Genomic DNA, 144,179 nt, shown 5'->3' on the forward strand with positions numbered 1-144,179 from the left:
TTGTCTTTGCCAGGGGATTTAGATACAAGGCTAGGGTAGTGAACAGAAGCTTTGCCAAGGATATACATACCATATTTTTTCCCAGTCAGGGTTTCAGACAGAGCTAATCAATTCTATACTATCCTTCCAAACGTAACTGGATCGTGGAACATCCATATCCTCAGACCAATGTAACACGGCGCTGGATTTGTGACAAGGTGTGTTGTCTTGTTGGAAGTAATGCTGACCATTCCCAGAGTATTGTCACATTGTCGGCAGCACATTATTGTCTAGAATATTGAGGTCCACCTCCATGTTTATGGTTCTTGTAACTACAACTAAGGGTGCGTTCACACGAGCGCATAAACGGCGCATTTTTGCGCCCAATCGTATAAACGTGACCATCTGAGGCATTGGTTTCCAATGTATTCGTTCGCACGGGCGATTTTACGGCACGTAAAAACGGCAACCCGAAAAAAACCCGGAACATATGCGACCGAAATACGCGCCAACGCATATTCGATGGCCGAAAAGATAGTTTGCAAAGTAGGAACAAACGATAATACACTTTCTAGCTCTGGTCATGATCGCCGAAAAACGTTATTTCCGGCGATTAAACGCTGCGCACGTGCGAACGTAAATACGCCTACGCTCGTGTGACCGCGCCCTAATAGACCGAGACCATGCCACATAAAGCATCCCCAGGCCATAACGGAACCTCCACTGTATTTAACTGTTGGCACATCACACTCAGGTAAAAGGTGTTCACCATGCGTCCTCCACACCTAGGTACATCCATCCTATCTGAAGATGGAGGAGCATAATTCGTCCCTTCATATAACATTCTTCTATTACTCAAATGTCCAGCAACGACGCTCCTTGCACCATTGTAGATGGGCCGATGGATATTCTTTGAGAGAACTCATCAGATGTTTGCAGGAAGAATGGAGAGAAATACCAGTTGAAGTGTATCAGACGCTAATGGAAAGTATGCCATGGAGATTATACGATGTCATTTGGGCCAAAGGAGGCCCTACTAAGCATTACTATATGAAATACATACTACTTTTGATTCCAATTACATTTGGTAGATAGTGTATTGCTAAAATGGAGACCAATAGTTCTCTGTTTCAGCAGGGTTCCATTCTTTTCCAGCATTTTGAGCTATAAAGAATAATGTAGACACCTCACATTATTGCTATGGGGAGATACTCCTTGTTGCTATTCCTGTCTCACACATGTCCTGCTCCTTTGCATCCAAAACTCCCTGCAGTCCGGCTCCTCTGTTCCCGCCCTCTTAAAGACACAGTGCAGCGTCCGAGGAGCAGGCCACAGCCGAGGAGATAGTGGGGTAGATTGAGGCCTTGTCACAGGGCTCTACCATCTCCTTCCCTGGGGGTAGCAAGAGACCCGTCCAAGTTACTACTGGAGGAATTTCACAGGGTAACCCAAGTGATGGTTTACCTTACTGTCCTTTTGTCACTTTGTGACGCCACCATTCCGTCCTCTGTGGTTAATCCAGATGATTAAATAAAGAGTCCACACAGAGATAACTTTACAGAGCAGAACCGGGCACGGTCGGTTAAGCTTGCTTACTTGCAAAACTAGTTACAGTCCAACTCTACACACGCCAGCAGGAAAAAATGGTGCCGAACACAAAAGTAGTGTGACAGGAAGGATTAATAGGATAACAGAAGAGTCCACAGGCCAAGTTATCTGTGGGGTTCTGTTCCTAGCCACTCTCCTCTTCTCTCTCACTAGCTCTCTACCAGTCAACAATCACATTTGGAAGACGGGCACTCAGCGCTGCCTGGCGGCTCCTTTTACTCTCTCAATCCTCCAGGTCAACAGCAGGAGAGCCTGGGTTAATTGGGCCCAGGGCACGCACAAGGCAGTCACTCAGCCTCTTCCATCCTGGGGCTCCTTGCAGGACAAAGCACAAGTTGTCCCACTCACTAGAAGTCTCTTTTGCAGAACCTCTTGCAGAACCTCTTTCAGTATTCTTGCTTAGACTCCAAACTCAGACTCTCTAAGACTCCCTTAGACCGACTTGCTTACACCTTGCAATCACATATGTACAACATGGTCACATGACAAACAACAAGATACATTTTCCAGACACAACCCAGACAGTATCCCATTCAGAGCTGCAGAGGTGCAATACACATCAAATTCATGCAACATAGAAGACACTGACAATACATAGGCACAAGACAAATGCATTCATACTTATAGAGGGACCGCATTAACTCTGGGCCACTACAACAGTATCTTATACATATTCTATAGCAACAAGCACTATATAAAACAATGCCAACACCCCCCTTCACTTTACACTTTGATAGATTCATCACATGGAATTTTCCAAAGGGATTCTGGTATTTTACAGAACACTACAATCCTTTTATTTTGGTAAACAGTAAGGGTCTTGGCTGCGATATAGTAAATGTAGTGTTACATTACAGTTATTGAAATCATTGGCCGTCCATATAATGCATGAATGAACCAAGTCAACAAGAGAGGCTTTTCTTTTGGCTTGTTGAGAGGGGTCATGAGCAGGGGCCATCCCCTGTAGAACATCTATTCCCTAATAGAACATATTTAGAGAGATTGTCTTCATAAGATAACCCATTTAAATATGAATAGGTCTTTAACCCTACCTAGAAGGGTGCTGCAATGCATTAACCCCTTTTCATCAGCCCCTTTGGCAATTGTGTTGCTATTATTTAGCAAGGTGGATTGACAAAGAATACAAGAATCTGCTAAAATAGACATATGAGGAGATCTGACTGGTCCTCTTTAAGGTGCCTTAGGTGTGCTCCTTGTAGTGCCTCTATAGGTTTCAGTGCTCCAGTTCATAGCATTTAGATCAGACTTTTATCTACTGCTTTGGCTTTGATATTTTAATGCCTGTGTGGTAGCTGTCATTTCTAATCCCAGACTTCTACAGCAAGACAGTTTATCTCAGTCTAGATAAGTCTTTGTCTGAAGGATCAATTCAGAATGTCAATTGGCTGAAGCTTTTTAAAGTAGCCAAGTTGAAAGATATTATATTGCCTACATATGAGTTATGTAGTGGCCTGAAATCTATATATCTGTCCCCTCCATAATAGTCATACATGTTATGTCTTCAGTGTAGATGCACTGTGCAAATTGTCTTGTCTCTAGTTATGTGTATTGCACAGCTGCAGCATGCAAGAGGTTAATGTATGTGAATGTCTGGGATATGTCTGGAAAATGTAACAAATTGTCTTGTCACATGATGTTGCACTATATTTGTGTTTGCAAGAGGTGTGCAAAGGGCTTCTGTTCTTCTGGGTTCCTTGAGAAAGAGTGCCAGCCACATGGGGGTACCTTCAACCCTCATGTGGTGAAGAATGGAGGCTGAGGAGAGGTATCTTGATATTCCCATCCCAGGACCCCTACCTAGAGAGTGAGTGGATAGAGGAGCCCGCCGTGCAGTGTTCAAGCTATTAAGCGTAAGTGAGTGTCTGCGGAGTGTATTGTCCACCTCCGGTGTGTCTGTCCTGCAGCAGAGTCGTACAGATAACTCAGCCTGTAGGCCTGGTTTTATCCTGTGTCCCGGAGTGTGCATGTCTGTCCAGGAGCGGAGTCATACAGATAACTAGGACTGTAGGCCCGGTGTCATCCTGTGCTCTCCTCACTGACCTTGCTTAACTGCACTGATGTATGAAAATTACTTTAAAGAAATAAAGTTCCAGTCACTGCCCAATCCCAGTGATTGAGGTATTCAACTATAACTGTGTGTGGACTGTATTGTTTTTCCCACTGGACAACCAATGGTGTGAAGGAACGGTGGCGTCACGAGTGACAACTTCTCAATTCCACTACACCACTATACAGGTAACCGCTGTCCCAGCATTGCCTGGAAGAGGCCTAGCGGTGCCTTGGCTCAGGCTGTATGCATCCCTCTGGGGAGGAGTTTGGTAGAGCTACCATGACAAGTGCCATCTCTACCCCCGCCATCTTCTTAGTGTGTGCCTCGTGTCTCGGTTGCTGTAGGACACCACAGTCAGCTTGAGTTTTAACGTGGCCATAAATTCTTTACCTCCAACCAAACTAGTAATTTAGTATCAATACATCATGGGGTCCCTCATCTTATAACCTTTTATGTGCTAAGATATTTGACTTAAAACAGAACAATTGTTTTAATGGAAAAGTTAGGGCTCATGCACACATCCGAATTATGTCTCCATTTTACACAGAACAGCGATATAGGACTCCCATTCAAGTGCATGGGGTCTGTACTGTACATCCGTATGCCTCCACTTACGTATGCATTTATAAAGGGATTGTGCCATTGCATGCTTTATGTACAGAGATATTGCTTCTAGGGGAAAATAGCTGTGCACATGTGACAGTCAAGTGTACGACTATAAGGGCTCCATGCATACAGCTCTGGCGTCTGCTTAAGACTATCACCATAGCAAAATTGAATGGATCGTGCTTGTGCCACATATACATGATAAGGACCGGTAAGAATTATTCAAGAAAGATTCACTATACACTCATTCACAAAAAAAATAAATAACGCCCCCAGACAGAAATATCGGATTGTTGTAAAACTTGTCCTGCAGTAATATCTCAGGCAGATATGTAAATTATTACACTTGTGGTCCGATTACACACCGGGTCTTGTCACCAGTGGCCATAAAGGCGCTTGCCCGTTGACCTATAAAAAGGCTCTCAGAGGCTACTCTTGTGGAGTGGACCTCTTGTTGAGAGCACTTATGTGACCTATGTGTTTTGGCAAAAAAACAAAGCCATAATTATAGCATATAGCCTATACCAGAAGCAAATAATTTAAAGGTAACTGGATATGACATAACGAATGCATGACCACTTCTACTAATGAATAAATAATAAGGGAAATGAAACACATGAAAAACAATCCAAAACCGTTAGAATATAAACATAAGATCAGATCTGAGTTTAAGACTGTGTGGAAATCTGATTATCAACCACATAATTCAATCAGCCTCTCTTGAAAGCAATTTTTAAAACCAATCTTCACCTCTTGCTGAACACCCTTTCAATGCCAGTAACTGTATATTAGGATATATCCCCCTGGAGAATTTCCAAAAATATGTCTGCAGGCTCCATATTAATGTCTCCATATACCTGAGAAGCGATTAGAGAAATATGTAAACTCAGCAATATGGAGTTTTAATTTATGTGACGTACATGATGTATTGCTCACAACAGGTAATACATTCAATAATATAAATAAACTAAATAAGGATGAGGCGTCTAGACATCTACCATACCAACAGATATTGGCTTGGCCAGTTGACAGATTTATCGCTGATTGAGCATTTAGGGGACCGGATGGGACGCCAGCTTCCGTAGCTTATGAGTGTGCAGCACGATCTAGAGGCCCAGTTGCAACATCTGTGGGCAAATGTGCAGCAAGGTAACATACGAAACCTGTATGCCTCCATGCCTAACCGTATCTCATCATGTATCCAGGCTAGAGGTGCCCCAACAGGGTACTAGAGCCTCCATGCCCGACCATATCTCATTGTGTATTCAGACTAGAGGTGCCCCAACAGGGTACTAGAGCCTCCATGCCCGACCGTATCTCATCGTGTATCCAGACTAGAGGCGGCTCAACGGGGTACTAGAACCTCCATGCTCGACGTATCTCATCATGTATCCAGACTAGAGGCGGCCCAACAGGGTGCTAGAGCCTCCATGCCCGACCATATCTCATTGTGTATTCAGACTAGAGGTGCCCCAACAGGGTACTAGAGCCTCCATGCCCGACCGTATCTCATCGTGTATCCAGACTAGAGGCGGCTCAACGGGGTACTAGAGCCTCTATGCCCGACCGTATCTCATTGTGTATCCACACTAGAGGCGGTTCTACGGGGTACTACAGCCTCCATGCCCGACCGTATCTCATCGTGTATCCAGACTAGAGGTGGCCCAACAGGGTACTAGAGCCTCCATGCCCGACCGTATCTCATCATGTATCCACATTAGAGGCGGCTCAACGGGGTACTAGAGCCTCCATGCCCGACCGTATCTTATCATGTATTCTGACTAGAGGTGGACCAACAGGGTACTAGAGCCTCCTCTGAATTCCAACAACTCCTTCTTGGTGCTTTTTTTTTTTTTCAATGAGTGTAAAATTTCACACCATGGAACAAATGTTAACCCTTCTCCTATACAAAATATGTGCACAGCTACTATAAATGGTGTTCAAAACTGTTATCAATAAGATCTAATAGACTATTTGTTAATCAACCTACAGGAAATAGAGCCTAGTGGCAGAATCAATTCAAAATGGTAGTTACCGGGTCATTGGTAGTGAAGGGTCAAACAGGTTTGTGAAGGGTCAAACAGGTTTTCCAGGATTAACATATTGAATCTATGCTCCAGACAGGCCATCGATATCAGATCAGTGGGGATCTGCTGCTCGCGACCACCACCAATCATTTGTTTGAAGCGGCTGCGACGCTCACGTGCGCACTGTGTTCTTCTCTTAGGTATTTGATGTCCCGTTCATTGGTCAAATTGACTGAGAGCAGATCAGTCCTGTTCAAGTGAATGGACTAAGCTGCTATACCAAGCACAGCCACTATACAATGTACAGCGCTGGGCCTGGTAAGTACTGAAAGGGCCACAGTGCTAGCCTGAGCAATGCTGTCACTTCCCGCAGATGATCGGAAGGGTTCTCGAGCAGTGGACCCCCATTGATCTGATATTGACGACCTATCCTCAGGATAAGTCATCAATATCTTACTTGTGAAAAACCCCCTTAGGGCTGACAACCACTAGCGTTTCATTCTCTCTTGCGCTGTGAGAGCAAGTGTAAACACTTGCCTCACAGTGCAAGAAAGATGCCGGGATGACGTCGGGATATCGCCAGTGTTTTCAATGGGGCCAGCGGCAGCAGCGCTAGCCCAAGTGAAAACATAGGGAGATGAAGGAATCGTAGGGAGTCGAAGGATGTGGCAGAAGTCTACGATGCTATCCCATTGCTTTCAATGGGATAGGCGCTGCTGCCGGTCCCATTGAAAGCAGTGGTTTGTGGCAACCCCCGCAGCATGAATTTCGGGGAAGGGCTTGAAATATAAGCCCTTCCCCGAAAATCATCATCAACCATCATTAACTGGTTAAAAAAAGAAAAAAAAATTACTCACCTCTGCGCAGCTCAGACACTTCCTCCGGATGGCTCCCTGGCACTGCTGTCCAGCACTTTCCCCGCCTCCTGAAAGGGCTGTGATGATTGGCTGAGCGCTCAGCCAATTACAGCTAGTGCTTAGCTATTCATTCATGAATGAAAGCAATGGGATAGCATGCTGTGACAGCTGTGGCAGAAGTTCGCGGTATTCTCCCTATGTTTCCAATAGCGCTGCTGCCGCTGGCCCCATTGGAAACACTGGCGATGTTCCAGCGTTTTTCTTGCGCTGCGAGGCGAGTGTTTTCACTTGCTCTCTCAGCGCAAAATAGAATAAAACTCCAGTGGGTGTCCACCCTTAATGGGAACATCCCCTGTGGATATAATGCAAACTGTTTGTTTCCTTGTGGCTCCTGTCAACTTGACAGTAAGAATAGCCCCACACGTAGCTGGGACCACCGATGGCAGTGCGAACACAGCTTTAATGGGCGCATTAGTGAAGTTCTTGGCTTCCAGTGGTTTACTCACCTCTTCCAGTGCTGTCTAGTGCCTCAATCACTAGTCCACATGTAGGCTGGAAGAAGCTGAGCGTGCAGGAGTCCTGCCATATGGACTGCCATCGACAGGTGTACAACTGAAAGTAGGGTGGATGGTGTTGTTATAGAGCAGCGATGACAGATGGAGGCGGAGGCAGCACACATTGCTTTTATAAAAATAAACTGGAATGAAAGTGGTTTTAAATACGTAAGCGTTATGGGTGTTAACAGAGATTCGCACTTTCAAACATTTCAACCGTCTCCATGCTATACTCTGAGTTCCGTTGCAAGCAGACTAAGTGCCCCGTAGGTGCAGGGCACATCTTCATCACTTCCACCAGGGCGACAAGACACTTTAACTTGTCACTGACCATCTTCATCGTAGTACTCCATACTATATTTACGAAGATTATCGGCAATACACAATCATCTCGACCTAAATTACTCATTAAATTGTCTAACATAAATCATTAACCAGCGTGTGGTGCCATCACCTAGTGCCCGGTTGTCCCGTCACAACATATTTTACACATAACATAACAAAGCGTATTATTGCATCTTTCTTGGCAGCAGCAAGGCACGTGACTGTCCAGGCCTTTCTCGGATACCGCACAGCTCCGATCTCTAAAGGCCCATTTAGACACAATGATTATCGCTCAAAATCCGCTCCAAAGCCATCTTTTGAGCGATAATCGCCGTGTCTAAATTTGCACTATTTGTTTATCGCTGACTTCAAGCCATCTCGAAAATCCTTGTGCGGTTTTATCAGACCGTACGCTGAGTTCTCCGCAGGATAGCGCTGATAGTATTGTTTCAGCTGTTATCCCTTTCAAGAACAATAGAGCTGAATGCAGATAACAGACCTCCAGCTGTTCTCTGCATTCAGCGAAAGGCTTCTTTTGCATGCTAGTAAGCTACTAAGTAGTTTAGTAGCTACTTAGTACTTTATGCAAAATGATCGCTCAAAACTGCCGTTCAAGTTATCTTTTGAACGAATTTTGATCGATCCTCTTTCCATGTAAATGGGCCTTAACACTCCGTAGGAGTCTTGTTCTTAACATACAGGATGACATCACATCATAGAGGTCATTACCACAGAAGTTGTCACCTAATAATCTCCGCATCCAAACAACTACCACTGATATACCGTAAGGGGGAGCTAGACAGCACTACCCCTTTAGGGCGAGCACCCACTGGCGTTTTTTTACCTGCGTTTTGCGTTTTGCGTTTTGCGTTTTTCCTGCACAGGCATAGAGATAACATGTGTTGCTGTCCACTGGCGTTTTTTTTGCATTGCGTTTGCGTTTTTAACATAGGAACTGTCAGTTGCATATGTGTCCTTATTTTTCTCCATGGAAATTAATGGCAAAGCCGCGAAAACGCCGCGAAAACGCCGCGAAAAACGCCGCGGAAAACGCGCGGAAAAAACGCGGGACACGCGGCGAAAACGCTGCGTTTTTTTCCCGCGGGAAACGCAAACGCCAGTGGGTGCTCGCCCTTACACCGCCCCTAATACATACAGTTTATATTGTCAAAGCAGGCTTACACTTGCAGCAAGCACGAGTGTACACAGCCTATATACATACATACTTGCCTATTTTTGGATGGTGACATTACTAGAATTGGAATAAAAAGTGTTGCATGCCATTTTTAATATACCAGCTATATACATGGGCCGTGGTTCTCCCAAGTTAATGTACATATGTTTCTTTTATCACACCCCACATTTAAGACAGACCCCAGACCAAACCCCAAAATAGACTCCCTGGGCAAAGAAAAAAAAAACTGGAACAAACAGACCATACCTAAAATTATTGCAATACGGACCCCAAACCCATAAATATCTTCAAACACAAGACCCCCTAAGGCCTCCCTCACACAGGGCGTTTGCAGAAACGCAGCGTTTTTCAACACTGCGTTACTGCAGATTCCGCCCCGTTTCAGCAGCGCTGGCATACTTTATGCCAGCGTTTTGGCTGTGTTTTCAGCTCGGCTGAAAACGCAGCCAAGAATGCTGAAAAGAAAAAAAAAAAGCAATACTTACCTAGCCGCTGCAGTCCGGGTCGCGGCCGCTGGTCTCTGCCACTGATCCGGGCTTCCTCGGCACTCCCAAGTCTATTGCCAGAGGCCAGGTTTGAGAACCCCGCCTCCGGCAATAGAGTGCTGTGATTGGTTGTTGGTGCTTGCTCGATGCCCAATCACAGCCCTTCATTGACTCAGCCAATCAGAGCTTGCCGGCGCTGATTGGCTGAGACAGTCAATGAAGGGCCGTGATTGGGCATCGAGCGTGCCGACAACCAATCACAGCACTCTATTGCCGGAGGCGGGGTTCTCAAACCTGGCCTCCGGCAATAGACTTGTGAATGCAGGAGAAGCCCGGATCAGCAGCAGAGACCAGCGGCCGCGACCCGGACTGCAGCGGCTAGGTGAGTATTACTTTCTTTTTTTCCTCTATCTAACTGGGACTGATTTTCGGGGTAGGGCTTCTATTGCAAGCCCTCACCCCGAAAATCGGCGAGAGGTTAACGCTGCCAAAAACGCGACACCAAGTGTTGCCGCGTTTTCAGCAGTGCTAAAACCGCTGCCCATTCATTTCAATGGGCGACGCAGGGCTGAAAACGCCCCAAAATAGAACATGCATCGCTGTCAAAGCGCAGCGTTGGATGGCGCTGCGTTTTCAGCCCTGTGTGAGCAGCCCCATTGAAATGAATGGGAGTGTTGTACAGCATTTAGCGCTGGGCTGAAAAGGCAGCGCTAAACGCTGTGTAAAACGCCCTGTGTGAGGGAGGCCTAAATGTGCACACACACTCCAGACACTATGCGCAGCTCACACTTCTCCTCTGAGGGTCCTTATTACTCTGCCCTCTGGCTTCAGGACCTGCACACATATGGCCATGTGACCTAATCTGTGCAGCTCCTCTAACATCACTGCACACAGATGTTTTGATGCAGTTTATTGTTACAAAACTATGATGTGCATCAACTTTCTGTTTTTTGATAATAAAATTGAGCAAGCCCCTTACACCTGTTGTGAGGCGGTGCCTTAGGCGGTCACCTATTCCTCATCCTGGCCCTTGTGTTTTGCAGGTCCTTTGGTGTTCATTATTGTGTCAGAGCCTGGACTCACTGGAGGATCCTCTGATAGTCTGAAGGACCTGTCTGACAAAATCATCATTGCTGTGTTATATTTTCTTTCTATCACCAACGTTTTTGTTGAATGTTTGCATAGCTGCTAAGTAAGTCTAATGCCAAAATGATAGGAGTAGTAGTACCCAAATGGCACGATTTAGATCCTTGACAAAGCTACCAATATAGAAGAAAATCAGCCATACGTTCTGATCCCTGTGCTATAGATGCTCCCTCACATCCTCTTGTACACGATAAGAATTATATAATCTCTCTCGTATTCCTTCCACATGGCATTTCTTGTCCCCTCCTGTACGATCAGCCAGTCAGACGCGGGCCGTGCACTCTGGGACATTCTCAGCCACAGACAAGGCTGTTATCGCAAGCTCAAGAGCCCAAGAGCCAATCTGTACAGACAGTCCAGAAACTCTTGGCATGAAGTGAGAAGTCATATTTAGACAATTAAAATGGCGGCTATGTTTAATCCAATACCAGCTCCTAAGTAATCCTTTAATTTGTTTTCTGCCTTTTATCTAAATGATGAATATGCAGTAGACGAATGTAGCAGAGTCATAATGTGGATCAAAGTGGAATTCTATCAGTCACTTCGTGAATCATCGGGAAATCATAATTAGCGTCAGACTATGAATCACATAAAAGAATTTCAATGCAGATCCTGCCAATATCGTTATGCATCAACCTTTTATATGGAGAAAATGAGAAGGATCCACCTCCAGGATCCGATCATCATTCATATTCAATAAATGTCTCATACAGAGTACATACACTGCAGTAATAGAAGGCATCTCACTCTTTGTGGTAGCTTATGCCCTACAACAAATGTAAAAGCATAAGAAGATGAAATGGGAGATAGTGGTCAGAAAATGATGGTACAAGAGATTGTGCAGGAATAGAAAAACCAGGTTACTTCTAAAAACAGCGCCACACCTGTCCACCGGTGGTATGTGGCATTACAGCTCAGCCTTCTTAAATGGAGCAGCAATACTAGACCCAACCCATGGACAGGTGTGTGAACTGTGGCAGGTATTAAACACTTTACTGTTCACACAATAGTGCCAAACACAAAAGAAGCAATGTAAAGGCCCATTTAGACGAGACGAATGTCGGGCAAACGATGTCTGACACTCGTGCCAGCATACACTCGCTCCCGTGCTGTTGCACAGGAGCTAGTTTTGCTGGCTGGCACCATAAACGATGGACGATGAGTTGAACGATGATCGATCAGTGTAAATAGCAGCTGTTCAGTAGTGAACGGCTGCTATGTTAAGTCAATAGAGAGGGGTGGGGGAGAGCGAGGAGTGAAATTTCCTCCAGCCTCCCTGCTGTGAGCCAGTGATACTAGCTCCCGTGCAACATCACGTTTGCAGTATGTGCAGGAACAAATGTCGGGTATCGTTTGCCGACATTCGTCCCGTCTAAATGGGCCTTAATGGGACCAACCACAGCAGTACCTTTATGAAATCTTAGCACCAAACAAAGCACTATACACTACAGTTCCAACTACATGTATGCCAGTGATCATACAATATTCTGCAGTGTAATATTCATACAGAGGTGAAACTTGAAGCTCCCGGGTTTCAATGCAAAATCTGTTGCAGAACCTCCAATTATTTGTCACGGATAGGGGTGAGACGATTGCTCTAACCGTTGCATCCAATTTGTCACGGCAGAGTCCGATCGCTCTAGAGAGATTGCCAGTGGGGAGTCATCAGAATACAGGTGGATTTGTAACCAGCTTTCATGGGGTCCTGAAGAGGAGCATCTTGGATATTCTGGTAGTATAGGCAAGTATGAGTTGAACCCAATGAGCATAAGCAAGCCTAACACCTAACCCAAGAGGATTTAAGTGATATTGGAAACCATGAAGACAGCTAAAAACATGACCAGAATTACTCATCTAAACCAGACAAAAGAGTTTAGAGATGGCAACCATGAAAGTAGAGTGAAACCTCTTCAAAATCACTACCAATTTGGGAAGACCAAACCGATCAAACCCTGATTTTTCTGTGAAGGGTCTTCAATTCCATTATATCCTATATTGGGCAACTGGTTCTATTCTGAGTGATTCTATTCGTTGGCCCCCTCCCCTCTTGTGCCTTAACCTTCCCCCTCGTACTCATGTTATTCCCCTTCGCCCAATCCTTAGGCTAATACCTACTCTTCTGTTCTTATTTTACTGACTTCATGTACTCTTTGGCACCTGAAATATTTTTCTCCTTTTGTTCCCCTTCCCCCTATGGTCGTTTCCTGGTGACAATCAGGAATTCGGAATGCTTTCAACACATGTAATCTTTAAGTGTGGGGTTTTTCTTCTCTCTCTCTCCTATATAAAGTTGGACCTGTAATGACATGGTAATATTTTAGGATTGCCTAGATGTTCTTAAGTACTTTGACATGTCATGCTCCGGCTTTTAGGTTTTGTATGTAACCCTATTCTAATAATTTTTGATGCCATTTAGTACATGCGGTCCTGCGAGACCTGATTAGTTGTTTGTTTAAAAAAAAAAAAGGCAAATCTCTAATAAAAAAGATTGAAGAATATCCTATATTGGGCCTGTTTTTTGAGAGAATCGCCCCACTAGAAGATCATTCGTATTGCAATCTTGTGTGACCATCAATGGAGTTGCTTGCACTTGGCACCAGGTGCATTTGCTCCAATTCTTTTGGTGCCAAGGATTACCACATTGTATTGCATCTGCATCCTGCCCCATGGGGTTGCATTGTATTTTGAAGCATGTAGACATAATATACAATGCACAACAGTATTTGTCACAGTAAAGTTGGTTTGATTTGGTTATGTTCCACAAAAACCCGGATTATTCCAAGTTGTAAATGTGATCTAGAAGTATCACAGCGAATGCCAATTATTAGCAGGGAACACTGGCTAGAAAATGCTGCTGTCAGCCGTCCTCACGGCTTCTATTAACTTCTCGCTTTTCAGTAGTTTCTGGAAATAAACCTTCTATCTTGGGAACTAAAGAAAGTGAGTAAAGCTGAGCACATATATATGTGTGCAGCTGTATGTTGGTGAAGGCATTTACTCAAATACATTACTCCTGGATGCATATAAATAACCAAGTAGCTGGGTTCAATGGGCTAACCATAGCATATTTATAAATATGTCAACCCACACATGGATGCATCACGTCACATAGGAAAGAGTAGGTTACTTGGTTTCAGTTGTATATTTGTGCATCTCTAATTTATAATATATAGTTGTTGTTGTTGTTAGTCGTTTACGACCCTCGGCGACTCTAAAGCCAAGCTCCCTCCATGTTTTTCGGTGTTGCACTGCTTCTTTCAGTTGTGTGATATCCATGCCAGTATCCGCTCTGACAGTATCAGCCATCGTGTCCTTTGGCAGTCGGGTATTCTTTTGCCACTGATCTCTCCAAGCATTATAGATTTTTCTAGCGACTCTGCTCACATTACATGGCCAAAATACGTGAGTCTGAGTCTGGTCATCTTGCCCTCCAGTGATGTATCGGGTCTTCCTCCTTCTAACAGCTTTTTTCGCAGTCCAGCTTTCACATCCATACATGGCTTTGGGGAAAGAGTGGTTTGCACTATCCTGTGTTTAGTTGCTATACCGATATCCCTACTTTTCCAGATTTTGTCCATGTTTAGCATTGTGCTTCAACCCAATGCTATCCTATGTTTTATCTCTGGCAAAGATTCTCCATGCCGGTCAATTTTTGAGCCAAGGAAGATGAAGTCTTCTCCAGAGCAGCACCAGTCCTCAGGAATGCACTACCCAAAACTATCCGGGCAATCCCTGACACACAAAAGTTCAGGCGTGCTTCTGAAAACACACCTTTTCAGGGAGGCATACCATATCACCTAAACCAAATCCCCCTTTACTCCGCCTGATAACATGCTCCCTGTTTTACTGACTGCAATCCCTGCTAGCTGCTATCAACCGCCCCCTGCAGTCATATCGCTTCAGCCACCACACAGATAAGTATGACCATTATCTATGTGTATAGCATACCTCACTCTCCACCTCGCCCTACCATGCATGCATTCTTTGACCTCATTGTCAAATTTTTATTTGAATTTGGACATTTTTGGCAGTTGTCGTAATTTTAGTCTTGGTAGAGGCCCATTTTTTCACAATATATATAGAAGTGTATATCTCCAATTATCTAGTCACAATAATGTGTAGATAGGTCTTAGGGTCATTCACTAACACATAGCATGTGTTACCAAACTTTTAGTGCTGCATTCAGTTTGACTGATCTCCATTGAAATGAATGGAAACCCTCAGAGGAAAGGTTTGCATGGGTAGGGTGCATTTGGACTATCATAGGGTTGTTCCAACCTTAGTAAAGGCCATTTTCAGAGAACCACAAATCCCATTCTCATCTCAAAGATATCTGGAGTAGGGGCAGATAAGATATGCTATATTTTGGCCATGTTTGTTGTTTGCTTCCAAGTAAAGTATCTTTGAGTTGGCTGAAATGAATCTCCTAAAAGATATGGCAATGCTTGATTAAAAATTTACTCTCAGGACACCGATGCTGCTGACCAGAAATGCTTACCACCAAGTTATATTTTATCCCTCCATACATTTTTGCCAATCTGTTTTAATTATATCTCCTATCTATCTATCTATCTATCTATCTATCTATCTATCTATCTATCTATCTATCTTTCTACTTCATCTCCATCTGCCTCATGTCAATCAATCCACCCATTTAGCTCTCTAGTTCATATCTATCCATTAGAGATGAGCGAGCATACTCACTAAGGCTAACTACTCGAGCGGGTAGTGCCTTAGCCGAGTATCCTCCCGCTTGTCTGTAAAGATTCAGCTGCCGGCGCGGGTGACAGGTGAGTTGCGGCAGTGAGCAGGGGGGAGCGGGGGGAGAGAGAGAGAGATCTCCCCTTCGTTCCTCCTCGCTCTCCCCTGCCGCTCCCCGACGGCCTCCGAATCTTTAGAGACGAGTGGGAGGATACTCGGCTAAGGCACTACTCGCTCGAGTAATGTGCCTTAGTGAGTATACTCGCTCATCTCTACTATCCATTTCTATCTATCCACCTAACTCTTATCCCTCCATCCCTTTATCTCCAACTCATTTCTATCCATCCATTTCTGTCTCCACCTCATATCTAGCTAGCCAACTCTTTACTTCATATCTATATCTCTCTATCCTACCATTTACCTCACATCTGTACATTTATCTAATATCTAGCCATCCATTACTCTCTACCACATATCTATTTATTTCCACTTCATTATCTATCCATCCCTCTGGCTCATAATGTATCTTTCCATCTAGCCATGTCTCTTTACCTCATATCTCTATCTATCCACATATCTCACATTTATCCATCCCTCTATCTCCTATCTATTCGTTTATCTAATATCTAGCAATCCATTTCTCTACCTCATTTCAATTTCTCTCCATTTCATATTTATCCATCTCTCTATAGGCCTTTTTACACTGAGTGATAATCGTTCAGATTCTCTCTAGAATGTAGGAATCTGAATGATAATCATTCAGTGTAAATGCTGGCAGTGACTGAACGACAAACAATAATTCATTTGCCGTTCAATTTCTGCAGACATAAAAATCAAACAATCGGCCCGTGTAAACAGGATGTCTTTCTTCTATGAAGGACTGCCTATTTACTGTGAATGGAAGCAGGCAGAACAATCTTCTGCCCGCTCCACCTCCATTTGTAGTGCCAATGCTACCACTAAGCATTAAGAGAGAAAGAAGGACCGATTCTTTAGAGAGAAAAGGCACCAGAAGCATGAGTTTGACTGGTAGGGTGTTGGAGAGAGAAAGAGTCACCATGAGCGCGATCACAAAGATAACTAGGACTGTGGATTGTCCAGATTACCCCGAGAAGTCCTCCCTGTCACACCACCTTCTATGAGTATAATTGTGCCAAACTACTGTTATAAATTGGAATTTGCCAAAGTTACAGTAAATGGACACTACCGACCATTCCCGGTTTGTCCATAAAGTTTACCTGTGTGTGGACTATGTTTTTTCCTCCACCAAGATTCACCACAGAGGATGGAATGGTGGCTTCACGGGTGACAAAGAACTTTAAGGTAACTCCTGGTTACTTTTCCCTATGACCTCCTCCAGCAGTATCTTGGACGGGTCCCGAGCTACTCCCAGGGATGGAGATGGTAGAGCCACCATGACATAATTATCCTTATCTACCCCAACATCTCCTCTACTGTTGGCCTGCTCCTCAGACGCTGCAGGGCAGAGTTATGGCATCACTAACAAGAGGATTCCTCCGCACCTTCATTAAAAAGATGGAGAAGAAGCGCCTCCAACATTTTCTCCAGACATGGAAATCTATACCCGTGCCTGAGTGTATACAGACTGTTCAGTTGCGTCCGGTACCAGTCATCTGAGAAAGTTACAGAATCAATGGGGAGTCACTTGCAAGAAATGCAGAGAAAAGAAGCCTTCAAACTTTACTTCTATGTGTCCAGGATGCGTTATTCCCAGATGAAAAATCATGTGGTGTTGCTAGACAAGGTAGAACTGCCTCATTTACAATCTGTTTCAGAAGATATGGAAGACAAGATTGTACCCAGGCTTCTTCGTCCTTCACCACTACAGAACCTGCAAAACTTTCCTGCCACTCAGTTCCTGCCGTGGCTCTGGGAAATGTAGGGGGGCCAGCCCCACCGCGGAGCAAGTGCAACAGCAGCAAGCTTAGGACCGCCCAGAGGAGGAGTTGCCAATGCTGCTGAGTGAGCCTCTAGACTTGTCCCAACAGACCAGCTTGAGCACCCCTGCAAACAGCATGACTTCCTCTACCTCTCTTCACTGCGTCCCTGCAGGATATCCTCCACCCCAGCCCAGGTTCTATTGGGGTGATGAGCCGGAGCTGCAGTAGTTGATGGCAAACGTTTTGCCAGCTTCACCGCCAGAGACTGGTGGAACCACAGGACTGTGACTCTATTGCTGCAGAGGAAGTCACGACTCTTTCTACCGCTCCTCCAGCGGAGAAAAGGCCTCAGAGATTGCAGCAGTATAGAGTTCCTGGTGGCTTTGTGGAATTGCGGTACCCTCCGCAGATTTGAATCCACTGTGATAATCAGGAGGTGAGAGCTGCACTACTGCCATCGCTGCACCCGTTCATCCGGGAATATGGGGACTCGAACTTTGGGCTCTATTTTGTGGATGGCCACCACAGAGGACCCCCGGAGGGACTGCGGCAACCACTTAGTGTATTCCAGTGCCACCTGTTTGCCCAGCACCAACTTCTAATCTGGACGCCTTTCATTCTTTTGTTTAGCAAATACATATTGTATATTTTTGTACCTCCTTCTGCATCGTATCCTGAATCTGCGTTGCAACACTACCCACCGGTGACACTACCTCACATATAGCTAATATCTATCCAACTCTGCCTCATATCTCTATCCATTTCTTTTTCTACTTCATATCCATCTATCCCTCTCTGCCAAACGCATATCTATCCATCCCTCTACCTCTTTTCACATCCATCCATTTCTATCTCCATCATTTCTATCTAACATTCTAAGCAACATAAATGTTGTGAATTAATAATCATGGTGTATAATGATTTTAAATGAAACTATTTTAATGAGCTCCGCTACTATAATTGGAATCAGCTTTGATTGAAATAGGTGGTTAGAGAATTAGTCTCCTTAGAGTAATAAATCACATCCCAACTATGTCACTATTGACATCATTAGTGAGTCTCTCGGGATTGACTTGCAGGATGCTGAAGGCTCCGGCTGCCAAGGCTTATATGACGATGAGCGGGGCCCCGCGGCACAGCACTGGAGGCTGCTATTGTTGGAATCACATGTATAGATCAAAGTCTATTGTTTTCCTTTGATTGCAACACAAAGGTCGCTGTTTGACACAGTTGTGTACAATGTAGAGTACACAGCAAACTACAGTCAAAGCCCCATGGTAATATATAACGTGAAGCCTATTTTGCTGCTTTTCATAGTCATCTCTCAAAATCAATACACCCACAGTGAGTACACCCCCCATCAGATATCTATTCCTAGACTCAAACTGCAAGTTTGTCTAGTTATTAACAATACAAGAGCAAGTCTTATATTAGTTGACAGACAACTTAAAGGGATTTTACGACTAAAGACATTTATTCTGCATCCCACCCTCCTAACTGTTGGCAGTCTGACCGGTAGAACCCCAGCGATGCCAAGAATAATGTATCCCAAGTCCCCATGTGAATAGAGCAGTGTTGCACATGCTCAACCACCACTTCATTCACTTCTATGGGGCAGAGGGAGATAGTTGGACACATTGATATCCTTCGGACCCATAGAAATCAATGATGCATGCCTACAGCCACTCTGTTCATATGGGGAACACGGAGTCTCCCAGAATCTGACATTTATTAATAAATATCTCACCTCTGGGAAAACCTCTTTAACTAAGAAAACAGAACTGTGCTGAATACCAGGCACTGCTAGGTTTCTATGTATGGTACTGTGCCGGTATATACAATATAGGCCATGCAGTGTTCTCCCCTCTGAATATCATATTCCCTCATACTGTTGATCAGCGGCAATAAGGTCCCCATCAAATATTGATGGCGTATGGTTGTGGTGTGCTACCTACAATCAGGAAATGAAGCCAGGGTGGTGTCACTATGTCAGCTTCAGTCCACATGATCGCTCCTTCTGTACATGCATCCTGTAATTCGGTGCTGGGCAGTGTTAATGGTCACAGCAGAAGGCCCTTAGGTGTCATCTATTGGAAATCTCTCAGAGTTTAATGATCACTGCAAACGGCCTTTAGGCGTTGTCTGCTGGAAATCCCTCAGTGTTTTATGTTCCCTTCTTTTCTACTCTGCTCCAACATCTTCTATGGTGGAGGTACTTCTCTTAGCCAGCCAATCAGCCATTATGGGTGTGTATTTGTTCCAGTCCCACCCCTACATGGGTACTGGTTATTCTACAGACTTCAAGTTGTTTGGATCCCTCTTTGTCTCCTGTCCCAAATGCCTCGTGTGTTAAGTGTCTTTTTCAGTGTCTGTCTGTAGCTGTGCAGATGCCTCGTGTGTTCAGTGTCTTTTTCAGTGCCTGTCTGTAGCTGTGCAGACGCCTGGTGTATTCAGTATCTTCTTCAGTGCCGGTCTCTAGCTGTGCAGATGCCTGGTGTGTTCAGTATCTTGTTCAGTGCCTGTCTGTAGCTGTGCAGATGCCTGGTGGGTTCAGTATCTTGTTCAGTGCCTGTCTGTAGCTGTGGAGATGCCTGGTGTGTTCAGTGCCTGTCTTTAGGTGTGCAGATGTCCGGTGTGCTAAGTGTCTTGTTCAGTGTGTAGGTGTGCAGACACCTGGTATATTCTGTGTCTTGTTCAGTTCTTGTCTGTAGCTGTGCAGATGCCTAGGGTATTGAGTATCTTCTTTAGTGTCTGTTTGTAGCTGTGCACATGCCTGGTGTGTTCAGTGTTTTGTTCAATGCCTGTCTGTAGGTGTGCAGACTTCTGGTGTGTTCAGTGTTTTGTTCAATGCCTGTCTGTAGGTGTGCAGACTTCTGGTGTGTTCAGTGCCCGTCTGTAGGTCTGCAGATGCCTGGTGTGTTCAGTGCCTTGTTCAGTGTTTGTTTGTATCTTTGCAGACACCTGGTGTGTTCAGTGTCTTGTTCAGTGCCTGTCTATAGCTGTCCAGACACCTGGTGTGTTCAGTGTCTTGTTCAGTCCATGTCTGTAGCTGTGCAGATGCCTGGTGTGTTCAGTGTCTTGTTCAGTGACTGTCTACAGGTGTGCAGACGCCTGGTGTGTTCAGTGTCTGTCTGTAGCTGTGCAGACGCCTGGTGTGTTCAGTGTCTGTCTGTAGCTGTGCAGACGCCTGGTGTTTTTAGTGTCTGTCTGTAGCTGTGCAGACGCCTGGTGTGTTCAGTTCCTGTCTGTAGCTGTGCAGACGCCTGGTGTGTTCAGTGCCTGTCTATAGGTGTGCAGACGCCCGGTGTGTTCAGTGCCTTGTTCTGTGTTTGTCTGTAGCTGTGCAGACGCCTGGTGTGTTCTGATGTATGTCTGAATTCCCTTCCGTCCTTATGTGAGGAGATGCTTATAGGGGTTTTCCAGGGAAATACTATTGATGACCTATCATCAGGATAGGTCATCAATAGTTGATCAGCTGAGTTACATCGCTTTCAACTCCAAATGATCAGCTGAGCAGGTGCATACTGTCAGCGCCACAAATAACAGAGGTCGGAGCTGAATTGATTCCAATGAGAGCCATACCTGCAGTTACAAGCGCTGGCCACTTCACGGAGGTCGGCAGGGAGGCTTCCTCTGTGTATTTGCAGCACTGACAGAATGCGCCCGCTCAGCTAATTGGTCGATACCCCGAGCGACGGACCCCAGCGATCAATTATTGATGACCTATCCTGATGATAGGTCATCAATAGTATTTCCCTGGAAAACCCCTTTAATTTGCCCTCCGTCTGAAGGTGTACACACCTGGTGTGAACTATGTCCTGTTTGTAGTTGCTGTGTTTGTAGTTGTTCTTACCCTGTTTGGTATTCCTGTCCTTTTCCATCTAGGGTGAGACAGTGTTTCCTAGGTTCTGTGTGGGTCCGCCTTTATTGGGACGATAGCCCCACTTTTAGGCAGAGTTCCCCGACCTCTGTGGTACAGGGTCAGACTTCCCCTTTTTCCTTATGTTGGTTTAGATTTTCCTGTTGTTAGGACCATATATTTATACCCTATCCATGTTTTTTCTAATAAAACCGTTATGAGTTTCTACATCCAGTCTTGAGTGCATATTCTTCCCTTTAGCCTTATTTAGCAATAAATATATTAAGTTCCTGTAGGTTGCTGTTCACACAGACTCCACTGAACACACTGACAGCCTATAAAGGATGCCCCATAAGATAAAATCTTCAAAAGTGAACTACACTGATACGGATGCTGGACTCCCCCAGCATTTAAAGCCAGCCTGCTCACTGAAAAATAGCGATAAATACGAGGAATCAGTTAATATGTTACCTATGTACAAGTCTAATACTAAACAGCCACTTCCCACACTATATCGTAGGCATGTTAAGTGGTTGCTCAGCAGTATATTGCGCCTGTGGAATGCTCCTCCATAGAGCAATTTACCTGCCTGCATACTGCAGTGTCTATTCCTGCCCTTGTATTTCGTATCAGTTTCACAGTCAGTATAGCTGCTTTCTAAGATTTTTGAATTGATAAGTCGTTTTTCTGTGATTCAGGTGTAAGATGTAATACAATGTACAGTATATGTCAGATCAGCTTCCGAGAACAGATGTTCAATTATATCTTCCAGACATTAGATGATTTTCAATTCCTGATCTGTCTGGAACAACTCAATGTCCATGACTGGTTTTAGGGCGAGCACCCACTGGCGTTTGTGTTTTCCGCGGGAAAAAAACGCAGCGTTTTCGCCGCGTTTCCCGCGTTTTTTCCGCGCGCTTTTCGCGGCGTTTTTCGCGGCGTTTTCGCGGCGTTTTCGCGGCTTTTCCATTAATTTCAATGGAGAAAAATAAGGACACACATGCAACTGACAGTTCCTATGTTAAAAACGCAAACGCAACGCAAAAAAAACGCCAGTGGACAGGAACACATGTTATCTCTATGCCTGTGCAGGAAAAACGCAAAACGCAAAACGCAAAACGCAGGTAAAAAAACGCCAGTGGGTGCTCGCCCTAAGGGTGAATCCAGGACTGTTCTTGGAAATCAAAGACGTCATGTAACTATGACATATGAAGCCGCAAGAAACGGCTTATGATGATTTGTAAAGTCGCTCTATATCTGCTTGAATATGACTATTATATTTATATGAGACTTTATGTCAAAGTCAAGTTGCCTCCTATAGCCGTTCCTCCTGGCACATTCATTGCACTGGCACAATACCCTGCCCTCAATTTGGACCCAATCAGAATTCAGGGTGTGGTGTAGAATTAACATATGAAAGCCAGAGGAGGGTGGCATGGGTGTTGCTAAAAAGACGACAAGCGCTAGGGGCATCGGGAGTGGAAAGACAATGAGAATAGGAGAGAGAGAAATATAGGGACAGACAGCAGTAGATAAACCTAGAATTGGAAGGCAGTGAAGAAACAAGGGGAGACCAAGGGGTATGTGAGCACAAAGAGAAGTGGCAGCTAAATAGGAGAAATTGAAATAGTGCACCAGAAAAGAAGAATTTCATTGTTGCATAGAAAAAGAAGAGATCGAGGATAGAAAGAGGGGAGCGCTGCAGCAGAGCATGGGATAGACAGACTGCAGCACTGAGAGCAGAGGAGAGATATAGAGTCTGCAGCAGAGAGGGGGGCAGAGCAGCGGAGGGAGGGAGAAAGAGATTGCAGTGGAGGAAGAAGAAAGAGTATAAGAGGAGACAGTGGCAGGGATTAGAAAGCAGAGACTGCAGCTTTCTCCAGGCACTGTGCACACTAATAAGAAGATACAAGACCGTATCGAGATCTCAAGACACTGCTGGCACTCAAGTCCAAGACACTATTGCCCATCAAATTGGTGTTACAATTTAGTGACTGCTCTATGGAACACGGTGCAACAAACAAGGAACAAGAAAGCCACTATTAGGCATCTGGTCAGGATCTGCTAAGCCTCAAGACCTGCACATCTGTGATCAAGAAAAAGCCCAAGAAAGTCCATGCCCTGAGCTGTGGTACTGCACTGTGGGACAACTACAAGAACACAAGTGGTATCGAAACCTAATATGAAAACAAGCCCATGATCAGCCAGGAAGGAAGACTGCTCCATACTACAGATCGCAGCAGGTGACATCTCCTAATTCATCTCCTCTACAGTCATCTATAGCACAGCACCTACTCAAACTTCATCATTTCATCACAACGTACTGTGAGAACCTCATCGGAGAACATGACAGAAATAACAGAAATCGACCCACAGAATTCAGAGCCAAGGCCACCGGTGACCAGTACCAGCGGAGGGTGTGGACTGCCAGAGAGCAAGGTATCCTTGAAAAGACTCCTTCATTCACCAACCATTCAAAAAGCACTTTCACAACCCATCCACATGCCTAGAACTTTCTTAATGCTCACTCATAATGAAAAACGTACTGAATGCTCATGTCTTCCATCATCCCACAGAATAAGTAAGGAATTAAACCAGTATTGCAGTCAATCAATGTAAAGATGTTATTCTGAAATGGGCTCTCAGGAAGGATTACCAGGCCAGCTTCCATAAATCCCACTTATGTATTATTAGCACAAGTATTTCTATAATCTCTGATCTCCCAGATAGCCGCCTTTTGGCTTGTTTGGAAGCACAATGATCTTACTCCTACCCTCATATTGTTATATACCTGGATAACTTGGCCTCGGAGCCTTAGATCATCTGTACTGGTTACTTTACCCGTCTCCAGGGGTGCCACTTAGGCAGCTTCTTGACCTACTTTATCCATTTGCCAACTACATGCATTTCACATCATCTCTGATCTAGTGAATTACAGCCAGCACAGTAGCAGTTTCTCGCATGAATATCTAATTACGTCTCTAGTCGTAATCCAGTTATATATGTCTCCATTGTAAGCAAAGTTGCCTTGTCGGTAATTTTTTATGATGTACGTCTATATCAGCAGCATTTTGACACATCACTTGCAACCTCATTGGACTATAGCTTGTATTATGCCCCCCCTCTCCTGCCTATTGAACATTGCTGACTTAACCTTCTATCTACCATAATCACACCTACCTATCTTTACTGTCATCTGCATTCACTAAGCTCCCCAACATTGAACAACACTAAGTCTCCAGAACATCTATCTCCCATTTTCTTCATATTCCAGGACCCATTCTCACTTCAAATTGTATATTGAAGAATAGAGGGTGCAAATATATTAGTAGAAGGCGAACAGCATGCTTTGATTGTTCATTAGCTTGGACATCACTGGCCCCATTCTACCCAAATTTCTCTTGGTAGCTGTCCACCAGTAAGAAATGCTAGTCCCAGTCTCCCACCAAAGTCCCTTCTCCTACCATCCATTTCTGTACAGTATATCCTAACTTTACAGTAATCAGACAGACAAGATCAGGTTCCAGAATCAGATTTTCTGGTTTATCATATTTTTACATACCCATTTGGTGGTCCAACAAATTTTGGCTATCATATGTTTATATCCCAACTAATCTAAAAGCAAAAAATCCCAATGAGGCATGCAAGTGCCTAAGAATGGACAGAATTTCTTACTCCCTGTTCCAAATTGTCCGAGTCCCTGAATCAGCTTCTTACATGGTTTTAGAAATGGTAGTAACATTGTTCATTTTTTGATTGGAGACATCCTTCAAATTGTCCTATATGCATCTTCAGTGTCTACTAATACCAATTTCTGTGGGAACACGTCATAGTTATACAGCTTTAATACAACCCAACATTCTCATCCACATGAATACTCTTATTAGATATATAAAAACTCCAGTCAATCCAATGCATCAATAATTTCTATATTCCCGGTGAACACATTGCATGTAAAACCCGACTGTCATTGTTTCACTATAAGGGCGAGCACCCACTGGCGTTTGCGTTTTCCGCGGGAAAAAAACGCAGCGTTTTCGCCGCGTTCCTCGCGGTTTTTTCCGCCCGTTTTCCGCGGCGTTTTTCGCGGCGTTTTCGCGGCGTTTTCGCGGCTTTTCCATTAATTTCCATGGAGAAAAATAAGGACACATATGCAACTGACAGCTCCTATGTTAAAAACGCAAACGCAACGCAAAAAAAACGCCAGTGGACAGGAACACATGTTATCTCTATGCCTGTGCAGGAAAAACGCAAAACGCAAAACGCAGGTAAAAAAACGCCAGTGGGTGCTCGCCCTCAAGCCAAAGGAGTATTAGTTGTTGTATTTGTACCTTCCTTTAGTGAACAACCCAAACTACGTTACCTAAAATTAACCCAGTCTTCCGTCATGAAAATGACTCCACCTTTGTTCATTACAGCTCATTATGAAATTCTCCATCAGCAAATCGCACCCCATAAATTCCATTTCATCTCAGTTCACTGGTACCAAGGATGTATTTTGATGGATAGATTTGGAACATGGCACCCATTGAAATCTATAAGCCCATTCTCTGTATGCCTCCGATTTACCAAAAACTGTATCATTGTTTTCCGTATTGGGGAAGCAAAGGCTTGGGTGGGGGGTGTATATGTGGGGTGGGGGGAGTACATGGTGCCATACTGTATACCGGTAGTGGAAGATGAACCTTCAAAAAAAGCAACTGTGTTTTTTTTTTTACATACATGAAACCTTATTCCAATTCCCTTACTTTGCGAAAAAGTATACTCATGAACTGTTTATCAATATGCAAATATAGCCCCACCCTATTAAGCATTCTCTTACAACTAGTCCTGAAATCTATATTCTTTCATGGATTCCCCATATCAATGTTTAAACCCTAAAAGGATATTCTGATCCGGAACAATTTTTCTCGTTTTCACCCAACCACTGGATAGGTGAAAACACATAGATCGGTGGGGGGCAGACCGTTAGGACCCCCATTGATCCAGGGAACGGGTGTCCCGTTTCCCCATCCTCCTCACTTCCTGTTAGCTTCTCCCACATCATTGAATGGAGAGCAGGTCGTGTTTACTCAGCCACCGTTCCATTCATTTCTATGGAGCTGACGGAAGTACTCCAGAAGTGAGAAGGATGGTAGAAATGGGACCACCATTCTCTTGATCAGTGGGGTCCCAGCTGTTGATCACCCACCTATCTACCAGACCTATCTACCAGTTTTCACCCATCCGTTAGATGGGGAAAACTTCAAAAGTCGTCCCATAACCAGAATATCCCTGAAAAGGAGTCTACATCTTAAACATGGCTTTCTTACAGAAACCATCCAACACCTGGCCATGGGTTGTGTATGGTATTATAGCTCCACTGAAGTGAATAGAGTCAAGTCCTATTTCAGGCAAGCAGTTCTTTGAATGATGTGTGATAGTTGGGGGGGGGGGGACGACTTCTTATACACTTTGCATTAGGGCCAAGGACATTCAGTTCCACACCCTCCATCTTTAACACCCTTCACTTCAAATAATACTTCTAAACTCCAATACATTCCCTCTGACTTGTTTTACACAGTGCCACTGGCTGGAAATAAAAGTAGGACAAAATAAATAACTGCATGAATTGGTCCTTTTGATCGCTTTAATAGTTGTATCAGATAATTTTAATTTGGGTTGACATGTTCTCCAGTGATGAGAAAGAAGTGGCACAGGCCCTGTATTCTATCTTTATGAAAAAGCAAACTGAGTTGACGTCACAGACCTTGTATGTAGACAACCATAAATAATCCAAAAATATCAAAGTGAGCCTAGTGACACAATAAAATCAGCGTAATCAGAACAGTCAGAACACATTTGACCATGACCGCGGTCTATGAAGACAAGCTATTTTTAAGTGGATGAATGTGAACATTTTATGGCTTTGTATGTTTTTATAGAGTTATCACCAGTGGAATTATGGCCTGCGATTTATTTTCAACCATCTGTACTCGTAGTACCATACTTGTCAACATTTATAAGCTGCCATTAAGGAAGACGTAGAGAGTGGCACAAAAAATGTGTGTTTGGGTGATATACTTTTTTTCCCCCATGCCACAGTAATAAGCCCCCTTTGTGGCCCCCATAGTATTAAGACCCTCTTCACTGGGAATTGTTTGTCACTCCAACTATCCTAAAGTAACCAACATAGCTGTACTTACCCGTCCTCTGCTACAGGAATCCTGCGCTGTTGCCCCGCCATTCTCCGTGATGGCCTTAATGTTTATACCACTGAAGCCAATGATTGGCCGAAGCGTTCATGTGCTCAGATAGGTTCCCAGAAATGAGTGGAGACCTGCAGGGCATCAACCAGAGCAGTACTGGGAGCGGGAGAGGCGAGTATAGTTTAGTTATTTTCATTTTATAGCATTTCGGTGTAAAGGGGCCGCTATGACAGAGTCCTCCTCCCCAGGATCGGGATCGGCCAATAGGTGTTGTAGTCTTTGGGAGCTCCAGGGTCTACCTGGAACTGGTGATGAGGAGTCCTTCACAGGGAACTTGGCGTCCACGTCATCCACCCAGCTTATTAACGGTCTCTTTGCTACAGTCTTTTCTCACGCTCTGTATAACTAGTGTTCTTTTCTACGGTTTTCATCCCCGCGTGAAATACCACAACGCACATCCATGGTGAACTTTTAACAGAACTTTAACCCTTTCCAATCCAATTTGTATCCCGGTTTTCCTAGGGGGCTTACTTTTTTCTGCTGTTATACAATGGCGCTATATGCTGGCTAAAGCCAGTACTGAATGAGGTGACATGTTGGATAGGCTCCAAGAGCAGAGAGGCTGGCAATATACAGTAAGAGAACCCCGACGGACATCTTCCAACATCGGAGCTGTACAGCCTTAAATCATAATGTCTTCAGAGGTCAGACAGTGGATTGGAAAGGGTTAATGTGTCGTTTGGATTCTCTTTGGGCGCTGGGGTGGCACACTCTGTGGAGCTCAAGAGGCAGTTTCCGCCTTGCTAACTCCTCAGCCTTAGGCTCCTTGCAATACGTTGGCTCTCCGTCTTTCTCTAACTTACTCACTATCTGCACTGGGTATGCACCACCCTACCTATATATATCACACCTTGGTTACCAGGGACACAGGTACTTTTGGTGCGCTGTGCTAGCCACCTAGCGCCCAGAGGGTACAGTATTTAAACTGAACATTTCTTACAACAACATCTTAAAGAGACAGTACATATAATACAATTAATGCCACAATAAAACCTAGGGGCTATGCACCACCCTCTTACATAAGCACTTTTGCAAAAATACTTTAAGCCTCAAGTGCAGGTCAGACTCTCCCCTTTGTGACCCTCCCCCCCCCCCCTGCCCGGGAGACTTACCAACTTTTCTGGGAGTCCACAAGGTCTCCCCTTTTTTCCATGTGTCTCCCTAGTGTCCCAGGAGAGTTGGCAAATATGTATAGTACATGAACAATTAATCTTAAAGGAACCTGTCACTTTCCCAGAGCACCATAAACTAAGTTATGGTGCTCTTTTCAGAGTCCCATGCGCTTGCTCTGCTATGCAAGTCTATGAGAGAATGCACACATTGAACTCTGAAAAGAATCACATTTTCGTGCCACTCTACTACTTCAGATCACAGAAGCGGGCGTGTATAAAAAAATACCTCACCCGACTCCCTGTCACATCCCCTAACAGCACCATAACTTATTTTATGGTTCTATGGGGACGTAACAGGTTCCCTTCAACCCCCTAAAGACCAAGCACTGTAAATTTACGGTGCTTTGTCCTGGGCTTTAATCCTGGCCGACTGCAAAAGTACGGCGAGGGATTAAAGCTTCTGCGATCAAGCAGGAGCAGGTCAGATCCACTGTCAGTCACAGCCCGAGGACCTGGAGGAGCACTTTGTACTAGAGAGAGAAAGTGGAAATGTTACTTCCGCTTTGCGACCTGTCGATCATGGTGACCACCGGGATCCCCTGGCACAGCAGAGCTGCAGGTTCCTAACAGACCCTGATCAGCTCTGCCAGTGACTATTCTCACTACAGGGGGTGTTTTCCCCTATAACTGCGGCTCCTATTGATGTCCCAGCTACAGTGAAAAAGTGTGAAGTAAAAAAAGAAGACAATGTGAATAACCCCCAGAGGTCTTATATGACATCATGAGGAAAATAGATGTTAAAAAAAATAGTTACAAAAATAAGTAAAAAAAATTCTAAAATAAAAATATATACATTAAAAAGAAAATGAACAAGCGACGACACCAACCCAAGCCATTGCCATATGCACCCTGTAATATAAAACTATATATCAAAATGAGGAACCAATTCTGATACTTTATTATAGCATAAATATACTAATTTTTCAAAATAAACTATAAATTTTAAAAAACCCAATTTTTTTTAGCTTTTTACCTCTAATAAAACTAAGGGCCGAAAACAAAGTCAGTAAAGAAAGATGTAAAAAAAATAGCCCTATATGTCATGGGAAAAAAAGCAGCAAAAATAATTTTTCTAGCTGCAGAGAAAATAATAGGGCAGTAAAACCACCACATCGGTAAAACCCCTAACATGTGCCTGGTCCTTGAGGACCGAAACACCCTGGTCCTTAGGGGGTTAAGGCAATGGACCACTCAAGTCCCTAAAGGAGCTGTACAAGATTAAAAAAAAATAGCCTCTTTCTTCCAAAAATGCTGCTGCTCCTGTCCAATGGTTGCACGTGGTATTACAGCTCAACCCTATTTAATTTATTTAGGCCAGTTCTGTAAGAAGCAATGTTTTTCTAAGCCTTTAAAAGGCACATGTACTAAGAAAGTCATCAAGAAAGGCTTCATTAGTTCTGAATAACCAAGGGTGTTTGGCAGCAGAATTTTGAATACAGCTCTGGGCTACTAACAAAGTAAATAATGGAGTGTACTGACAAAGTTCTTTAACTTTTTATGTAAAGTACATCTAAATATGATTATGGGTGTAACTACCAGGTATAGCAGTGACTATGAGGCCCAGCAGCTAAGGGGACCCATCTGCACTCAGATGCGATGCAGTTAGTGATAAATATGGTTGATAAAAGGCATTTGGAATTATGAATGTAGAACATGTTCTAGTTTTACTATGGGGCTCCATGGCTGTTTGTTATACACCCCTGAATGTGGTATGTAAGAGGTGAACATATATTGTTTAGACTTGAAATCCTTTTTATATAGTCTCTTTAAAGGGGGTTTCTACTAATTATCCCCCATCCATTGCATTGTCTGATCGTTGGGTATCCAACTATTGGTACTCTAAGGATCCCATGAATGGTATACACTGAATTTCCCATGTGAATGGGCACATACTAGACCACCATTCCATTCACTTTTATGGGACAGTGATGCACTTGCCATCTATCTCCGTCTCATAGACATAAATGGAACATCGATCAAGCATGTACACCACCACTCCATTCATATGGGTCAATCAAAGTACACCCCTCTCAAGATCAGACCCAAGAGGTAAACCACCAGCAATTAGATCTTTATTCCCTATCCTCTGGAGTATGTCTTCAATGGGAAAAACCCTTTAAGGGTTTTTGAGATTTTATTTCATGGTCTACCCTTAAGCTAGGTCATCAGTGCGTGACTGGTAGCGGTCCAACCCTCGGAACCCAGCAGATAAGCAGAATGAAGAGGCATTGGCACTTACTGGAGTGAAACAAACCCTACACGGTTAAAACATAGCAGTAAGAAGTGTCCATTGTAAATAGGTTTTCACCATCAGAATGGCGCACAGATAAGGTTCTGTGAACGTTTTTATCAAAAAAGAATGATACCAGCAGAAACTGCCACCCTCATCTACAAGACAGGGCACAGGACATTAAAGGGGATGTCGGAGTTGTAGGTTCTAGGTACAACCTATTCCCCTTGCAGTAACTTAAAATAGTGATATACTCACCTCTCCTCGCTCCCCCCTGTGTTCCAGGTCTTCCCTCTGATGTCAGATTTACTGGCTGCCCCAGCCTATTTGCAGGTTGTGACAGGTGCTGTAGCCAATGACTGAGCTCCGTAATCAATCGCTAAGCTCTGTTATTGGCTACAGCTCCTGTGATGTCCCATAAACCAGACAGGACTACAGCCGTTAAACAAACACAGGCATTGAGGACCGAGCACCAATGCAGGACACAGCGGGGAGAGGTGAGTATATGTCTATTTGTTATGTTACTGAATGGGGGGACAGCTTGTATGAGAACCTACAACTTGGACAACCCCTTTAATATAGGGTATATCAATGTGGACTTTTTAACAAAATGTTATGATAGAAAAAAGGAACTTGAGTAACCACATAACAGTGGCTGAAAGATTTTGCCAATAAGAGGGAAGTATTTTCGGCAAAACCCATGGGCACGGCTTTTTGGCAGATGTGTGCCATTGGTTTACTCAAATTTTCACTGTGGTTCAAAACGTATATTATCATCAACTTCAGTCTCATGAGTATGGGCACCTCTAGACCTCTATTACACAACAGCAGAAAATATTATATGACACGGGGAGTAAAAAAGAAAAAAAAACTTGCTTACTGAAACATGTCAGTCTGGAAAGGGTTTCAGGGCTATTTCCAAAGCTACCTAGAATATATCCCTCCATTAGATAATTGTTCAAGGAACATATGTACAGTGGAAGCCCAACCAGATTTCAACATCCCCAACCCTTTGTTATCCTGGCTAATGTCCTTTCACTATGGCATAAAAATGCATGCTTGGCCTATTCATGTGTGCACATTTATGGAGAAGCCGATACTTCTATATATGCATAGTTCCAGGCTACAGGACTCAAATAAACCACAGAGACTAAGGCTGCCTTCACACGGGCGTATTTGTGCACCCAAGGTCCTCATAGTAGTCAGTGGGGGTGCGCACACAATATGCAAGGACATGCGTGAAACACAGCATAGTTGTGCAGGAAAAAGAACACATCTGGAAAGCATTAAGACTAATTAGCCATTGCAATCAGTGTGTCTGTCTGCCATGTTCAAATGAACATGCCTTGCAGGTGCAAAAAATACAGTGAATGAGAAAGGCCAATATGGCCGAAACATCGCCATTTTTGTATGTGAAGGAGGAATAAACGTTTTCTATGGATTAGCACTAGTGATGAGCGAGCATACTCGCTAAGGGCAATTGCTCGAGCAAGAATTGCCCTTAGCGAGTACCTGCCCGCTCGAGACAAAAGGTTCAGCTCCCGGCGGCGGGCAGGGAGCGGCGGGGGAGAGCGGGGAGGAACGGAGGGGAGATCTCTCTCTCCCTCTCTTCCCCTCTGCTCCCCCTGCTCATGGCTGCAACTCACCTGTCACCCGCGCCGGCAGCCGAACCTTTTCTCTCGAGCGGGCAGGTACTCGCTAAGGGCAATGCTCGCTCGAGCAATTGCCCTTAGCGAGTATGCTCGCTCATCTCTAATTAGCACCCATGCATGCTGCCGAAGTCTTTTGCGATTTGAAGCCTGTGTCACAGATTCCATCTAAAATTCTGGGGAAAAAAAAATAGCACAGCATGCAACATTATTTTTTCCAGAAATATATCAGACACCATGATGGAAACACCACAGACTCCATCAGAGACGTAACTTAAAGCTCCTGGGCCCCAATGCAAGACCTGTAACAGGGCCCCCAACTATAATGCTTTATTCATAGTACTGGGCTCCCTATATGGAGAAGAGAGGCCTTATGGGCCCCCTAAGGCTCCTGGGCCCAGATGCAACTGCATCCCCTGCATCCCCTATAAGTACGCCAGTGGACTCCATTGTAGTCAATGGGGACTATTAGGCACTGCTGGTCTCCAGCATTTGCTGGATCCAGCACCGCCGTTAGTTTCCCTGTTCTGCGATCATGGAGCAGAATAGAAAGTTGCAACAGCATGCAAACCCCAATATGGCATGCACTTAGGCCTTTTCACATGATGGCTTTTTCTGAACCTTGGATTTCTGCTGCAGACGTACACATGATCCACATGAGGATATAGCTGCATTCAATAGGGTGGAATTGTGGCCAGAATTGACACGTCAATGTTTTTTCCCCTGCAATGTGGATTTCAATTCTGAGTGCAGACAGATCTGTGCCGTGTTCCCCTTGAAAATGATGGGACAAGGAAAACACGCAGATTCCAATACGGATATTGACACAGAATCTGCATTGGAATTCTCACACCCATTCAGTCAGGTAAACATGTCCATGGCAGATACATTTCTGTGATATTTGTGAATGAACATTTATACCTGCAACCGTTCACAACCTTGTTGGCAGTGCATGCACTCTTTACATGAAGGGATGTGCTGCCAATAAACAATTTGCTGCAGATGAAAACCGAATAAATCGTCGTCCGTTATTTGATAGCGTGACATCACACTGGGCACGTATCAGGAACAAAACTTTGCAAGAATATCTGGGTGATAAACGCTCCCCGTAAAAGGTCCTTTAGGCTATGGCTACACGGCAGCTCTGGCCACAACAGACCGACCAATTTTGCAGTGTATTGTTGATATCGGAACATGATAGAAGTGATTGTAGTTGCCATTCTGCTCTAGCTTTTTCCATAAAAACAGTCAAGGATGTCCGTGCCTTTCTAGGCGTACTGAGGGTTGTTATTCGTGTCTCCTCAATAAGGTTGGGAGAAGGGCAGAAATTTGACTCCAGGCAGAGTAGAAGTGCTATCCAAGAGTAACATGTGAGGGTAATCTAAAAGTAGAACAGGTTGCCACTGGAGGTGGTGACGTCTCATTCAATGGTAGTCTTCAAACAGAGACTGGACAGACATCTGTATGGGATGATTTAGTGATTCCTGCATTGAGGAGGGGGTTGGACAAGATGACCCTGGAGGTTCCTTCCAACTCTACCATTCTATGGTTCTATAACATCTCCAATGTATATAACGGGATGATCTGCAAACAACTAAGTATAATATTCTATAGACCAATGAGTCAAACGTTACCATAACAGCCATCAAACATAAAGATGGTGGTAGTATAATGGTACAGGATCCTTTTTCTGCCTCATAACCTAAATTTGCCATTATTGAACTATGAACTTGCCATGTATTATACAATTTGTCAGGAGACTATGCGGACATTAGTCCATAAGATGCTGCAGTGTAATTCGGTTTTGTGGAAACACAATGATCCAGAATAGATAAGTAAGTCTAGATCTGAATGACTGAGGGGAAATGAAATTATCATGAAGCCCTGAACTGAATGCAATAGAAATGTTGTGGTAAGACCTGAACTGAGCGGTTCCTGCACAAGGACATACCAAGGTGTCTGCATTCTTCCTCAGGAGTGATATGAAACAATGAAATCAACATACTGTAAACTTAATTTTAACGAAACTACTAAAAGCTATGTTAGATGCTCATTCCGTATGCCTCCATTGTCCTAGGCATCATGCAAGGGATCCTCTAGGTTTAGAAAATTGATGGTCTATCCAAAAGATAGGTCATCAATGTTATCGGTGGTGATTAGAGATGAGCGAGTATACTCACTAAGGCACATTACTCGAGCGAGTAGGGCCTTAGCTGAGTATCTCCCCGCTCGTCTCTAAAGAGTCGGGGGCGCGGGTGACAGGTGAGTTGCGGCGGGGAGCGGGGGGGGGAGAGAGGGAGAGAGAGATCTCCCCTCCTCCCCTCCGTTCCTCCCTGCTCTCCCCCGCCGCTCCCCGCCCCCCGAATCTTTAGAGATGAGCGGTGAGATACTCGGCTAAGGCACTACTCGCTCGAGTAATGTGCCTTAGCGAGTATACTCGCTCATCTCTAGTGGTGATCCAACCTCTGGGAATGAGGAGGCAGTCATTCTTGTTTCCTCCAGGGCTCTCATATACCGTATTTTTGCCTATTAAGGTGTGCCTGCAGTACACCTTAACAGACCGACTATGGAAATACAATTTGCTGCAATACTGAAGTATTGAAGTATATGCTATAAAAAGAAGTAGAAAAAAAATGAAAATAAGTGAAAAGTTTATTCTTGTAAAAAATAAAAGGACAAGTTTTTTTATTATAAAAAAAACCAACCTATTTGGTATCACCACATCCATAAAAGTCTGATCTAAACAATGCATTATTTTACCTGTCTAGTGAATTTTGTCACAAAAAATACACAACGAAAGAATGGCGCATTTGTGGTTACACTGTCTCCAAGAGAAAATATAATAGAAAGTGATCAAAAAGTTGTATGTACTCAAAATACCAATAGTAACTACAGGCTTTCCACAGCAAATAAGCCCCCACACAACTATATTGACAAACACAAAAAAAAGTTATGGCAGTCAGAAGATGGCGGCAGGAAGAAATTACATTTTAAAAGCAGTAGAGCAAAAATAAATGGATAAATTTGATTTTGTCGTAATCGAACTAACCAACTAAATAAAGTTATGTCATTTTTGCCACAGTGTGTATCCTGTAAAAAGAAGACCCACCCCCCCCCCAAAAAAATGCAAATGCATTTTATTCCTATTTCAGTACACTAGGAAATTTGTAAATATTCTTCAGTACAGAAAGTTGGAGATGAAAGCAAAAATGAAAAAAAAAAATGACTGCATCATTTAGGAATGAAAAGGCTTCATTCACACTAGCGTATATCTGCAGCGCTTTCACACCCAGTCGATATACGCTGCCCATCTGATGCATTGGTTTACAATGCATCAGTTCAGATGGGTATATTCCCGTGATGTAAAAGCGCCCGGCCAGCTAAAATAGCGCATATGATTGCAATTCTGCCGGAAGCTTTTACGTTGGCCAGGAAAGATAGTTCAGGATAGTTCAGGATAGTTCCTGGCCGTAATATGGTGGCGGCTCCCATAAACTTCTATAGGAGCCTATGACAGCTGCCGGAGAAGGGAGGTGGGAGGGAGTTTAGCAGCATGACCCCTTTCCCTCCTCCTCTCCACCCCTTGCCAGCTGTTTTCAATGGTAGGTGGCGGGAGCTAGGTGCTAAGCTCACACCCTGTCCCGCCCCCTACCATTGCTGGCAGGCAACAAGGGGAGGAGAGGGGGCGGAAGCTTAGCACACTAGCTCCCGCCACCTCCCCCTTCCGAAAGGCGGAAAGGGGGAGGCAGTTTAGGAGAGCTAAACTGTCTCCCCCTGCCCAACGGCATTCTGGGCTCGGCGTTTCTGTGCCGGACCCAGGCTGTCTGAACGGGTGTGCAAACAGCAGACTTGTGCGCCCGTTCACACAATTATTGGTCACAATGTGGCTGTGACACGGCCGACGGAAAATCGCTACGCTCTTGTGAAAGAGCCCTAAGGGAGCTTATTTGCATGCACTAAATTTATGCGCACAATATGCAGAGAATAGAACCTATCGGTTTTAATGGATTTATTCACAATTCCCTTTTTGGTGCGCAAAAAAAATGCACCTGCTCTATCTTTCTGCACATTTTCGCAGCAAAGGTCCCTATAAAAGTCTACAGGAAGTGCGCAAATGCGTGCAATACGAAAGGGGATCCGTGAAACACTTTGCAATTCTGTGAAAAAAAAAAAGAACACATCTGGAGCTCATTAGGCTAAATAGCCATTTAAATCATGGCTTGGATGTGTTCTGCGAGCATATGAACAGGCCCCACATGCACAAAAAAGTACAGTAAACTACCCAGACATGTGCGCAAATCTACCTCTATCATAATGAAAATACATTGTTTGGAAACATGTGCATTTGCAAATACGCACTTAAGGCTTATTCACAGGAGCGTATATCAGCCGCCAATTTCACAGCCAGACGATATATACTACCATCTGAGCTGTCTTCCACCTTCCCTCCCCGGCTCTCTGCGTCTCTCTTCCCCTTCGGCTGTTTGCAATGGGAGGGGGTGGGATGGGGCGGAGCTAAGCTCCCACCCCTTGTCCGCAGCCAGCAATGGGTGGGGGCGGGATGGGGCAGAGCTTAGTTCCACCCCCTCCCATTGCAAACAAACAATCTGGAGGCTAGGAGAGAGGCAGAGAGCCAGCGAGGGGGAAGGAAAGGGGAAGGTACCTCAGATGGTAGCGTATATCGGCCGATATACGCTCCTGTAAATAAGCCCTTAGGCTGTATTTACAGGGGCAATTTTCTTGTGCAAGTTTTCTGCGTTGTGAACGTAAATAGAACCCCATTGTTTTCAAAAAGTAGCATGTCCTATTTTTCTGCAAGATTGCAAAAAACTCACCTATTATTTGTAATGGGTGAGTTCGAAGTCGCATTCCGCACACATGTACATGTACGTTTCATGCAAGTGTGATGCGATTTTTTTAATTTTCCTAATGAAAACAAAGCGATTTTCACACACGTGAAAAACGCGCCCAAGTATTGCATGCTCGGCTATGTGATGTGATGCGATTTTCTTCCAAATTGCATCGCACTTGCAGTGAAAAATCACATTTCTACATGCGCCATATCGGTCTGACCGATATCCTGTGCAAATATGACCTAATACATTCCATACCCCAGGGCTGTCACAATGTTATACACTTCACGTGCCGGTGGTTTTAATATTATGGTCACTTGGTGTATAGAGTGTACAATATACACACATCTCTACAGTCATCAAGTTAATTTGTGGCACAGAGTGGGTGAAGTATGAACGATTGCATACATTTCCCTTTTCCAAGTGCCTTATTACCTTCCATCTCTATAGGGGGCTTGCGGGTATGACAGAGCGTGGGCTCTGTCTGTGTAATTACATGTCACAGTGTGCGCTAATTAGCATGTTTGCAGTGGTCTTCATGTGCAACGTATAATTACTGTGACATAGCCCTGCAGAGTATTGCTCAGCGCTGACTCAGTATTGCACAGGTGCGGAGGTAAGTCATCCTTCACGACCTAAAGGTTATTTTCCATTGTATTCATTATTTTTAACACCTTTTCCCCCCCGCTGCGCTGTGCCGTTGGCAGCACATTGCAGCAGTCCAACAAGGCAAGGTTAGCCATTCTTTACCTATAACTTCCAGCATGCACACCTGGGGGTTGTCCCACAGCAGCTAGGAACCCATCGGATGTCTACAAGACTCCTGCCAGATCTGCTCTTCTGTTTAGCCCCCAGAATCCTGCCAAGTTTTCTCTGCACCATCTAGTTTCTTTTTCAGCTACGAGCATCCTAAGAGATAAACCGCCATGGCTTCCCAACTATGCCAGCCTCATCAGGGTGCTTCCCTCCCCATGGTGGCTGACTGCAGTGTCAGCAAACGCTCAGGTATTAAGCACAGACGGTCATTTATCACAGGCGACAAGCATAAGCAGGTTTTTCTGCAATGCATTTAAGTTCTCCTTTGCCTTGACGCTTTAAACGGCTCCTTCTCTCGCTGACTGGTCCATTGCCGCTAATGATTTTAACCCCTTCCACAGTCGATGAACAGCAGTGGTGGTGCAAATGTTCCTTAGTGCAAGAATAAAAGTCGGCAGTCAGTGAGATGCAGGAGGAGCAGAATTTATTCGTTCTTTACCATACATTTCGTGTTCTCCTTATCGTGCATTGATCTGTGAATGAGTTAATGGGTACAATGTTGCCTGGGTATATGGGCATAGTGGGCCCCGTGTTTAACCCATGCTCTGTCTGACTCCTGCATCCATCGTCCTCCCTGTGTCTGCACAGTAGCATGATCAGCCTTCCATACTAAGATACATGACCGCTCAGCCTGAAGTCACACTTGGCATGGACCCAGTATCTGCCGAGCCAAAAACCACTGAAGGTGGGGGTGGAGAGTGGTCTTGATAAGGGGCTCTTCTTTTCAGCAATGACTTCTGTTTAACCAACGGAAGAGCTGCAACATAACCAGACAGCAAGGCCCCCGTATCACCAGACATGTCAAATCCATGGAGATTCTTAATGAGCGAGCACTTGAGTCTGCTTTTCTTTCTTGTCTCAAGACTTCCATGTGTAAAACGAAGTAAATGGGAATTAAGGTGGCCATTCACATCATTAGATGTATATCAGCTGAATCAGTCAATCATCTATTGTATGCAGGGGCCTCTAAACCCTCGCCTAGCAGCAGATGTCGGAGACATAAAGGAACTGCTAGTTGGATTTCAACTGCCCGATTCTTTAGTTCTTAAGTGTTTGGCAGACAGCCGTCTAATGTGAATAAGCGGCCTTATTTACCTACTTAAAGGGGTTGCCCAGTTTTAGACTATCGATGGCCTTTCCTCGGGTAGATTGGCAAAGAGTCCGTTGCCGGGACCCTTTTTTCCAATAGTAGGTTGGCAAAGGGTTCGTTGCCAGGCCGCCCCACCCCTCTGGGTCGAAGCACTCCTGCACTGAACTGATTTTTACAGGAAACAGACAGCTCTGTTCTCTCTGCAGTGGCCAGGCTTGGTATTCTAGGCATAGTTCCCATTAATTTCTATGGGAACTTGGTCTGCAATACCAAGCCTGGCCACTGCTGAAAGAACGGAGCTGTCTGTTTCCTATGGAAATCACTTCAATGCACAAACACACCAGCTTGGTAAACAGCTAATCTGCAGGGATCCCAGAAGACGGACCCCTGCCAATCTAGTATTGATAAACTATCCTGAGTACAGGCTATTGATAAATTACAACCCTGATAACCTCTTTAAAGCGATCCTCCGATTTTAGGACAAAATTCTGTCCAGGGACCAGAGGGGGTAGGGGTATATTACCTAAAGTTGTTTTCACTGCCGTCCCTCTGATCTACTTGTTCGGGGTCCTGACTTCAGCAATCAAAGTTGGCCAACATAATTTTCAGACTACCTAACCCAGTGCATTGGTAGTAAGGTAAAGGTAAAGTCCCCTGGTGCAAGTGTAGTGGCCCAGAGCTATAGGACACTTCAAAATGTCTTTCGTGTTTGTCAAGTGCATTTATGTTTTTAGCAATTTCTGTATGCATGAAGTATGTGTGGTGCACCTCTGCAGCACTGAAAGTGTTAACTGTCTGGTATGTGAGATGTCTGGAAATGTATCATTTTGTGTGATGAGTTAGTGGTCACCTGACCATGCTTCATATTAGGCTTCATGGAGAGTGGAGTCTAGTCTGGAGTCTGGTCTAAGTCAGTTAGCAAGAAGGTCACCTCTTGGCCTAGTCAAGCCTGAACCAGTCTGGGAGCCAGGAAGCTTAGAAAATCTGGGTGATGTGTCTTTGAAGTGCTGTACACAGCATTGCCCTGTGTTGTGGAAGTGAGAATGGAGGAAGCCGACCGCGGTCTCCTTATCCCAGGAGACCGCGGGGTAGCTGCAAGCCCCTATGAGAGAGAGTTGAGTGTGCTGCAATCGTGAGTGTGAACAGGGAGAGAAAGGAAAGTGGAAATACGTGTCTGCAGATAACTTTGACTGTGGAATATTCTCCCGTGAATTCCATGTATGCCTCCTTGCCCTCTCATGTGGAGCGCCGTAGGTTGTACCAAACTGCCAAGCTGTACCGGCTACCAAACATGTACTGGTTTTGGCTCACAAATAACTTCCTTAAATAGACTTCTCTAGTGACCATCAGACACATTTACTATGGTTAGGAAGGAACAGTGGTGTCACCCGTGACAACCCCAGAGAAAGAACGAAGGTAAACCATTTCCCGGTAGGCTGGGGCCCATTCCTTGAGCCGGCTACCTGAACCACGCGGGGATTGAACGCACAATCCCCGCGTCATGGCAGTCTGTGCCACACGAGGCTCTGCCATATATGTGATCTCTGATTGGCCAGGGCAGCTCATGTGAACAACACTGGCAAATCAGAGAGCAGTGCACAGTGTGCATTAGGTAGTTAGCAAAATTGCTGCACCCATCTTGGTTGGCTGAAAACAGGGAAGAACTACTGCAGGTGATCTACCCCACTCTGGACCCAGGGCAGAATTTTGTCCCAAAACTGGAGGGTCACTTAAAAGAGCCAAATTAAGCTCACCTTAATTAGGCTCACAGGCAGGAAAGGGAGCAGAAGCAGGCGCTGTGGACGTCATGCTGGAGGACCCTGGGTGGCGATTTGAGGAGTGAAGACGAAGGGTCAGCTGCATTCCTGTAGTGAAACGCCTCACAGTGCATGGGAGGAGAGGAGATGCCGGGCATCACGGTGATGTTGGCAAAGATCAGCACCTGACACCTCAAAAGCTTAAGTGATGGGGACAGCGCTGCTACCAGATATAAGCGTCAGCAAACTACAACCCCCAATACCGTATGAGATCCAACCCATGAACAGGGTGGGGTGTAAATGGACTCATGGGACTGTGTTAGGGTATAGTTAAAGTGGCACCATTAAGTAACCCAAGGTCTTGCAAGTGTTAATGGAATATGTTATGTGTGTAATATAAAGGGTTAATAGACGTAAAGTTGAAGTGTAATGCATATGATGTGCTTATGGTGAACAATTTGTAATGGAGCAGTAAGGCACATGTGACAGAGCAGCTGTAATGTGTTTCGAGAAACTGTCAGTACAATGATGACGTGACAAGCTCTGATTATTTTTAGTGACGTCTATGATGTCTGATGTGTTCTGTAAGTGGTGATGCTGTTCTTACAACCATATTGATATTGCTGTATGTAGTGGCTATGCTGCATAGAAGTGACAAAAGATGCTGATAGTTATGTGGAGATGTGATGAAAACGCCATGTGCCTTGCTGCTGCCAGGAGGAACTAAAGAGGAACTGCTGCCGATCCCATTGAAAGCACTGCTTTCTGCCAAGCCCCGCGGAATGATTATCAGGGAAGGGCTTGAAATATAAGCCCTTCCCTGATAATATGCCATTGGCTGAGCTCTCAGCCAATCTGCACAGCCCTTTCAGGAGGCGGGGATTCTTAAATCCCCGACTGCTGAAAGAGCTTCATAGCAGTGCCGGGGAGCCAGCAGGAGGACGCGGTTGAGCGCAGGAGAGGTGAGTATAATTTTTTACATTTTTTTACCACTTATTGATGATTATCGGAGACGGACTTATATTTCAAGCCCTTCCCCGATAATCATTCAGCGGGGCTTGGCAAAAAGCAGTGCTTTCAATGGGATTGGCAGCAGTGCGGATCCCATTGAAAGCAATGGGCTAGAATGCCGCGGACTTCTGCCACAGCTGTGACAGCTGTGGCAGAAGTTTGCAGCATTCTCCCTATGCTTTTAATGGGGTTAGCGCTGCTGGCGTTGGCCCCATTGAAACCACTTGTGATATGCCGGTTCAATACCAGTCTCTTTCTTGCGCTGCGAGAGTTTTCACTTGCTCTCGCAACGCAAGAAAGAAAATATTGCCAGTGGGTGGGAGCCCTAAGGGCTCCAACCCACTTGCGTTTTTTTTGCGTGTTATAGCTTGCCTTTTTTTCATGCTATATTGCTGCTTTTTTTCACGTGATTGTCAATGGGACTTTTTAATGTTAAAAACGCTTTGCAAGTTGGTGCGTTTTTAAGGCCGCCTGCACACGGGCGGAAATCCCGCGGCGGTATTTCCCGCGGGATTTCCGCCGCTGAAAGTTTGCATAGGAGTGCATTACAATACGCACTCCTATGCAGACGGCCGCGGTTTGGCCGCGCGAAATCTCGCGCGGCAAACAAACCGCGGCATGTCCTATTTTTGTGCGGGGCACGCACTCACCCGGCCGCCGGCTCCGGTCTGCGCATGCGCCGGCTGCGCCGCAGCCGGCACATGAAAGAGTCGGGGCCGCCAGGCGCGGGTGAGTACGCGCTCGTCTCTGCAGGCTCTCGGGTCGGGTCCCGTGGCGAGAATTCTCGCTGCCGGATCTGACCCGCTCGTCTGCAGGCGGCCTAACATTAGAAAGTCCCATTGACAATCGCGTGAAAAAAAAGCAGCAATATAGCATGAAAAAAAGGCAAGCTATAACGCGTGAAAAAAACGCAAGTATGCAGGAGCCCATATGGCATGAAAAATAGCAACCTATAACGCGTGAAAAAACGCAACTGGGTTGGCGCCCTACCGCCTGCACACGGGCGGAAATCCCGCGGCGGTATTTCCCGCGGGATTTCCGCCGCTCAAAGCCTGCATAGGAGTGCATTACAATACGCACTCCTATGCAGACGGCCGCGGTTTGGCCGCGCGAAATGTCGCGCGGCAAACAAACCGCTGCATGCCCTATTTTTGTGCGGGGCTCGCAGAGCCTCGCACTTATACGTCACTCACCCGGCCGCCGGCTCCGGTCTGCGCATGCGCGAGCTGCCCGGCAGCCGGCACATGAAAGAGTCGGGGCCGCCGGGCGCGGGTGAGTATGCGCTGCCCTCTGCAGGCACTCGGGTCGGGTCCCGCGGCGAGAATTCTCGCCGCCGGATCCGACCCGCTCGTCTGCAGGCGGCCTAAGGGCGAGCACCCACTGGCGTTTGCGTTTCCCGCGGGGAAAAAACGCAGCGTTTTCGCCGCGTGTCCCGCGGTTTTTCCGCGCGTTTTCCGCGGCGTTTTCGCGGCGTTTTCGCGGCTTTGCCATTAATTTCCATGGAGAACAATAAGGACACATATGCAACTGACAGTTCCTATGTTAAAAACGCAAACGCAATGCAAAAAAAACGCCAGTGGACAGGAACACATGTTATCTCTATGCCTGTGCAGGAAAAACGCAAAACGCAAAACGCAAAACGCAGGTAAAAAAACGCCAGTGGGTGCTCGCCCTAAGTGAGAGAGTTATGCTTCCAGTTTATCATGCAACATTAAAGTAACACAAACCCTCCTAAAGAGAGAAATACTGTTTGTTATGCATGCGGGGAGTAAAGTTATACTCCTGTAAAAATGTGCGTCCTCTGCCTGTCATCTCCGCGCAATCCTGAAACTGTGTTGCACCACCACCTGATATTGTGTACTTGCTCACAAAGGTATAGCTATTATGGCAAGTCGGGGGTCACTCACCTACAGGATCGCCATCTTTCTGTCCAGAATGGGCACCACATGTACACAAAAGGTTCGGAGACTTGGATTCTGTTTAAATCTGGCGCCTGCCAGCATTTATTCCATATATAGCACACAAGGCCATAACAGCAACAAAGTTCATTTGTCAGTACCACACCATGGTGAGAGTCTATGGGTGTCCTCCCTGACAGACTTGGAGCTTTCACTGGTCCCAAATGGCCCTCTGGCTTGCAGCTCTTTCAGACCTGTCAACTTCCACCTGAGTGTGGCAGGAACTGATCCTTTATGTTGCTTCCTGACACACCCACAGGTGTTTTCTCTCACTTCTGATACCAGAATGCCTGTCTATAGCCCCCTACAAGCCATTCTGTGTACTACACTCCTACTTTATATGGAGTGTAGTGGTAACAGTGGAACTGGGAGCTTGGTGCCTGAAGGTGTTCCAAAAACCCTACTGCTGTTTAGGAGCTAAAAACAGTATTATAAATGTAGGTAAGGAGCCATATTTTTAGATTTTGCCTTGGTGCCCAGAAGCTTTAGAGTGACTTTCTGGTTTCCGGATCAAATTCTGTCCCATGACCCGAGTAGTCGGGGGGTGTATTACCTGTAGTTGTTCTCTGCCATTCCTCTGAATCGCCAGTTCCAGGTCACATTTTCAGCAATCTAAGATGGCCAACAGCATTTTTAGACTGCCTAATTCCTGCAGTGCATCATAAGTGTAAGACTACCTTATACACTATACCTGCTCTCTGATTGGCCAGAGCTGCTCATGTGATCTGCATTGACTAATCAGACAGCAGTGCACAGTGTGCATTAGATAGATGATAGTGCCTGCGGCCATATTGGACAGGCAAAAATAGGCCACAGAATCAGCGGGCAAAAGGGAGGCAAAGAAGAACAAATTCCGGTTAATATACCTCCCTCCTTCTTGTGTCCTGAGACAGAAATTTGTCTTGAAACCAGAGGGTTGCTTTAACTTATGCCTCTGCATCTGTTATTTCAGTCTCTGTATATGATTTACGGAGATTGTTTGTTATCATAGTCCCCTATGGCCTTCTTCTCCTTGCAGAGTCCTCCACTCTACTCTCATCTACTAATACGTTTCTTCATTCTGCACTTCATTCTATTTTCTCTTTCCTTCCTTTGTCCACCCTCTTCTCTTGTTCTCTGACGTGCGATGTTGCTGTCATTGCTTTGCTCTTGGCACTGGTCATATTCCCCTTGCCCACTCTATGCCCAACCACCAGTCCGCAGGGCCTGTCACTTTTCATCTGAACATTAGCTTGTCCTGAGTGCTCCGTGACCCCCCTGAGAGGCAAAAAAAAAGCCAATGTCACATTGTCACACAACACCAGACTTGAGTACTCAAGAGGGAAATTGCTTTTGCTAACAATGTTCCATTTTGTTGCCAATCTCATAATAATTCTTAATTCCCTCCTCAGCTCCAGAGATTTCGCCGTTCAATCTCCTTAAAGACTATCCTTCGAAGTAAAAGCGTTGAGAACTTCTTTCCGAAGACCAACAGTGAAATGAAGATTCCTTCGGATGTTCTTCTCAGTCCACCTATGCCACCGCCACCTCCTTCCCCACCACCTGTTCCAACCGAGTCCCCGCCACAGGCTGACCAATCCCCTCACCAACATCACAAACCCCTATCCCTTTTACAGCCGGTCCGTACCCACAGCTTTCACGACCATGTCTTCAAGAAGCAGTGTCCCTGCCATCTGTGCCACCAGATCATTGTTGGTGAGTTACTATCGTCTTAACAATTACTATATTTTTCAGTGTGTGTTGCTTGATGGATCAATGATCACCATGGAGAGGGAGGATATTCCCATTGGAAGGAACTGTTTGTATCAACTGTCTGGGGGGGTCTAAGGCCTAGATTTCCCCTTTCCCATATTGATATCACCTACCACATTGACAGCAGATTGATGAAGAGCCATGAAGATCATTAACAGCTGATTATAACCAAAGATACAACAAATACTCCGAACAATGTAATGAAAAAAAACAACAACTCACACTTGAGAAGCATTTCCTTGAAGAATCACGGCCTCCTTGATTGCACAACACTTCACTACCACTTGTCTTCAAGAAAGATATTGAGGCTTCATGGAATGGAATGCGATCTACGGAAACAAAAAAAAAACCTATGCTATTAAAAGGACACGGATGACGCATGCCAGGCCCTATAGATGTACAAGTGTCCCATAGTGAAATTCCACTTTACTAGACCTTCCTGAAGCTAATTAGGACATCTCTCAATGAGAAATTCGTCAGGTCTTCATTCTGATTTTATTGACTCCTGTGGTATAGTCTGCATTCACAATTCTATAGGCTTTAGAGCTGAAATCTCTCTGCATTACTCTCTGGTTTAATGTACACAATTTATTTAGCTCTGCAAAAATCCACTCGAGGCATTGACCTGATGGAGCAAAAAACATTTTCATTCCAACAATCAGAATTGTGAATGTAGGATATTTACATAATTACCCATCTATAGTGTCAGGATCAGCAGACATAGATCCACATTGCCATGCAGTGGTTTGGAGTAGGAGGGAAAGTGGGACTTGTTATTTGTATAGCGCCAACTTATTCTGTAGTGCTTTCAGGTAATTTATTTATTAATCTCCAGCAAGCTGGATACTCATTTTACTGACATCTGAAAGCTAAGTCAACCTTGAGCCAGCTATCTGAACCATGCAGGGATTGAGCTCGCAACCTTCAGGTCATGAGCGAGAGCTTTAGACTGCATACTGCTGCCTTAACACTCTGCACCACACAAGGCCCCTTTAGGGCAAAAAACCAGAGGCGACACACCTAAGCTATCCTGGTCTTCATCCTTTAACCCTACCAATCGGGATAAGGGCTTCACTGCAGCATCCCCAGGCCATTCCTCTGGAAGGAGTCCCACTAATGTGGCAGCTGACACTACTACAGACCAAAGCACAGTACTGAAGGGTGTGAACAAAAGCACAGCCAGACAATCCAGGTCTGTCCAAACAGCAGAACTTGGAATAGGCTGAGGTCAGGACACACAGAGCAAGTTCAACATGATATAATAGGCTAAAGGTCAGGGCAGGCAGAACCGTAGTCAATATAATGAGGTGGGCTGAGAAGCAGAGACAGGAACATAGTCAGGAATAGCCAGTCAGGAACCAGAGAATCAGACCATACTTGAATAGCACCTTAAGCAAGACCAAAAGGTCACAAACTCGGGGAGGATGCCTAATATAAAGTAGCCAGAGCTAGTACATGATTGGCAAGGACGGATTTTGTAAGGTACGAGCTAGACCTTTAAGAGTGCAGCGGCGCAAGTCTCCTTTGGGTTGCTGTTAGCAGACGCAAGAACAGGGTGTCTGCAGAGAAGAAGTGCAGGATGCGTGCTGCGGCTGCAGACTGTAACATATAGTAGATGATCAATATATAAGCTGTAAATTGATGTTTAAGAATTAACATACCAGCGTTCAATATAAAACAGACACAGATTTGGGGATAAAAAAAGCAATGCCACAAAAACAGAGGTGATCCTTCTAAAGCCCATAAAGACCCCCCCCCCCCCCCCCCTCCTCCATTTGGTCCAATGTGCATATTGAGCCTAAGGGAATGGGAAGTTTGAGTCACAGCCAGATATCTCTGACACATTTTAGCGAGGCAGAATGTAACAGAATCGGACCTGTCAGATGACATTTTCCCCAGCAAGCAAATGTCCGAACCCCCGCCCCCCCCCCCCCCCCATCCCCTTACATATATTACAGTTGATCTTGCTGAAAACAATAGGATCAGCATTGTGGTAGGAGAAGTGGCAACTTCTGCAGTTATCCTCATCCTATACAGACATACGTCGATATAGGTATGTGGGTGCTATACATACCTTAAGATAAGCAAAATCAAATGAGTTTTCACATTGAAGACATTTATAGCATAGCCAGAGGATGTGGCATAAATGAGACCCGCACCGATCTTGCCCCGTTTGGCTGGGCTCTGGTTCAGCCTGCAGATTGGTGCTGATCCCAGAGTGGTTATGTCTGTGGTTATGAAAATACCCCTTAAGGGCGCCCACCCACTGGCGTTTGCGATTTTCGTGCGTGAAAAACGCTGCGTTTTCGCGGCTTTTCCATTAATTTCCATTGACTTTCATGGGTGCATTAGGAGAAAAATAAGGACACATATGCAACTGACAGTTCCTATGTTAAAAAACGCAACGCAACGCAACGCAAAACGCCAGTGGACAGGAGTACATTCAATTCTAATTGCTCTGCAGAAAAAACGCAAAGAAAAAAAATCGCCAGTGGGTGGGCGCCCTTACAGGGAATGCAAAGGGAATGCATCGTAAAAGGTGATGATCACAGCTCACCTCCTCCCTCTCTCTGCACAGGTCACAGAGCATGCCCACAACACTTTCGCAATGTGTCCCCTCCTGCCCATTGTGTCTATGGCCCATGAGGCTGCTGTAAAGCATGTCATGCTGTTAACTACAGCTCAGCAAAGATGACCGCCTCAATAGCCATGTACAGACAACAGAATAAAAAATCTGCCATTAAAAAATAAAAAGATTACAAAAATGGAAAAAGGTTTCACTATCTGATTTTACTTTTTTTTTTAAATTTTAACCAAGTTCTACATTTGCTTTAAGAACATTTTTTGGTCACAATGGCCAATAACGTGTTAATGATTACAATATGTAATGGGCAGATTTCAAAAAGATTCCTCTTGCTAAAGAACTGTGTACAAGACAACACAGATAGAAAATGTAGTCAGCGCCTACAAATGGCACATCTGGCATGTTGTTTTGAAAGCTATCAAAATGAGCTAGGCTGTCCATTTCAGATAACACCAGACAGTGGGAAATGCCAGGAGGAAGAAGGGTCAGAACAAAAGGGAAAAAAACAAAAAGACCAACTAGTCCTGCTTGAGGACAAGATTACCGAGGTGACAATGGCAGCCAGCAGTAATAGGGGCTGCATCTGACCTACAGCGGGGGTCGTGTCTAGAGAGTCCCCATTCGTGTCATTGTGCCGTAATTGAAGACGGCTTCCGAAGTTTTCCAATTTACAAGATTCTCTTACAACAAAGCCCATAGTAGCAACTTGTGAAATGTTTCCTACTGAACAGCCCTTGAACAATGCATTCTGCTGCGAGATCTGAAGCCGCAGAAATATAGAGGCTTCACAGCAAATCTACCAAAGTGGATTTCATGGCTCTTGTGTGACTCTAGTTGCTTTGCTCAGATATTGAAGCATAGAGGGTTTCAGAACTTGCTCTATTTCCATGTCTGAAAAGCCTGGGAGGGGTATATATTTTTGATTATGAGGGCATACACAGAAGAAGAATGAGGGAAATAGTGATGCGGTACAGTTTAATGCTACGCTGTTAGGTATTATCATTGAGATAAATAACCCAAACTTCTCTTTATCTGTTTCATATGACGTGCATTCAAGTTCTAAGATCTCCTATTTTTTTTCTAAAAAACTACTTACCCCAGAAAACTGAAATGATTGTCTCTTCTAATTTCCCTCTTGGTGTACACATTTTTCACAACATCGATGCCATGATTCCATGGCTACTGTGACAGCTTCTTTAGGGGTTCGTCTTGCCCACTGTAGAATTTCTGATGCAAGAGTGGCACAATTCGAAAACATGCGACCACAGAGATCATCCTTCATCCACATTTCATTAATTGCAACAATTGATGGAATGAAGACACCATTCATGCCATCATCACATGTCAAGAGCTCCTGATACATTGCCACGCAGTCAACATTTGTGGCACCGAACCAGATCAACTTTCCACATCTTCAGGTCTTCACACAGATCTTACGGAAATGCTGACTTCGCAGGCAGTTTCTTTCACAGTCAATCGGCAATCCTCCATAACCACTTGCTCCACTCGTGCACTCATGTTGTTACACCGGCTGGTAAGTAGCCGAGGCTCCTTTGGTTCCTTCCTATACGATGTTCGAACTGTTTAAACCATGAACACACATTTTTCACATCCATGAAACCTAACTCAACTCAATGAATGTTGATGTGTCATTCCACACAAGTGAAGAAAACTGATGATTACTCGCTGTTCTTGGAACATGAAGTCACAATTTTACGTATTGAAAATGCTTCTATATCCAGCCGCTGTCATAGAGTTCTGTGCACTGGCGATGCCGCCATCTGCCTCACTCATCCTCAAAGAATGGCCGTGTCTTCTAAAACATGTTCCATGTTTCATATCGGTTCCTATCCCAAGAAAAAAAAAGAGACAATAGCAGTTGAATGCACCTCATATCTATATCCAGTATCTCTGTCACGTTCCTCAACATCATATGCAAGGCAGGCACCAAGTTGATATTGCTTCTTGGGTGACATAGTTGGTTCCCATGAGAGTGTCCAACTATTTTTTCTTCTGATTTGATGCCCCAATTAGCAGCAATTTTGACTGAACTTACTAGTTAAAAATGTACTCTACATGCTTTTGACTTGCAGTTTTCATGTTATTTAGGTAATTTTGCTTTTTCTCCACCATGTGCAGGTAACTCCAAGCAGGGACTGCGCTGCAAGATGTGTAAGATTGGGGTCCATCTGTGGTGCTCCGAGGAGGTGTCTCACCAGCAATGTCTAGGGAAGACTGTAAGTTACTAGAATCTACCTGTCTATCCTTTTTTCAAATCATAGTGGCGCTCTGTATAAGTAAATATACTGTATGTTTAAAGGCCCATTTAGACACAACGATTATCGCTCAAAATTTGTTCAAAAGCCATCTTTTGAGCAATAACCACTGTGACCAAACGTGTGCCCATTGTGTACTTTTCGTGCACTATTCGTTCATCGCTGACGTCAAGCTAGCTTGAACTCAGCGATGTGTCTTATTGGGACCGCACGCTGAATGCAGATAACAGACCTCAAGCTGTTATTGGCATTCAGCGAAAGGCTTCATTTGCACGCAAATAAACTCTTAAGTTGCTGAGTAGCTACTTAAGAGTTTATGCAAAATGATCGCTCAAACTGGCGTTTGACCGAATTTTGAGCGATCGTCATTGCATCTAAATGGCCTTTTACAGGGTTATTCAAAAAGAAGGAGCAGATTTGGGTTTTTACTTACAAACAAATTACAAGAGACAGGTACACACTAAAGCTGGAATATTCAAAGTTTTTATGACATACCAGTAAGTTCCATTTTCTGCCACAAAGCAGCGCTGTTTCTTGTTTACAGTTTATAGGAAAATGGCGACACCACTGGAGAAATAGTTCTGTGTGTTTTAGTTTGCTAAGTGTGAATTCATTGTTAAAGTGCAACGTGAATTCCGGCATTGATTCCAAAAACAGCCGCCTCATCACAAGCAAATTTATGAGTGACACAGAAAATTTCTTGCACTTGGTTGCATATGCATACGTACCTGAGGGACCATAAGAAAATGATCACAGGTAGCGGACATGTTGCGGATTTTCCGCAGCTAAAAATTTCACGACAAAATCTGTATCATTTTCACATCCAAAACAGTGTCAAAATCAGCAGCTGGTTTCAGCCCATGCAAGTGCTCCTCTCACCTCCCCAAATACTTCCAGTACTTCCAAATACACACCATGAACTGTGCCGCCACAGGCACTGCGATGTGGGGAAAAATGGAAGTTACTAGTATGTCATAATAAAAAAACTCTTTTTGAATAACCCCATTTTTTATACATACATATATATATATATATATATATATATATATATATATATATATATATATATATATACATATACACATACATACTCATTGTCATAAAAAAAGTCAAGACCCTAGAAGGAGTTATGGTTTTGCTGCAAAACTCAGCATGCAGTTACATCTCAGCAGACAGGTATGCAAATGATTAGAGTTGTGGCGTGATTAGATGAACGGTCTTGCCACCTGAGGCCCTGACAGTCATTCCCTCCTTAGCCTATAAAAAGGCTCTCAGAGTCTACTTTTGTGTAGCGGACCTCCTCTTCCACTTGTGTAGAGCTTGTTCACCTAGACTAGATACTTATAAGATGCAATCAAAGAGATTTCACCCAGTTAACCCCTTAGTGACCAAGCCTGTTTGCACCTTAATGACCAACCAAATTTTGGAAATCTGACATGTCACTTTAACATAGAATAATTCCCTAAAGGTTTTACATTTCCAAGTAATGCTGACGTTCTTTTTTGCCACATTATGTACTACATTTAGGTGGTAAAAATAGACCGATAGAATTTGTGTATATTTATTAAAAGTACCAGAATTGGAAATTTTTGAAAAAATTGTCATTTTTTACATTTTCAATTACAATATGTTAAATATATGCAAACATACTGCACAATTTTGATAAGATATATTTTTTCCATCTATTTACTTTATTCTGGAAGCATATTGGAAAAACTTTTTTAAAAAAACAACTATTTAGGAGACGTGCAAATTTAACATTAATTATTAACATTTTGAGGAACATTTTGCTTTCCTGCACCGAGCCATGATTGCAAAGGCTCATAGGTATCAGAATGATAGATACCCCCACAAATGACCCCATTTTAAGAAATATACCCCTTAATGTATTCACTGAGGGGTGTCATAAGTATTTTGACCCCACAGTTTATTTTCAGGAATTAATGGAATTTAGAGGAGATTTTTTTTTCATTTGTAAATGCGTCATTTTAAAGACAGATTTATTTTCTATAGTGCACATGAAAATGAGGATTTGCACCCCAAAATGGATCCCCCCCGTTTGTCCTGTGTTCAGAAACATACCCATTGTGGCCCTAATCTTATGTCCGTATGCACAACGGAGCCCAAAATAAAAGGAGCAGCCGGTGGCATTCAGAAGAGACATTTTGCTTGAAGGCATTTTAGGCCCCATTGCCCACTTGTAGAGTCCTTGAGCGGCCAAAACGATGGAGAACCCCCACAAAGGACTCCACTTTGAAAACTAGATCCCTTAACAAATACATCTAGGGGTGTACTGTGTATTTTGACCCCACAGTTTTTCAATGAATCTAAGCAAAGCAGAAGGAAAAAATAACGATTTTCATGGCAATTGTGTCATTTTAAAAACTGTTTTTTTGGTACAGCACACATATGAATGAAGATTTGCACCCCAAAATGGAACATCCACTGGATTTCAGGGCACAGCTGAATAACTTCCAGGCCCCGTTGCTCACTTGTGCAGAAAATTGGCTCTCTTAAATACCCCCCCCCCCTAACCCACTCAGGGGTAATTACAGAGGTCTGGTTGAGATGGGCATATGGAGTAATAAAATCAGGTATCTCTTCTCCTCCCAATGCTTGCTGCAAACCCAACACCTTTTGGGGGGGGGGGGGGGGTATTTCTTGGCCTCAGTGATGGGGTGTAATAAGTAGCCCTCTGTGAGGCTTTGTAAGCTTGCTAAGGTGCGGCGGTCTCAAACAGAGGATGCTCAGCAAGCGAGTGTTCCCAGGGACTTCTTGTAAATTACGTATTACAGGTAGTGGTCTGAATAATGCCAGGCTCACACGGCCGTATGTGGAATCTGCTTTCGGAGGCCCGCAGCGGATCCCAGCTGTGAGCCCGAGCGTGACCCTTCATACGACAGCATAATGTACTGCACATAACTGCGTACTCACACAGGCATTCATGCGCAGTTCCTGGGGACTTCTTGTTTGTTTATATTTCCTGCGCCGTCGCTAAGGGATGACATGGGTACCCACAGCTCGTACACATCGTAGTTGCGTATGGGCTGCGGGAATATCCACGACCATAGTGCACAATGGGCTCTATGTTGCGGATATCCGCCGTACAAAAGAACCTGCTGCATTCTGTTTTCTGTGAGTGGATTACGTAATTCCACTCACATTAGCAGGTCGGAATTGTGTAGTCCAATGCATTTGATTGATTCGTGTATTGCCGCAGATCAAATACATGCGGAATCCGCAATTTCTATCCGGTCGTGTGAGACCAGTCTAAGGTAGATCGCTACCTTTTTATCACGTGAGCGGGGACCACTCTTCAAGGCCTCTGATCACTGCTCCAGGCTCTCGGCGACCGTGGTAGCAAGGAGCAAGGAGATTTTACATTTCCCAGGCCCTCCCCCTGGCTCCTGTGCATGTTTCCGTCATTCTGCCGACGTGTGCATGTGTAGAAGCCAGAAAAGGTCCGTGGAGGAGAATCGCATCGGGGTTCAAATGCGAAGTTTCATCTCCCCTCACTGATCGAATCGGTGAGGGGAGATTAAACGTCAACTTTTATAACTTTTTTTTACTTTACATGATCACTGTAATCCATTGGATAACGGGGATCACGTGACCAGGGACCGCCCCCGGTGACATCTCCCTGCTCTCGGCTATGTTTGACAGCTCGGAGCAGGGAGATTTTAAACTTCCTGGGCTCTCCGACTCTACAGGGCAAGCATGTTTTTACGGCCCTGTAGATTAAAGCCCGGACACCCAAGACTTGAAAACATATATGGGTGGTCACTAAGACGTTAGCAGAATTTGAGAGTGGGTGCATTATTGGAATGCGAGAACCTAGATGATCATGTCGACGAAGTGCCTGACACGTGAACTATTCTAACCAGACTGTTAAGATGTGCTGGGACCAGTGGATGGGTGAGGGCACACACACAAGGTGACTGGGCTCAGGACGCCCTTGACAGACCAGCAGTAGAGAGGATTGTCTGATCGCTGCACAAGCAGCTCCAACTATTTTGTTGTTTGCCATCCAGAGACAGGTGTGCCATCGTTACAGGCCTCTGTCTGTCGGAGCCATTTCCAAGTGCTTGGCTGAAGGACATTTCTTCTCACAGCACCCATTATATGTACTGCCTTTGATACCCACCATCACCTCTGTTTGCAGTGATGTTGTGAACAATGAAACTGGATGCTACAAAGTGGAATCAGGTTGTATTCAATGACAAATCCAGGTTTAGTTTGGGCACTGACGACAGCCATGTTCATATTTGGAGACATTGGGGTAACTGCCTTCCTTAATCCTGCCTTTGCTGTGGAGCGGCACACTGCCCTACTCTGCTGGTGTCATGGTCTGGGGGGACATTACATGTAACAGTCAGTCACCCCTAGTTGTGGTACGAGGGACAATGACAGCTCAGCGATATGTTCAGGACATCCTGAAGCCACATGTGTTCCTCTCAGGGCAGCTTCCAGGAGGCATTTTCCAGCAGGATAATGCTCGGCTGCAAACACAAGGGAGTCACAGGAATGTCTCCACAACATTGTTACACTTCCATGACAGCCCAATCACCAGATTTATTGCCAATAGAACATGTATGGGACAATCTAGGATGCTAAGTTCAACAACCTACGAGTTTGCACGCTCTAGAGACTCAGTTACAGCAAATGTGGGCCAATATGCTGCAGGATACCATGCGGAAACAGTATGCCTCCATGCCCACCCATATTGCATCTTACATTCAAGCTAGAGGTAACCCAACATGGTACTAGAGCCTCCATGCTTGCCCGTATCACATCTTGTATCCAAGCTAGAGGTGATACAACAGGATACTAGAGCTTCCATGCCTGCCACTATCACATCTTGTATACAATCTAGAGGTGGTACAACAGGGTACGAGAGCCTCCATGCCCGCCTCTATCACATCTTGTATCCAAGATAGAAGTGGCCCAACAGTCAACTAGAGCCTCCATGCCTGCCGGTATCACATCTTGCATGTAAGCTAGAGGCGGTACAACAGGGTACTAGAGCCTCCATGCCCACCCGTATCACATCTTGTATCAAAGATAGAAGCGGCCCAACAGTCAACTAGAGGCTTCATGCCCAGCCGTATCACATCTTGTATCCAAGCTAGAGGTGATACAACAGGATACTAGAGCTTCCATGCCTGCCACTATCACATCTTGTATACAATCTAGAGGTGGTACAACAGGGTACGAGAGCCTCCATGCCCGCCTCTATCACATCTTGTATCCAAGATAGAAGCAGCCCAACAGTCAACTAGAGCCTCCATGCCCGCTGGTATCACATCCTGCATGTAAGCTAGAGGCGGTACAACAGGGTACTAGAGCCTCCCTGCAAGTGTTTAGTTTTCTGCAACAAATTATCCTCTTTCTCTGATATTGTATTCACTAATATCAACGTTACAATCACACATGGAAAGTTCCAATCTATTCCAACAACTCCTTCTAGGGGCTCGATTTATTTATTATACTGTATATAAATAAAATGAACTGGCTTGACACCATCGAAATGGATACCAATATGTGGATCAAGCGGTTAAAAGAAGCAGTGCTTGACAAGGAAGCATGGAGAATGTTCACCTATAAGGTCACTGAGAGTTGGACACGACTAAATGGATAAATGGATTGATTGACATATATATGACATTTCTATTCTAGTTTAAACAAAATGTGTCAGAATTCTGGGGCATTTAGTGCAAAAAAATTAGCACATATGCCTTATGTCAGATTTAATATGTGTTTTAGATACTTTTTGCTCCCCAATAGAAAATCTTAAAGGGTATCTAGAAAAAGAGTGTCCTATATAGTCTTAAAATGTGCCACATTTAGGGATGAGGGAGTATACTCACTAAGGCACTACTCGCTCGAGTAACGTGCCTTAGCCGAGTATCTCCCCGCTCGTCCCTAAAGATTCGGGGGCCGCTGCAGCTGACAGGTGAGTTGCAGCGGGGAGCAGGGGAGAGAGAGATCTCCCCTCTGTTGCTCCCTGCTCTCCCCCGCAGCTCCCCGCTCCGTGCCGGCACCCGAATCTTTCGGAACTAGCTGGGAGATACTCGGCTAAGGCACATTACTCGAGCGAATAGTGCCTTAGCGAGTATACTCGCTCATCCCTAGCCTAGCAAAACATTTTGGTGCGAAAAATTGGTCTAATGTAAGCCAACCAACTGGGAGAGCCCAACGTGTCTAGCAAAATGCACCAGATCTATCATGTAGCTCGAGCCCCTTTGATAAATTTGGCACATCTCCTGCCTGCCCAGTATGGGCAGTAATGATAAATCTCCCCATTGTTTCCACAGTCTACATCTTTTCGGCGGAATTTCAGTTCTCCTCTCCTAATCCATGAGCCCCTTTCCAGCCCCAAGGAGTCTCCAGTACCTGGTAAGCCATAATCTGTATCTTTAACATTACGTATGATGGACAGCCTCGTCAGCAATTCTAACGGCGGTTTGTAAGATGCGCCATAATATTTCATGTTGGCATGGGAAGTAACTCACTATTCTGACTATAGAGTGCTGGTAAAATTGTGCTTGCTGGAGCAGAAAATTGCTGCCTGCCCATGAAAGGTTACTTTGGTTGGAACTTTCAGAGAAATTGTGGAAAGTGCCAGAGGCGTTTTTATGTAGTGATGGATGCTGAAAGAACAATTGTGGAGGTCATTGGACATGTGTTGTATTCTTTTGTGGGTTTTCTTTGCTACCAGTTGTTGTATTTTTAACTGCAAACTCTGAATGATATTTTCTGAGGGAGATACGTGTCTGCCAATAATAGAATTTTTGTGTGTCTAGTCGAGCCAAAGAGTTCTTTCAACACCCTTAAGTGCCATGAAGATGTATCAGGGTTGTCCAAGCAGCAGTCAGGCAATACAGATGAGTATGATCTAGTTAATAAATCTCTCAAAGTCAGGTCCCTGTAGGGAGATGGCTGCAGTATAGTCCCCTACTAAGTAACCTCAGCTCAGGGTAATATCAGCAGCCAGTCCCAAAAGACTTTTCAAAACTTTTAATATTATCTTCTCCTAAAGGTCTTGATGTAAAACAACACTAAACATGGCCCCTGAGAGCAGGAAGACCTTAACTAGCTCCTTACTGCCCATAGATGATGAATGTCAAGGTGGCTCATATATCGTAAGGACGGGGGGTAAAGGCTCTGGTCAGGAAGTGGTCAAAGGGGTTTGAAACGATTTTTTAAATGGATCCAAATCTAACCAAGCAATGAAAGCAGCGTCCTTACCCATGCTCACTCCTGACAATCCAGTGGTACAGTCCCACTGTCTTCCCAGTCTTTATTTTGGAATGACTACCACTCGATTGCTGCAGCGATCAGGTACCATTCTCCTGGCATCACGGCTCTCAGCATCTAAGTGGTGATGCTTGGAGAACAGCATGTGACCAAACAGAGGAGGAGCATAAATATCACAGATAAGTGCTATATAAACTAAACATATGTGAGCGTGCGAGCTGTATTCTAAGTGTACTGTGTCTTAAGTGTGTGACATAGGATTAGTGACTTTGGATTCAGGTACTTTGGAAGCGTAACTTTTATTTAATTACTGCTTATTTATTTGAATTTTTCATATATAACTTTTTTTCTAATCTATCTATACGATCCCTATTTAGAATGTGCTCCATGATCGACAACGCCATCCAGTGTACGTCTTGTGTCATGTTTGCAATTCTTGAATAGCCGTTTGAGGGTGCATACTACTTTGGAGATGTGAGCGTATTACACATTTGGAAGCTCAGATCCTGGATCTAAATGCGCAGCTTGCAACACTGAGATTCATTGGCATCATGGAAAGGAGTTTGCTGCTCACCAAATAGACACTCGCTGGGGTAGATGTAGGGGTGGATGATAGTTTGGAAGGGCAGGATGATCACCAAGTTTGCAAAGTTGTCAGATGAGGGGGATGCCATTACAGGATTAGCACTGCTGCAGTATGACATGAACTCTGACCACCAGGGAAATAGGAGCACAGGAAAGGCTAAACAGGTTCTGGTAGTAGTAGACTAAATTATTAGGGGGACAGACAGGGCAATCTGCCACAAAGACCGGGATTGTCAAATGGTGTGTTGTCTTCCGGGCACTCGGGTTTGACATATTGTGGGTTGGAAAAAGACCACACCAGTAGAAACATGGCTTGTTTGTGCATTATGGGAGAATAAACAGACTACCGCTATTTGCACCACTTGATGCTGCCAAGGTTCTTTATTTTCCTGGACTATATTGTGGATTGGATTGGCAGACTACTGGGAGGGGCTGTTGAGGATCCAGTGTTCATGGTGTACATTGGTACCAATGACAAGGTTCGAGGTAGGTGGAAAGCCCTTAAAGCCCTTAAAAGTGATTTTAGGGAACAAGGCTGTAAACTTAGCATGAGGACCTCCAAAGTAGTATTTTTTGAAATACTACCTGTACCACATGCTCAGAAAGGCAGCAGGAGATTAGGGAGGTAAACAAGTGGCTGAAGAGTTGGTGTAGGTAGGAGGGTGTTGAGTTCCTAGAGAACTGGGCTGACTTTCCTGTTGACAATTAGTTCTACCGTAAGGATGGTCTGCACCTCGATAGGAAGGGTACAGCTCTGCTGGGGTAGAAGATGGCTGAAAGGTTGGTTGAGTGTTTAAACTAGGATAGCAACCAGAGAGATAGAGGTAGACAGTGAAAATAGTGTAGACAGTGACCTGGGACTAAGTAATGGAAATGAAGCTGGAGCGGTGGGAGGAGTTAGTACAGTTAGAACTGGCAGAATAGTTATTAGGGATACACTTACAATTAAAAATAACCAAGACCTTCTAAACTGTGTGGTGACAAATGCTAGAAATCTGGCCAACAAAGTTGACAAACTGGAAGTAATAATGTCCAAGGAAAACTAAAACATAGTGGGAATAACGGAGACCTGGTTGGATGAAAATTGTGATTGGGTGGTGAATTTACAGGGTTACAATTTGTTCAGAATGGATAATAAAAAACAGAAAGGGGAAGGGGTTTGTCTTTATGTAAAATCCTGTTTAAAGCCCACCCTACAGGAAGTCTTTCTGGAGAGTAATAATATTGCATGTTATAGTCACTGATTACTTCAGAATGGTCGGTGATCTGGGGATTATTCCGATTGCAGGTTTGGAGTCAGGAGGGAATTGTTTTCCCTTAAATGAGGAAGATTGGCTTGTACCTCATTGGGTTTTTTTTGCCTTCCTATGGATCAACATTGCAGGCGGCTGAACTAGATGGACCTATGTCTTTTTTCGGCCTAACATACCATGGTATTATGTTAGTATCTTACCACTGCTGCCTCTATGATTAGTGGCAGCGCTCAGGTGGTAGCCATTTTTAAACAAAGACAGGGAGGACCACGTGGCTACCGCACTTGATTACTGGGTTAGAGGACAGGTTGGATGACCATTGCTTCTATATTTTTAACAGATTTGGATCCATTTAAAAAAAATTGTCTCCAACTCCAGCAAGCTCTTTAACTGAATGCCCACCTTTTCTAATCTTACAATTTTTTGGCTAAAGATTCTGTTCTGATTGTTTTTATATATCTTTATAGCTGTCAGAGGTTTTTTTTTCTCATAAAGTGCTTTATATAACCTAAAGCCCTACTTCCCACAACCACCACTAGAGGGAGCTTAGGAGAGTTTACTGCATACTGTAAGAGCCCTCTAGTGGTGGCTTCAGGTAGCAAAAATTTTATCTTTTATCTCTGTCCACCAGAGGCAAACCAATCAGTATGTAGCATATTGGATATACAGTTGATTGCCCCTTGTTTTGCTCCTGGCACCCCCAAAATAAGCTGCTGATTTTGCTGGGAAATCCAGACGAATGGCTATCCTGTCATACAAGGACCTCTTAAAGTCCACCAATTCCTCCTCATAGAGAGGGGTTCTAAGAGGAGGGTCTCACTCTATGATGTTCCTAACAATGTCTGATGTGATTTGTATTCTTGGCATGACCCCTTTAAGAAGAGCCATATGCCAGAATTTTTGCATAAAGAGGCTGTACCCTTGCAAAAATGTGCAACTTTTTGTAGTTTTTTCTGCTGTCTTAGCTGCTTTTCTAAGGGTGGAAGTAGTAGCGGCAAAACCACCCACAGCTTGACAAATTTACTAGAAATTATGTTAGAAACTAGTATAATATTAGGCACAAATCTACTGTTGCTCACAGCTGGAACTGATTTGAATTTCTGACCCACACAACGACCAGAGATGCGCCAAATATGTTAAGAAGCATGTGCTTCTTGATAAATTTGGCACATTTCACTGCAGAAGGCATTAGATTACTTTAAATTCCCAGCTATGTCAAGGCAAGGGAAATAGTTGCCAAAAATGCATCAGTGAGAATCATAAGGATCCGACCCTCATCAATCTTTCTTTTATGACCTCGACTTCTTTCTTCTTAAACTTTAAAACAACCCTCTGTTCTCTAGACAATATTCTGTCCTGGAACGGGAGGGTGAGGAGGCGGCATATTACCTGCAGTTGTTCCTCTCTAATGTTCCTCTAATCTACCAGTCCCGAGTCCTATTTTCGACCATCCAAGATGGCCAAAGAAATCTTCAGGCTACTTAATCCCCACAGTGTATTGGTAGTGTTAGACTACTAATGCGCTATGCCTTCTCCCTGATTGGCCAGAGCTGTTCATGTGATCCGCACTGAGCAATCAGAGAACAGTGTCCATTGAGTAGATAAAAAATTGCTTCTGCTATCTTAGACGGCCAAAAACAGATCCCGAAACTGGTGGATAGGAGAAGAACATATACAAGTAATATACCCCTTTGCCCCAGGACAGAATTTTGTCTAAAAACCGGAGGGTCACTTTAACTTGCGGTGCATTATTGGGAATACAGAATGCCTCCTTGATGGCACTGGACCGGTTTTGTTGGGTGCTGTCACTAACCCTGAGTCTTTCATATCAATTTACTGCAAGTGGGCTTTGGAGACGCAGAGTTGGAATTTTTCCATTGACCTACGGTGGGACGGCCGTGCCGTGACAGCACGCGTCTCTCCATTCTCTATGCTTGAATACATATGGATGAGGGTACTGCGCTTGCATTTCTATTAGGAATGCTTTTATCTGTCCACATAGCAAAACGTTGTTGGTCTTATCATTGTTGGTAATGAAAGGATGCGTTTACCGAGAGCCTCTGAAGACCTTTGTTCTGTGGATAGGATACATGCGCTGTTGTCTGATGTCATTGCCATTGTCTGCCCACCGCTCCATTTGTTATTCTCTTTGTGTATAGATTTCTCACTTCTTAATAGACCTGTTTTTCTCTCGGTAAGACTCTTGCTCATCAGTTTTCTGTCTCTCCCTCCCTTCCTGAATAGCTGCTCCGAGAGGTAGGGTCGATCCCGTGTACGAGACGCTGCGCTATGGAACCGCTCTAAAACATTTAAATCGTTCGACGTGCAGCAGCGTGTCTGAATCCCCCACCCGCAGCCTGGTAAGTGAACGGTAAAGCAGAAGCAAACCTTCCTGGCAGAGATGATTGATGCTTGCAGAAGCCGCATTCTAAATAATAACAGGTGTATATGGAGGCAAGCGCTGATCATAGATTTTGTCATTGTCGCTTCACTAGACGTCAATGTTTCTTGCAGAGTGAAAAAGAAGAGAGGACAGATGATCCAGAGGGCAGCATCCAAAGCAGCGAGGAGAGTCCAAGTCACCCAGGTGAGAAAGGACACACAAGTGGGCCATAAATGGGACAATTTACCGGATGGGTCTGTGAAGATACAACCAGAATGATGAATAGACGTACACTTGCATTAATCCTACAACATTTGGACTAATTGGTACACTTAAGGGCTCTTTCACACAAGGAGCTAGGCACGCAAAAATCACTTTTAGAACCAATGGTTTCCTATGGGAACATTAAGATGAACGTTCCCATAAGAAACCATTTGTTCTAATAGCCGTGTGTGTTTTTTTAAGCATGTGATTTTCGCACACCTAGCTCCCCGTGTGAAAGAGCCCTAATGCTGATCATCATTGCCACAAAGATATGTAGTAAGGAGGCTGGCGAAGCAGAGGCGTAACTAAAGGGGATGCGGTTGCACCCAGGCCCAGAAACCTTAGGGGCCCATAAGGCCCCTCTTCTCCATATAGGAAGCCCAGTACTATCAACAAAGCATTATAGTTGGGAGCCCTGTTGCAGCTTTCGCATTGGGGACCCGAATCTTCAAGTTACACCTCTGTGGCAAAGCATTTGCCCCAGGTGCTGGGTGGTATAAGACAGATTATGTCGGGGTAAAGAAGTTAAATTTTAACACCTGATCCTTTCGTTCTCCCTGGTAAATAGAAGACAGTTTTTGTAGACGCTTTCTCCCCTCTGCCTATGTAAAACACATGAATCTTTGGCAAACTTAGTGTTCATGTGTATGGGGTATTCTGACAGAATACACTATCCTACCAAAAGTAATTGGACAACTGAGCAAGAATCAAAAGTAGTATTTATTGCCATATGTTAAAGTAGTTGTACAGTTGTAAATTATTGATGGCCTATCCTCAGGATTGGTCACCACTAGAAGATTGGACAGTTCTGTTGCCCAGAACCCCCACCATTCAGCTGTTCTCTAGGTCAATTTACTTGCATACTGTGCTGATTCCTGCAGGAAGCAGATAGTTTAGTACCCACTGCAGTGGTCTGGTTTGTATGGCAGGCTAAGGGCGAGCACCCACTGGCGTTTTTTTACCTGCGTTTTGCGTTTTTCCTGCACAGGCATAGAGATAACATGTGTTCCTGTCCACTGGCGTTTTTTTTGCGTTGCGTTTGCGTTTTTAACATAGGAACTGTCAGTTGCATATGTGTCCTTATTTTTCTCCTAATGCACCCATGAAAGTCAATGGAAATTAATGGAAAAGCCGTGAAAACGCCGCGAAAAACGCGCAGAAAAATCGCGGGAAACGCGGCGAAAACGCTGCGTTTTTTTCCCGTGGAAAACGCAAACGCCAGTGGGTGCTCGCCCCAAAAGTCCGATTGAAATGAATGGGATCTTTGCATGTAATACCAAGCCTGGCCACTGCAGTGAGAATAAAGTGGGGTGCCCAGAACTGGACACAGTATTCCAGATGAGGTCTGACTAAGGAAGAGTAGAGGGGGATAATGACCTCACGTGACCTAGACTCTATGCTTCTCTTAATACATCCCAGAATTGGTGTTTGCTTTTTTGGCTGCTGCATCACATAGTTGACTCATGTTCAGTCTATGATCTATTAGTATACCCAAGTCTTTTTCACATGTGCTGCTACTTAGCTCAATTCCTCCCATTCTGTATGTGCCTTTTTCATTTTTCTTGCCCAGATGTAGGACTTTGCATTTTTCCTTGTTAAATACCATTCTGTTAGTCGCTGCCCACTGTGCAAGCTTTTATTTTTGAATACGCTCTCTCTCTTCCCTAGTGTTAGCTAATCCTCCTAGCTTTGTGTCATCAGCAAATTTGATCAGTTTCCCATCAATTCCCTTCTCAAGATCATTTATAAATATGTTGAACAACACTGGGCCCAGGACAGAGCCTTGTGGTACCCCATTTGATACATTCTTCCACTTGGATGTGCAGCCATTTATGACCACTCTTTGAGTACGATCACTCAGCCAGTTGTGAATCTACTTAACAGTTGCCTTGTCAATCCCATATTTGGTCATTTTTTCAATAAGTATAGTATGAGATACTTTGTCAAATGCCTTCCTAAGGTCAAGAAAAACTATATGCACTGCATTTCCCTGATCAACCCAGTCAGTGATACTATCATAGAAGGAAATTAGATTAGTCTGGCATGACTTGTTTGTTACAAACCCATGCTGGCTATTGTTAATTACTCCATTTGCATCCAAGTACTTGCATACATGCTGTTTAATAATTTGTTCAAAGATCTTTCCCGTATAAAAGTCAGGCTCACAGGCCTGTAGTTTCCTGGAGCTTCCCTTTTTTGAAGCTAGGGGCAACATTTGCCCTTTTCCAATCTTCTGGGACTTGTCCTGTTCTCCATGTGACAAGGTGCATTGTTTTGTTGCAAGTGTTGCTGACCAGTCCCAGAGTATTACCACATTGTTGGCAGCACATTATTGTAAAGAATGTAAAGGTACCCCTCTGTATTCATGGTTCTTGTCACTACAACTAACGGACTGAGACCATGCCAAATAAAACATCCCAAGACTATAACGGAACCTGCGCCGTACTTAACTGTTGGCATAACACACTCAAGCAAAAGGGATCCCCCAGGCGTCCTCCACACTGAGGTATGTCCATGTTATTTCAAGATGGAGTAGCATGATTCATCACTCCATAGAACGTTCTTCCATTGCTCAACTGTCCAATTATGAAGCTCTTTGTACCATTGCAGATGGGTCAATCCATCTTCTTTGGGAGAACTCGTCAGACATTTGCAGGATGAATGGAGGGAAATACCAGGTGAAGTGTATCAGACGTTAGTAGAAAGTATGCCACGGAGAGTATCCAATGACATTAGGACCAAAAGTAGCCCCATTAAGTATTAACATATACAAATAAATACTACTTTTAGAACCACTTTGACACGGGCGACAAAATTGTGCAATTTTCTCGCAATGTGACAGTGATACAAATCGCATGTATATGAAGCCCATGCTTTTCTATGGGTTCCTTCATATTAGCGAGGTTTTGTAGGCTGCTACATTGCGAGAAAAAAAATGACAGCACGCTGAATATTACCGAAATTTGCAATGTTTTGTAGCCCATGTTTCCCCATGGAGCCTTCCTTTGTGTTGCATCGCATAAAACCCGCAGTTTTTGCGCAGTGCGCTGCAACTTTAATGGTAGGAAGTCCTACCATTTCTCCCTAATATAAGCCTTAGCTGCATTTAAAAAAACACACAAAACAATACATTACCTAACAGTAGTATACAGTAGAAAAAACAAAACAAATGCTTGCGCTCGTAGGAAACCAGCAAGATTACTAATTGATTAATTATAATCAATTTATTTACACTCACAAGAAAACAGTGTGAGCAACGCGTCCACCCCGCCGCACTTCTCCTTCTGAAGCTCCCCTGCACTTGTTTGCAGTCTTCAGCCACTGCTTCCTGGTGAGGGGGTTCATAAATACCGTTTCCAGGAAGCACTGGCTCTGATTGGTTCTTGAGCACTGTGGCTCAGCCAATCAATGCAGTGCTCGATGAACCAATCACAGACCTTCAATAGGTGTTGGCCGAACAGGCAGTCAGCCAACAGCTAATGAAGGTGTATAAGCACTACTACACCATCTAGCTATACCCTTGCTTCTGTCATTATGAGGTCTTTAGCCACTCTTCTGATAAATTACCCTACGTATGTCAGCTATAGACTCATCTTCCATCTGTCCCATTTTAACACTCTCACAAGAGGAGGCATGGGGTAATTCTGTAAGAACTGTAGGCCTAGTGAGGTTAGCTAAGGATGTGGTCTGCTCCTTGCATGCGACATGAGTCATGTTCAGGGCGATTGACTTAGTCACCGACCTTCCATAGCTCGAGAGCACTTTGGGGTCTTGGCCCTGTTGATGAAAGAGTGCTCTATAGCAAAATCCTTGATTTGTTGTTTGGCAATAGACATCAGTTGGCCAGTACATATCAACATCTCGTTATTTGTAGTCATAAAGGACATAATAAACTCAACTTTAATGTCCAGTTAGACAAATTCACTAGAACTTTGGTCATCCAGTGCTGGACTTTGTAGATAGGAAGTATAGGGAACGAGGGCTCTCACTCTTGCAGTAGGTTCAGACTGGTATTGTCCCACTATGATAAACGATCAGTATAGCTGTTACTCAAACACTTTCAGAAAGACCGTGGCCGGATGGATAACTCAACCACTTCCTTCCATGTGCTTGAGAACCATGGCTTCTTTTCTGCACAGGCCAGCAATGATGTAAGGCCAGAACACACCACATCCAACACTACTCCTTTCTTTGCAACCTTTGATTGCCTTTGGACTCTACCTGTTCTTGCAAGACTTGATTCTGCACTTTACATCACTCCATTCTGCAGCCTGGAGGCTCACCAAATTTAAAGAAACAGCTACATTAACCACATATCATATCCTTACACGAGGTAAAACACAGGTTCTATTCCGAACGCCCATCACACTATGGCACAATCCTCACCCTATGACTTATTCTAATCTCCAGTCTTTTTTCTCATTATTTTAAGTGTTCCCAGTCGATGAAGCCACCAGCGAAGATGCCCGTAGTGTGACGGTGAGTAATGGACAAATAGGATAGGGCCTGTGCAGATGATTTTGAGGTATACAGCTAATTTCTATCTTTGTCTCCGTTAATTTCTCAGAGTACAGTGTCAGGCGGAAAGTCAAAGAAGGAAATCTCTCCTATGTACTGCTATGTGGCTCTATATAAGTTCCTGCCTCAGGAGCTCAATGATCTACCACTACAGTGAGTACCTGTCACAGTGTCCCCTTTGCATGTGTACTACCATCCTATGTTCTGCGTATAATCATGTATATCACTATAGCACTAATACATTCCCTCTACTACACCGATACTCAGTACTGTACCTATACAGTATCTACACCAGGGCTTCCCAAACACCAGTCTTCACGAGCCCCAACAGGTCATGTTTTCAGGATATCCTATAGTAAGAACACCTGTGGCAATGTCTGAGGCACCGACCATAATTACATCACCTGTGCAACACTGAGGGAATCCTGAAAACATGACCTGTTGGGGGGTTGTGAAGACCGGAGTTTTGGAAACACTGATCTACATCAATGGCCCGGAACACAACAGGTCGGGACATTGGTAGGAGTCTCTTCTCCTGTATCCCATTGATCTAACCTACTGATGGGAGAAGAGGGTAAAGACAGAAACCGATTTATAAGGCTTGCATTTATTTTAAAGTGGTCATCCCACAAAAGTATTTCATGACCCTCACTAATCATGAGAACGAGAGGCCCGAATGTCATTGAAAGAATGAATACTGGAAGGATGTTCACGTGTGCGTTGTATTGCTCTATTATTTTCTATGGCAGTGCTGGAGATAGCTGAGCATTTCTACTTGGCTATTGCTGGTAGTCCCATAGGGCTGGATGGCGCGGCAATGCACACATGTAACCAACGCTCCGCGGACCCTGAGGACCACTGTTCTCGTGATTGTTGTTGGACCCTCACCAATCAGCTACTTATCATCTATCCTGTTATAAACTAAAGCCCATTTACACGCAAAGATAATCGTTCAAAATTCGCTCAAAAGATAGCTTGAATGACAGTTAGAGCGATCATTTTGCATAAACTACTAATGGGCACCAGTGCCCATTAGTAGCTTATTAGCTTCATTTGCATGTAAATGTGCCTCCCTGCGCCATATGCAGAAAACGGCAGGTGGCCTGTTTTCTGCATACAGAGCCTTTGTTCTGCTGAGGGACTGCAGGTGAAAACAATGTTATCAGTGCTCCCATGGAGAATCACAGCCAGCGGTCCCTGTTATCAGCTGGCCACCTGAATGATGGGTTTTATGCTTAACTGAAAATCATCATTCGTCAGAACAGCTAATAATTGTAGCATTTACACGCAATAATTATCGCTCAAAAGACATTATTGAATGGATTTTAAGCGATAATTGTTGTGTGTAAATGGACCTTAACTAATAAGTTAGTTTTATTGGATAACTTCAAATAGTATTATTGTTTTGACAAATAATGATTTTTCTGTGCAGTGTCAGCTTTAACCCTTTGCAATCGAATTTTGGATTCAGGGTTTCCTAGGGGGCTTTCTCTTTCTGCCATTATACAATGGCACCATCTGCTGGCTAGAGCCAGTACTGCAGTATGGGACATACTGGATAATATACAGTAAGAATACCCTGCTGGACGTCTTCCGACATCGGAGTTGTACAGCCTTCAATCAGAATGTCTTCAGACGTCAGACAGTGGATTGGAAAGGGTTAAGGCCCATTTACACACAATGATTATCGCTTAAAATGCATTCAAACGATGTCTTTTGAGCGATAATCATTGCGTGTAAATGCCACCATCGTTAGCTCTGTAGTCGAACAATGATTTTTAGCTTAGCATAAAAACCATTGGTCGGCCGGCCAGCTGATATCAGGGACCGCACGCTGTGATTCTCCGCGGGAGCGTGGATCACATTGTATTCAGCTGCTGTCCCACAGGAAAAACAATAGTGAACGGAGCTTCATTTACATGCAAATAAAGCTAATAAGCTACTAACGGGCATCACTGCCTATTAGTAGTTTATGCAAAATGATCGTTCAGACTGTCATTCCAGCTATCTTTTGAGCAACTTTTGAGCGATCATCTTTGCGTGTAAATGGGGCTTTAGAGCTCACTCACACTGGCATACATGGCCAGTGTATTACACGCATATTTTTCGCACACATAGTACACTATACTAAAAGTCCATTGATTTATATTGGGCCTCTCACACCTGTGTTTTTTTTCACAAGTGTGAAAAAAATGCAGCATGTCCAATTTTAGTGCGTATTACGTGTGTAAAAATGCACCAATATAGGCTAAGCGGATTTAACATACACAGCAAAAAAGCATGTACATGCGCTAGTGCTGTGTGAAAAATATGCACATAATATGCAGGACACATATGCCTGTGTGAGTGAGCTCTTAGGTTAGATGGTACCCTCTGCCGAATTTTTTTTGTGCCCACCCCCAATTATAAGAAGAAAAACAATTTTGACTTGCACTGGTAGGCTGTTTGCCTATAGCCTCTTTGTGTAAAAAGCAGCAAGATAGCTGCATACCCACAACGGAACAGTGAATAAATACTATATTAGAACCAAGACCATAAACATAAACACAACACCAGTACCAAGCACATAACAAATACAGCACCAGAACCAAGCTCAGTACATAAATATAGCACCAGAACTAAACTCAGTACATAAATATAGCACCAGAACTAAGCTCAGTACATAAATACAGAACTAAAACCAAGGTTACTATATAAATACAGCATCAGAACCGAGCTCATAACATAAATACAGCTCCAGAGCCAGACTCATGACATAAATACAGCACCAAAACCAACCCAAGGGCGGCTCTACACAGGCATATGCGCAATTGCGCACGCCTCAGCGCGACATATTTGCGCTATGAACAAGGTTGTTTTGCGCGCCTGTTGGCTTCTTAACTGCTCTGTTTGTGCCCAGAGAGCATATTAATTTGCACGTGGGACACAAAGACGCCCCGATCTAAATGACTATTTAGCCTAATGAGTTCCAGCGGAATTACGAAGCATATTGCGCATCTCCTTGCATCGTTAGCGTGCATTTACGCACCCCCCATGGACCTTTATGGGGACCTTTGGTGAACACAAAAGTAGAGCATGCTGTATTTTTTACACTTGCAAGATATAAAAATGGGTTCTATTCTCTGTGTATTGCGCAAGCAAATGTTGGGTGCACAAATACACCCGTGTGAAGGGGTCTTAAGTGTGTAGATATAATACCAAAACCAAGGTCATAGCATACATACAATAGCAGAACTAAATAATTGTGTTGAGGGAGTTCTGATGGGGCTGACAGTGGCACCTTGCAACATCAGAGTGATGGAGGCAGAGCCAGGAGGAGGATGATTCATGCATCTCCACAAGATTCTGTTGCATAGAGGAAGAAGGTAATCTTACTGGGTGGACCTAAAGACGGCAATTGCCCTCAGCCTACACCCAGCAGGTGCCTCCTCTACAAGCGGGTGGCCATCTCCCTGTCGCAAATAGCTAACGCCAGCCATGATACTTTGTATAATAAAACATTATTCATTTTCTTATATTATACTTCATGCATCAATTTCTCACAGTTTTCAGCATCTCCGCTTTCAGTCATTGAATGGGAATCTTTATTGTTTGCTGATGCAGCCAATGATGATGATCTGATGATCATTTGGCTGCATGTCTGGTTATAAGAGAGCTCTGATAACTGCATCTGAAAGGACCAGGATAGATGAGCAATGAACATTTCCTTTCAATGACAGCTAGCAGAGTTATTAAAAACCACAAGCAGAAACCTGGGTACAGAGGCTTTTTGAAAGCTGGGAAAGCTTTATTAACATATTGCCCCGGCAAGTAAGGGAGGCTATTAATGAATCCTTTAATTTAACATCTTGGTATATAGGGAGATCAATGGGGGGCGACCCCCAATAGTCTTGTAATTGATGTGACCCTAGAGGCGTGGGGGCAGCCCTGTAATTTGTGCAGCCACTATCCGAGCCCTGTTGGGGCGATGCAGGAGGAGAGAGACTCTAAAAAAACTAAACTTAAATTACTACTCATGTGTAACAACACTCGTGTATAGAGAGAGAGGGAGCCAATGTAATGGACTCCAATCCTAGGGTATTACTTCAGGATAATGACTCTCTACCCACGGAGTTGGGAGGGCGTAGTGCGTGGACCTGTCACGGTGGCACTTACCAACTTCTGGTCCCGGAGGGAGTTACCGCAGCAGAGGATAGGGCCAGTAGTCCTCAGGATGAGGGTTGTAGTAGGTGTCAGGCTCATGATGCCACCGTTCCACACACTGGCATTCATACACGGCGGATTAATCAACACTGGACAGGTGTATCGTACCTCGCGTCCTCAGGAATGGTTGAGGCCCGGTAAAACTTTACTTAGTTTAACTTTGCAAAACAGGTAACTACAGGTAGATTCACGGCAGTAGTTACAGGCAGATTCACTGCAGTAGTTACAGGTACATTCACGGCAGTAGTTACAGGCAGATTCACTGCAGTAGTTACAGGTACATTCACGGCAGTAGTTACTGGCAGATTCACGGCAGTAGTTACAGGCAGATTCACGGCAGTAGTTACAGGTACATTCACGGCAGTAGTTACAGGTAGATTCACGGCAGTAGTTACAGGCAGATTCACGGCAGTAGTTACAGGTAGATTCACGGCAGTAGTTACAGGCAGATTCACGGCAGTAGTTACAGGCACATTCACGGCAGTAGTTACAGGCACATTCACGGCAGTAGTTACAGGCACATTCACGGCAGTAGTTACAGGTAGATTCACGGCAGTAGTTACAGGCAGATTCACGGCAGTAGTTACAGGTACATTCACGGCAGTAGTTACAGGTACATTCACGGCAGTAGTTACAGGTACATTCACGGCAGTAGTTACAGGTACATTCACGGCAGTAGTTACAGGTACATTCACGGCAGTAGTTACAGGTACATTCACGGCAGTAGTTACAGGTACGTTCACGGCAGTAGTTACAGGTAGGTTCACGGCAGTAGTTACAGGCAGATTCACGGCAGTAGTTACTGGTAGATTCACGGCAGTAGTTACTGGTAGATTCACGGCAGTAGTTACTGGTAGATTCACGGCAGTAGTTACTGGTAGATTCACGGCAGTAGTTACTGGTAGATTCACGGCAGTAGTTACAGGTAGATTCACGGCAGTAGTTACAGGTAGATTCACGGCAGTAGTTACAGGTAGATTCACGGCAGTAGTTACAGGCAGATTCACGGCAGTAGTTACAGGTACATTCACGGCAGCAGTTACAGGTAGATTCACGGCAGTAGTTACAGGTACGTTCACGGCAGTAGTTACTGGTAGGTTCACGGCAGTAGTTACAGGTAGGTTCACGGCAGTAGTTACAGGTAGATTCACGGCAGTAGTTACAGGTAGGTTCACGGCAGTAGTTACAGGTAAATTCACGGCAGTAGTTACAGGTACGTTCACGGCAGTAGTTACAGGTACATTCACAGCAGTAGTTACAGGTAGATTCAAGGCAGTAGTTACAGGTAGATTCAAGGCAGTAGTTACAGGTAGGTTCACGGCAGTAGTTACAGGTAGGTTCACGGCAGTAGTTACAGGTAGGTTCACGGCAGTAGTTACAGGTAGGTTCACGGCAGTAGTTACAGGTAGATTCACGGCAGCAGTTACAGGTAGATTCACGGCAGCAGTTACAGGTAGATTCACGGCAGCAGTTACAGGTAGATTCACGGCAGTAGTTACAGGTACGTTCACGGCAGTAGTTACAGGTAAATTCACGGCAGTAGTTACAGGTACGTTCACGGCAGTAGTTACAGGTACATTCACAGCAGTAGTTACAGGTAGATTCAAGGCAGTAGTTACAGGTAGATTCAAGGCAGTAGTTACAGGTAGGTTCACGGCAGTAGTTACAGGTAGGTTCACGGCAGTAGTTACAGGTAGGTTCACGGCAGTAGTTACAGGTAGGTTCACGGCAGTAGTTACAGGTAGATTCACGGCAGCAGTTACAGGTAGATTCACGGCAGCAGTTACAGGTAGATTCACGGCAGCAGTTACAGGTAGATTCACGGCAATAGTTACAGGTACATTCACGGCAGTAGTTACAGGTAGATTCACGGCAGTAGTTACAGGCAGATTCATGGCAGTAGTTACAGGTAGATTCACGGCAGTAGTTACAGGTAGATTCACGGCAGTAGTTACAGGTAGATTCACAGCAGTAGTTACAGGTAGATTCACGGCAGTAGTTACAGGTACATTCACGGCAGTAGTTACAGGTACATTCACGGCAGTAGTTACAGGTACATTCACGGCAGTAGTTACAGGCAGCTTCACGGCAGCAGTTACAGGTAGATTCACGGCAGTAGTTACAGGTAGATTCACGGCAGTAGTTACAGGTAGATTCACGGCAGTAGTTACAGGTAGATTTACAGCAGTAGTTACAGGCAGATTCACAGCAGTAGTTACAGGTAGATTCACAGCAGTAATTACAGGTAGATTCACAGCAGTAGTTACAGGTAGATTTACAGTATTAGTTACAGGTAGATTCATGGCAGCAGTTACAGGCAGGAGCTCAGAGGTTGGGAGGGAAAAAATACACAGGAACAATCCGGCCCTATAGTCCACATTATCTATATGTCACCGGTCCTGGACACAAAATATAGCATGGAGGAGGCAAAAAGACAAGAACCTCTCCACATACTCTATGGCAAAATACACTTACTAAGAAGAAGGCTTAGCCTAGATGCACCCCGCACATTCTCCGCTTGGGTGTCAAAATCACGTACCTCTGTGTGGGGATCCTATTGGCCACACAGGGAAAATAAGTGCCTGTAGTGTGAACGGATACCTGTTTCAGCAGCAATTTGGGCTTGGTGTGCTCTCTCTCTGGACAGAACTCACTCCTCTTCATCCACACTCCATACGCTATGGGTAATCATTCCTCTTCTTCCATCTTCACTAACATGGAAGCTGATGGTGCTCCCATGTGGCTCTGTGTTAGCTCCAAGCAGCAGGTAAGATGCAACCCTGCTCCAAAACAGATTTAGGGCGCCCACCCACTGGCGTTTGTGTTTTCCGCGGGAACAAAACGCAGCATTTCGCCGCGTTTCCCGCGATTTTTCCGCGCGTTTTTCGCGGCGTTTTCGCGGCTTTTCCGTTAATTTCCATTGACATTCATGGGTGCATTAGGAGAAAAATAAGGACACATATGCAACTGACAGTTCCTATGTTAAAAACGCAAACGCAACGCAAAAAAAACGCCAGTGGACAGGAACACATGTTATCTCTATGCCTGTGCAGGAAAAACGCAAAACGCAGGTAAAAAAACGCCAGTGGGTGGGCGCCCTTAAGAAGACCCAGAACTCCTTCCCGCTCTCACTCACTTTAATAACATCACTTGTACCACATGACACTATAAAGATAGATACATTCAGCATGCAGCAGAGCTTACAGGCAATGATTTTAAGGAAGTTAACCCTTCAGATGCTGCAGCTGTGCAACACACATACAGAAAATAGACATGACAGCTTTGCACAGTGCATCCACACAAGACAATACATGTATGACAGTTATGGAGGGGACCAGGATGTTATTCTGGGACACTACACAAATTTTGATGTTCAGTTTACATTTGTCATAGAGGTCTAGTTACGAGACTACATACCTGCCTTCCTCCCTCCCCAACCCCCACTCTCCCCTCCAACTTTTCCCGAAAACTTTTCTTTTACTAAGATGCCACAAGGTATGTCATAAACGTTTGTTATAAACTAAAATTAAATTCTCGGAACCAGACATATATACATACGTGTACGATTTGTGCCTGTATCACTGTAGAACATGCGTCTACACTAGAGATGACCGAGTATACTCGTTAAAGGCAATTGCTCGAGCGAGCATTGCCCTTAGTGAGTACCTGCCCGCTCGAGACGGAAGGTTCGGGTGCCGGCGCGGGGGAGCGGTGAGTAACGGCAGTCAGCTGGAAGGAGCGGGGGGGTGAGAGGGAGAGAGAGATCTCCCCTCCGTTCCTCCCCGCTCTCCCCCGCAGCTCCCTGCCCACTGCCGGCACCCAAACCTTTTGTCTTGAGTCGGCAGGTACTCGCTAAGGGCAATGCTGACTCGAGCAATTGCCTTTAGTGAGTATACTCGCTCATCTCTAGTCTGCACCTTACCCTATTTATTGAAAAAAGTTAATAAAACATTCTGAAATATAAACCACAAGCAATTGTTAAATGATCTATATTAGAAAAATCGCATAGCTGTTGCTAGCAAAACCAGCGAGCTCCATCACCGCTGAAATTCTTTTACAACACAATCCAGAATCAAAACTTGTCAAATGTTTCATACAGAGCCAGACTAGAAGAAAGCCGGGTATTGCGGGTACTGCGGCTGCCTGCAACAATGGAGATGCTTTGCAGTAAGCTCTTTAATCTGGTTTCAAGGCCTTTGCACTTCAAATCAGATATTCCTCAGATGTTGGGGTGTAGATGATTTCAGGATTTGCTTTGGTTTTTAAGGCTGACTTGTCAGATGAAAACACCAAGACCTCTGATAAGCCCAGGAGGGGCGCAGGATTGACGAGCGATACAAGTATTTTGTGTTCAGAATTAAATGAAGAGAAGAGCAGCTCTGGGTTCTGTGTGTTGTATATAGGGCAATGGTCTCCAACTTGTGGCTTTCCAGCTGGTATGGAACTACAACTCCCAGCATGCCCTGACAGCCTTCATGACATTCACTCTTAGGGCTCATTCACACAGGTGTATACAATCTTGGTCTATTTTCACTTTTTTGTAGGTGTGTTTTGTTGCATATGCCTGTTTGTTTCCCATCCGTATTGTATCCGTGTTTCATGCGTACAAGGCCCTTTTTTTCACAGTGAATGCAATGTATATGTAACATCCGTATTCACTGTATTTTTTATGCTTCCAAAGACGGCTATGGACAATTTTGTAAAAACTGCCAGTCGGAATGCAATTCTATTCAATGGATCCGTATTCTGTCTGTATTCAGTCCGTAAAAACTACAGAATGAATACAGACAGAATACATGCCCGTGTGAATGGGCCCCGAGGTCTCATTCACACGGGTGGATGCAATTTTGGTCCGTGAAAAATGCACCGTTTTCACTGTGTGTGTATGACTGCTTTTGGTGCGTACGCACGTTTTTTCATAACTGTGTTGCATCTCTTTTCACAGCGGTTTTTCACTCACCCCCAAAAAACCCATATAGGTCCAATTGATGACACTTTTATTTTCCACTGACTCCTGACAGTGAATACGCATGTAGCATCTGCTTCCGCTGTGTTTTTTTACACTCCCATAGACTTTCATGGATGATTTTGGTCTGCATTACGAACCAAAACAGGCCATGGTGTGATTTTTTTTAACTCGCATAAAAACGCACGTCTGAATACACCAATTTAATTCAATGGGTATATATGCAGTCAGTAAAAAATACGAACTGGACACGGACAAAAAAATACGCCTGTGTGAATGGGTTCTTAGTAGAGATGAGCAAGTATACTCGCTAAGGCACATTACTCGAGTGAGTAGTGCTTAGCCGAGTATCTCCCCGCCCGTCTCTAAAGATTCGGGGGCCGGTGGGGGAGAGCGGGGAGGAACGAGGGGGGGGGGGGGGGAGATCTCTCTCTCCCTCTCCCCCCCCCCCCCCCCCCCCCCACAACTCATCTGTCACCCACCCTGGCCCCCGAATCTTTAGAGATGAGCGGGGAGATACTCGGCTAAGGCACTACTCGCTCATCTCTAGTTCTTAGACATTAATTCTGTTGATGATGATTCCTATGTTAAAAAAAATTGCAAATGACTAATGGAATAATCCTCCACAGTACTACAATTGCAATAGGTGGCGCTGTGGAGGATCATTCCATCACTCATTTGCATGGCCTTTTCCCAGAGAGCATTGCATGGTTTATAGAAGACTTCCTACACCCTTGTGGTGCTCTCCACAAGAAGGAATGTTACCCCCTTGCAAAAAAACAGACTTCATGAAGCCAATACTTTAACCCAGTCAGTTTCTCCCTTGTATCAACTGGAAGCAAACGTGGGCCACTTAGAAATCAATATCAAATTTACTGCGCGTCATTCGCTACTATAAGAAATTTAACCATAAAATTACCAAACTTCAGAAGAAATGTGTTCTAAAGTCCACTTGCATCATGATCCCCCCCTAAAACATTGCTCTGCTTTCTACTCTTCTTTACTCTACTTTCATTGGCGCTAAGTCTTTTTAATCTAGCCATCCATTTTTCTATGTGTAAGTTGCCACATGTCCTTTGTTCGGACCTCTGTGCATCAACCATAGGCATAAACAGGGCAGCTTTAGTCTGCATGGGCTAAACGTACAGGGTGCAACTATAAGGGGGGCAGAGGTACCCGCCATACCCAGGCCTCTTTGCATGAGAGGTCTGAAGATCCCTCTGCCACCACAATAAATGCCACATGGCAGGTGGGGACCCAGGTGTAGATTTTGCATTAGGACCCGGGAGCTTTAAGCTACGCCTCTGCAAATGTAGCATATGGCCAAGAGCATCGCCGAGCTTCCCACACTGTGCAGCTCATAAAATACACAATAATAGATTATCCTTTGGTGCTCCTAGAACAATGATGCAATGATACTTGTAATGCAGACACTAAAGCCGGCTTCACACAAGCGTATGCATATTTCTGTGCACACGAGCGCCGCCGCAAATGTGCAGAATAAACGTTGCTTTTTGGCATACGCATCCGGGCATTTTACTGTACTTTTTCCAAATGTGCTCCCAGCCATTAAAATGGCTAATTAGTCTAATGAGTTCAAGAGGTGTTCTTTTTCCTGCGCAATTATGCAGTATTTCACACATCTCGTAGCATATTGTGCACGCATTTGCGCATTCCCATTGACTTCTATACACAGAAAAATAGAGCGTGCTATGTTTTTTTCTCGCGGCCAAAATGTGCAGGAAAAATAGGTGATTATGAATGAACCCATTGAAATCAATGGGTTCTTTTTACTGCGTAATGTGCAAGCAAATACGTCCGTGTGAAGCCGGCCTAACACCTGAGATATAGAGTTGAGCGAACATACTCTGCCGAGCTTGATGCTCGTTCGAGTATTAGTGTACTCGATGGTGCTCGTTACTCGAACGAGCATCAAGCCGTGTTCGACCCCTCCCCAGTTTTGGGTTCCTCCCCACTGTGACTTGCCTGTTTTGGCCCCTCCCCGCCGCAGCGCGTGCCATTGGCAAATGTTTTGTCAGGCAGGGGAGGGAGAGAGGGAGAGAGAGGAGGGGGGGGGGGGGGAGAGGGGGAGAGGGAGAGACCAAGGGGGGAAAAAAAAGTTCGGGACCCGGCATCCCACATACAAAAATGCTCGAGTCTCCCATTGTAGTCAATGGGGTTCGTTACTCGAGTAGAGCTCTCGAATTTTACGAAAAGCTTGACTCGAATAACGTGGACTCGAGCATTTGGATGCTGGCTCATCTCTACTGAAATCTGAGATACCCTTACAAATAGTTGTGATTCAAGGTAAATAACCTTGAAAATACCTGCTCAAGTCTAGATAGCTACACATATAAAATATATATCCATACAAGATGTATTATACTATATATATATATATATATATATATATATATATATATATACATACATACATACATACATACATACATACATACATACATACACACACACACACACAAAAGATATGCGATACTTAAATAGATATCCGGATGACAGATATGAGATAGATACGGTAGATAGGAGGTTCTTGCCTGTCACCCTTTGCACTTTAAGTACAATAATATCAATTACATATTAACCATTTCAGTACTGTGTATAATGGAGCAAGCACTACATGCACATCCTTGTGTCTTCTAATCTCACTCTTCACACCTTGTCCTTCACCTCTCCCTCCCTATCTTCTTCTCATCCTCCCATCTTTTGTTGTATCCCCTCTTCCTCTCCATCCCTCCCTTTCTCAATTTTTCTCCTGTTCTTCCCCCACAGGCCGGGTGACAGAGTTATGGTGATTGATGACTCAAATGAGGATTGGTGGAAGGTGAGAAATCTAGATTTTATGGTCTCAGCAGGTAGAGCGAGGAGAGAGATGCGGTAAACAAGTGAAAATGGAGTGGAAAAAGCCAAGTCTTAAATTGTCTCAGCGCCATAAGTAATAGGAAGGTGTGAAACTAGAGGATCAGACAGCAATGATAGAAATGAGGAATATGTGGTTGCAAAAGAGAGAGATTTTTCTTATGTACATCATCTCTACATATGTACAAGCATGTAATTATTCATCAGTGACCCCACCACCCACAATTCCTCCGCACTGTCAGCCTGATTCTCCATAAGTTATTGTCAGAGCATCCAGACCCTCTACTATGTGTGGGTAGACAATTGAGGTCACACTGTGATAAACACAGAGGGAGATCAAGGAGACATGTGAAGACGAATATGGAAAATAGAATGGGAGAGGCATTAAAAGTGATGAGCTGTATTCATCCTATAGAGAACCATACAGTGAAACATGTTGTGCCCACACAGCCTTGGTCGCCTACTGTGCCATGGGCACCTCTGGGGCCTGATGCCCCCTTTGTTCAGTGAGACAAGAGAAGAATCAGATAAGTTATTTGCAATCGTTGAGTCCTTGCTGGTCATCAAAAGTACTTATCTTCCCCCTACGTCATGTCAAGCTCGAAAACTGGATCATGTATACAGAAGAATCACTGCATTAGGAACAGTTGCCACATAAGATAACGCACTACCACATGTTGGCTGCATCACAGTCTGCTCTCAGATAAGGTGCTGACCTCTCCTCTGCGCAACAGAAGGCAACATTCGTCAGTCATGGGTAAATGTGGGGACTTCAGTGACTTTGACCGCAGTAAGATTGTTGGTGCCCGGAGCAGTGGTGCCAGTATTTCTGAAACAGTCACACCAACAAGGGTACCCTGATGACGGCACGTCATTGCCAATAATGCCTCGCTTGGGACTAAGAAAGATGTTAATGGCCCTTGGAAACATGGCAGAAGGTATTCTGAAGTGACGAGTCCCATTTCCTGCTGGACAATACGGATGGCTGGGTCCACAATAAGCATAAACAGCATGCAGTTATATCCTACGGGTGCACCATTGGGCTACACCAGGCCAGCGGTGGTGGTATAAAGGTCTGGGGAGCATTATCTTGGTATAGCCTACGACTGTTGGTCATCATACCACAATCGTTGAATGGTGAACAGTATAAGGACCTGTTAGCTGACCATCTGCACCCATATCGTAAGGAAGTCTTCCCTGACCACAGCGCTGTCTTTCAACAGGGCAACGCTCCATGTCATGGAGCTCGGATCACAAGAGAGTGGTTGGAGGAACACAACAACAAATTCCTCACCCTGCCTTGGCTCCCAAATGCACTAGACTGTAACCCCATTGAACATGTTTGGGATATGTTGCAAAGGGCCGTGAGATCTGCTCCCACTTATCCGCAAAATGTGCAACACTTAATAGAGCTGCTGCAGCGGGCATGGGGCGAGTTGAATATGGAGGATGTTCACCACATTGTGGAATCTGTACCCTGATGTCTGAAAGCCGTGATCGCCCAACCTTTCATTGAGAAGGTATTCCTAATGCAGTGATTGTTCAGTGTATAGTGACTCTTAGAATTTCGCTGGTAAGAAATACGGGAAATGAAGTTAATTTCTGCTGTGGTATAGCCTGTTTAATTCCTAGTGTTCTGATTGGAGCAATCAGCCAAAGATGTAGGTGCTCTGCAGACCAAGCCAGAAAGTGAGGTAGGCTGGTGTGGTGTGTGGTGGTAACCTAATTCAGGTGTCAAATGATGACTGCGGCAGGTGTCTAGGCTGGCGAAAGGGTCAGAAGAGGAGGTAGGATCCTAGCACACATTCCCACACTTCTATCGATTGCAACCTGAGATTTGTTAAAAATTCAAAAAGGTTGCGAACATTCAATATAGGAATGTGTTTTTTGTTCCCTACTTCAGAAAGGAAATCATGACATAGTGCAGGCAGCTGCCACATCATGGACACCAACAACACTCCTCTGATGGAGCCATTTAACTTATAACGGCATCCCATCAGGGATCCATATGGATGTCCATGGCTTTAACAAGAGGAATAGCACTTCATGCTGCTCTATTCTTCCATCCAATCTGACTGTACTGCTAACTGAGATTCCAAACACTTCATTGGGGAAGGGGGGCAAATTGGTTGGAATTTTTTTGTTACTAGGGTTAACGGGCTTGATAAAGGTTGAGAAACATGGATATAGAGTTTTCCAATTGCTGTTTGTATGATGCCTAAAATGGAGATGACCTTTACTTTCAGGGAAAATGTTGTGACCGGACTGGCTTCTTCCCTGCAAATTTTGTGCAGCGAGTACGGATGGGAGAAACAGTCTGGAGGAGCACAAAGACATTCCAAGGTGTGAAAGAACAGGGACAACTAAGTGTAAAAGAAGGACAGGTAAGTCATTATTCCTGTGGTCATAGGGATCTGGGAATTCAGGTCATTAGATCCAAGGTCCGATTCTAATTAAGATGCCAAAATGTGGCGCATAAAACTGATATTCAAGGACCCCAGTCAACACAACATAGTAAGAAATAGGATTATGTCCATGGAGATGCACATGGAACTGACTCAATGTCTACTACATGGTGCCTGAAATGAATATATAAAGCAGATGTTATGTCTGTGCAGGGAGCAAGTATGGTGACCCTCATGGATGTCACCAACCAATAAATCAATTTAGAAACACAGATCAGATGGCAAGAAACAAATCACTGTGGACTTCAAGAGAGAAAATCTCAACCAAGAGTCCAACAGTATTGCCCATTAGAGCAGCAAGTGTGACTGTGGATGTGAATAAAAAGGGCAATGAAAAAAACCCTCTTCAGATACCACAGTGAACCAGATCTGTCCCACTAGACAAAAAGTGACTGGAGGTAAACAGCTTAAAGTTTAATAGCTGTTGTGTACCCCAATCCTCCCCAGTAATAGAGGATCAAGTAAACTATAATATGCTGGACTAGGTAATATAACCAGGGTAGATTATTATGTTACTAATTTCTCCTTGTAAACTGAGCCTATTTCCCCATTAGCCAGACTATACTATCTAAAAACTCATTGACCCTAGATATCTGAAGGGTTTCATGAATAAGGCTCAATGCATTTCTAAAGTCCCTATATCAATGATTTTCATCTGGAGACAAATCAATATACTGGTGTTAGATAAAGAAAGCACCAGACTACCAAAATACACAGCATAGGGGCATAGCTAAAGGCTCGTGAGCCCCAGCATGGGGGCCTACTCACAACTTTCCTCTGCATCGCTGGGTCTCTTAAGAAGCCCATCGATGCAACTGTAGTAGGTGGGGACATTGCTAGAATCTTAAAAGGTTAGGCTGAGGCTAAATGTAGGTGTCTTCTTATATGTTAGAGCAGGCTTTGGGCTCCCTAAGGCTCCATAGCCCTGTAGCTAGGGCTAGACAAAGGTGAATATACCTTACAGTAAAAGTATCACCACTGGTATTTAGCTGCAGACGACTGCTGTCACACCAGACACCTCAGGCAGGAAAATAACCAGCACCATGTAGAGGCGGACCCAGAATAAATACACTTCCAATTATCCATTCCAGCTAGGAAAAACACCTTCCTGTCAGCCATTGAGTCCATACACATCAGGATATTGTAGCACAGAAGAGAAGAATATTAAACACTGAGGGATTCTCAGCAGATAACACCTAAGGAAACTTTTGCTGTGACCGGAAACACAGAGAGATTCTCTCTTTCTCTCCCCTCCACTACCCCCTGCCACCCCCCCAGCTCACCTCCACCACCCCCCTGGGCACGCTCGGACAAGAATGCAGTTACTCGAGAAGAGCGAGGCTCGCTCGAGTAACTGATTTATCCGAGCGTGCTCGCTCATCTCTAGTCTGTAGTGATTTTTGGCTGGGCTACAGGCTTAGGGTTAGGGTTAGTTCTGCGGTTAGGCTTACATTATTAGCTGAAGATGCTTCCATGTGACAGGTGTAGCATGGAAGCATGTAGAGCTAATAATGTAAGCCTAACAGGAAAACAAACCCTAACCCTCCAGGGCAGGTAAAATCACTACAGTCTGATTGCCTTGCCTGTCCCCACTGACCTGTTGGCTCTGAAGTGCCATGCACACAGGCAACACTGTCATGCTCTCCCCTGCCCACACTGCTGCGGCCAACACTGTCCTGCCCCGTGCTGTAGCGGTGCTTAGCGCAGTGGATGAGGCCCTTCCAACGCTCTCCGCACTTTCAGGGGATGTGGCCACTGATGGCTACTCAGCTCCCCTGCCTCCTCTCCCTTCAGCAGCTGTCACCGGCGCTGTTGCTGAGAGGCAGATGGGGAGCGGAGTAGCCCTCAGAGGCCGCATCTCACCACTACAGCAACAGGAGAGGACAGTGTGCCCACCATCAGGCTGATCTCGCCGCTACAGCAGGGGGGAGCCTGGCGGCGGGGTGGCCACTGGGGAAGACAGAGGAGAGAATTCAGCCAATCAGGAGCTAGGGGCGTGACAGGGGCGTTCCCTCATGCAAGCCCTGTCAAACCCCTAGCTTCCGGTGGTGACAATGTACAATAGTACCACTGAATACATAGTGCCATACATAGGAACTACTGCAATTGCTGACCACTGTATTTGCAATTATACGGTTTCCTAAACTGGCTGCCAAGTAACACATTCCAATGCTCTTGGTTGTCATGTTATCTTGTATAGCACAGGTCTCAACTAAAGCCTAGTAGAAGACAGTCGGATTCTAGGTGAGATTACTGTATACAATGCCCTGTTGGGTGAGATATGGCACCCAACAGGGCATTATATACAGAGTGCTTCCATAGTATGGAGATGTACAGGTTCACTGCCATAGAGCCTCCTGGCCATATGAAAGACCAGAAGCTGAATTTTTATTTTCTTTCCCAAGAGTTTCAATTTGGAGGATAGATAGGACAGATATCGAGAACAGTAGTCTTTTTATTCATACCTACCGCTAGCTAGACATATCTAAGGCTTCCAAACTTGAAACGTTCTGTCAAAATGTCAACTTTTGAAAACTTTACATTTATTTCTTTTTCCGCAGATTTGCGTGGGAGTTGGAAAAGTAGAATCCGATGGTCTCATTAAAGTGTCAAGTGGGAAAAAGAGAGGCCTGGTGCCTCAAGACTGCCTGGTGGAGGTTTGAGGGGCTATTCCAGCCTTAGCACAGAGACATACTGCTCCTTGAGAGCGACTGAGCAACAAAACTAAGCGTCATCGTGTGCAAAAGCAATAAGGCATTCAAGGGGCTGTGATGCTACCGAGTGGGATGGTACCACTGAGATGACCCTACTTCCACCTAGGAACCCTGGCATCTTATTGCAGAACCTATAAATGCTGCACCAAATCTCTTCCACTCTGTATATAGTCAATTATATAAATGCGTATTTTGCAATATGTCCACCGGGTGTCTGTGACATCATCACTCAGGGTCATCTCTTCAGGGAAAGTCTCTTAGTGACCTCATACCAGGGTTGGGATGTCATCAGCATCAGCCCTTGGTTTACCCAACCTTGCAAGTCTGCTGCAGGAGACTCTCCATCCCAGCACAAGGCACTTGAGGAGTAAGGGTAATTGTCACAGTCACCTTCAGTCGCGTCTCCCTTTTCTTTACAACCAAGCGGGAGTAAATACATCAATATTTATATACCTCTTTACAGAAGTGTCACAAGACGGTGCGAACGAGAGATCACAGGGTGCGGATTCAGCAGGATTGTCGCGAGTTGCTCTTTTAATGACTTGCAGTGTGCATTTTTAATAGAAGCGATATGAAATATTCATTTTACACATTTTTCACTACACCTATGATCTAATACCATTGGAAAAAAACAAGCAAAGTTCAAGTATGTATAGGGGAGGAAGGTATAGGGTGCCATTTACAACAAGACCAGATGCATCCAATTAGAAGAAAGGAAGAGGGCAGCGTATGGCGGAGGCTTATATGTATTTATTAGCAGAGGGTGTATAGTTTTCCATCACTTTCTTGCATAGACATATGGAATGATAGACTTAGTGCAAGAAAGTAGAGTTTTCTAAGATTGCAATAAGTTCCAATAGACTGCATGAGCAAACCAATGTAGAAAGGTCTGTTAGAAGAAATAGCATGCAACTGCAAGTTTAGGAACATTTTTCTAGAGAGCGAGCTATGCACATCACTTAGTGAGAGAATCGAGAGTGCAAGCAATATAATGAATGAGCAAGCAAACCACGAGGAAGCAAGACAGAACAATAGAAGAGTGTATGCAGAGAGCTCGGTGCCAGAGATAGAACTGTGCCCACCAGCACCCATTCTCTATCTCCATTGCTCATTCTCCGATTATATCTGTATATATAGATATCTATAAATGTGTGTGTACATCCACCCCCACATCCAGCCTTCAGGCTATTCCGTGTCCTATGCTCTGCCTGTACCATATCTGTCCCACGCAGAGCCAAATATCACAAGACCCTCTGGCAGCTCCAGCACTTCTATCATTATTACCTGTTCAGTGCTGATCAGGGGGATCAAGTAGCGGTGTAAATATATAGTATATATATATATATAAATCAGTGTTATTAATGTATCTGTCATTAAGGTGTCAGAGGAATGAGAACCCATCAGTGATGTACCAGCCTTATAGCCCAGCGGCTCCTTTTTATCTTTTTCCTTTATTTAGTATTATTGCTGTATCAGCTTTAAGACACAATGAATTATTCATTTTCTTCCATGGCTAGAGCAGTCACGTTCAGCGCTTCCTCCCATTCTCTTTCCACCTTTTTAAGTTCTGCTTTATATCCAGTTGTGTCCTTCAGCCATTCTCTTGCGCTTATCTCTAACTTCTCGTTATTCTGTAGATTTTTTTCCCGTTTTTAATAATTGTCTTTATTTAATGCCTCTCTATCCTTACTCTACTGTCATGCTAGCTTTATTATACAATCATCTACTTGTTGTCTGATTATTGCACTTCTTCCTTTTCTATTTTAGCCCTCATCCCCCTTCTTATACCTGAGGGTGCGTTCCCACGAACGTATATCGGCTCGGTTTTCACGCCGAGCAGATATACGTTGTCCTCGTGTGCAGAGGGGGGAGGCTGGAAGAGCCCAGGAGCAGAAACTGAGCTCCCGCCCCCTCTCTGCCTCCTCTCCACCCCTCTGCACTATTTGCAATGGGAAGAGGCGGAACGGGGGCGGGGCTAATTCCCGGAACTTAGCCCCGCCCCCGTTCCGCCTCCTCTCATTGCAAATAGTGCAGAGGGGCGGAGAGGAGGCAGAGAGGGGGCGGGAGCTCAGTCCTGCTCTGAGGCTCTTCCAGCCTCCCCCCTCTGCACACGAGGACAACGTATATCGGCTCGGCGTGAAAACCGAGCCGATATACGTTCGTGTGAACGCACCCTCAATCCCTCTTCTTCCATCTGCCTCAGTCATTAAAGGGCCACTCCGATTATTTTAGTATTCATTCATTATGTAGCTATCCCCCCCCAGTATAAATAAGTTGGATAGTATTACCTTAGTTAGTTATTTCTCTCTGTCTAAAACTCCTAGCCTGTTTGATCTCAATTCTGAGCAGCTTAGATTTACTTGGGGTTATGTGTTCAGTTTCTAGTCAGTTTCTCAGCCTGTGTGATACTATTACATGGACCTTACCACAGAAACTACCTAGAGGGGGACACAGACATTTCTATCATAGTTACAGCTGATAATTAGTGGCTGCTGTCAGACAGTTATAATGAAGGAAATCATAGCTCATCCTTCTGACTCTATACTTATGTCCTGTAGCTTATTTAGAAGACTATAGAAGAGAATGATTAAACTGTTCCCTCAGCAGGCAAAAATGGTATAGCCTCTAGCTAATGCTGTGGGATCATGGGATTGATATGAAAATGAAAGCAAATATCTCACCATCAAAACAGTGCCTGTTAGGCATCAGACAGGAGGCTGCACTACATGGCAGTGACTACATTATCAAAGGAGAACTTCAAAATGTTCCAGGCAATGAGGTAAGCGAGGCAGGGATTGAAAAATGTGGAAGGGCCCTTTAAATTACATAAATGATTCTTTTCTTGAAACTGGTTCTTAAAGGGTTGCCCAGGATTGGAAAAACATGGCAGCTTTCTTCCAAAAACAGCTCCTAAACTGTCCATGAGACAGTTAAAGATAGTTAGAAAATTGCTGCAGACATCTCGGACAGCAGAAAACAGGCGGATTAGAAGGGTGGCAGAGAAGAATAACTGCAGGTAAAATACCATTCTACAGGTCAAACACACCTAGAACTAGCCCTGTATTCAAGTATGAGTTCCCATCAGAGTCATAGCTAGACGTTTCTTCACCTGGGGCAAAGATTTACTTTGCTGTGCTAAATCAGACAAATCTATTCCCATGGCAGTGGCAAGTTCCCATTGAAGTGAATGGATGTAATACCACTATTGGCCACTGCAGTGGGAACGGAGCTATCTGCTTCCTTCAAAAATTTGCTCAGTGCAAAAACACAATGGCCTGGCAAACAGCTAATCAGTGGGAAGTCCAGGCAGCATACCCCTGCTGATCTATTATTGATGGCTTATACTATGGATAGGCCATCAATAGTTCACAGCTAGACAACCCCTTTAAACCAGAGCCTCTTCTTCCATACTTGTCTCCATCTTCTGTTTGATCCTTCCTGTGCCCACTACTTTACTTTTCACTTTTCTGTCTAATCATAAAATACATCCACTAGCAAAATTCATAACTCAGTTCTTTGCTCTGCTCCTTCACAGCCAACCTGTATTAACCCCTTATCTCTTCCGTTTTTGTTCCCCTCCCTACATCCACCGTCCCCTCTTGTCCTCATTTCCAGCTTCCCTCCTATTTCCCTGAATTCTCTCCTCTCTCAGTCCGCTCTGTTGCCCACATTCATTCCGCTCCATTTCTTGGTCTTGTCCTTAGGGCTTGCACTGCTTTTTAATGCCATATTCTATCTTACCCATGCTGCATTGTATAGCAGTGCTGAGTACCTTTTTTTCTTGCCTTCTCCTCCGCAACTGCACTATCAACATTACCCATAGCCCTTCTAAGTATCTGGACCCAGTGACCCATTCAATCAAGAAAAGGAGTGCTCCACCTTTGCAGTTTGCATGGTCTTAAAGGGTTTCCTTCTACACACACCTTGTTACCATTGCATCCCATTAGCAGCAATAAAGGACCTGATAAGGCAATAGCCTATTACAACTCTATAATAATAAAGTGTTATTAACTCTTTATTAGGATATCTTCAGTTTCTTTGTGTTTTAAACAAGACACATTTATACACTTTGTCCACTATTGCACACCACTGGATCTCCACCTATGCTGTTATGTCTAGTGATGAGTGAAGTTTTGAGAAGTTCAGTTCTGCTGGTTCCCTGAACTTTTGCAAAAAGTTTGGTTCTGTTCGGTTTAATTCAAGCCGCACTGTAAGTTTACCAAAACCCCTCATACTGGCGTAGAACACGGTCTGATAAAAGCCCTGTAGAACACAGAATGTTATGTGGGCCTTTAATGGCTCTTTGGCCTCTGACACTTCTTGTTTGTGAGAGTTGTGCCCGTAAGGTTCAGGCACAACTTCCATTGGACACATGTCCACGTACCATCCGATTTATGGACAGACAGCACAATAACATGCATTAGCATATCCTATTTCTAGTCCAAGATACAGACAAGAATATGACATGCAACGGTCCATGTAAAAAACATCAGTGTACATGTCCTCATAGTCCTATAATGGACAGAGGACTGCCACAAATACGCTAGTGTACTAGAGGCCTCAGGGCTTATTCACATGAGCATATATCGGCCGCTGTTTTCACGGCCAGCCGATATATACTACGATCTGATGCATTGGATTTTAATGCATCAGGTCACACAGGCGTATTCCCGTGGCGTAAAAGCGCCCGGCCGGCAAATATAGCGCCGGGTGCTTTTACGCCAGGCAGCAAAGATAGTCCTTAAACTATCTTTGTGCTCTAAATATGTCGGCCGCTGCATAGACTCCTGTGGGAGCCAATGAAGAAGGGAGGTGGGAGGGAGTTTAGCAGCATGACTGCGAAACTCCCACCCCCTTCTCTCCTCCTCCCCTCTGGCTATTTGCAATGGAAAGGGGTAGAGCTAATCTATACCCCTCCCATTGATGGCTGTGGACAAGGGGCGGGTAGGGGCAGGTGCTTAGCTCCTCCCCATCCCACCCACTCCCATTGCAAACAGCTGAAGGGAAGGAGAGAGAAGGTGAGGCCTGGCGAGGGGAGAAAAGGGGAGGCAACAGCATTGCAGCCTCAGTGTATATGCGCTGGGCCCATGCTGTCTGAATCGGCGCAAAAATGTTAGATTTGTGTACCAGTTCACGCATTTTTACAGCGCCGGCAGGCGCACGTAAAAACGCCTAACCTCGTGGAAAAGAGCCCTTCGGCTGTATATTCACAAGCACTAGTGATATTGGACAGTGAAAATCTGACTTTTTTCAGCAATTACCCTGCGATTTTGATGTATGCCAATGCATTTTTGCATTAAAAATGTGCAACTTGCATTAGATTTACTAGCATTTTTCATGAAAAGAAAAAAAAAAAAAATCGCAAGTGGTTCTAACAGTAAAATGCTACAAAAACACATCACACTTGCATGTAAATTGCATGGCTGGTGAGTGAAATGCGTTTTTTTCCACTCTTACATAGGAAATAATGGGCGATTCTTGAACAAGAATTGTCACAAAAGAGGACGCGCTACATTTTTTCTATCTCAGACTATTAATCTGAGCCAAAAAAAATTGCTTCTGTGTAAAAAATTTACTGAAATCAAGTTCCATCCATATTGCAATCGAATGGAACTCCCGTGGGAATATTGCCCTTGTAAATATTGCATCAGACAGTGTTATAAACCAGTTTCAGGTCTAGTGTTGAGCAAACTGAACCAGTAGATCTCCCTATCGGGTAGAATTTTGCAAAAAGCTTGGTTTTGGTTCCTGTTCAACTGAACTTTTAGCAAAGTTCGACCTGAAACAGGGTTCTGCGGGTTTGTAGTGGCCCAGTACAACAGGACCCCTCCACAACTGAATGCATGCATTTGTCTTGTCAGTGTCTTCTGTGTTGCAAGAATGGTGTACACTGAAAGAGTTAACTGTCTGGTATGTGAGCTGACTGTCTGGAAAATGTGACCTTGTGAGATATATGTGCTTGCAAGGAAGTTCTAGGTTGAAAGTGTTCTGTTCTGGACCTGCCGTAGAGAGGTCTTCAGGAATTCCACTCAGATACCTGAGGACCAGTGAATACATATGGAGAGGGACTGGGAGATGAGGTCAGAGACGCATAGAGGAGGCAGGGTGTGGACAGATATATATGGAGGGCAGTGGCATACCTATAGGATTTTCAGGGATCACAGTTGCGACTCGGCCCCTGAGACAGGGGGGCCCAGAGGCTCCCCTTGCCACTGGAGCGCAGCACCTAGGAGAAAGCCCCACCACCACACAACCACCCGCAGCACAACGCTGAGCTGTTATCTCATGCTATTAAGTACCAAACTCCTCCCCTAGCATCGTGTTCTCAGTACAGGATGAGCTGGTGGAGGAGTCGGGCGCTTAGAAACAGTGTGATACGCTACGCTATGGCCCTGAACCGGAAGATGTGATAGCCTCCATGTATATAACAACCCAGAGTTGTGGTGCACGGGAGGATTAGGGACCATGCTGGGGTAACTTAGGTGTGTTCTGTATATAATTATATATGTACACTTGGTATAAGTTATACATCTCTTGTATATATTGTTATGGAACATGCTAGTATAATCTTGATATCTCCTGTATATAATTCTATATATACAGCTGGTATAAATTATACATCTCCTGTCTATACAGATATGGAGCATGCTAGTGTAACCTGGGTATCTCATATATATATATAATTAAATATGAATAGCTGGTATAAGTTTTAACTCTCTCTCTATATATAGGTATATAGACCATGCTGGTATAACCTGGTCATCTCCTGTATACGAATACACACAAGAAAAAACACATAAAAAAACAGCACGCGTTTTTTTTTCTCTTTATTTACACCACTTGTATTGTTTAAATCCAAATGTGGTTTTTAATAGTGGATGCAGTTTCTTTTAAACAATTTTTCATATAGTCCAGGAAATTAGTCCTATTTGGAAAGCTTATGTCAAGGGACTAGATCATGTACGTAAATGTGAAAAAAACAATAAGGGACGGCGCTCCACCCACTAAAATGCAGTTCTTTAAATGCAAAAAAGAATAACTGAGGACTTACCCGGTGTAGGTGGATGGGTCCCTAGGTAAGGACCCTCCACCTAACACCTCCCCGTCCTAGTAGGCATTGAATATATAATGCGATCTCCTCTCTCCAGTCCAAAATACGGAAATGGATGCACAGGAGCAAGCAAGGATCTGTCGCCTCTCCCAATAGGGGTGCGACTAGACAAACGTGGAAAAACCAAAGAACAAAAAAAGATCCAGCGCTCCAAAGTAAAGGAAACCTATTAAACTAAATCAATAGTAGGCTCCTTGGTTTACAAAACAAAAGAAAAACTTTTATTTAAAAATACGTATTTTTAAATAAAAGTTTTTCTTTTGTTTTGTAAACCAAGGAGCCTACTATTGATTTAGTTTAATAGGTTTCCTTTACTTTGGAGCGCTGGATCTTTTTTTGTTCTTTGGTTTTTCCATGTACGTAAATGTGTTTTTCAGCTGTATAAAGGATTTCTTAGATATGGGTACAGAGGACTGCAGGCTGTGTGGTTTAGGTATGGGTACGGGTGCAGGCTGTATGGTTAAGGTATGGGTACAGGTGCAAATAACTGTAGGCTGTATGGCTTAGGTATGGATACAGGTGAGACGACTGCAGGCTGTATGGTTTAGGTATGGGTACAGGTGACTGCAGGCTGTATGGTTTAGGTATGGGTACAGGTACAGGTACAGGTGACTGCAGGCTGTATGGTTTATGTATGAGTACAGGTGCAGATGGCTGTAGGCTGTATGCTTTAGGTATGGGTACAGGTACAGGTGATTGCAGACTGAATGGTTTAGGTATAGGTATAAGTAACAGTGACTGCAGACTGCATGGTTTAGGTATTGGTACAGGTGCAGATGACTGCAGGCTGTATGGTTTAGGTATCGGTAAAGGTACAGGTGAATGCAGACTGTATGGTTTAGGTATTGGTACAGGTACAGATGACTGCAGGTTGTATGGTTTAGGTATGGGTACAGGTGCAGATGACTGCAGGCTGCATGGTTTAGGTATTGGTAAAGGTACAGGTGAATGCAGACTGCATGGTTTAGGTATAGGTACAGGTGCAGATGACTGCAGGTTGTATGGTTTAGGTATGAGTACAGGTGCAGATGACTGTAGGTTGTATGGTTTAGGTATGAGTACAGGTGCAGATGACTGCAACTGTATGTTTTGGCTGTTGAGGGATAACTTCTAGCTGGATACCGATCTGGAAAATAATAATAAACATCAACAGATCTCACCAATCAGAGATGTCACCTGTGATTGCTGGAATTAGGCCAGGTTAACTATTGGCCAAAAAAAGGTATTAAATTAGCGATTTTCAGTGATCCTTGCTTTAGCTCACTGAAACTAAATGACTAGTGAACGACTCGCTCTCAGTGACTACCTGTTTCCAGTAAATGGATTCAGCCGGTCAGAAGAGATATCCAGCATGCTTTGCCTCCATTCACTGAGCGACTAACGCTGCTGTGTGAAAGCACAGGAGCAAAAGTCATTGAGACAGCTGTGGTGCTTATGTGCCCGGCAGTCGTCCTGTGTAAAGTAACCCTAAATGCAATGTAGTCACTATCACTGTGTATAGCTGGTGCCTGACTATTATATGGTGACTGCATTATTTTGAGATATCGTAGATCCCAAAGCTAAACCGCTGCATCTAACTAAGCCCAGTGTTACGCCTCATGACCAAGGCCGGGTCGGCTTCCGCTTGCAAAATATTGCAGCAGAATCAGACCCGGCGCACCCCATACTCACCTCTCCGGATCCTCAACGAGTGTCTCGCCTGGTGAGCTGGCAAGCATGTGCAGTGCAGCGCATGACGCACCGGCGCCGGGCGGTGATGCAGATTCTCGCAGTACTTCCGCTGTTCTCACAGCAGAAATATCACGGGACGGATGGTTTCCATTGACTGCAATGGAAGCCGTTTACACTATTTTGCGCATAGAATAGAACATGCTGTGATTCTTCCCCGTGAGAGGAAAATCGCAGTTGATTTCCGCTCGTAAGCATGGGAGAATCGTTTATCAGAGCATGTCTATGGATTGACAATGCTGTGGAATTCGCGGCGGGTGTCTGACTGCGAATTCCGTAGCGATAATCTGTCCGTGGGCATTAGCCCTTATAAAATTTGTCTTTAGTTATGGTCCTTGTGTGATGATAAATAGATATGGGTGTATTTATTTTTTTATTGGTGGAGGAGGGGGGTGATGGATAAGTTTGGAGTTCATGTCCCTAATCTTTTTAGACTTTAGCAACATCCCTGGTTGTTAGTGTCACATAGATGGACCTCGTAAGGGACCCAGTGAAGCTGCAGAAAGCTCTAAGCAGACCACAGCCAGCAGTCATCAAGTACGGTAAAGGGTGGCCTAAGCTAAGGTGACCAAAAAGGGACAAAGGGGTGTGGTCAAGGGCGGGGCTTATCACGGCATATGATTTTACCTTCATGGTTATAAAAATTAGTTTTAAAAAAGACATGAAACAAATTCTGCAGCATTTCCACATCCAAAAAACAGTCAGCTGCTTTCATACTATGCGCCGTTTCACCTCACTTCCTCTGAAGGCTCGCCGGCATCCGGGTTCCTAGAAGCCTGTAGTGGCCTCACCTGACTAGGCCGCTGGGGACCAGGAGCCAGGAAGCACTGACAGTGGGAAGCCTTCAGAGGATGTAAGGGGAAGCGCCGCGTAGTATGAAATCACCTGCAGATGTGTTTTTATGGATGCAGAAATATTGCGGAATTTGCCATGGAAATTTCTGGTGTGGACATTCTGCAGCATTTCTGCCATGTTTAAACATACCCCAAGTCAGCTTGAGGTATGTTGCCCTGTGTAAAGTGGCCTCAGTAGTCATAGTGTCCCCTATATCAGCCCCAGTAGTAATAGTAACTCCCACAGTGGCCTCAGCAGTAATAGTGTCACCTATATCATCCCCAGTAGTAATAGTGACCCCACAGTGGCTCCAGTAGTAATAGAGTCCCCCATATCGGCCCCAGTAGTAATAGAGACCCCCACAGTGGCCTCAGTAGTAATAGTGACCCTACATCAGCTCCAATAATAACAGTGACCCCCACAGAAAGCGGGAGAAAAGAGTGACAGATGTGCCGAAAGTGGGACAATTGGCTGTCCCACTTAGGACTTGGGGGAAAGCGGCACACAGGGTCCAAAAGCGGGACTGTCCCGCCTAAATACGGATGTCTGGTCACCTTACCGAAGCTAAAATTTTGCACCCAACCCCTCAGCCTTTAGCAATGCTCCTGATGGATAGGGCAGGTTGTGGACAGAGATATGTGGGGGTGTGGGGGAAGGGGTGGACAATCCCTATCTTATGGCTAGTAGTCCCAAATGCTTTTGCTGGGCAATGTAAAACCAGTCAAGGGATTTGCACAGGGAAGAGATGAAAAACTAGGCAGGAGTGTTGAGGAAGAGTTGCGAGAGTGTTAAAGCCAAGATCAGAGACGTGGATGTTGCAGTAGTCTTGTTGGGAAATATTGATGGCATGTACCTGCATTATTGTTGACTTGAAGTTGAGGAAAGAGTGAATTCAAGAAATACTTTTTGAGTTGGAGTTTGCAGGAGGTGGAAAGAGCTGGTATGTGTGGCAGAACCACATGTTATCCTGAGGCAGCAGTGGGACCTATACGCTTATCATCCATGGGTTGTTAAAGTGCCGCTCCCAGTTCATAAAACAGAAATATTGGGTGTGGCCATTATATTATCTAGTAGATTAAAATGCCCTAACAGACTTAATAAATGAGGTTTTTTTATGGGGTAGTTGTGACCTAGAACATTCAGGGGAAATATTGCCTGGCAGAGTTACCGCTTTTCAACGCTGAGTCGGTTGCAGGCATAGATTTTGGATGGGCATGAGAACATATGCTGTCAGCTGCAATCCACTGCATACACATTTTCCTTCTTGGCTGATGCAGAAAACATTCAGCACGGTAATCCCCAATCACTTTTATAAGCTTGCTTACCAAGTCCCAATCAGCTAAAAAGGTGCTTTTAGTTGGATGAAATATAAAGAGGCCAGACTACCTCGCTCCTCTCACCTCACCTCCCTCCGCCGGGCTGCTCATCTGGGCAGCGGGGCACACTCTCAATCCTTCACCAGCCAACAAGCAGATCAGCTATAAATAATGAGTGGCTTCCTGGCTTTATGCACACCCAGTTAGCTCTGCGCATTACGCTCCATTAACCCCTCCCCTGCTGAGAAAAAAAAAACGAAAGGCAGACTCAACTGGGTAATTTTCAGGAAATGTGAACCAAAAGAAATATGCATTTGGGCGCATAGCAAAGAGGATCTAAAGGATTTATTCTTTTACCTTTAAGCCTCATTTAAGTCAAATCTACTTATGTCTCTATTAAGAGACATTTAAATAGAAATCCATGCATCACAGTCATTGTAGACAGTGCAGAGTATTCAGATTTCAAAACCTTCAGAGTCTGGTTCGGACTCTCTAGGGCCAACTACGGTCTTTGATGGGTAAGCAAATCGGTTTCTCTCCATTGGTAACATACAGGGAGTCTCAAAAGTGTGGAAACACCCATATAGAATGAAAATGGTTTGGCAAACGGGGACCAGTTTTGCAAAGAAGCTGTGGGGGAAAGGGGAAACCTGCTAGGCCATGTCACCAAATGACAGCCATTTTGAATTCTGCTATCTTGGATTCAACTCTAATTTTTTCCAATGGGAAGATAGGTGTGCGATATATCAAACTGGTGAAGAATTTCGCCTGAAAAGAATGGTGTGATGATGTGCTTCATTTTAATTCATTCTCATATTAGCAAAGTGATTTTATGTGAAACAAGAAAATTGACCATAATCTCTACAGAATGGGTTCCATGTGTTGCTCACCATGTTCGAGTGCTAACCCTATCCTTTTCACCCATTTCTGATGAACCTTCACCAAACTTCAAGCTGAATGCTAGCACAAGCAGATGAACAACATTCCGTATCTTCTCAGAGTAAACTAGTTCTTTGATATAACCCCGCAGATATCCAAACGGGTCAAATGAGGAGAAAATGCTGGCCACTCGACTGGACCCCTAAGACTAATTCACTTTTTGGGAAACCTGTTTTTAGGAATTTGGAAAGACGTTTCGCTATTGCACTGTGGGTAATGGGAGGTCTGGTTGGGTGGCATTGATTAAAGAGGTTTTCCTGTGAAATAATATTGATGACCTATCATCTTTATAGGTCATTAATAGTTGATTGGCCAGGGTCCATCGATTAAAATCAATGGGAGCCATGCCTACAGTTACAAGCGCCAACCACTATAAGGAGGTCAGTGTGAAAGCTTTTGCTCTGACCTCTGTGTATTTGGAGCAGAAGCCTCTGCACCAACCACTGTGTAGTGGCTGGCGCCTGTAACTGCAGGCACAGCTCTCATTTAAATCAATGGGAGCCTTGCCTGCAGTTACCAGTGCCGGCCACTACATGGGAGGTCGTCGCAGAGACTTCCGCTCCAACTTTACAGAGGTTGGAGCGGAAACCTTCGCGACGACCTCCTTATAGTGGCCGGCTCTTGGAACTGTAGGCACGGCACCCATTGATTTCAATGAGAACCATGCCTGCAGTTTCAAATGCCAGCCATTACACAGAGGTCGACGAAGGCTTCCGCTCTGACCTCTGTGTTATTGTGGCGCGGACAGCATGCGCCCGCTCAGGGGATTGGTCAGGGTCCCAAGCGATGGACCCCGAACGATCAACTATTGATAACACAATCAGATGTTACTCACACGTTAAAAAAATGACCCATTTTTTACACCCTAAGGCCAGCTTGATGTGGGCCTATGTGTATTTAGATGCACATTTACGCGATGGGAGTTACATATTTGTGTGTGCGTTTTACAGTATTTTTTGCGCATGCATGCCCTGTGTATTTACCAGTGTTTGTGATGCCGTAGGTGTATGGACAGCGAGTGTACTGCACATGCCCGCATATCTCATCGCCCATATGCAATGGATTGCGTACGGAGAGCATTGCATACGCTACCTAAACAAAAGTATAGGGCTCCCGCTGCGTGGTACGCCAAGAAATAGGGCATTAAGGTGACCAGATTTTCCTAGGATCAAAGCATGACAGAGGGGTGTGGTCAGGGGCGGGGCTTATCACAACGTATGATTTTACATCCGTCGTCATAAAAAGTAGAGGGCCATTTCAAAAAAGGCAGAAGCAAATTCAAAGCATTTCTGCATCCTAAAAACAGGCAAAATCAACACCACTGGTGCGGATATACAGCTGATTTAATACTATGTGGCGCTCCCCCTCACCTTCTCTGGGGGCTCACCATTGTCAGCGCTTCCCGACTTCCAGTTTCCAGTGGCCTTACCTGACCAGCGGTGCTGCACCTGACCAGAACTGGAAGCTGTTAGAGAATAGATGTTAGCGATTAATCTGAGACAATCGTAGGTAAACAACCTATTCCATAGGGATAGGAGGGGATCCTGATCACATCCCAGACAAACCCAGTAATTTGATGGGATTTTCCAAATGAAGATGTCCTATCATTAAATACAGTGTGGTTACCAGGTCCAGCGAGAAAAAAAACTGTGTAAAACTCGATTCTTTTCAGTGCATGAGGAAATAATACCAACCAAGTATGGGCAGTGCGCTCTCACAATCAGCCCTTGAATATATGCTAAAAAAACCCAACACCTCCAGTTAACTGTACTGTAAAGTTAGTAATGTGAAATTGGACAACAAAAAGTTAAAATATTTGTGTGAAATAGAATGGTCACTATACTGCAGTTTTGATTTAGGAATGCTTGAAAAGCTGCCAAAAGTCATTGACAATGATAGGAGTTACTAGTACATGCGTCTGTATGTACAGTGTTGGATAACTGCTGTTAGAAGCCAAATGCCATGTATTAAGATATAATAAGCAAAGAAATGTCACATAATGATGGTTAAGAATAGTGAATTTGACCACACTCAATGAAAGTAAAAAAAAATCTTCTAGACGAAGAGAAAAGCAGAAAAAATAAGGGGAGGAATTGTGTTACCGCCCAGTGGAATTCTGTATAGAAAGGCATGACCACCCGCCCTTGTCACAGCCCCCTTGATAGATGCTTCACTCACTTCTTAGGTGCAGATAAATAAAAAAACAGAAAAAAAACAACTTTCTTTATAGCTGCGCTACAACATTAACCCTTGAGTATAAAAGGGAATAAGCCTCTCTACAACCTCAGTTCAATAGAAAGCAAATACTTTTTATTCCCCACATAACAATCAAATACAGGTAAATCGTTAAAAGCAACGCGTTTCTGCGTCTAGCTGATGCCTTTATCAAGCTTGATAAAGGCGTCAGCTAGACGCAGAAACGCGTTGCTTTTAACGATTTACCTGTATTTGATTGTTATGTAGGGAATAAAAAGTATTTGCTTTCTTTCGAACTGAGGTTGTAGAGAGGCTTATTCCCTTTTATACTCAAGGGTTAATGTTGTATCGCAGCTATAAAGAAAGTTTTTTTCTGTTTTTTTATTTATTACCTTTTCTCCATATGTTTTTATAAACTTTTGGGGTATTTCTATAAGCTGCTGCTCTCCAGGACAGTATGGTTGAGTACTATTAGATACACATAGATTTACTCTTCTGGATAAGACAAGAAGACCCTTCAGCAAAGAAACCTTAGAAAAGGTGAACTTAGATTCCCGGTGCAGGCGGGACACAAAAAGTTTTTTTGTTGCTCCGCCTGGCACCTGGTAAGTAGAATCCCATATAATTTTCTTTTTCCTTCTGGCTATGGCGCTCTCCCTAATTTTTGTTTCTTAGGTGCAGACAGAGGTAGAACAAAGAAAGGGGGAGGGCAAGGAGGAAGAAAGGGAGGTCTACAGACAAAGATGCAGGGAAGGGAAGGTGTTAGGCTGTATTGCTGGGATTTCTGGTTCTATGAAGTTCCAGGAGGAAAAAAAAATGGCACAAGTGGCAGATAATTGAGCTGTCTGGGTATATCAGATCCTCTAACAAGAGATAGCTTGTTTCCTAACACCCTGGTGTGTGCTCCAGCGATGGTGTTTGTGTGTATTTGTGTGAACAGTGAAGTGTTCTAGGTGTCTGTGCAGGTGGCCGGACATTTGGTGTATGAACAGCCCTGTACTGTGCGTTATGCATTCTCTTGTGTGATGGTGTGTGCTGTGTCTTGTCTGTCCTGCTGATGACTGCTTACCACCTAGGGCTAGCTAGGTCATTAGGTTCCAGAGTGGGATCTTCCCTATTGAGGTGATCGCCCCGCATGCAGACAGGTTTCACGCTGAAGTTGTCTTGTGAGTACCTGTGACTATGCATCTGTTTCATCTTGTTTTTTTTGTTTTATTTCCCTATCCCACATAGGGTCAGCTAGTGGCCGAGGTACGTGGTCAGGTTCGTTCTTGTCAGGACTGCTAACCTACTGTATAGGCAGGTCCCCTCCCTGGCTAAAGTTCATTAGGGAAAGTTTATTTCCTTGTTGCAGTTGTCTTTATTAGTTTGTACCTTTGGTGTGCAGTAGCGAAGTGTTTCAAGTTACTGACCCAGCAGACGTAATGGGAGGATTCACACCACTGGGAATACGCCCCCTTAGGATCCTCTTCAGGTGTAACAAATTCTAAGAATGCCAAGCCCATAACATCCCTCCAAGAAACTTATGGTAATAATAATATAATAATCTTTATTTATATAGTGCCAAACATATTCCGCAGTGCTTAAAAAAACAGGGGGATACAGAAAGACAAAAGTACAGAAATACAAAAACCACGGTTTCATAGTAATCAGTTGATTGAAACAGTAGGGGTGAAAGTCCTGCTCCAACGAGCTTATATGCTACAAATAATGGGGTGATACAGAAGGTTAAGGGGCTGGAGATGTGCACGGTATGGTGAGGTTAAGAGTGTGGGATTCTATACACATAAGCCGTGTGTTGGCTGAGTCGGTGTGACTGCAGGGGGCGGTTGATGGCAGCTAGCAGGGGTTGAAGTCACTAGGACAAGGAGCATGTTATCAGGCGGAGTACAGAGGGGTTTGGTTTAGGGGATATGGTAAGCCTCCCTGAAGAGATACGTTTTTAGAGCAGGGGGAAGTTTTGTGAATCAGGGATTCCATGGATAGTTTTGGGTAGCTTATTTCAGAGGACTGGTGCTGCTCTGGAGAAGTATTGGAGGCGGGAATGAGAGGTTTGAATTAAAGTGACACTCAGTCTGATTTTGTTAGCAGAGCGGAGGGTGCGGGCTGGGTGGTGGATTGAGATGAGGGAGGCAATGTAGGACAGAGCAAGCTATGGAGAGCTTTATGGATGAAGGTAGTGAGTTTGAATTGAATTCTGTATTTGATGGTACCCAGTGCAGTGACCGGCACCGGGCAGAGGCGTCCAAGTAGCGGCTGGACAGGAAGATGAGCCTGGTTGCTGAATTCAGGATGGATTGGAGGGGGTAGAGTCTGGAGTAGATTTAGGCCGAGCAGCAGCGAGTTGCAATAATCGAGGCAAGAGTGGATGAGGGCAATAGTGAACGTTTTTAGCGTGTCCACGGTGAGAAAATGGTGGATTCTTGCGATGTTCTTGGGGTGCAGCTGACATATTCGGGCCACAGATTGGATGTAGGGGGTATAGAAGAGATCAGAGTTGAATATAACTCCAATGCAGCGGGCATGCTGCCTAGAAGTTATGGTGGTGCCACACACTGAGATGTCAGGATGAGGTCGGTTAGTAGAGGGCGGAAACTCCAGTGGGTCAGTTTTTGAGAGGTTCAGTTTTAGGTAGAGAGAGGACATAGTGTCAGAGACAGTGAATAGACAGTCGGTGAAGTTTTGGAGGAAAGGTGCAGAGAAGTCATGGGAAGAGGTGTACCAACCGGGTGTTGTCAGCATAGAGGTGGTATTGGAGGCCAAATCTCTTGATAGTTTGTCTGGTAGGGGCTATGTAGATGGAGAAAAGGAGGGGGCTGAGGACCGAGCCCTGGGGGACCGCAACAGCAAGGAGAATATGAGGGGAGGTATAGCCAGCAAAGGAGATGAACGGTCAGATAGGTAGGAGAGAGCAGTGTCCTTTAGGCCGATGGTGCGAAGCATACTGAGGAGGAGTTTGTGGTCAACAGTGTCAAATGCTGCAAAGAGATCGAGGAGGATCAATAGAGAGTAGTCACCCCTCAATTTGGCTGTCAGGAGGTCGTTTTACACCTTTGTAAGAGTGGTTTCTGTTGAGTGTTGGGGCAGAAGCTGGACTATAGGAGGTCAAGAAAAGAGTTTTCTGATAGATAGCTTATAAGGCGGGAGTAAACCAAGCATTCTAGTAGTTTGGAGATGAAAGGGAGGTTGGCGATGTGTCGGTAGTTGGCAGCATCAGTTGAGTCCAGAGTCGGTTTCTTTAGCAGTGGGGATGTGATGGCATGTTTGAAAAAGTAGGAAAAAATGCCAGAGGTCAGAGAGGGGTTAAATATAGTGTTGAGATGGGAGATAAGAATCAGGAGGAGGTGTGAGGGGAGAGGGTCGCTAGCGGAGGTAGTGGGGCAAACAGAGGAAAGCAATCTGGAGACTTCTTCCTCTGTCGTTGGTCTGAGTACAGACAGTGCTGCTGCTTCATCCAGGGCACATTTAAGAGTGGTGTAGTAGTGTGCGGAAGCCAGGTTGGGACAGGAGAGGAGAGAGATAGGGGACAGAGAGGACTGTAGGGACTCAGCAAAGTATTAGGTGTGAACTGCCTCAAATTTCCTGTAGGTACAGTAGGTAGGAGGGTCTGGGGAGATACTAGGAAGCTTGACAGAGAAAGAAAAGAGGTTATGGTCAGAGAGCGGGAGTTAGAGAAGTGGGAGGCAGGGCAGATATGGAGAATGACCAGATCCAGAGTATTGCCATCCTTGTGAGTGGGAGATGCTGTGAGTTGTTAGAGACCAATGGAGGAGGTGAGCGATAGAATCTGAGAGGCAAGTGGGGAGATGAGGTCATTTATGGGGATGTTAAAGTCACCTAAGATGAGGGTTGGAATTTCGCATGATAGGAAGGTGGGGAGCCAGGTGGCAAGGTGGTCCAGAAACAGGCGAGGAGCACCTTGGGGGTGGTAAATAACTGCCACTTGCATGAACAGCTGACGGAAAAGTGATAGCATTTGTACCTCAAACGATGGAAAAGTGAGTGAGGGGGGGGGGATGACCTGGTAGGTACATTTCGGGGAGAGAAAAGCACAGCTGAAACCAGGGGCACAACCAGTGTCCATCAAGCAATACCACTTGCCATCTGCTGCTTGCCCTGGCATTGCACTGCATCTGGAGAAGTTTGTGAAGTACGGTATCCTGAGGAGATGCCAATCACCCTGGACAACCCCCTCTTGCTTGTAAAGAAGACCAGAACAACAGAGTACTGCCCTGTCCAGGATCTCAGAGCAGTAAATCAAGCTGTGGTTACTTTGTATCAGACAGTAACCACCCCTTACACCTTGCTTGGACTGCTACTGGGGAAAGCAACACACTTTACTGCACTGGTTTTGAAAGATGCTTTCTTGACAGTCCAGCTAACAGGACAGTCAGCTCATGTTTGCCTTCCAATGGGAAGACCCAAGAACTGGAGAAAAGTACCAGCTTACCTGGACCCGTTTGCCTCAAGGGTTCAAGAACTCACCCACACTCTTTGGAGAAGCTCTTGCTACTGACCTAAGAAGACTATCTCTCTCTCTCTTCCAAGCCAAGTACTGTATTGCTAGAATATGTGGAGGACCTCCTCATAACCGGATCTACCTCTGAACGATGTCTGCAGAACACTGAGACAGTACTTCATCATCTCTATGAAGCTCGATACAAAGTGTCAAGGAAGAAGGCACAGATCTGGCAAGCAACTTTCAAATACCATACCTGGGATTTCAAATCTCACAAGGGAAGGTAAAAGTGAGAGTTGAAAGAAATTAGGCCGTCTGCAATATCCCTGTACCAACCCCCAGAAAAAAAGTCAGAGAATTCTTTGGGGCTACCGGATTCTACAGAATATGAATACCTGGTTTTGCTGTAATGGCCAAACCCCTTTATGAAGTCACAAAGGGAAGTGAAGATGCCCCTTCTGCTGGGAGCAGGAACGTACAAAGGCCTATGACAACAACAAGCAGGCGCTACTAAAAGCACCTGCACTAGCCTTGCCTAATCTAGAGAAACCATTTATTCTGTATGTTCATGATAAAAAGGAATTGGCAATCCGTGTTTTCACCCAGATGATGGGATCATGGCATCAACCTGTTGCCCATCTCTCCAAACAACTTGACAATGTGGCCATGGGATGACCTTCTTGCCTGTGAGCACTGGCAGCAACAGTGGCCTTGGTTACGGAGGCTGACAAACTTAGCCTGGGTCAAGATCTCATGGTACGAGTGTCATATTATGTCCTAACTTTGATGTACACCAAAAGTCACCATTGGCAGACAAATGCTCACATGACCAAGTACCAAGGCTTCCTATGTGAAAACCCAAGACTGAAGTTGGAAGTATACACCACTCTAAATCCAGCGACCCCGTTGCCCACTAGAACTGGAACCCCTGAGCATAACTGCTGTGAGGTGATGGATGAAGTCTTTAGCAGACGTCCTGATCTACAGGACACGTTTCTTCAAACTCCTGATGTCAAATATTATACTGATGGTAGCAGATTCATGGAAGAAGGCATATGCTATGCTGGATATGCAGTGGTCACCCTACAGACTACTATAGAAGCAGAACCGCAGCCTAAAGGAACTTCAGCTCGAAAGGCAGAACTTATTGCACTTATCAGAGCCCTACAGCTGGCAGCTGGGGTGAAAGTCAATATCTTCACTGATTCAAAGAATGCCTTCCTCACTTTCCATGTTCATGGGGCAGTGTACCAAGAAAAGGGTCTGATTACTTCAGCGGGTCAAGAAGTGAAGCACGCTCCTCTCATTCTGGAACTGTCAGAAGAGGCGTGGATCATTCACTGTAAAGGAAAACAGAAGGGAGACTCACTCATTGCACAGGGAAACAGAGAAATAGATGCAGATGCCAAGGGAGCTCCCACTCTCCTAAACGCCAAAAGTACTGTCAAGCTACAAACCCTTTTCCTGGTTCCCTTCAGCAACTGGAACCCCTGCTACAATCTAGATGAACAGGAATGGCTAAAGACGGAAGATGGAAAATACACACCTGAGAGCTGCTTCATCCTCTCGGATGGAAGAATCGTGGTTCCAACAGCACTAATAATGGAGATCATCAAGAAAGTGCATGAGGACACACTGTGCTGTACATCCCAAGACTTACCAGGCGAGCACCAGAAAATGTGTCATTTGCACTAAAAATAATACAAGACAAGGTCCTCTGAAGATTCCAGGGATACAATCTAAGGGTGGATTCAGACGAACATATATCGGCTCGGTTTTCATGCTGAGCCGATATACGGTGTCCTCATCTGCAGGAGGGGGAGGATGGAAGAGCCAGGAGCAGGAACTGAGCTCCCGCCCCCTCTCTGCCTCCTCTCCACCCCCTCTCCGCCCCTCTGTACTATTTGCAATGAAAGGAGGTGGGAAGGGGGCAGGGCTAAATTCACCGATTTAGCCCCGCCACTCCTCATTGCAAATAGTGCAGAGGGACGGAGAGGAGGCAGAGAGGGGGCGGGAGCTCAGAGCACTGCTCCCGGGTCTTCCAGCCTCCCCCACTGCAGAGAGAGACGATGTATATCGGCTGGGCGTGAAAACCCAGCCGATATACGTTCGTCTGAATCCAGCCTAAGGGCGCACACCCACTATCGTTTTTATAATGCTGCGATATATAGCTGCATTTTTTTATGCAAATGTCAATGGGACTTTCTAATGTTAAAATAGCAGCGCACGAAAATCGCGTTTGTGCTTTGCGATTTTTGTGTGGTGAGATTTTAACATTAGAAAGTCCCATTGACATTTGCATAAAAAAATGCAGCTATATATCGCAGCATTAAAAAAACAATAGTGGGTAGGAGCCATTATGGAGCAAATCCCTTCCAAGATGTACTAGTGAACTTTACTCAAATGCCTGTAGCTGACGGTTGCAAGCATGTCCTGGTCTTTGTCTGCACATACATGGAGTGGGTGGAGGCCTACCCCACTAGGACTGAAAAATTGACCGAAGTGGCCAGGGCACTACTGAGAGACATAATTCCAAGACGCGGCCTACCGATGCAGATTGGATCAGACAACGGACCAGCTTTTGCTGTAGAGATTATACTAGAGCTAGCCAGCTGCCTCAAGATCAGATGGAGATTACACATTGCCTACAGACCTCAGAGCTCAGGAAAGGTTAAACGCATGAACTGGACTTTACAACTTGCCTTAGGGAAGCTCTGTCAGGAGACTCACCGAAAATAGCCACAAGTACTACCCATTGCTTTGCTCAGATTCAGGTCTACCCCCACTAAAAGAACTGGTTATTCCCTTCTTAAGATGATGTAGGGTTGGTCTAGCCCAGTAGTATTGGGGATTAGAGCAGACAACAAAATAGTGGGAGAGATGATAAATCACCAGTAGATGCTTGCCCTGGGTAAGACCTTGGCAACCATCACCAAAACAGAAGTTACCTATTTGTTGGACTAATGCTGTGCAGAAATTACCTTTATGTCTGGATACTGCTGTGTACTTCTTTTTTCTTCCTGGGGAAAATGTCTGGGTGAAAGACTGGCACCAGAGGCCTCTCAATCCAAGGTGGAAGAGTCCATACACCGTTGTCCTGTCTGCCCCGATTGTTGTTAAAGTTGCTAAGATGGGACCTTGAATCCACCAGACCAGAGTCAAAGTGGCCTACACTGACCATGCCTGGTTACCACACCCAACAGATCCCCTGAAGCTCACCATAAAAACTCCAGAAGTGCCTTGGGCCAGACTGAGACCCTGCCCCCTACTGGAAGCCCGGGAAGTGGAAATGCACCTGCTGACAGTGTTTTACTCCACAGAGACAGTGTTTCTTCACGGAGACAATGGTTTTAGTACAGAGACATTGTTTTTCCCTCAAACACCTAGGAGAGCGGAGAGCTACAGCTACTAGACAACAAGAAGAATGAAGAACCTACTAAAGACTGTGTTGGGGGGGGGGGGGATTAAGTCATGCAGGAAATTTGGACTTATGCCAATAATTGTGATAAATGTATACAAGAAGCGAAAACGGGTACACGCATCACAAGAACGTTAGTGTACCATACTTACTATTCGTGTAAGGGGAGACAAGTAGGGGGTTGCACATACAATAAGATCACATACTACATGTGTGAACACCCTGACTGGTAATCACCTTCATGGTGACCCTGCGTCCTGAAAGCAGGACAAAAGGCTGTCAAGCTTAGGGACCCTGGGGAAAGCGGGACACTGGTCACCTTATGAGCATGTTGTGATCTATTTCTCGTGCGTGTCTACATGCTCATGGGAAAGGATCAATGAAATTCCGATAACTTTCATGGACTCCATTCACCGTGAGGCCTCACGTGTAAGTGTGATGCTTTTTTTGTCTCCCATAAGAAATAATGATCTATTTTTACAGCGAAATTATCCAAAAAAAAGGACATTCTGCGATTTTTCGATCTCGCACTATGGGAATGAACTAAAAATTGTCATGTGAAATAACCTATTGAAAATAATAGGTTCTATTTACATGTGACTTCTGTCCATTTCGCAACACACAGAACTTGCATATGAAAATCACCCATGTAAATACAGCCTACTGTCATCACAAGCGGAAATGGTTCACTATGGTAGCAGTGCCCCCTGGAGGCTTGAAATAGATATCTTCATAAAATTAATTAGAATAGGACCCATGCATGGTACTCGCTCGCAGTTGGGTAGTTGGATAGTTATCTCTCCACCTGTCCCATCCAGCATGCAGCAACGTCTCTTTACATCCATTTTCTGATCAGGTGGGAGAGATGCTCGACAACCCCTTTAAAGTGGTCCGACTAAGTTATAAAATTATCCCATATGCATAGCATAGGGAATAATTTTATAATCAGAGGGGGTCCGACTGCTGGGGCCTCTACTAATCTTGTGAATGGGTGTCCTGAAGGTCTCCACATGACTTGAACTGAGGTTGCACGCCAGATGCTGCTGTGTAATTGTACGCTGCAAATTTCGGCGCTCTCATTGAAATGAATGGAGTGGTGTAGTCCATGCCTGACTACTGTTCATGTGGGGACCTTTGGGACTTCTGTTCTCTGAGTTGGCAGATATTCCGGTGGTTGGACCCCCAGCAATCATAAAGTTATTCTCTACCCTGTGAGAGTATACTGAGAATGGTGTGATCAAGGAAAAACAGCCAATGAAAGGGGATCATGTGGACATAAGTCATCTGTCCGGCCCCCAGAAAGCGCTGGTCTCATTGGCTGAGCACTCACAGGCAGCGTTCAGCCATTCATGAATTCAATGCACCTCCATCTAAATTACAGTAACTACAAGAAGCTTCCTGTCCACAGGGGCCAATATTCCTTTGGAATGATTTCAATACCTATTGGAATCTATGATACGTTGAACTGTTGCGGTCCTGAAGGCCAAAGGGGGTCCAATGCACTACTAGATGGGGGTCTCTAATAAAGTGGCTATTCAGTGTATGTAGCTGCATCTCAATATCACGCCATGAACCACAGCTGGCATTCTCTGAAGAGGGTTACAGATTTTCACATCCTCTGAGCAGTTCAAGAGAAAAAAAAAAATTAAAGTGACCCTCTGGCCTGGACAACAAACATTGCCGCACCGCTTCTCTGATTACCTGATGCGCACTGTGTATTCGTATAACTTGGTAGTCTAAGGCCTCATGTCCACGGGGAAAATCAGGCCCGCTCCGGATTCTCCATGGAGAATCTGCAGCGGGTCCCTCCTGCCCCGCGGACATGAGCGCTGAAAATAACAATAAATAAGAATAAACTCACCTCCCATCCGCTCCGTTTCTTCTCTTCGCTGCGGCGTCATCTTCTCTGCGTCGCGGCCGGATCTTCTTTCTTCGGCTCGGCGGATGTGCAGGATGACGTCGGTGACGTGCCCCGCGCATGCGCCGGCCCGAAGCAAAATGATCCGGCTGCGACTGAGAGAAGATGGCGCCGCGGCGAAGAGAAGAACCGGAGCGTGTGAGTAAACTCTGATTTTTGTCTCCCGCGGATCCGAACGGCTACCATAGGCTTCAATAGAAGCCCGCGGGAGCCGTCCCCGCGGGAGACCCGCATGAAAATGGAGCATGGTCCGGATTTTTTCATGCTCCATTTTTTTTTTAATTCCTTTTATTGACGATCCCCGGGTATTTATCTACCCCGCGGGTGGTCAATGCATCCCTATGGGATGCGGATCCGCGGGCAGGAGAAGAGTTAAAATCCGCTGCGGATTTTAATTCGTATTTTGCCCGTGGACATGAGGCCTAAGACACTACATGCTGCTCTGACTGGTCAGCACAGCTCATGTGGGCAGCAGTGAGCAATCAAAGCAGAGTGTAGTCTTAGACTAATGATGCATACTAATGTACAATGTGTATCATGTAGTTTGATGTGGCGCGCATGCGCAGAAAGCCCGGAGAGTCCAGCAAATTTAACATCTGCCTGCACCCGGCTGTCAAAGATAGCCAAGTGCAGGGAGATGTGACCGGGGACTACAGCTGACTCCACAAAAAAATGATCTCTCACACAGTGCAATCAGTTACAGGTCTCGGAATATGGCGACAGAGGGCACCGTTTAAGAAAAAAATGTATCTACCTTTTAAAAATAGAAAAACATTTTTAAAAAAGATATAAATTTGGTTTCACCATAATTGTACTGAGGGTGAATTCAGACGACCGTATATCGGCTCGGTTTTCACGCCGAGCCGATATACGGTGTCCTCATCTGCAGGGGGAGGAGGTTGGAAGAGCCAGGAGCAGGAACTGAGCTCCCACCCCCTCTTTGCCTCCTCTCCGCCCCTCTGCACTATTTGCAATGAAAGGAGGCAGGACGGGGCGGGGCCAAGTTTCCCAAATTAGCCCTGCCCCCGTCCCGCCTCTCCCCATTGCAAATAGTGCAGAGGGGCGGAGAGGAGGCAGAGAGGGGGCAGGAGCTCAGTTCCTGCTCCTGGCTCTTCCAGGCTCCCCCCCTGCAGAGAGAGACAACGTATATCGGCTGGGCGTGAAAACCGAGCCGATATACGGTCGTCTGAATCCAGCCTGAGCCATAGAAAAAAGTGCCTAAGTCATTTTTACTGTACTGTGAATGCTGTAAAAACTACAGCCACCAAAAACGGTGCAATTGTCTTTATTTAATTTTTCCCCATCTCATTTTTAAAAGTTTATTCGCCCATTATACCGTACATTATATTGTACCCTTAAAAAAATAAAAACTGTCCAGTAAAAAAAATCAGCCCTAATACGGATAGGTTAATGGAAAAAAAAATTTTTTAAAGTCATGGCTGTTGGAAAGCGAGGACAGAAAAACGAAAATAAAGTGATAAATGTCAGGTCCTAAAGTAGTCAAGCACTACCCGCTAGGTCTTAGATGGATGGGCACATTTTATGTTTCTGCCATAAATATAAATCTCTGTAAAGCGCCAGCTCCGTCTTGCTACATACAGTTCCGGACGTAAGCCCCGCTCTTTTGCGATGACGGAAAAGCCTATAAATCCAGAGGAGGTCAAAATGAGAGCTAGTGAAATGTTATATAGCACCTAAGTGCAGATCCATGTTCTGTGCCCGATACTAGACCAGAGAGGAGGGGTAACGAGGAGCACAATGTATCCATCGCAAGACCACAAAGTAGGGGAGGCACGAGACTGAGCCCCAGTATAGAGCCCACCCAAGGGACCGCACAGAGGTGCCAAACCGCAATGGATACAGGGGACAGAGACATGGAAAAGCCTTCAGACCAAGAGGAGCTCATGTTTCATGATGACCTTCAGCTGTCTGCGACAGACCTGCTCATAATAGGCAGCTGGCATGAAACAGGCAAAGTGCCCGGTTGGCTCACTCCGACATGACATCTTCATTATGACAGTAGTGTTAAGGGTGAGCAGCTTCAAAGGAGAGCTGGGATTTGCATCTTGTTGCATCTTTCTTTAGCATTCCTGACTACAGACAGTTGGTATTGATTTTCACCGCCCGCACAACGTGGGGAAGCTTACAAACAAGGCCTGATTGATGCAAGCGAGAGACTGGCTGAGAGAACAGTTAGAGCAAACGTCCCTCGTGGCATGCTACATGCAGAAGAGGTCGAGCGGAGAGGAGAGAGAGGGCCACTAAACACAGATTTCAGTAGCAAAAACTCCGCTGGTAGTTTCACTCACGGTGTTTTTGGAAAAGCAATTTGTATCCCTATGAGCGAAGTCTAAAGAATATCTAAAAGAAATGTGAAATCTATAAGGAAGGACTTGTCTTCCGGCTCGATGCACTGGCTTTGGTTTAAAAACTACAGTGGGGTACTTCCAAAATCAGTGAATGAAAATAGGACTTGGAATATTTCGGCTGGCTTCACAGGTGTATTTGCTTGTGCAATACACAGAGAATAGAACCCATTGATTTCAGTGGGATCGTTCACATATAATAAAAAAAATACAGCATGCTATATTTTTCAAGTGTATTTGCACATCAAAGTTCCCCATAGAAGGTATTAGGGGGGTGCGCAAATGTGTGTGCAATACCCAAGGGGATATGTGAAACATTGCGCAATTCCATGCTCCTTCTGGGTGCTCTTCTTGGGGAGAGACTATACTGTCCCCTGATCCACTCACCCACTAGGTGTCCCCACACACATTTTTGGGTGCTCGCCTTAAGGAGACATGACACCGCTTCTGACCCACGCTGTAGGCCCCTCACAAACTATGCCAGTGACCTACTGCATATTAGGGGCAAAACCCCCAAAACAGTCTGCCTGTGCACGGTTTCTGGCTTGGTTTAATATTCCCAATTATTGAGGACTTGTTATAAGGTCTCTTTGAATTGAAGGAAGGCTGCCATCCAATAGATGGCGCTGTGAGATATTTTTCCCATCTTACTGATTTGCATACATTTCTCAGAGGAGCATTGCCTTACAAGTCTCCTTACTTAGCTTTTAGGTGTCCCCACGTCCCTTCTGTGTGCTCTCCATGGGGAGAGACTATACTGTCCCCACACACTTTCCAGGTGCCCTCCTTAAGGAGACCTGACACCGCTTCTGACCCACTGGAACACATCTGGAACTCAGTCATTTCAATTGGGGAGTCTTTCTTTGTCACGCACACATGAACATTTCTTGTAAGTGTCAAAAGTACAGTAACTACAGACCGGTAAGTCTCACTTCAATAATTGAAAAATATTCAAGGGGTTTCTGAGAGACAGCATCCTAGAATACCTCAAGGAGAACAAGGGTATAAACTCATCAGCATAGGTTCATGAGGAAGGGAAGGGGGGGGGGGGTCCAGCGTGTCAGACCAATCTGATCAGCTTCTACGATGAAGTTCATTCTAGGCTGGACCTGGGAGAGTCTATTGATCTTGTATATCTGGATTCTCTAAAGCATTTGACACCGTGCCACATAATAGGCTGATATATAAAATGTGACAGCTCGGACTGGGCAAAAACGTGTGTATCTGGGTGAAGAACTGGCTCAGAGATAGAAGACAGAGGGTGGTAATACATTGTTTTGTGCTCGGATTGGGCCACCGTTGCTAGTGGGGTGCCACAGGGTTCAGTATTAGGCCCCATTCTGTTCAATGTGTATCAATGACCTGATAGAGGGAATACAGAAAAATACCAATATTTGCAGATGATAAAGTTATATAAGATGATTAATCCAACGAAGGACAAGGTACAGCTACAAACAGACCCAGATAAATTGGGGGCTTGGGTAGAAAAATGGCAAATGAAGTTCAATATTGATAAAGGTAAGGTGTATCCTGGTGGGCACTGCCTGTATAACCCCTTTAAATTACTGCATTGACCTAAAAGATAGGTTTGGATTCGGGTGAACAGTTTGGTTAATTCAGATCTGTGTCTGGTTCATAATTTGTTTATTGCTGACTCCACCCTCATGCAGCGGTCCTCTATTGCTTCACGCTGATGGCTCTTTCCTGTTTATTACAGTTTTAAAGAAAGGTTTAGTTTTATTGGGATTAAGTAATGTGCGGGTTACTTCATTCTGATTTGTGGCTGAAGTGAAGCAGAAAAATAAAAGATTAAGACGTGATTCTATGAGCTTTGGGCTGGATGTTCTGCTAAATTTGATGTTTAGGTGTTGCAGAGTGATACATGATTGGATAATAATTGGTCCCTTTGTGGTTTTTGGGCCCAGAGGGCCGCTTCAGAGAGAAGTTACACCAGACGGCTCTAGATTTCACACTTTGGGGGGCAGAGTTTGAGGCCAGATTCACATGAGCGTATGCGTAGCTGCACATTCGCAAGTGCAACTGTTTTTACACAAGAAAATTTAAAAAATTACTCTATTGAAATTGCCAATTCGTTTCAGGACTTCTCTCTTCCGCACAGGAACGAAGACTTTGAACATGCTGCAGGTTCTGTTTTGCGCAGTAGAATTGCATATGCAAGATACTCATGAACAAACCCATTGAAACCAAAGCGTGCCATATACTGTATTGTGTGCGCAAATGTGATGCGAATCCGGCCTAAAGTTAGGAGGGGGATTTGGCCTGACCCCGAGATTAATTTTGCACGCCCAAGGGAAGGAGATTGACCATATTAAGATCTTAGATCTCTTTTGGGTAAGAAACTTTGCAAACCTTAAGTCTTTTTCCCACAGGTTGTACTTTTGTTTTTCTGAACTTGTCCCCATATGGTTTAGTCCTTTCCTGACTTAGTTCATTGAGAAGATTAGGAAATGATTGAATGGGGCGATTGAAAAATTTTTGCCTTCTGTGGAGGATTTAGTTTTCAGCACTGCGAGTTAAGGGATTTTTGTCTGGCTTTTCCAGAAGTAAGTCTATCCATTTATCACACTTGGACTTTAAATATATCCAATACTATACTACACTGCAGAGAAGGCTGGGGTGTTATGTCATCACTGATGGCAGGTGGATATTGTTTCAATAGTATAATTGAATTAAACTGTCATACAGACTGAAGTCTGCCAAGTCCAAAACTTAACTATTGAAACAATAGCCACCTGACTCGCCCCCCTCCCCCCCAACACCCCAGTTTATACATAACTCATTTAAATTGGGTAACCCTTTAAATACCGCAGCCCTTTATAATCCAAAGAGTATGGTTTGTGCCCTTACTGATTTGCATTTTGTTATTCATGTGTCATGATGCATGGAATCCCATGCAGGATGTGGGAAATTTTTTTTTGGGGGGGGGGGGGGGGGGGAGGAGAAGAGTTGAGGAGAAATAAAGTTGTTGCTGTGCCTTCCTGCCAGGACCCCGGTGGTGTTTAAAAGTAAGATCTACTGTATAACACTATAGTTAAATTGGTCTGACACAAGTCAATGCAAGGTCAGGTCTTGAAGGAACCAGTTGTAGTCACTTAGGCTAAAGACACGAGAGCATGAATGGAGGACCCCCTTCCGCTACTAGCCTGCTAGAATGTAATGGATTTTTTTGTTTTGTTTTTTAAAGCCTGTCTGGTAAAATAATGCCACTTCTGTATTTGAGCATTTGCACACAATTATTTTAACAAAGTTGTTACTGCACTCTGTTTCCTACTCCCATTAAAGGGGTTGTCTCGCGGCAGCAAGTGGGGTTATACACTTCTGTATGGCCATATTAATGCACTTTGTAATATACATCGTGCATTAAATATGAGCCATACAGAAGTTATTCACTTACCTGCTCCGTTGCTGGCGTCCCCATGGCTCCGTCTAATTTCAGCGTCTAATCTCCCGATTAGACGCGCTTGCGCAGAAGGGTCTTCTGGCTTCTTTTCGGTCCGGCACAAGCTGCGTTCTGGCTCCGCCCCTTCTACGCGTCATCGCGTAGCTCCGCCCCGTGCCGATTCCAGCCTCCTGATTGGCTGGAATCGGCACACGTGACAGGGCGGAGCTACGCGATGATGCGTAGAAGGGGTGGAGCCAGAACGCCGCTCGTGCCGGACCAAACAGAAGCCAGAAGACCCTTCTGCGCAAGCGCGTCTAATCGGGAGATTAGACGCTGAAATTAAACGGAGCCATGGAGACGGGGACGCCAGCGCAGGGAAGGTAAGTGAATAACTTCTGTATGGCTCATATTTAATGCACGATGTATATTACAAAGTGCATTAATATGGCCATACAGAAGTGTATAACCCCACTTGCCATCGCGGGACAACCCCTTTAAGTCTGTTGGAGAGGCAGCCACCTACATACATGGTAACATAGTATGTAAGGCTGAATGAAGACATTGTCCATCTAGTCCAGCCTGTCTATCCTACTGTGTTGATCCAGAGGAAGGCAAAAAAAACCAATGCCAGAAGCCAATTAGCCCTTTTGGGGGAAAAATTCCTTCCCGACTCCCTAATGGCAATCAGACTGTTCCCTGGATCAACCCCTAATAGTTCCTACCTGCCTATATACCAGGATTGACACTTAACCTAATATTTATATCCTGTAATATCCTTCTCCAGAAAGACATCAAGTCCCCTTTTAAACTCCTCTATGGATTTTGCCATCACCACTTCCTCCGGTAGAGAGTTCCACAGTCTAACTGCTCTTACAGTAAAGAACCCCTTTCTGTGTTGGTGATGAAACCTACTTTCCTCTAATCGTAGCGGATGTCCTCTTGTTACCGTCATGGTCCTGGGTGTAAACAGATCCTGGGAGAGATCCTTGTATTGTCCCCTCATGTACTTATACATGGTTATTTGGTCGCCTCTTAACCTTTTTTCTAGAGTAAATAGACCCAATTTGGATAGCCTCTCTGGGTATTCCAGTCCCGTCATTCCATGTATTAGTTTAGTTGCCCTTCTTTGAACCCCCTCAAGCACTGTGACATCTTTCCTGAGCACCGGTGTCCAGAATTGTACGCAGTATTCCATGTGAGGCCTGACAAGTGCCTTATATAATGGAAGGATAATGTTCTCATCCTTCGCCCCTATACCTCTTTTAATGCACCCCAAGACTTTATTTGCCTTTGCAGCAGCTGACTGGCATTGGTTACTCCAGTTTAGTCTATTATCCACTAATACCCCCAGATCCTTTTCCATATCACTTTTCCCTAGTGGTATCCCAGTAAGTGAATATTGGTGACATCCGTTTCTCCTCCCCTTGTGCATAGTCTTACATTTTTCAACATTGAACTTCATTTGCCATTTTTCTGCCCAAGCCCCCATCTTATCCAGGTCCGTTTGTAGCCATACATTGTCCTCCGTTGCATTAATTATATTGTATAATTTTGTGTCATCTGCAAATATTGATATTTTGCTGTGCAGCCCCTCTATCAGGTCATTGATAAATATGTTGAACAGAGTGGGGCCCAATACTGAACCCTGTGGCACCCCGCTAGCGACTGTGGTCCAATCAGAGTACGAACCCTTTATTACCACCCTCTGCTTTCTATCGTTGAGCCAATTTTTTACCCACTTACACACGTGGGGGACCTAATCTATTAAAGTTAGTGTGGCAAAATGAATCAACCAGTAGAGCAAAAATTTCAGCTACATTGTAAATTTTTAGTCTGCTTGGCTAATGCTCATGCCTTGCTTTGTATAGATTATATGCATGCTTGGCCAAAAGTGTACGTTATTGATAGCGCCGCTATGTTGGTCATTGGCTGAATAATTAACTGGCCATCTATTGTGTCTAGCTAGCTTCATCCTGTAAAGCGTGAGGGCAGATCATAGCTAAGAGAACTTCTCAAAGTTACAAGTTCTGTGCAAGTTTTCCCAACCTAAAGAAAAGCAGAACAGACAACGGCGCCACCTGGTGGCAAATTGATCAAACAATCCCAGTAGTTGAAGACAAGTGATTTATTGTCTTTATACAGGACAGCAATTTTTTGAAATTAAAAAGTAGCATTATTTGCTAAAATTAGGGAAAATATTCTTACCCAGAAACTGTAAGACACAAAACTAATCTATAGTTTATCTATATAACCGAAGACACTTCCAGAAGGAAGACCCTGTCCAACACATTCATCATTGCCTGGGCTACATCATCTCCCAGGTCAGTTATCAGTAAATGAAATGGCTATTGCAGACATAGCCGGTCATCTCCCAGACTGCTTTGCTTCACATGTAGTCATACAGCCCTTTCGGTCCTAGCACGGACTGGAGGCAGGTAGAAGAGGCTGCTGAGGTTCACCTCCGGCTCAGCAGGATCACGGAGCCGTCGCTCGTTGAATAAACCAGACAGGTTGCTTTCCAGCTGGATCTTGCTCCGGAAACCAAGTTTCAGGTTAAAGAGGCGACTTAGATTTTGCTCGACAGTAGGCGATGGACGCTGAGCTCTTCTTACACGTCTTGCTGAGCATTTCAGATTGAATTTAAGCTGTGGAAGATATTATAATATGAAGACCAGGACAGTTGAAAGTTATAAGGTTTGTATACTTATGACAGACATGGTAGCCAAGAACACAAGACGGATGCCAGGATAATGGCATCACAAGAAGGTATTTTGAAAGTGTGGCAGATCACACCAAATATCTACCCTTTACAAGGCTGCACTGACAGCAGGTTGGACAATCAGTTGACCGGCGGAGGATCCCCATCAACCATCAAGTGATTATCCATCCACTTACATGGGTTTCCCCTGGGTTCTGCAGCTCCCTGCATTCTCCATAACCACACTGTGTAATTGGCCCTTGTGAGTATGTGCGGTAAGGAAGTTAGATGTCACCATCTCCATCAGTCTCTAATAGGGCTCACATTCTATACAGCTCTGTAGAATACATTGGTGCTATAGAAGCAACAAAGGACTTTATCGTCACCCAACAACTTAGTAATCAGCTAGATCTAGGGCGCTTCTGATCATTGATGAAGTACATGGGAGAAGACTTCTAAAACTATCTAAAAAGGAGCGCTCACACGCCACCGTTTGCTGCAGAGTTCATCCCTTCAGTTTGAGTTTAATTGAAAGGGTGAGATCTGCTGCGGATCTGTGACAAAACCTACAAGTCAATGGTGTGTGAACAAGCCCCAAGATAAGTCTTGGTTGCCCAAAACAACCAGTCACAGAAGAGCTTTCATTTGCATTGCAAAGTGATAGGAACACTGCAATTGGTTGCTATGGTTAGGGTAACAGTTTCTTTCTTAATGTGCCCATTAGTTTGGTGGAGGAATGAATGCCGGACATCTACACAGGGCGTAATTGTCGCAAAATTTCTGTGCAGACTTTCTGCCCATGGCTTTTTATCCTGGGATAAAGCAGCAAAGTGGACGAAATTGGCAAAAATAGAGTCCACACGCTGCGACCAATCCATTGCAGCCAAGCCGAAATTGACATGCTGCATGGAATTCAAAGACAGGGCATGTCAATTCTTTGCCAGTTTCCATGGCTGCCGCTCTCTTCTATGGGGAAAGACGGCCGCAGAGGAATGCAGGTGGCGAAGCCGCTCCAAAATCCACGGGTTTTGAAACTGCATCTCTCCCGTGGTATTTCTGTGCAGTCATTCCGTGAGATTTCGGTCCCGTGTGACCCCAGCCTTACACATCTCCCAGTAAGCAAATAATTTGAGAGGTAGAAGTTGTAGTCATGGCCGGCCTTGGCTGCATGCAACCCATTGTCAAAGAGGGAGCAGCTGCAGATTTAAGGTGGTGGCTATTGCACGCTTGGATCCAGCCTGATCTTCCATACAGCAGCCTCTTGTGGAGCTACATGAATAATCCTCCCTTGGGACATTCGCTACTTCTCCGAAGTGATGTGAGGTGGTTTTGATATAAACCCACCCTGCATCTACAAAGGACGAGGTGGAGGGGGCAACAAAATAAAAACAAACTTTTGGTGAGCGAGATATCAGGCCATGGTTCACTGCCTGATCTCACACTCGCCCGTGTGATGTTAGCCTATGGCTATGGGCACACTAGCCGCAAGTGTGAATTGCGCAGAAGCTCAGGCACAACTTGCATTGACACCACTATTGGCATACATGCATTAGGAAGGTTGCACCCCTGCATCTGGGGTTCACTTCCCTGCTACATTCAGGGAGCAGGAAAGGGGAATCCCTGTGGTTGAACAAGCATCATGAGGGTCCACCTCCATTTTACACCATCTGTATTGTTGCCATTCCTACCTTCAGCTTTCTCTTTTCTGGATCATGCACAACAAGATGACGCAGCAAGCTTTCCTAAAGGACAAGAAGAGTTATAGTTAGAGTGCATGCCGCAGCAGCCATCCCGTAAGCCATTGTATAAACTACAAACCCTCATCGCAAAAGTGTGGTTACAGCCAGCATGGTAGCAGTGGTAGGGCTGCAAGCAGAGGTGGATCTTGCGCACATGATGAGTCAGGTTGAAGACGGTGGTAAAAATCATCTTACAGTCCTCTCGGGGGCAAGTGTAGACAACCGGTTTGAGCACATGGGTTAATTTGTGTCTCCGGAGAGCACCCTGGTTCTTACACTGCTTATTACACTTGCCACATTTTAAGTCCACTGGAGGAATTCAGAGATAAAACAGAAGTTAGAAGATACAAGTCAAGTTTAGAAACTTTACATTGTAACAGTGTGTAAGGTCAAAAAAATTAATTTCTTCCCGACTCCAATCTGGCATTCAGAATAATCCCTGGATTATATCCCCCTCTGAAGTAATTAGTAAACATAACATGTAATATTGTTACTCAGACCCCTCGGGAAATTTTCGTAAGTTCACCATCACCACGTCCTCCGGCAGAGAGTTCCCTTGTCCCACTGCTCTTACAGTAAAGAATCTCCTGTGTTGGTGTAGAAACTCTTACCTCTAGATGTAGAGGGCTCCACCTTATTACAGTCTTGAGTATAAATAGATGGGAGAGATCCCTGTATTGTTCCCTTCTATTATACATAGTTGCCCCCCGCAGCTTTTTTTTTTTTTTTTTAAACCGCTAACATGACCAATTTTCATAACATCTGGGTATTGTAGTCTACCCCTTCTATTACTTTAGTTGCCTGTCTTTGTACCCGCTCAAGTTCTGATATGTCCTTCTTGAGTGCTGGTGCCCAAAACTGTCCACAATACTCTATGTGTGGTCTGACAGTGACTTGTAAGAGGAAGAACAATGTTCTCATCATGAGCCCCCAGACCCCTTTTGATGCACCCCATGATCCCATTTGCCTTGGCAGCAGCTGCCTGACACTGGTTGCTCCAGTTACATTCACAGTTAACTAAAATTCAAGTCCTTTTACTTGTCAGTGTTACCCCATTTAGCGATTTTGATAACAAAAAGCTGGAGATACACAATGGTTAGTACAAATATGGGCACTTCTTCCAAAAAGGACACCACACCTGCCCATCCATGTAGTGTGTGTAAACCTGTAGTTCAGCCACATTGACTTTAATAGAACAAAGCTGCAGTACCATAAACTGCCTGCTGGCAGGTGGGAGGCTACTAAAAAAGAGGCAGATTTTTAACAAACGATCACGTATAACCATTTTGTCTTCCAATACTACGCAGTTTGCGTGTTGGTGGCCCGTAATGGGATTGTCTAAAGACCCATTTAGACAACGATCATCTCTCAAAAGCCATCTTTTGAGCGATAATCATTGTGTAAATGTGCCCACCTTCCAGTTTCAGTTCTGCTTGAAAACCATTGTTCGGCAGAACTGATAAGCAGGACTGTATGCTGGGCTCTGCCCAGGGAGAGACAGGATTACAGCTGAATGCAATGTATCAGCTGTTCTCAGCTATCAGCCCCACTGGCAGAACAAAAGGAATGTAATCAAGGAACTGGTGGTCTGTTCCCTGACCACAGCTCCCAGTGGCTCACATGCTACTAATAGGCATTAGTACCAAGTAGTAGTTTATGCAAAATGATCACTCAAAAGCCTTCTTTTGAGTGATCATCTTTGCAGTGTAAATGCACCTTAAAAAAAAAACTTTCCTGTTGATGACCTATCTTCAGTATAGGTCATCAGTAGTTACCCAGTGTGTGTGTGTGTGTGGGGGGGGGGTCTGCCACTTGAGATGCCCACCAATCAGCTGACATCAGGCCAGCTGTCATTGCCAACAGAGGTAGAGGAAGACAGCTGTCTGTAATTCAGCAGCTCAGGTTGCTATCCCATGTGCAGCTTTCATTGAATTAAATGCACCACCAACAATGACTACAGCCACAGCACAATCTGCTTCCAGCTGGCCTTATATCAGTTGATTGATGGGGATCCCAAGCAGTGGACCCCCAAAGATCAGCTACCGATTACCTATCTTGAGGATAACCCAGCAGTAGTAGATTCCCAGATAACCCCTTTAAATTGCCCACTTGCTACAGTTTGAGTTCTGGGTTTCTGAGGATACCATCACATCTGCACTTTAACTATGCAGTTGTTACAAAAGACCATTCGGAACCCCCATTGATTGACACTTGTCATTCATACGCCTTTCATAAGATGTCACGTACAGCTTATACAGCACTTACATGGATGAGTCTTGCGATGCTTCTGCAGGGCAGACCAAGTTGGAGAGGTGCTTTGACATCCTTGAAAAGAACATCTGTATCCTAAAGAGTTATCAAGTACAGGTTAATACCTGCCAAACAATATCTTCAACCATAAGACTATTTGGCAGTAAGAGTCACTTGCCTCCATGGCGCCGGATGTGCCCCGTTAGCTTGGCTTTAGAGTTGCATTTCCATTCACAACCAAGCTGGTCACAGCTACAATCCAAGAGAAGAAAAGTGTGAAAAACTCACTGTAGACCTCACATTATCCTACTAGCTCCATTATAAACCAGCACAAGTCAACCTACCCCTTTACTGAGGACTGACCAAGCCCAATGGCTTCAGTCTACCTTTAATGACTAAAAGTTACTGTTCCTCAGGGGAAGGTTTTTATTTGCCACATGTAGGGGTGCAGATATTGGAGGTCAGAAATAAGTTTCAGGACAGTGCCACATTCACAACATGTGCCCCATCCATAGCAGGCATTTGAGAGTTTGCAACCAGACCTACCAGTTAGTGAGCGAAGGGGGTGCAGGGTGGCATTTACATATGGAAAACCCCTTCTGTCCCCACCAGTCACTATACATGTTCAAGGGGGACATTTCTAAAGACTGGACGATGGCCAAGCGAAGCTTAACGTTACTGACCGATATCGGGGCTCCCCACTATGTTCTGACAGGTGCAGTTTTAAGGCCTTTTTCTTCCTGAAGGTCTTCGAACATCCTGCCATTGAGCACTGTGTTAGAAAGACAGTACAGTTTTTATTTTGAGTAGCATTTACATATTACAATAGTCAAAGACAGTGACTAAGGTGATCTTGTGGGCCGAAGACCTCCACAAGATTATAACCCACCAGTTAGGATCCAGCCCCATAACTCTAGAAGGTTTCATAACATACTGTGGGGCACTGGCGTACCATGAGGGGGGGTCACGACCTGGCCCCTGCACCGAGGGGGCCCAGAGGCACTGTGATATTCAAAATTCAGTGCGTGCATTACCGGTACTGTCGGCCACGTGATTGCTGTGGTCGACAGTGGGTGGTTGCGAGAGGAGGAAGGAGAGAAGAGGGAGGCAGCGCCACAGGTTGACACTCGCAGAGGGAAGGGTTGTTGTCTGGAGTCAGCAGCCAATTACAGGTACATGGCCCTCCCACTGAGACTGCAGTTGTAAGTGGTCAGAGCTACAGTCTATCAGTCACTGCCGGCCAGTGATTACTAGGGGGAGGGGCTAGTGTCGATCATTTGTATGACCGCATCCAAGAGTATGTGGTTTATAGTCATGCGTGATTTGTGCGTCTCACAATGCACAGATCTCACGCAATTTTTGCACCCTTTGGAGAGCAGCCTAAGATTATTACCAACAGATTTTTACGTAGTTCAGAATGAGTCATTGAGAAAGCTTACGCCAATGGGCTAGGTCATGTATGTAAATTAAGTACAGATTGAAAAAGGGGGGGGGGGTGCAGCTGAACTTTTGCACCCAGGCCCCTGAGCCTTTAGATACACCCCTACATATAGGCCTCCCCTATAGTCCAGTTTTTCGCTCTCAGTCTAGAAATGTTGGACTGGTTGCTTTGGCCATTTTGAGTGACAAGTCTCAAATATAAGAGCCATCGGACTTCACTGCATGATGTGGATGAAGGCCTTAAAGGAACAGCTCACCAAAACTACATCTTTCCAGATTGAAGCCAAGAAGATCAGAAGAAATTTTCACCAAGGTAAACTGCAAGAGCCGGGTTGGCTGTGACACTGCTAGAGCCAGTTGTGGAGAGAGATGAGCAGACAGACAACTGGCAGTTGGAGCAGACACTTTAGGGATAAGTTCCATCCTACTAGAATGCCAACTTCTTTCCAGAGCTGCAGTCCAAGTGCAACACACTGACCTGCTGGCTGGTGCCGAGTCTGCACAGTTGATGAAGTTCGGTTATTAACCCCTTAATGATGTAGCCCTGACCCCTCCCCGAACTCTGATCAGGGCATTTTAGTTCAGAATTGCCAGTGGCATTTAAAGAGTTACCAGTCACAATCACTGAACACCAATAGTGGCTGTTGTGGACACGTCTCAACTGTCAAAGACAGCACCCACTCCTTACAGACCCTGGACCCGGAGGACATTCATGTACATCCTGTAGTGTTCAGGGGTTAAAGTTGTTTGAATGTGTCAATTTGATTGCAGCCGCTACATCTTCTCTACACCAGCTGGTCTGGACAAACCCCTCTGCAACTGGGACTTTTTCATGAAGTGGTCCACCTTAGGACTTGGCCCCCAGGCGAGTCAAGACCTTGTACTCCAAGGGCCAAGCTTAGAGCCTCCTTCAACTGACCAGTAAAGGAAAAGAACTGATTGGTGGTCTTCCATATGCTCCAATAAGGATGATAGAAAACACATCTTCAGGAGAAGCCCCCGAATAATAGGGCCAGCTTATGGAACAGCAAGCCAGAACACAAAAACCTTGCCACTTTCTTACTAAAATCAGTAAAGTTAAGGCCCATTTACACCTAACGATTATCACTCAAAATCTGTTCAAATGCCTGAATTTGAGCGCTAATTCATCAGTGTGAATTTGCAGGGGAAAAAAAAAAAACCAAAAAAAAAAAAACCGCTCACTTATCATTTGCGGTTGTTTAAGCTAACCTTTCAGCAATTAAGAAAAAAAAACACCCTTGTTGGATCGCTGGCTTCTTGTTCTGTGTAAATGCTCCCTGCTCAGCGCTTCCCATTGCAGGTGAAGCCGGCAAGCTAGTGTCATGTCTTTAAGATTAAATGCTCCATGGTGATGTCAGCGCTCGCGCAGTTGTTTAACAGACAGGCGGCCCGTGTAAAAGGGCTTTTAAACATTAAAGGGCGGAAAAAAAAAAAAAAAAAAAGTTGTCAAATATTCCTTTTAGACAAGACGTCTATGGCACCACTAGCCAGTCCTCACACTACCACTCACCTTAAGGGGGTCTCCTGTCGCATGTTTATACTTCTGGTGACGTTTCAAGGTCTCCTTGGTGACAAAGGCAGCCCGGCAGTCAGCAGAGGGACAGCTGGAAATAGTGAAGTTAATGCAGGATTAGTCCATGATAACCACATCACACATGTCCTGTATGAGGCAAGCTTACATGTACTTCTTCAGTCCCAGGTGCTTCTGCCAGTGCTGCTGGAGCCGAGCTTTATGGAAAAAGGCTTTCCCGCACCCCGGTTTACTACAGTGCCATGGTTTCTGGGGGAGAAAAAGGTTATATAGATACAAATCACTTGCATGTTATCAGTCATGCTGAAATATCATCTAAGCACCAGTCAGGCACACTGGGTTTATACAGGGCACAAAGCATTGCCTCCCAACAGGGCAGAAGAGGACTAAGGGCTTATTCACGAGTGATATGTAAATATGAAATCCATTCAAACAAATGGATTTTTTTTTTAAGTCACATCTTTTCTTTGGGTGTCGCTCAAAAGCCATTGCGCGGCACTTACATGCTGTGCGATGTGACGCTTCCCATTGAAGTCAGCGGGACACACTGGCAACCTTCACGTGCGTGAAAGGAGCACATAGTTCACCAGAAGTGATGCATTGTCAAATCAAAAATGCTTGGCATCGCCAAGAAAGACGCATGTTGGCCAACATGATCTCGAGCAGAGTTTCTCGGCCAGATATCTAGCTAGTCTGTGAATGTAGCCCCAGACCGGTGTCACAGGCATAAGCGCATTTATGTGTGCATTTGCACAATGGGTGTTACTGTACTTTTTGCACACAAAAACCAAGAGACATGCAAATATGTGCGCTGCGTTTTATTTTGCGTGTATATGAGATGTGCAGTCGGCCAGCCACTGTCAGTCTCCTCGCTGCCCGGCCTCGCATAATGGCTGCAGTATGTGATGGCAGAGAAGAGACTGACAGCACATAAGCCGGGAAGGGGACAAAGGAGAGCGGCGGAGGGATGAGTGACATGAGGTGGGAGGGGAGATGGGCACCTATTCTCCTGCCCAGCCAATCAAGTTGTGGGTGTGCATTTCATCTCCACCCATTCTTCTAGTGGAGACAAGATACACCAGTGCCATACGGAGCTAGTGTTAATCACACGGCTGTATTTTTTTCCCCTCTCCACAGCCACTTTTTAAAAACACAGCATAACCCATTTTTTGTCACCGTATTAGTATTTTTATTTGAGCAAACAGATCAGAAAATAAAAAACAAATACTTCTGAGATAGTTATAAAGTTATCCGTAATACAATACGCTTGTCAACGCAACTGAGAACGCAGTGTTTTTACCAGCACATGTGACAGTGGCCCTAGACTGCCTTCACACTGGCGAGTGTGATATCAGGCCGTGAATCCCGCCCCTCGCCATGTGAAAGCCTAGTAGATGCGAGGAGTTTATGTGAGGATAGCTTTGCCTCACTGCAGGGATCCTGCGACACAGCCGCAGCAGAGGATCGCAGAGTTCTCCTATTGCTTTCAGTGGGGCTGGCGCTCTGATAGCTTTGAAAACAATGAGGCTGCGATCCGAGATCACGCAGCTAGAACCGTCTTCAGCAGTGCCACACAGGAAAACATCGCTAATGTGAATGAACCCATTCAAAAGAATGGGGTTCATATTTGTGCATTTCACAATTTCCACACCAGTGTGAAGGCAGCCCTATGGAGAGCTGGAGGTCCTGCCACAGGAACAGAGGCTAGGGCATGTGGAAAGCCAGATTCCTACTACTCTTCCAGCACCAACATGTATCCATTCTGCGCAGTGGTATATCAGTCCTTGTACCAGGTAGGATCACAGTCAAGTCACTGCTTATTGTAAACCCACATACTCCACTGAGGTTACCCTTGATTGGGCTCAATCCCAGAGCCGCGAAGCAACAGTACTCAGTACAAGCAGCACGTGGCGAGCGGCAGACCGAAGCTGGACGGCATGAGTTTTATGCAGTTTAATTCAGACTAACAGAAAAAAAAAAAAAAAAGCCAATCTTACTACTAAGTGCTCTTACACGCACATAATAAACGATACCGGTTTCGTGTTAACTTTTAGTTTTGCCCCTCAAGCAGCACGCAAAAATATCACAGCATGTACCATCTTGAGCGCACATACATGCCAAGATGGTGTATGGGGATTGTCGGCACAGAGTATGCACGCCCTTAAATAAAAACCAGCAGAAGTCTTTACATGAGGGCCCCAGCACAGAATCCCCAAAAGGCTCCTTCCACACCTGCGTTAGGGTCAGTTCAGGGCTTCCATCTCTGCTCTGCGTTTGGAGAATAGAAGACTTGTCATTTTGTTTCTTTGAAACCAGATTGGGTAAAAAAATAAATAAATAGAGTGCAGACAAAAACACTTTTTTCAGTTTCTTTCCGCTGAAGAGAGAGCAGAGAGACAGAAACCCTGAACTGACCCTAACGCAGGTGTGAATGCAGCAACACAGGCACTGCTCCCAAGACCCCCCAGGAAACACCCCACATACTACCACCTCCATTAAATAATACCACCAGGTCTCTACACGGACAACAATCCCCCTACATATGACCAAACAGCACAAGAACCCCATAAGTTTCACCTGTCCACTGTGTTTGGCCACATGCTCCTGCAGCCTCATTTGCTTCCTGAACACGGCCGGACACCCCTCAGATGGGCATGGGAGAACAGGTCTCTCCTCCTGCTTACGGGCCACTTGGTTCTGCATTTCCACTGCCCCAGAGAGCTGTGAACCTGCAGGTTATAAGCGCTGGTCCTCCCAGGTGCTGCTGACACTCACTGATGGAGGAGGGGCTGCAGGGAATCTAGTTCAGGTGCAGTACTGCAGATTGCGGTTTAGGGCTATACTCGCCCAGTACAATTAATGTGCAGTCACAACTGCACTGAAAACTTGCAGTTTTTACAGGATATGTTCATATAGGGCAGCATCTACAGTATAGGGCGCATTCAGATGACCGTATATCGGCCAGGTATTCACGCCGGCCGATATACGGCGTCTCTCTCTGCAGGGGGAGGAGGCTGGAAGAGCCAGGAGCAGTGCTCTGAGCTCCCGCCCCCTCTCTGCCTCCTCTCCACCCCCTCTCCGCCCATCTACACTATTTGCAATGAGAGTAGGCGGGGCCAGGCTAAATTCTGGGAATTAGCTCTGCCCCCATCCCATCTCCCCTCATTGAAAATAGTGCAGGGGGTGGAGAGGAGGCAGAGAGGGGGCGGGAGCTCAATGCACTGCTCCTGGCTCTTCAAGCCTCCTCCCCCTGCAGAGAGTAACACCGTATATCGTCTGGGCGTGAAAACCCAGCCGATATACGGTCCTCTTAATGCGCCCTAGAGATGAGCAAGTAGTGCCTTAGCCGAGCATCTCCCTGCTTGTCTCTAAAGATTTGGGGGCCGGCGGGGGCGGGGAGGAACGGAGAGGAGATCTCTCTCCCTCCAGCAACTCACCTGTCACCCGCGCCGGCCCCCGAATCTTTAGAGACGAGCGGGGAGATACTCGGCTAAGGCACTACTCGCTCGAGTAATGTGCCTTAGCGAGTATACTCGCTCATCTCTAGTGCTAACCTATTGTCAAATTGCAGGTAGGTGTACACAGGAATTGGTGTGCTTTCGCATATAGGGACCTCTCATACGGCCGCAGGACGTGGCAAACTCCCCACAACAATCTGCGCGCCTCTGTGCGGATATTGAAGATCCCTTATTCTGCAGCCTTTACATGGTGTGTGAAGGCGATCTTAGGTTTTATTACGATTTCGTGTTTTTGCAATGTATTTTTTTGTGTGCGGCTAAAATCTAGATGGCGGATCTGCAGATTTTGGTCAGTCCTAAACTGATAGCTGTAGAAGCGCTATTTGTATCTGCACCTACGAGATGATCATTCTGTATACCAGGTATCGCGAATTATTCATAAGACTGTTGCTTCTTCACGTCCCGATGCATCCCAAGTGTCCAACAGGCTTCTGACTCAAAAGCCAATGAAGCTGAACACACATGAATTTTTTATACGGGCCAGGAAAAAAAATCGTAGCATGCGCTATTCTAGTCCGAGGACAACCCATTCATGGCTGACGTTTCCATGGCATTCAGTGTTCATGTGTCTTGTTTTTTTTGTGGACCCAACATGGGTGTAAATAAGCCAGTAATGACATACGGGGCTGGTGGACACATTCCAAGGAGGACTACAGCACCACTTTCACATGGCAGGATGCTTCTGTACTCTGCATCAGTAGTTCTAAGCCAACCAAGGTCTGACCCTACAGGGAGTAACCTTTAGTTCTTCTCATTGAGGGTGGCGTCACACGAGCCTACGCATAAAACCTTATAAAGTATGAACGAGCTTTGAAGAAGTTGGTTTGCACATATTACTACACTCTACCTTTCCGTGGATTTAATGGCTATTTAAGCCCGATGAGGTCCTGATGTGTTCTTTTTCCAAATTTTGCAGCGTCAGTCTTCCCCCTGCGTATTTTTGCACCTCCCATAGATTTCTGCGCAGAATGCACTTATGAGGAACCCATTGAAATCAACGGGTTCCATTCTCTATTAGCGCACACACTCTGTATGCGTAAATGTGTGAAGCCACTCTTATTCAGCGGCCTTATGCGTACAGGACACAGTTTGTATTGGAGACACAAGCGCATTCATGCATCCGTAACATGGACGGGGATCCTGGCCCAAACTTGGATCAGATATTGCGGCAGGAACATACTTGTGGGTCACCGCCTCATGAAAAGAGTCACATCTCTTCTGAGCTTAGGACCTACTTCTGGTTTTGGCTTATGAACTCCGCGAAAGGGACTTAATCGCAGCTTTTATCCAGGATTCACATGGTTGCATACGAGTTGCGACCCATAAACTCAGGCGCAACTAGCATCAGCCAGCAAATACCTGTCGATCTCCATGGATCCTGCACATTGGATGTCCTATTCCAGTCTGTAAAAACAGACCATAAGACACACACCGGGACGCACGGACTGATGTACGTTGCAAAAAAAATAAAGCAGGCACGTGAATAACCTCCTAGGTCATTATTGGGCCATGTGCCATCTGTGGAATACACGGACCAGATATATGCCTGTGTCAAGGGGCCCTTAGGCCACTCTCACACATGCGTTCAGGAAACGCCGCTTGAAATTGCAGCATTACCGCGATTTTGAGCAGCATTTTTGAACGCATTGCACAGCGTTTGACATGGCTTTTTAACACAACCCCATCATTGTGGTGGGTGATAAGGTGCGTTAGAAAACATGAAAATGCACAAAGATAGAACAGACCACTTGAAAATCACAGCGTTCGAAACACTGCGTTCAAACTCTGGTCTGCAAAGCCCCATTAAAATAAATGGGAACGTTGTACCGTGGCACTCGGGATACGGTGCGAGAGCGGCCTTAGTGTTTGGACTAGATAGACCTGTTTATATATTCACATTGCAAAATAAGTATAATGGAAGCCATTACACCCACTCCTGCCCGCTTACAAATACTGATGGGACTATGTCTGTGACCTTAGACACCCGTCACCTCTCCGGGCATTGAAGGGAAGCGGTCAGCTCAAACAAGCTGTGCAAACTGCTGGCATGATGTTATATAGGCAGCCCCATCAGTACTCTATATGTACTAGTACAGATGGCAGTCCTATCTGTGACTGACCGCTTATATAGCAATCTCAGGTCCTCCTGCTCTAGAACTTGAGGTCTGCAGTTTGGATAGCGTGTTCAAGCTGACAGATTCCCTTTAAATAATTTTGGATCATCTTTTTTAGAACCGAGTTGTGCCGTTCATCTATCCCACCTGAAAATGTATGAATTGACAACTAGAGGTTACCATTGCCCCTGTAAAAAAGGCTGTGTCCCTGGTTTTACGCACAGCACTGATTGAACATTGTCAAGCTGGACAAGTACATGCAACTGGCAAAACCATGTCAATGCATAGGCCGCCCAGAGAATTGAGAGGAATGATGTTCAAAGGTGCCAGAGATTGATGAACTACTTCAGACCACAGAAGAGGATCACACAACTACAGATAGATTTGCCGTAAACAATTATTAGCCACATCTATTAACAGAGAATACCCCTGGTAATGTAGCCTGGGGCGTATGATGATCGGTGGTAGAAGAAATCACAAATCGGGGACTTAGTATTTTGGGCAGTGTTCATTTAATTGTCTGAAGACCATTTCTGATACAAGACAAGAGATTCCCAATGTAGACAGATGGCAGAAATGGAGTTGTGTAGACCACATGCAGACAACACACTGGAGGGTTGAGGATGGTTTATTGAGTTGCACAGGGCAGTACTCTATATACACATTAAACTGGGTACACAAGTTATTTCTTGCCGGACTCCTCTTCCTTAGAGAGGGTCTTGATTATTTCCTCTTTCTTGGCCTGAAGTCTTTCCTCACGGCGCTTCCTTGCCTCCTTTGTCTTGGATCTGCGAGCTTCTGCCTGGTCACTGTATAGAGAGAAAAGTAGAATGAGCAACCATTTAAAACGGTACCAGGTAATTACTACTACCCTGTCTGGCTACAGATCAAGAACTGACATACTAATCTGCAGGAACACGTCATTAACCCCTTATCACTGCAGCCAGTTTTGGCCTTTACCATACAGCCTTTTACTAGTTTCCTCACACCTGCCTAGGAGGGCTATAACCTTAATTTTCTATTATCTATCCTTCACTATATGTTAGCGGCTGTTCACATTAGGATTCTCATGAATGCTTAAACACATACGATAAACATACATAAAAAAATATATAAAACATATGCTTTTTTTTTTTAAAGGAAAACCACAAAACTATGCAAATTGAACTACATTTGACCCACTGCAGCCTATGGGTACAGCAAGCCATACACATTTTTTTGTACAAAAATGTATATGATTCATGGATGCATAAATTGTAGTTTGAACAGCCACTCACAATACACACATCTGACTAAGGTGTATCAGTATAAAAAAAAATTCCAAAAAACCCCCAAAAAACTAATATCCAAACAAATAGAATGTAATTCAACCCCTCAAGCATTATTGGAGGTAGGGACAGTGTCCATAGACTGCACTATAGAGGACGTGGACTAATGTACAAGTCACAGACTACAACCCAGTTTTACTTTCAGTGACCCGTCTCAATTTTGCGCACTTTCCAGCAGCCAGATCCCCCCTCTAGTTTCCGCAGCCGATACTTACGCCAACAGCTTCTTGCGAGCTTTGTCTGCCTTCAGTTTGTGGATGTGCTCCATGAGAATACGCTTGTTCTTGAACACGTTACCCTTGACCTTCAGGTACAGACTGTGGTACCTGCAAAACAAACCACCGTTAATAAAAGGTTATCGCATTCGGATAGATCTGCACAAAGCAGCAAGGCTTAGCTGCTGCAATTAATTTACAAAAGCGACAAAGTGATAATAGCTTCAGGAAAGCTTCCAAAGTCCCGTGTATTTTTTCCTAAGCCGACAGCAGTGTCACAACATTAGAAGTCTGCGAACATATTCTATTCCTATCACTGTACTCTAATATCAGCAGAAAGGACAGATAATGACAGGAGCGACCCTAGGATCTACTTGTAGGCCATGCTTGTAATTTTGGATCATATTCACTACACTGGAAGCATTATGGCACAGATTCCAGTAAAAGGGCTTGCGACACTGTTAAAAACGTAACGTTTAATGCTAAGGATCAACACCAAACTTCTTACAAACCTCCCAACATGGAAGACTGAATAAGTCAAGGTTTGCATATTGAAAATTTATTTTTGTATTTTATCAATAATCCCCCAGTGAGAGAGCACACTTCCCAGGCAATTTAGGGCTAAAGAAAATGCGATGTACTATGACTAAATGGAAACACTGACACGAATCAACATAACTGCAGCTTGTCCTAATTAACCTCCTATTCGTTATAACGGGGTTACCACACGTCTCCGCCAGGAACCACATTATTAGGGTCTGTGGAGGTCTCAGCAGTAAAATAGTTACTGTACATTTACAGCATATCTAACTCCTTGCCAACATTTGCTGTACATTTACTGGGCAAGTACTGTGTAGTTACAGCTAAGAGCCTTAAAGAGGGTGTTCTAAAGTAAAGCCCCATTTACACAGGAAGACTGTTGGGCAAATGATGCCCGACACCCGTCCCCGCATGTACCGGCTCCCATACTGTTGCACAGGAGTGAGTATCGTTGGCTCACAGCGGGGCGGCTGCAGGAGATTTCACTCCTCGCTCTCCCCCAGCCCTCTCCATTCGCTTAACACTTCAGTACTGAACGGCTGCTGTTTACACTGAATGATAATCGTTTAGGATTTTATTATGCAGCCTAAACGCTGATCGTTCAGTGTACATAGCAGCCATTCAGTACTGAACGGCCGTTGTGTTACGTGACTAGAGAGGGGCGGGAGAGGGAGGAGTGAAATTTCCTCCAGCCCCCCTGCTGGCTGAACTGTCAGAGAGCCAGCAATACTCGCTCCCGTGTAGCAGCACAGGAGTGAGGACACACAGGGATAAGTGTCAGGCATCGCTTGCCCGACATTCGTCCAGTGTAAATGGGGCTTAATGCTACTCAGATATCCACAGAATAGGTGAATAAAGTCTGATTTTTGGGAGTCTCACCGCTGAGACCCCCATCAATCAAAAAAAATGGGTAGCCAGTGCCGCCCTCGTCTCTGCACCCCCTTCCCTCCCCAAATACACACACAGTGAACAGGAGAGTGAATGGAGCAATGGTCAAGCATATATGGTTGCTGCTCCATTCAACATCAACAGGACTGCTGGAGATAGCCAGGTACAGGCACTTGGTTATTTCCGTCAGCCCCAATGAATGGCGGTCGTTCAAGTTCAGCCAGAACTCCATTCAATCTCTTCCTTACTTCAAGAGGTGCAGTGAGCCTGCAGTGCAGCAGAAAAGCGGACACAGGACCCGCCGTTCTTGGAATAAGTGGGGGTCTAGGCAGCGAGAGCCCCACTAATCATACTTATCACCTATCATGTGGACAGGTGATACGTATTTTGTTACAACACCTTTAAATATATGCTGCATGCAAAGGAGTCATTTAACTCCTTACAGCGGCATCTAAGCAGCGGAAAGAGGAGACGTCCCACGGGAACCTCATCAGCACCCACATGATGTAATGGCAACGTGTGCCGATGGGATTCTATGGCAGCTGGGAGCCTAACGAAGACCCGCCAAGTCTGCCTTCTACTTATTCCAAATAGGGCGCCTGTCAGTTCGATATATTAAAGGGGGTTTCCAGGCAAAAACTATTGATGACCCATCCACTCAGGATAGGTCATCAATAGTTACATCACTGGCAATCAGCTACCCGGGATCCCCGGCGATGAGCTGATCGCCCAGCTTGGACGGTCATGAATTTTCAGAAGGAAATCTTTACAAAGCGAACACCCCTTTAGCACCGCCTGGATCTTTCACCGAAAGCTTTACTGGTACTGACTTTACAATCCTTTTATGAAGGATACTGCCCGACTTTCTGCAAAACCTTCAGGCAGCACCAAAGCTTACAGAGCTTTTATCCTGGAAGTCCATGATAGTTTATGGTCACACTGGATAAGAGATGTATCGAGCCCAGGCCTAATTAGTACCCAGTACAAACTCTTCAGGGCCTTACATGTGCCTGTCGATCTTCTTGGACTCACGATAACGACGGAGCAGGCGGCGAAGAATTCTCATCCTCCTCATCCAGGACACCTTCTCAGGCATACGAGCATTAGCCGTACCCTTTCTCTTACCTGTAAGAAAACAACGTCTGGTCATCGGGAAGGAATTCCATCAGCATTACCTGCATATCATTATGTAGATATACATTACGGCAAACAGCCTTACACTGAAAGCTCTTATGACTAGAGGCTTCCCTGTGTTTGCCTCATATTACATGGATCCCAGTGCCCACCATCCATGGGTTAAGGCTACACAGCAACTTTTGGCTGCGATGGGTTGCAAGACCCAAAGTTACTGCAACCTGACATTCACATTGAAGAGAATGGAATCGCATTGCGAGTTATAGCTGCTGGGACTGAAAAAAAAAAAAAAAATCCATTGAGGTTGCATTTTTCTATAACCCTATTCACGTCAATGTGAGCGCAACGTCATTAAAGGGGTTTTCCAGTTAAATGCCATTGATGATCTATCAATCAGAATAGGTCGTCAATTGATGATGGGCCGAGGTTCACCTCTTGGGACCCCGACCAATCAGCTGTCCGGGCGCATGCTGTCAGCGCCGCAATAACAGAGGTTGGCGCAGAAGCCTCCACTTCTCAATGAAATCAATGGGAGCATTGCCTGCAGTTACAAGCGCCGGCCACTACATGGGAGGTCAGCGCGGAGGCTTCAGTTATTATGGTGCTGACAACATGCGCCCGCACAGCTGATCGGTTGGGGCTCGGACGATGGACCCCGGCCGATCATCAATTAACGACCTATCCTGATTGATAGCTCATCAATGCTTTTTAAATGGAAAATCCCTTTAAACTACACAGCAGTTTTTAGTCGGGCAACCCTCATTATGGCCAAAAGTCACCGTGTAGCTCTCCACGTCAGTCACTCAAAGGCAACGATGCCCATATAATTCACAATCACGCCAAGTGTGCTACTGTATAATAGAGCAGTGGTGCCTCTACGCCATCCGTGTCTGCCCACGACACATGGACAGATGACTTATCCTCTGTACAAAATACTCACCAATGCCCATATGTCTGCCCTTTCTACGTGCAAGGGTGTTCTTGCGGCATCGAGCACGAGAGTGGACAGTGACCGGCTTACGGATAATCAAACCATCCTTAACCAGTTTCCTGATTTGCTGGCCTGGAGGAAAAGTGGAACAGAGTTAGACAAGAAGTACAGAAAGCGGCAGAAAGTGAGGGCAGACGGGCACTTACGGGAGTTGGCATTGGCAATCTCGTTGGTTTCATTTGGATCCAGCCATACTTTCTTCTTGCCGCAGCGCAGCACGCTGGAGGCCAGCCTCTTCTGAAGTCTGAGCATACTGTAAGAAGGAAAGGAGAAGAATACTAATTATAAGTCAATCACATGTGAAGTCAGTAAGATCTCACCGTAACAGATGACAGCGGCTACAGAGAGCAACTCTGCCGACACCAAGACATGGAGGAAACGACTAACCAACTTACCAGGGACCCTCTAAGGTACACACCTGAGCTCTACAAGTGCCGGACATGGAAGACAACGCCATGTCTGCTATTACTAGTACCAATACGGAACTCCACATCAGTGATCTCCAAGCCATTGCAAGACTACAGCTCCCAGCATGCCCTGCACAATTATATACCGCTATGACATGTGCTTACTGCTTACCTATCCATAATAAGCACTGTGGGGTAATAGTCAATGGCTGAAGACCCCATACACCTTATCAGCCAACCCTATATATCAGGGAGGGACCACTAACGATCTAGTCCGTACATAGTCCCAATATCTTCTGGGGTGGTGGCAGTGGTGACGGCATCCTCCACTCTCAGACCATCATGTGGCCGGCGGCCATCTTTCCTCTCCAGCATCTAACGTTACTGATGTCAGAGCGTTACTACAAGTCCAGACAAGTCTGATAATGCCAACTGCCCACAGGCAGAGGTGGCATCTCTTTCCTGACACATCCGGCCGCATCAGGATTGGGCTGGTGGTCTTCTATGGGTATCCTAGTAAGCTGATCTAAAAACTACAACTCCCAGCATGCCCATGCAATGGCAGGTTCCCCAGATCTGCAGGGGCTGTACTTGTTCTAGTTGTAGACCCCCCAGTATAGATCATGCCCGAGCGGCAGAATTCAAAGCCACATATAACCCCAATGCAACCAAAATGCAGAACCATCACCAAAGCCCCCCAGTAGTGACATCTACGGGGAGGAGGCCTGAGGCTGGGTTTACACTGGGCGGATTTGCCGCGAAAATTCCGTTCGGAATTTCGCCTGGGCAAATCAGCCTGCGGCCGCTAATTCGGGGGTTAGGCAGCCATGGCCACACGGGACTACGGATCTGCCGTGGCAAAGCCAGCGCTGCGGCGCGAATGTCCCGGCCGCAGCATGTTCCTTGTTTTTCTTCTTCCGCTGCGGCCATGTTCTCCTCTATGGGAGCGCCGGCCACAGGGGAAGTGCAAGCGGCCGGGCTGCTTCAAAACCAGTGGCTAAGCAGCGGAAATCTCGCGTTTTTTCGCTGCGACCAAACCGTGAGATTTCCGCCGGGATTCCGGTGTGTGTGAACCCAGCCTTAGGGGGGTTTCCGGGACTACTGATTTATCCTGGGGAGGTGGGCAGTGGTCCCTGCCAATCAGCTGACTGCAGAGGCAGTGGGCAAGTGCGGCGGCCGCTTCATAGTCACACGTCCGGACAGCAGATGGATACAAGGTACGGCGCTGTAACTGCTATGGAGTGCAATCAGCTGCACTGTGGGGTATTCCCAGTGGCGGACCCCCAACAGACGCAGCATGTCCGGTTATGGTACCTATTACACTATGAAACAGCCCATTGTTATTAGTAGGCTGGCATCAACCTGCAGGACCCCCGGGTATTCACTGCGGATTTACCCAAAAATCACAGGGGGGGGGTTGTGGACGCGTGCCAATAAGTAACGCACCGTGTGCATAAAAACTGCGGGAAGCGGTGCAGACCGGACCACAATACTCAGGATGGTTGGTGAACGTGCCCCAAGGCCGCAGTCACACCAGTGTAAGCCTGCTGCCAGCGGCACCCATGTGACAGCCACACGGCATCACTGCGGGCCTCATGTGACAGCCACACGGCCTGTACCCGGCGCGCCATGACATCGCTGCGGCTGGCATGTGACAGCCACACGGGCCGCCCATTACCGTGCACTATTTTGTGATGCTGCGATTTTTTTCGCATGCGCTAAAAAAAAAAAAAACCTGCAGCTGTGAGTGACTCAAGTGACGCCGCGCTGTGCCCGGCCCGGTACAAGCCGCCGCACGGGAGATTGGTGAACGAGCCGACGGCGGAATCCACATCTGGCTTTTCTAACACCAAAACCGTATCGGAAATCCACAGGCGAGCGAAATATTCCCATCGCAGATCCGCGAATGGCGAGAGCCGCTGTCCGTGCGCAAATCCATGTAATCCCTGCAGCAGATCGCCGTGGAAACCGTGTCCAGAGAGGATGCCACATCCTACAGTACCGACTACAACTCGGTTGACCATCCGATGAGGGGGGCGCTGAGGAGCAATGGATGAAGAATCCACCGGGACCACCAGGCCATTCACTGACAGTAAGCAGTGGTATTAACCAATTAGGAGTCGAGCCGGTGAAATCAGACATCAGGATGGAGCTTTATTGACATCACCACACACATGTATCACCGGCTGCAGACACGTGACTGCACATTACAGCGCCGCCTCTGGTGGCGGGTTGTACTGGGGACGTAGCACCACACCGGGGATCTCAGGGACGCCCAACCGGCGCAGGTCGTCACATCTGCCGCCCACCCTGTCACACATGCCGCGGCCTGCACCGACGAGCCGGGGATTTGGTCCACATACAGCCCGCACTTCGTCCCGTCAACCTCAGGGGGCGTCACCGCCTGCCTACAAGCCGCGTCCTCCCTCCCGTGTATCCCCTCCGCACACCCGCCGTTATTTCTCTCTCTCCCCGGCGCCTCACCTCATGGCGGCTGCTCTGCTCCAGCTCGGAAAGGAAAGGAAGTAGCTCAGTCGATACCATTACCCCGAGGGGGTGATGCCACTACGAGTAAGGGGAGGCCCTCAATTCAGTATAAAGTGACTGCGTCCGCTGAGCCGCGAAATACAGCTATAAAGATGGTAGTAAGCATACCTAACGTATAAAAATAACAATTCGCCCTTACAAGCACGTTATTATAGATAAATTATTGCACAATGGCTCCCCTATGTGGATGAAGTGGTTTAGTCTGGGAAATGCGCATGCGTACTGCGGACACAGACGCTCAACGTCACGTGGGCGGAGTGCAGAAAAAGCATAAAATGGCGACCAGATGAAATGAAAGTATGAAGAGGCGGGGCTTGTGGGATAAATGGGCGGAGCTAAGAACCCTTATAATACAGAGGCACACTGTGCTTTAAGGGTTAACAAACTGCAGTAAAAATGACGGATAATGTTATTCTGTGGGCAGGACAATTACAGCGCCGCCGGATTAATACGTTTTTTTGCTGTACTACTTTCAGGCCGCTTTCGCACGAGCGTATAAATACACATCCGTATTCTGGACGCACGTCACCCAGCTGCCGCCTCTGCGTTGTTATTAATTTCTATTAGGCCAATATCGATCCGTGTTTGATAGAAAAGAGTACAAATCCGCAAAAATAGGTCATGCTGCGTTTTCGAAAAAAACGCCGTAAAAGGCGCAGCCATGTGATCCGCCGCATAGATTCTCATTCGCTTCATCTTACGGCACCTCAATGTGGGCGGAATACGGAGCACAAATCTGCCTTATGTTCGCAGTTTGCTGCGGAGCGCCGGCGGCAGATCCGCAGCGCAAGATCCCTGTAAAAAAATGACAGCACTCGGTGCGGATTGTGACGCAGGTTTTAACATGGATTTTGGTGCGCAATTCACCCCCTTTTTTAAGAGGTGGAATCCACACCAAAACTCCAGTGTTGTAATTGAAATGTTGCGGTTAAATTCTGCACTGCGCGCAATTTCCGTGGCGGATTTTTTTCTGCAGCGGGCGGGCATGAATTTTAGAATCTCATCCACTTGGTTGCTGCTGTGAATGTTACAGATTTTCCATCTGGCAAACCCGCTCTCCCATTAGGGCTTATTCAGACGTCCAAAACTGCGCAGGTTTTCCCGCACGTTACAAAGTCGCACGGATAACGCGATGTGTTGGATTTCAATTGCCTTATTCAGACGAAAGTGTTTTTTTTTGCGCAAAATATTAGAGCGAGAAAAAATAGTACCTGCTCTATGTTTTATATGGGGTGCGAAGAGATACGGCTATCGTTGTTCGTGTTACGCAGCGTTACGCAGAAAGCTGCGCAGACGTCTGGCAGCAGAGAAAAGGGAGGGGGAGGAGTTACCGTGCGCACAACACTGGGAAAAGAAGACCGCCGGCCGTAATTAGGCACTTTATTGCCATTCCGAGGGTAGATTTCGATCGTTTGTTGCTGTCGCTTCAGCGTGCTTTTTCACATTCGCGCTGGAGCGCCCGGGGTGAATGACTTTAAAAACGCCAATTCCGATCGAGAGTCGAGCTCGTTAAAAATTGATTCATGTGAATATGCGTTCCGTATGAACGAACACATATACGCGTACCCCGTGTGACGGAGGGCTTAGGCCGGCTTCACACGGGCGTATTTGCGCACACAATACGCAGTGAATAGATCTCATTCATTTAGGTTCATTCACGTTTGTATTTTTGTCGCACATTTCAGTCGCACAAAAACTATTTTCCTGCACATTTGCGCACTAAAGGTCCTCATAGAAGCCAGTGGGGGTGCGCAAATGTACGCTATACGCTGGGAGATGTGTGAAACACTGCATAATTACGCCAGAAGAAAAAACAAATCTTGAACTCAGACTAATTAGCCATTCCGGTGGCTGGGAGCGGTGGTGCAAATTTTTTTTTGTGAGTGCGCAAAAAACATCTAAATATATGCTGTGCGTGCGCAAAAAAGCATCACTCACTGCACACATCCTGGGCGGTCTTGTGCGTGTATGTACACATACGTGTGCGGGAAGCCGAACTAAACCGCCTTCACACTGTTGCCGTAACAGCTTAGCTCACTGTTATACGGTATATACCGTCTTCTAGCCGGAGGTCTTGTGTAGTCCGCGCCTCCATGGGTCAGAGCTGTTGTGGCAGCACCAGGGGACCCACACAATATAAGGCTGGCTGCACACGGGCGGATTTGCATTGTGGAGCGGAGGGGAGGGGGGGTCCGCCTCTGGATTTCGCAGCAAATGGCGCCCATAGCATGCTATGAAAAAGCGATTTTTCCTGCCCACTGGCGGAAATCAATTGCGATTTTCCGCTTGTGGGTTAAATATCGCCGCCAGCCAGCACATCCACAATACAGATAAGAAAACTGCGAACAGGTATGCGGGGGTCACCAGCCGGGCACAGGGTCGGATTCGGTTGGGATCCGACCCGTCCATGTGTAGGCAGTCTATGGTAGGTGGTTTCAATGCTGTGGCTGATCGGTATATATAGATGGATGCTGGCTTGTATGCCTGTCGTTGCTCAGATATAGATCTGTCTATATGAATATTTTATACCGGACGTATAAGAAAGCAGATCATCTGGTGGTGACTCCAGAGATGGGAGTTTACCTTGTCTCCTCCTATAACACATTCCAGGAGGCTACGTTTTACATTTCTTGGCGTGACGATAGCTACATATTTGGTCCATTCGACCAATAATAACATTTGAATGTTGGTCATAGTTCGTGTGAGGATCTTACTGAAAACCTTCCAGCAATAAATTAGAATGCTTTGCCACTCTCGATGCACTGGCTCTGTCTTTATTTTTTTGAATTCGGGCCTGATGCCGTTCCGAGGGGTCTCTGCAGCCATTGATGTCCTTGCTCTTTCCCTCTACTTTTGTAGGTACGCCTCATGCTGCTCCGAGGTCTCTGAAGCCCTTGATGTCCTGGCTCTTTCCCTCTCCTTTTGAGTGCACGCCTTATTCTGTTCTGAGGTCTCTGTAGTTTGCTGGTTGTTGGGGGAACCCAAGATGTCAGCCAGTGTGGCCCACTTTAGAGATACAGGGCAACCCGCTGTTATATCAGTGAGGGTTGATATCCTGTATGGTGGGTCACCATCCATCTGTGGCTGGCATCTTTGGTATCGTTCACATGTGCAGGCTATGACTATATGCAGTTGCTCCTCCCCAATCTGGGCTGGGTTGAGTGGGTGACTGCATATTGGCCTGCAATGAACAAGTTGCTCCTCCACACTATATTGTCTGGCTGACTGCATATCTTTAGGGCTTATGGCCATTGCGCCTGCCCTACGGCGATTGTGCCGGTGGTGACTGTGCCTGCCTTATGGCGATCGTGCCTATGGCGACCATGTCTGCTTTGCAGACTTTCAGGTATTACATTTTTGGCTTTTTCAGTGGATAATGTCTTTGTTGTTTTCCTCACCTCTGTGATTTTATGTAATTTATAGTGAGTTAGCGTAGGTACTGACGGAAGCGGTGTGGCCTCGGCGCGGCCCGTCAGCCTATGCGTTTTGGCCAAAATGCAGTATGAATAAAGACATATAAGAAAGCAGATCATCTGGTGGTGACTCCAGAGATGGGAGTTTACCTTGTCTCCTCCTACAACACATTCCAGGAGGCTCCGTTTTACATTTCTTGGCGTGACAATAGCTACATATTTGGTCCATTTGGCCAATAATAACATTTGAATGTTGGTCATAGTCCGTGTGAGGATCTTACTGAAAACCTTCCAGCAATACATTAGAATGCCTTGCCTTCCTTGATGCACTGGCTCTGTCTTTCTTTTTTTTAATTCGGTCTGATGCCGTTCCGAGGGGTCTCTGCAGTCCTTGATGTCCTGGCTTTTTCCCTCTCCTTTTAAATGCACGCCTCATGCTGCTTTGAGGTCTCTGCGGCCCTTGATGTCCTGCTCTTTCCCTCTCCTTTTGAATGCACGCCTCATGCTGCTCCGAGGTCTCTGCAGCCCTTGATGTCCTGGCTCTTTCCCTCTCCTTTTGAATGCATGCCTTATTCTGTTCTGAGGTCTCTGTAGCCCTTGATGTCCTGGCTCTTTCCCTCTCCTTTCGAATGCACTCCTCATGCTGCTCCAAGGTCTCTGCAGCCCTTGATGTTCTGGCTCTTTCCCTTTCCTTTTGAATGCACGCCTCATGCTGCTCCGAGGTCTCTGCAGCCCTTGATGTCCTGGCTCTTTCCCTCTCCTTTTGTAGGTACGCCTCATGCTGCTCCGAGGTCTCTGAAGCCCTTGATGTCCTGGCTCTTTCCCTCTCCTTTTGAATGCACGCCTTATTCTGTTTCTAGGTCTCTGTAGCCCTTGATGTCCTGGCTCTTTCCCTCTCCTTTTGAATACATGCCTCATTCTGTTCCGAGGTCTCTGTAGCCCTTGATGTCCTGGCTTTTTCCCATCTATTCTTAAGCCATTGGTCATATTGTTCACTTGTCTCACTAACTCACAGAAATTTTACTCTCTTTGCTTTCGGCTGGATTTGTCCGATGGGTTTCCATTTTTTTTTAGGCATTCCAGATCCACTACATGTCTAAATTGTTCACCATGCTGAATCACATATACCTTATTTTACCATAGATTTTACAATAGACCTCACTTACTGAAACTGTGCAAAAAACTGTGTTGCACATAGCGACCGATCAGTGGCTCTATGAAAATGAAAGCTGTGCTGTGATTGCTTGCTAGGAGCAACAAACAATTGAAAGCCCCCCAGTATCTTAAGTTGGATGATGAAGACAAGGGTGCCCTTACTATGAGGCGACCGGAGCTTGATGCCTCAGGCGACAATCTGCATGACCTCAGAGGGGCAGCGCTAGGGTTGTCACCCGGCTGGCCATGTTAATGACCTGCAAAAAATAATTGCCAGCTGCAAACTGGCCAGGCAACAACTTGACAAGTATTTTACTAAGTCTGTAGCTGTGGTTGGGCGCTGCAATCAGTCTGTGACCCCAGTCATCTGCGATCCTCCATTCTGTACGCAGCACATACGCCAGGGGAGGGGTCACAGACCGATTACAGCGGCAGCCGCCTGACTGGAGCTACAGACCCGAGTGAGTGAAATGCTTGTCAGGTTGCTGCCTGGCTGGAGGGGTCACTATTACTATTGGGGCCACTATTACTACTGGGCCCACTAATGGGGTCGCTATTATTACTGGAGCCACTATGAGGATCACTATTATTACTGGGCCCACTAATGGGGTCGCTATTATTACTGGAGCCACTATGGGGGTCACTATTAGTACTGCAGCCACTAATGGGGTCACTATTACTACTGGGGCCACTATGGGAGACACTATCACTACTGGGGCCACTATTACTACTGTAGCCACTATGGGGGGTTCACTATTATTAATTTGGTCACTATTACTACTGGCGCCACTGTGGGGGACACTATTACTCCTGGGATCACTATGAGGGTTACTATTACTCCTAGGATAAGTATGGGGATCATTATTACTACTGGGGCTACTAAGGGGGACACAGTATTGGGGTCCACTACTGGGTGTACTATTACTCTGTTACTTCAAACAAGTCTCAAAATAGTTTTTTTTGCAAGGGTAGGGGGTAGAAGCGCCATTTCACACTGACTTAGGCAGCATAAAAGCTCGGGGCACCCCTGCATGAAGAGTATGTGTACTGAGTTTGGTTGAGATCCATCAAGGTATGTAGGAGCCTATGGAGGACAAACAAATATACACATTTTCACTTTTATATATGGATATTAAATCTGTTCTGCCCCTTTGGTATAGTAGCTCCGAAGAATACAGCAAGACCCTCTGTTGGCAGTTTTATCAGATGTGATGGTAGGAATAGCGTAGGACCCTAACAGACCAAAGTATAGGTCAGTGGGGTCCGTTGAGCACCACTGGGACCCATCATATGGTGGTATTTATTTCCACTGGTGATTACAGTCTATGGCTGGTCTTATAGGCCAGCTCATACGTCCATATGCTGCAGTGGGCAAACGTCAGGAATCTGCCCTTGCTACATCTGCGTGACTTTTGTATGATGTCCCTATGCTCACACAGGTTTCATCCTACACCCCACAGACATGCTGCAAGGGTAACTGGCTTCTTATGAAATTGGCCCCGGCGTGACTGAGCTGGGGAACCAGATTGTGAGTGGTGCCCATCTCTGTACATCCCTGCAGGATACGTTGGCGCTGTATACGCAGCAGGAAATGAAAGATAATTGTCGGGCTTCACATGAATGATAAAATGTTTTGGCTCACTCACACTCACGTATGTGTCCCGCGTATTACGTGACTATTTTTCATACACAGTACATAGCAAATACATATTGATGCAATACGCAGGTGGGGGTGGCCACATAGAAATCAGTGGGCTTTTAGTATCATGTATTACGCTCGTGAAAAATATGCGGAACACATACACCCGCGTGAGCGAGCCCTGTGAGATATCATTGTGTTGTAATCATACAGGTTTCCTCTAGATGGCGATATTATTTAATGATTACCTATAAGGATCATCTGTGCTGATCAGTCTTCTGTACAATGACCATATAATTACGTATCTACAGACGTATGTGCTCATCTACTTGAGGGCTTTTTCACACGGACGTTGCGATTTTAGGCTGCCCGCATCGCGGTCGAAAATCGCATAAACGAGAGAAAGCCGCATCCAAGTTGTGGCTAAATCTCCTGTTTTCTCGCCCATTCAGCATATATACGCTGCAGCCCGGAATTCCGTCAGAGACTTCGCGCTGTTAAAGTCTCTCCCCCTCCCTTTGCCGGCTGATCACGGCAATAGAAGCCTATGGGAGCTGCCGGCAAGGGGAGGGACTTTTGCAATGCGACCCCCTGCTAATCTCCCTCCCCTCACCTTTTCTGACGTCTCTCATAGGCTCCCATGGGAGTCTATGGGAACGGGCTACATATTCCGTCCACGAGTAAAATTCCGGACGGTCAGAATGCGCACCGTATGTGCTATCTTTTCCG

General features: G+C 45.3%; 3 protein-coding genes across 3 annotated transcripts; 1 reads left to right on the plus strand and 2 right to left on the minus strand.

Moving 5' to 3' along the window:
- The first annotated feature begins 23,188 nt into the window (after nt 1–23,188).
- Nucleotides 23,189–85,534, plus strand: STAC2 (SH3 and cysteine rich domain 2). Its single transcript, XM_066588113.1, has 11 exons — nt 23,189–23,752; nt 45,489–45,792; nt 50,573–50,670; nt 57,024–57,105; nt 62,049–62,164; nt 62,319–62,391; nt 66,884–66,930; nt 67,019–67,122; nt 78,929–78,980; nt 81,262–81,399; nt 84,042–85,534. Exons 1-11 carry the CDS (start codon nt 23,660–23,662, stop codon nt 84,141–84,143), a joined length of 1,209 nt encoding a protein of 402 aa, XP_066444210.1. The 5' UTR covers nt 23,189–23,659; the 3' UTR covers nt 84,144–85,534.
- Nucleotides 85,535–116,278: 30,744 nt separating this feature from the next.
- LOC136587357 (P43 5S RNA-binding protein-like) lies at nt 116,279–126,264 on the minus strand. The gene is made up of 9 exons (XM_066585928.1): nt 126,139–126,264; nt 123,710–123,810; nt 123,541–123,634; nt 121,253–121,341; nt 120,748–120,821; nt 120,585–120,665; nt 118,399–118,628; nt 118,269–118,322; nt 116,279–116,527 (listed from the first exon to the last, which is right to left on the minus strand). Exons 1-9 carry the CDS (start codon nt 126,262–126,264, stop codon nt 116,279–116,281), a joined length of 1,098 nt encoding a protein of 365 aa, XP_066442025.1.
- Nucleotides 126,265–129,803: 3,539 nt separating this feature from the next.
- RPL19 (ribosomal protein L19) lies at nt 129,804–137,333 on the minus strand. The gene is made up of 6 exons (XM_066587983.1): nt 137,181–137,333; nt 134,436–134,542; nt 134,239–134,361; nt 133,169–133,289; nt 130,737–130,847; nt 129,804–130,002 (listed from the first exon to the last, which is right to left on the minus strand). Exons 1-6 carry the CDS (start codon nt 137,183–137,185, stop codon nt 129,876–129,878), a joined length of 594 nt encoding a protein of 197 aa, XP_066444080.1. The 5' UTR covers nt 137,186–137,333; the 3' UTR covers nt 129,804–129,875.
- Nucleotides 137,334–144,179: the final 6,846 nt, after the last annotated feature.

This window comes from Eleutherodactylus coqui, chromosome 13 (genome assembly GCF_035609145.1).
Source record: "Eleutherodactylus coqui strain aEleCoq1 chromosome 13, aEleCoq1.hap1, whole genome shotgun sequence".
Taxonomy (NCBI): Eukaryota; Metazoa; Chordata; class Amphibia; order Anura; family Eleutherodactylidae; genus Eleutherodactylus; species Eleutherodactylus coqui.

Excerpts from the sequence above, each read along its gene's own strand:
- STAC2 (XM_066588113.1), top strand. The coding sequence starts at position 23,660 with ATGACAGAAATAACAGAAATCGACCCACAGAATTCAGAGCCAAGGCCA. Across the intron at positions 45,793-50,572 it reads GTGCCACCAGATCATTGTTG|GTAACTCCAAGCAGGGACTG; the intron begins GTGAGTTACTAT and ends CACCATGTGCAG. Across the intron at positions 62,165-62,318 it reads AATCCCCCACCCGCAGCCTG|AGTGAAAAAGAAGAGAGGAC; the intron begins GTAAGTGAACGG and ends TGTTTCTTGCAG.
- LOC136587357 (XM_066585928.1), bottom strand. The coding sequence starts at position 126,264 with ATGCAGAACCAAGTGGCCCGTAAGCAGGAGGAGAGACCTGTTCTCCCA. Across the intron at positions 123,811-126,138 it reads TGGCCAAACACAGTGGACAG|AAACCATGGCACTGTAGTAA; the intron begins GTGAAACTTATG and ends TTTCTCCCCCAG. Across the intron at positions 120,822-121,252 it reads AGTGGGGAGCCCCGATATCG|CTGTGACCAGCTTGGTTGTG; the intron begins GTCAGTAACGTT and ends CTTGGATTGTAG.
- RPL19 (XM_066587983.1), bottom strand. Across the intron at positions 130,848-133,168 it reads AAGAAGATCGACAGGCACAT|GTACCACAGTCTGTACCTGA; the intron begins GTAAGGCCCTGA and ends TTTGTTTTGCAG. Across the intron at positions 130,003-130,736 it reads GCTCGCAAGAAGCTGTTGGC|TGACCAGGCAGAAGCTCGCA; the intron begins GTAAGTATCGGC and ends CTCTCTATACAG.